At 49.2% G+C, this 138,211-nt stretch overlaps 2 protein-coding genes across 14 annotated transcripts; one reads left to right on the top strand and one right to left on the bottom strand.

Annotated features, from left to right (window-relative positions):
• Positions 1–17,339: 17,339 nt before the first annotated feature.
• ATP6V1C2 (ATPase H+ transporting V1 subunit C2) lies at positions 17,340–68,697 on the top strand. 13 transcript variants are annotated; one of them, XM_045776030.2, is made up of 14 exons: positions 17,340–17,415; positions 18,609–18,763; positions 20,894–20,961; positions 43,648–43,733; positions 50,355–50,449; positions 55,067–55,158; positions 57,516–57,614; positions 58,167–58,235; positions 60,230–60,322; positions 60,433–60,526; positions 62,922–63,059; positions 63,941–64,038; positions 68,021–68,153; positions 68,434–68,697. In XM_045776030.2, exons 2-14 carry the CDS (start codon positions 18,635–18,637, stop codon positions 68,521–68,523), a joined length of 1,284 nt encoding a protein of 427 aa, XP_045631986.1. In that variant the 5' UTR covers positions 17,340–17,415; positions 18,609–18,634; the 3' UTR covers positions 68,524–68,697. The 13 variants fall into 13 exon arrangements, 12 of the variants coding, with proteins under 12 accessions (XP_045631986.1, XP_087719993.1, XP_045631984.1 ...); XM_087863867.1 differs by lacking the exon at positions 62,922–63,059 and adding an exon at positions 44,602–44,631; XM_087863863.1 differs by lacking the exon at positions 17,340–17,415 and adding an exon at positions 44,602–44,631 and having other exon boundaries at positions 18,604–18,763.
• Positions 68,698–69,149: 452 nt separating this feature from the next.
• Positions 69,150–90,596, bottom strand: PDIA6 (protein disulfide isomerase family A member 6). The gene is made up of 13 exons (XM_045776031.2): positions 90,458–90,596; positions 84,826–84,967; positions 80,915–80,972; positions 80,366–80,492; positions 78,945–79,051; positions 77,216–77,346; positions 76,708–76,822; positions 76,034–76,174; positions 74,933–75,017; positions 74,735–74,807; positions 73,403–73,561; positions 70,093–70,189; positions 69,150–69,613 (listed from the first exon to the last, which is right to left on the bottom strand). Exons 1-13 carry the CDS (start codon positions 90,474–90,476, stop codon positions 69,545–69,547), a joined length of 1,323 nt encoding a protein of 440 aa, XP_045631987.1. The 5' UTR covers positions 90,477–90,596; the 3' UTR covers positions 69,150–69,544.
• Between the last annotated feature and the right edge of the window lie 47,615 nt (positions 90,597–138,211).

The raw sequence follows: 138,211 nt of genomic DNA, 5'->3' as shown, positions 1-138,211 counted from the left end.
CCCGCTGTGTGAAAGAAGGTTTTACAGCTCATCAAATAGAGAACAGCGATGGGAAGAATCAAATCCGCTTGATCAGGTAGGGGCAGGGAATGCAAAAGAATTCATGCGGTGCTACAGATTCCTTTAGCGAAGTGGCAAATGGTTTTCATTAAACAGTATTAATCATATTAAATTAATTTGAATTACATTAATTTGAACTTATACTGTTTTGCTTGAAAATAACATATAGATTTACTTCAGGGTATAGTAACACAAGAGCTAAAACCACAATAAACTTAGAGTTGGGTTTATATTTATACATCTTCAAGTCAAACATTAAAAAAAAAAAAGTAAGTCCCAGCTGCAGTGCGGTGTCCTGTGTTGGATCCTGGAACAGCAGGAGGACATTAATGGAAGAATTAGGAAAATCTGAATAAAATCTGTAGTTTAGTTAAGAGTATTGCAGTGTTAACTTCTTAGTTTTGATGAATATACCATGGTTGTGGAAGATGGTCAGAGTGGAGGGAGCTGGAGGAAGGGCATATGGGAACTGTCTGTGATGTATTTACAACTTTTCTGTACGTCTAAAATTATTTCAGAATAAAGTGGGTTTTAAAAATAAGTTAAGCCAGTACTGAGAGTGAGATTTCTTTTTCCCTTACTTGAATGATCATTACTTAAGGTTGAAGAATTTGTAATTTTTTACTTATCCGCATCTCCATAGATTCCTAAACTGCAAGATACAGCTTCAGATCTGGTGGATTGTAAGTATCTCGCCCCGTGTAGATGTCGCTAGGTGTTTGCTGCAAGAATTAATAAGAATAAAATCATCAGTCTCACTGTGTGGACGGTAAGCATTCTAATTTAATGCTTTACACAAGCCTCCTCTCTTCATCTTCACCCAAACTTACAGAGGAGGCAGTCTTAATTTTCCAATATTACAAAAGATGCTAATAATTGTTCCATTTATGTAAAGGAGTATGTGAGATGTTGAGAATACTGTTTTTCATAACTTTTCCGTAGGTTTGAAAGTTTTCAAAGAAAAACAGATTTGCCCCAGGTTGCATGAGAGAGACAGGATACAGACCCTGCCTGATGACTGGGACCTCCCCCTCCTCCTCCGAGCCCAGCCCCCCCCACCAGGAGCCCGGGGGTCCCTCACCTGCCCATCCCCCTGCTTCTCTGCATTGTCGCTTAGGTTTGCCCATAACCCGTGGAGCAATTTTCCCTTAAAAATGCCATTAGTTTTCTCTTGCTCTATGACGAACTACCACAAACCGAGTGACTTCAAACCACATAAATATTGGCTCAACGGTTCTGTAGGTCAGAAATCTGGCATGGAATGACTGGACTTAGATTAAGGCAGAAATGAAGGTGGTGGCCAGGCTGAGTTCTGGTCTGGAGGCTCTAGGGGGAAAAAATCAGCTTCCAAGTTCACTCTTGTCAGCGGAATTCATTCTTCTGCAGTCGAAGGACTGTGATCCTTTGTTTTCCTTGCCGGCTGTCAGCTGGGGGCCACTCTGAGCTCCCAGAGGCCAGTCTCAGGTCCTTCTTCCCAGTCCCCCATAGGCAGCTCACAATATGGATCCTTGCATTCTTTCAGGCCACTCAGAGTGGGTCTCTCTGATCTCCTCCTCTGTGTCCAACAGAGAAAACTCTTCTTCTAAAGGGCGTGTGTGAGTCCGTTAGATCCTATTCCAAGATCAACTGATTAATTACCTTAATCACACCTGCAAAAATCTCTTTTGCCATGTAACATAACGTAATAGCCTATCATATGCACAGGGGAAGGAATCACGGAGAGGTGAGGGTCATTGGGTCATTTTAGATCACTGGCAACCACACCTGGATAGCCATCGCCACGGCCATCAATGCCACCATCCAGCACAAGCTGTCTTTCCTGCGGAGGGAGAACACAGTCACTCCTCCCTCCATGCAATAGAGTCCTGGCACAGATCCAGGATTTGACAAATTCAGTTTGGTTAAGCACACCAAGTATTCAGCTGCCACTATGTGTCAACACCACGTTTGAATGGAATTGAAATGCCTTTAGAACTTACTGTAAATTTTTTGTATTTTCTGAGTACTTCTTTACCCTTGACCACACGTACTATAACCATACTCACTCATACATTTGTTCAACAAATATTTATAGAGCTTGTAGTGCACGCCAGGCACAGTTCAGACATTTGTCAATAGGTCTGTTTAGGTTGTAAGCTTCTAGAAGGCAGGTTTCAAGTGAAATTAAACATAAGAAAATGCTCTGTAGGTGACATTATTATACAAAAATTAGTCATTACTATTATTTTCTCTGTGAGCCGGACGGGCATACAGATTTCAGAGCGGATACTGGATAATGGTGACATTTTCAGGAAGCATATGCACACTGGTCCTGCTCTTTATTTTTATATGACCTAATGTTACATCTTTTGGCCATTTCATGTGGCTTGGATAGGAAAGAAAAAGGAATATACAGTTAACTTTTTCACTATTAGAAAGATTCCCTTTTTTTTATTATGCTTTTTTAAAGATATATTTATTTATTTTGAGAGAGACAGAGATCAGGGAGAGGGCCAGAGGGAGAGGAAGAGAGAGAATCCCCAGCAGACTCCCTGCTGAACTTGGAGCCCGACATGGTGCTCAGTCCCACAACCCATGAGATCATGTCCTGAGCTGAAAACAAGAGTCAGAGGCTTCACCAACTGAGCCACCCAGGCGCCCAGTTTTTTTATTATGTTTAAATCCACAAATGTCCAATGGTAAAATAAACTGTAGGATGTTTGATCATGGAAATTTATTCCCTAGTTATGACACATAATAGGCACTCAATGTCTGCTAAATTAATACATAAATGAAAAGCCAAATTAAAAAATGATTAAAGCTCTATGCATGTTATTAAGAAATAACATTTCATAAATGTTATTCATATAAATTTATTACTGTTTTCATTAGTATTATTAATATGGGCATTTAATGGTCTTCAGTGAACCAGAATAATTTATTACCTACATTAAGAGCAAAGTTAAGCTGGACTTTAGATGAAGTCAGGTTGTTTTGTTTGCTTGTCGGATTTAGGTGGTGGGGGTGGGGAGGAAGTTATCTTATTTCCACAAGATAATAGAATCCTGCTCTGAAATCTCCCCCTGTTTCCTTCCCCTTTCTCCCTCCCCGTTCTCACACGTTCATCAGCCAAACATTTATTGGACCTGCTGCCAGGCCTTGTGCCTGCATAGGACAGAGCCCACACTGCTAAGGCGTCCTGGAGAGGGAGAAATCAAACCAGGGCAGCTGAGCAGTAAAACAGACTCAAAGACTTCTTACACTTGACCGCAAACAGCCTCACTAGCACCTGTGCCCCAAACCAGACCACGGTGATCACCCCACACCCAGCCCCAGACAGTGAGATCCTACCTCAGTACACATTTCCTCCTCAATCACTTACGTTTTGTATAAAGAATAGCAAATACGAATGTGCATGCATTTCCAGCCTATTTGGAAAGGGATCTTTGGAGTGTTGAGCGTATGGACTTCTTCAAATAAGAACAGATGCTTACTGAGAATGGACACAGGCTAATTATACTGCACAGAATACAAACGGGTGACTCTTGTGCCTGAAAGCTTACCACGAGCTCTCATGACGGAGTTGCCCGCTGACATGTGGCCACAAGCAAATTCATTCCGTCAGAGCTCACAATGTTCTGATCTCAGTGGGTCTTATGCATAGGTATTTGTTGACTTAGTTTTGAGGACTGAGTAGCTAGACTACAATTCTACAATACAATGTTCTGCCTTCGAAGAGCATTTAAAATGATCATGTTATATCAAAGGCAAAAGCCATTGATCTTAGAAAAAGCCACTCATTTTCCAGATGACTTGCCTGGACCTTCCGGAGCTCTAGGGCCTCCTGCTCTATAGAAACAGAGACAGTTACAAGTGTGAGATGCGCAAAGGACTGGTGCAGTCACCCAGGGCCCTATGCTCAGAAAAGCCTTATACTTGGCTTAACACTCTGCTGTCACCATCGTGAAACTCTTAATAATTTTTTAACAAGGGCCCCCACATTAGATACCCTTTCTTATGCACAGGGCATAATGGGCACATCCAGGAGGGTCCCCTAACTCATTTGGGGGATGGAGATATCAGGAAGTGCAGCTGAAAAGGGGGGAAAGAGCCAGATCAGGAACATGGTGCATTTCAAGTTAAGGCAGTTGGGACTTCATCATGGAGCTAATGAGCTTTGAGCCAGAGTGGCATGGTCAGACCTGCAAAAGATTCTGTCTGCGGCTGCTGGGCAAGCTAGCTTTGCAGGGTGCAGTTAGGTAAACAGTGACTGCCATTCTCTAAGTGAGCGAGGAGGAAGGCCTGCGTTCTGCACAGTAGCAGTAGGGAGAGGTAAGAATGGACCCAGCAAATATTTAGGGAGAAACATCAGCAGGCCTCCGTGATTGTTGTTATGGCTAAGGGAGAGGGCCAAATTCAGGGTGCCTCCCAGTTTCAGAGGCAGGCATGATAGTACATAGTGTAAGAGCAGGTTGGGGAGGGGTGCGAGAGATAAACCAATAATTCAAGATGAGATTTATTGTTAAGTTGTCCACTCTCATCACATTAATCTATGGATTCAAGGAAATCCTAATCCAAATCCCAGTGGGCTTTTTTTTTTTATATAGAAATTGACAAGCTGAAAATGTGTAGAAATACGAAGTTTTTTCCCAAAACACTTTTGGAAAGAAAAAGTTAGAGGACTTACACTACCTGATTTCTAGACATACGGTAAAACTATGGTAATCAAGATAGCTTCTAGGGTAAGAATCAGCAAACAGATCATAAAGAGAATAAAAAGCCCACTAATAAACCTTAATTTATGTAATCATATGATTTTCAATAATGGCACCAAAGCAATCCAGTGAGGCGAGGAAATTCTTTTTTTAAAAAAATATATATAATGTATTATTTATTTCAGGGGCACAGGTCTGTGATTCATCAGTCTTACACAATACACAGTGCTCACCACAACACATACCGAGGAGAGGAAATTCTTTTCAACAAACAGTGTTGGGGCAACTGGATCTCCAGATGGGGAAAAATGGACTTTGAGTCCTACTTCACACCATATAAAAAATATGAATTCAAAATAGATTCTAGATCTAAACATCAAAGTTAAACCGTTAAGATTTTAAAAAGGAAACACAGGAGAATATCTTGTGACTTGGGGGATAGGTAGAGCCTTTTAGGTCACATGCACAAAAAAATCTGTAATCATAAAAGAAAAACTTACAAGTTAGACATCATCAGAGTTAGAAACTTCTGATCTAGAAACACAGTGAAAATGAATAAGCAAAATACAAGTTGGAAGAAAATATTCACAACACATATACCAAAAAGGACCGTTATCTATATATATAGACCGTTATCTATATATATAGACCGTTATATATATATAAAGAGTGCGAGGGAACAAGTGTGCAAATGAGATGGAAGTTCAGACAGTCAGTCCTGGCAGGGAAAGAAGCGAGACCAGGAGGAGGTGACAGAACGGGAGGGGGCAGAGGCGTGCTTGTGCGAGCGTGTGTGCAATGTGCACGTGTGTGTGCATGTGTGTGTGTGTGCACACACGTGCGTGCACAAGAGAGCGTGAGAGGTTCTGTGTGCTTGTGCATGTGTGCGTGCATGTACACATGTGTGTATTGCATGCTTGTGAGTGTGTCTGTGCACGTGCATGCACACGTGACCTGCATCAACCCCAGAGCCGACCGCTGTGGGGTTCAGGGCAAGGCTTGCCACTCCACCCACCTGCACAGTGGCTTGCTCCCCGAAAATGTTGGCAGTGCAGTGCTGAGATCAAGATAGAGGTAAAGTATTCAGGGACTCACATTCCCGACATCTGAAGTTATTGGACGCAGCATGGGTCCTAGAGTCATAGTTTCGGCAATGTTTATCAGCAGTTTATGAATGAAGGATATGTTATTCACAGCAATGAGTAACATATGTTAATCGAATAATTAAATTTCTGATTGGTATACTTATTAACTGTAATATTTTTCAAGATAACTATGAGAATCCACTTATTAAACAAACGTTTCCCAGCAACCTACTTTGTGCCAGGCACTGTGCTGGGTGTTGGTGACACAGGGAAGAGTGAGGTGTGATTCATGGCCTCCACTGGCTCACGGCCCAGCTACAGGGACAGATGGGTGACTGGGGACCACAGCCTCATGCACTGCAAGCCGTGAAAAGAGGGATGGGAGATGCCAGGCGGTGTAGAAATCCAAACAAGGACGTGGAAGGGTTTCACAGGCAGGTCATGCTTGAGCGGACTTGTTTGTTTTTAGGTGACCTTTTTTAGTATGTGGTATTCGCAGGTGCTTTCCATCTTTAAGTAGCTTTATTGAAATATAATTCACATACCATATAATTTTCAGTATATTCATAGAGTTGTGTTATCATCACTGCAATTGGTTTACTTTTCATGATCCCAGAAGAAAACTCCATATCCATTAAGAGTCACATTCCATTTCTCCCCAACCCTTCCCACTCCACTCCTCCCCTCCCGTCCCCCAACTCCCCAACTCCACGCAACTACTCATCTACTTTCTGCCTCAGTGGGCTGCCTTATTCTAGATATTTTATAAAAAGGGACTCATATAATACACGGTCTTTTGTGATGGGCCTCCTTCACCTACCATCATGTTTTCAAGGTTCACCCACAGCAAAGCCTGTGTCAACACCCCATTCCTTGTCACTGCTGAATAATGTTCCACCATATGGACATACCACAGGTTACTTATCTCTTCACCGGCTGATGGACATTTGGGTTATTTCCACTTTTGGGCTATTATGAATAATACTGTTATTAACATGTGTCCAAGTTTTTCTGTGGACATTGTTTTTATTTCTTTGATATGTACCTAGGAGTGGAATCGCTGAGCCATCTGGTCGCTAGGTAACATTTAAGGAATTGCTAAACTCTTTTCCAAAGTGGCTGCACCATTTTATATTTCTGCCAGCAGTGTATGAGGGTCCCAACCTGTCTATATTCTTGTCAACACTTGTTTTCTTTTTCCCTTTCTTTCCTTCTTTCTCTCTTCCTTCCTTCCTTCCTTTCTTTTTTTTTCTTTCTTTCTTTCAAATTTTATTTATTTATTTTGAGAGAGGGAGGGGAGGGATAAAGGGAGAGGGAGAGAGAAAATCTCAAGCAGGGTCCATGCTCAGTGCAGAACCTGACATGGGGCTCAATCTCTAGACCCTGAGATCCTGACCTGAGCTGAAATCAAGAGTCAGATGCTTAACTGACTGAGCCACCCAGGTGCTCCATTGTTTTCTTTCTTTCTTTTTTTTTTTTAAATAATACCCATCTTAGTGTGTATGAAGGTATCTCATAGTAATTTTTTTAATTTCTCTAATGACTGAAGATATTGAGTACCTTTTCATATGCTTACTGGCCTTCTGTATATCGTCTTTGGAGACTGCCTATTCAGATTCATTGCCCATTTTTAATTGGGTTGTATTTTTATTGTTGAGTTCATAAGGGTTCTTTATAAATTCTAGATACAAGTTCCTTATCAGGCATATGATTTGCAAATATTTTCTGTCATTCTGTGGGTTGTCTTTACCATTTTCTAATGATGTCCATTTGAAGTGCAGAAGTTATTTATTTTTATTTTTGTTCTTATGTATTCAATTTCTTTTGTTGTTGTTGTTGTTACTTGTGATCTTGGTGTCATATCTAAGAAAGTTTTTCTTTTTTCTTTTTTTTTTAAAGATTTTATTTATTTATTCGACAGAGATAGAGACAGCCAGCGAGAGAGGGAACACAAGCAGGGGGAGTGGGAGAGGAAGAAGCAGGCTCCCAGCGGAGGAGCCTGATGTGAGGCTCGATCCCATATCGCCGGGATCACGCCCTGAGCCGAAGGCAGATGCTTAACCGCTGTGCCACCCAGGCGCCCCTAAGAAAGTTTTTCTTAACCCAAGATCACGAAGATTTACTGCTCTGTTTTCTTCTAAGGATTTTATAGCTGCAGCTCATTCATTTAGTTCTGTGCTCCATTTTGACTTAGTTTTTGTAGATGGCGATGGGGGCTTGTGGAGGCTCTCTTTTGACTGATTTCCTTTTCTCAGGGAATTATCAAAGTTCTCTGCTGAGGGCGGAGATGGAAGAAGAGAAATTGAACATACAAGAAGAGAGGAGAGTTTGAAATAGTTGTCCAGAAGAGTGGGAGACAAAATGGATCAGGGAAATATAGTACATTACTGGACTGTATCAAGGGTACAACGTATGGTCCTGGTCATAAATGCCAGGGGAAACTGTAGGGGAACGTGGAGCCAAGAATGTGTACAAACAAGCCTATTTAAACTAACCTTAATCTTCCTAGTTACTTCTTCACCACCTACGCCACCTTGCCCAAACCCCTTTGTCTGATCAGTTCACAAATTGATTATTCTTCTGCCTAAGAGAATAAGAGCTTCCTGCTCTGGTCTGGTCTTCCAGTCTTCATTGTCTTATGAAGGCTCCCATGTACATGTAAAAATCTAATACAATTTCTGTGCTTTTCTCCCATTAATTCGTGTTATGCCAGTTTAATTCCTAGGTCCAGCCAGAGATGCAAATAGGGTAGAGGAGAATTTTTCCTCCCCTACAGTTTCACTTGACATTTATGACCAGCAGCATATCTTGGCATGACATATTCTCTGTTTCCTTCAAGACCAATCAGTGTGGCCCTGTGTTTTCCTCCAGCCACATACAACTGCGTGATGCAGACACAGTGTAGGCCGAGAGGTGGATTTTCCCAGGGTCGGATTTTTTTGGCCATCAAGTAAAACAAAACAAGTAAGGGGCAAGAGAGCTCAAAGGGTGGGCAAGGGAGTAGATACACTATGGATTGTGAAGCTTAAGGAAGGAAGTGAGGGCATGACGGGGTGACAGACAATGACGGGACCACTGGATTTGGGTCCCAGGGAGATGGACAGGTAGGGTACAAGGAAAATAAGGCTGTGGTGTTGGGGGGGAAATAATCCACATGGTAACTGAGGTAGCCATCTGTGTTGGCTAACTGCCTTTATCCAAAGGAAAAAAAGAAAACTTCTCATATTTCTATAACCAGCGGTAACAGGAAGGTTTGGTCCTTGATGTTTACATTTCAAAGAGGTGGCTCCTGGGGCCTTAAGGAAGACCTCTCTGTGTTGTCATGTTGGCCGGAGGCTTCTGTAGCTTTAAAAAAGATTTATAGACATGTCAAAAGGACAGAGGTAGGGTTTACAGACATACTTTTCTCCAGCAAATGCTCTAATAAAAGGAAAGGGAGGCAGGGAAGATCTTGTTCTCTTTGGGCAATCGGGGAAGATCAGTCCCTTTATTTTTGGATTTCACAAGTGGTCAGAGAGCAGAGGCAGGATACTGAGACCAGTGAGGGTTCCCAGTCAGTGGTAACGATAAAGGCTAAGACCACAGGAGTAAAAGACAGATGGGCACCTTCCCTGAAGGAGAAGGGTTCAAAGAAATAAGAGACCAGGGTGTGGCCAGAATCATTTCAGTATGTGGTGCCATCACCAAGCATTAAGTGAGGATGTGTGAGGAGCTAAACTCTTTGAGGATAAGAGGGAGCGCCTTGGGGGTCTACAGACCATCCTAAGCAGAAGCGGGTGGATGTCATACTGTCCAGTATGGTAGCCACCCTCTATGTGTGACTATTCAAATTTAATACAAATTAAATTACATGTAAAATTCCACTCCTTAGCGTCACTAGCCACAGGTGCCCAATAGACACAAGGCTAGTGGCTGCCACAGAGAGAAGCAGCACAGTTAGAAAATGTTTCGTTTCCACTGGACACAGAAGTTCCATTGGACGAGACGGCAGAGATTCAAGGCTGCGGTGAGGTGTTGGGGGGGATGGAGGAATAAGAACCTGGAAGTGGCAAAAGGAGCAAGGAAGGTACTTCCCCCTGGAGAGCCAGTGCTAGTAGGTATGGGGGCGAAAAGCAGCCTCCACCTGAGAGAGAGCTCTGAGGAAAATCGTGGCCTCAGGGGAAGCCAGGTTGAGGTCAGCACAAGAAGGTGAGGGAGATTGAAAGAAGTTGGAACACCGGGGGTTTGCTGATGAGGGTTGTGAACTGCATAGGGCACGGGGACAGGGGCTGAGGGTTTGAGGAGGGATAGGAAGGTGGGTAGAAGAAGGGGTGAGATGGGAACGGTGGCCAGGGTGGGGGACTGTGGTTTCCTGTGGTGACTGAGTGAACAGGGATAGGGCATAGTGGCCTCAAGACCCAGACTGGGGCCAGGCTGTGAGCAGAGGTGGGGAACAGGACCGACCTCTTTACTTCAACTTCCTGCAGTCTGTGAAGGGAGATTTTCTTTTTCTTTTAATTTAATTTCAAAATGACAGAAAAGGAATGAGACTAGCATAAGGAATTTCCATAGATACAGACATATGGTGAGATTATATGTAAAAAGAGAGAGATATGTATATCTATATATGTAATATATACATTATTATTATTTTGAACTGTTCAGAGTAAGTTGAAGACATTATGTCCCTTTACCGCCCCCTCTTCCAGCTCTGAAACTACCCATTTCTCCCTGGTTCCCTGGTTCCTTTTAGTGGACAACAGTAGTTAGAAATCAAGATCTGGACTATTGATGTCCTCAGTGCTACTGCTAAATCATTGCTTCTAGGCTCTCTCAATGAACAGAGGCAGGAAAGTATCTATCTGTCTGTCTGTCTATCTATCCATCCATCCAACCAACCACCCATCCACACGTCCACCTCAAAATCTAGGAGCTCATCACTGACACCTCCAGTCCCAATCCAGCAACCCAGGGTTTGTTCTAGTTTTCACCTTTTCCGTATTTGTAACTTCTTTCCTTCATGTGAGAAATGGGGCTTTGGAGTTTAAGAGCAAAGGGAAATGCAGGATTTCGAGCAGAGGCGTGATGTGATCTGATACATATTATAAACAACATCTCTGGGTTGTAGAGAGATGTAGTAGTTTCCCGGGAATACCTTAGCAAAATGCCACCAACTGGCTGGGTTAACAGCAGAGATCTGTTCCCTCAAGCTCTGAAGCCTAGAAGTTCCAATCAAGGTGTCGGCAGGGCTGTGCTCCCTCTGAAGTCTCTAGGGAGTATCTTTCCTTGCTTCTCCCTGCTTTCTGATGGCCCCAGAACTCCTCGGTCCTCTTGGCTTATATCACTCTAAACTCTGCCTCTGTCTCTACCTGGTCTTCTTCCCTGTGAGTCTCTGTCTCCTCTCCTCTTCTTATAGGACCCCGGTCATTGGATTTAGAGCCAACCCCAAATCCAACATGATTTCATTTTGAGATCTTTCACTAGTTACAGCTGCAAAGACCCTTTTTCCAAATAAGATCCATTCTGAGGTTGAATGGATCCATTCTTTTTTTTTTTTAAAGATTTTATTTATTTATTCGACGGAGATAGAGACAGCCAGCGAGAGAGGGAACACAAGCAGGGGGAGTGGGAGAGGAAGAAGCAGGCTCATAGCGGAGGAGCCTGACGCGGGGCTCGATCCCACAACGCCGGGATCACGCCCTGAGCCGAAGGCAGACGCTTAACCGCTGTGCCACCCAGGCGCCCCGAATGGATCCCTTCTGACATGAATTTGGGAGGGGAGCATGATTCAACCACTACGGGAGATGGGAGCAAAGGGGATGATAGCCCAGAACAGGGAAATGGCAAGAAGAAAAGTGGGTGAGTTCAAGATGCACTCTGGAGGGAGAACCTGTAGGACACGCTTGGGACTGGCTATTGGGAAGCTACTTGGAGGAATGGTTGAGGAACAGAACACAGGGAAACATTCCACCTCATGTTTTAAATGATTATAATAAAGCTAGGAGCCTTTTTTGTTTGTTTTTTTGGTGGCAACAAATATTTGCTTAACTTAACAACCTTTAAAGCTTTGTTGTATGCCAGGCCTGTTCTAGGTTCCTCGGAGAGGTGGAAGACAAAAAAAAAATAATAATAATAAAATAAAATAAAATAAAATAAAATAAAATAAAATAAAGTAAGTCAAGTCAGGAAAGGGTAATTCAGGGCACTTAATATTTAGCTATAAAGAGACAAGTAACTAATCATAATACAAAGTTGAATAATACAAAGCAAGACTATGTAGCTATTGAAAAGTTCTCTAATTGCCTTAAATACTTGGCCTCCTGGAATGAAGTGTCCATCGTGCTCTGCATTTCCAGGAATGGAGGATGGGGATATTCAGATGTACAAACGATTATTAGGATAAGGAAAGAGAAACAGAAAAAGAAGGCAGTTTCTCCTTGATTTTTTTTTTAAAGATTTTATTTATTTGTTTCTTTGTTTGTTTGAGAGAGACAGAGCATGAGGAGGGGGAGGGGCAGAGGAAGAAGCAGACTCTCTGCTAAGTGGGGAGCCCAACATGGGGCTTGATCCCAGGATGCAGGGCTCGATCCCAGGACACTGGGATCATGACCTGAGTCGAAGGCAGATGCTTAACCACCTGAGCCACCCAGGCGCCCCTCCTCTAAAACATTTTCAATGGCAGCATGATTATACCATTAGTAATTTGCCCAACCCCCCTTTGTTGGGCATCTGCGTAGCCTCCAATTTTCAGTCTCATAAATATAATTAAATGACTGTGGGTGGCACTCATGTTTAACACACAGAGCCGCTATTCACACACAAAGGTCTATCTTCATGACTTTGTCAAACCATTTAAAATCTCTAAAACAGAATCGACTTAAGAAGAGCAAAAAAATTCTCACTCGGCTTCCCCTGATTCTCAGTCTCGGGCATTTAAGTTCCTTGCTTTAGGTGATCCAAGAAAAATATTCCCTAAGCATCTACTCAGCACCAAGAATGTGACCGTGAGTAAGGCAGAAGCCTCCGACCTGGAGTAAAAAGACAAGCACACCGGGGCCGGGCTCATTTGGACATTTGCACCCATTCTCTCTTTCCATTTTTATCATAACTCTCTAACTACACCTTGAAGTCCCCATTTTATAGGCGAGGAAAGTGGAATACAAGGAGATGGGGTACGTGGCAAGTTAATAAATGCCAGAAATGGGACCTGAGGTCAGATCCTCTTCGTTCCAAAGCCAGAACCCAAAGCCCTGCGCGGTTCTTCCCTATGGCTTCTTCCTGACGCACCTGCCGTGCTCTCCTTCCTCCAAGGCTAGCTACATCAAAGACGTGTTTGAAGTGACTGAATGCATGAGTGACAAATGAGCCACGTGTTTACAGCAGGGCAGAATCAGTGTCTTCCAAAAAACACCCTGTGAGGGGAAAAAGGCCCTGGAAAGGAAAGACAAAGGAAGGAAACGAAGCAACGTGTATTTAAGGGAGCTAATACTCATAGCACATCCTGACCAATTACTTAATATGGGCCAGTCACTGTGCCATATCATGGAATCCCCAGAAAAGCCTTAGAAGACAGGTACGTTTTACACCCTGTTTTATAGCCCACCAAAGTCAGGTTCACTCAGCTAATGAATGGAAGAGCCAGGAAGGGAGTCACAGAGGGAGTTCTTATAACTCATTCTTTGGACGGGACAGTGGAGGGGAGCTTAGATCTGGTTGAGCAATATGCACTCAGAGGTAGAAGAATGAAGTTCAAGTTCCAGATCTACCATTAACTGTGCTCCCGATCAGATCACTTAATCTCCTTGGGCCTGTTTCTTCATCTGTGAAACGAGGATCATGGCATTCTTGAACGCTTACACCTCATTTGTATGCACGTATCACGTCCTGCTCCGGGTTCGTATTCATAGCTTAGTGAGTTAGGACTACTTAAAACTCTGTTTACCACACTTGCTTTTCTCTATCACTGAATTGAAAACTGATTTATTTTTGCGTTCTCCCTACTGCCTTGCAGATACTGGGGGGAAAAAAAATCACCCCTTAAACGAGCATTCTCCTTAACGCTATACACTTGAGCAAATAAATCATGAGGATTCACGGCCATGGTTTGTCCAACCAAAGAGTGAGAGCCATCATGATGGCTGTCCTTACATCACAAGGGTATTGACTGAATGGGAAAACATAGATCAAGGTATTTTGCGCCCACGGAGAAAGATGCTGGGTGTCACTGAGGCATTATTATAATGGCCCACAGTTAAGGTGTGAAACCCTACAGAACATCTAAGAAAAGAGCAGGAAATGAAGAAACATTCAGGAGCACACCACAGCTTCCAAGCACCGTCTTGGTGCCACCAATGCTATTCTCTCACCTGCAGGACAAGCCTGAAAGATGGGCATAATTGTCCCCCTGTTTTCAGGGGGGAAACCCGCAGCTCAGCAAGGCTAAGTAAGTCATCCAATTGCCCGATACCAAAGCCTACTCTGTTTCTCCAACACCCTACTGACTCAGCAGACAAGTCTACTTCTATTTATTTCCACCAGAGAGCTGTCCTTATAGAGAAACTTCCCTGGGTTCTTCTCGGAAAAGCCTAGAAAAGTCCACCTGAGCCACCTGCGGGTGGAATTTTGCGTCTGTGCTAATTGTAAGGAGCACCCTCTCAGGGCTCTCTCCACGAAGTAACAAAGAGATCCAAAGGGCACCATCTGGGAGAGGCTGGAGAACAGCAGACCAAGTAGGCCAGCCTGGTCCTTCTGGTTCCCGAACTTGACGGGACTGTTCCATCTTGCACAGCCTTCAGCTGGCTCAATACATAACCAGTGCCAACTGCAGAAACATTTCTGGACTATGCAGCCAAGGCCAAATTCATAATAAGCTGGAGAGGATTCCAGGCTGATGGCGTTTCCTCCCTCACCTTTATTCCCAGGAAGAGATCGTATTCTTTATAACTTGGGTTCTTTCAGGGTTTGTGTCTACGAAGCACTTTCCATAATCTGCGGGTATTTTCAAAGTAGTGGTCAAGGTGCATAAACTCGTAGTCATTTAGGGGTAGATTTCAGGGACTTTGGGAGTGTGGGGACAGTTGGAGGAACTGAACATGGGTTGTTAAATGCTGCTTCAGGCTGATATATGTAAAGGAACCACTTTCCTTGCAGGGTGGGAATGCTGTTTTATATTCTCCAGATATGCCAAGGGACAAGGCTCTACGACTTTTGGTGGATTTCTTATTTCTCTGTGTTAAAGACTGATTGATTATAGGGAAACTTGACAGAGTCACACAAGCCCGTTCAAAACTGATGAGTACAGACGTAGCCTTTGAAAACTGCAAATCAAAAGACCCCCTGGGGCAAGACAGTGCTGTTTTCATCTCCCTCCCTCTCACTCTGTTGTTGTTGTTTTTTTTTTTTCCTTTTCTTTAGATGTAAGTTGTCCAACAAGATCTCTTTATTTGCCTTTGAAATCAAGTATATCTGACTCCAGTTCTGAGTTGCGGTAAATTGCTGATGACATTGGATTATCCTTCACTGATAAAATAGGCTTGATAATTTCCTGATCTTTAAAAAACAGTCAACAGAAGGATGCCAAAGCTTATGGATAATATCTAATCTCAATCCTGCCTCAAAGGCCAAGTCTGTGGACTTGAATATGCGTTTAAAAGTAACAAAGAGAAATGTTAACAGTGGTTCTTTTCAAACTGTGGAAATACAGGTGATTTTTTTGACTTTCTTCTTTACACTTTTCTGTGTTTTCCTAATTCTCTATAAGCAGCATAGAATTACCTTTATAAGCAGAAAGTCCCCTCTATAGCAGTAGCCACCAACGATCACCAATTCCAACATGTAACAAGAAGCCCAAGATGTACGAAAATCAGAAAGATTTTAGATTTTGAATAGGAAGATTTTAAGTAAGACCAGGAACATTGTAGGTCCTCAATAACTTCTTAATCGGATGTCCAGGAGTAACTTGATGACGCAAGCTGGTTAGAGGAAGCCATATTTATAGAAAGAATGGTGCCATCAGCAAAGTCGGGGTCACTTCTAAATGTGTTGCCCAACGTCTGAGAAGCCAGGGCGATGGTTTGGAATATTGAAGAAAAACACTGTCTGACATGGAAAGCGTGCATTCTGCCACAGGCTGGCTGGGAGCAGGGCAAAGGACCCTTGGATCCCAGCCTAAGTTCCCCTCATCGCTCTGCCATTAACCAGTGACGTGACACCCAGCCATTCGTGTACCTTTAGAACATCCCTACCCTTGTTTGTAATTGAGTTTGTGCCCTGCTCCAGGATTCTATTTTGCCTAGCTGGAAAGAAATGACATTACTGAGTCAAGTACAAGATTGGAGACCCCAGGTTCAAGGTCCAACCAGGCCACGCCTTCACTGGAATTACCATTTTTACCTCCCTGTACACACCGAGTTTCTTCATCCCTTGGTTTCAGGTGTCCTCCCTCAGGAAGATGTTGCAAGGACTGACTAATGCACGAGTGTCCCAACAACGATGATGCACCATGCAGGTGCTGGGAGTTCCAAACTGCCAATTCCGAACCCACAATAGGATTGCAGTGTGACATGTTGTGACCTTTACAAGCCACCTTTCTGTGCTGCATCTGAGCCTTCTCATCGCAGCATCTGGGGTTCCCCCTTACCTTTCTTTCCAAAGATCCGGAAGCATTCTCAGCAGTAGGTTGATAGTATGACTAGTTTTCTCTAGTAAGGGGGAGCTCATTCCTCAAGGAATTCTTCAACATCTCCCACCAAACATAATTCTGAGATTTTTATCTTTCCCAGAAACCACTGAAAACATTGTCCACAGGAAAGGATAAGCTCACGTTTCCTCCTCTACACCAGAGAAAACGAATTCTCAAGAGTTTTTGTTTTTTAACATTCCCAGGTTAATTTCTGGGGTTTCCCTCTCTTTTTTCAAACAGCACGGATCACGAACCCACACCGTGGTAGTGAGACAGTACATTTTAAAATCCTCCTGAATCCAGGGTAGTTTCGAAGGGGGGTGAGGTGAGGTTGGCGCGTGGGACCGTGGAGAGTTTCCTTGGCAACCCCAGCAAGCTGACGCCCACACGGACAGGAAGGCTTGGTCCTCTGCCCAGGTGCGTTCCAAAAACATATGTGGACCTGTTGCGCTTCTTTCCACAGATCAGTCCTCTCGGCCCATGATTCCCGAACCCCCCTGCCGGCTCACCGCAGGCAGGGGTAGGGGGTGGAGAGCGAGGCGGCGGGCGCGGGGGCCGGGCGTCCCCGACCCGAGTACTTCGCCTAGCCCGCTCCTCCCGGTCGTTCCGGTCCCGTGCCTCTGCAACTTCGTGGGCTGGAGACCCGCCCTCCCCGCCGGATGCTCCCCAGAATCCCGCCGGCACCCACCCCCCGGACGCTCGGCGGCCACAGCCCGGCGAGGGGCCCCGGGCCGGCCACGGCGGGAGGCGGGCGGCCGAGTATGCAAATGCGCGAGGGGCGGACGGGGGCCGCCTCCCCGCTCGGGATAAAAGCTCGGGGCGGGGCGCCGCGGAGAAGCCGCTGCCTCCCGGGAGCCGGCCGTGCGCTCCGGCCCCGCGCCTTTCCGCTGCACGCCCGCGCGGCCACCGGCTCCCGGTAAGGACGCGCGCCGCGGGGTCAGGGACGCGGGGCGGCGGCGGGAGAGGCGCGAGCCGGGGGCCAGCGCGAGCCGCTCCGCGCCCCCGGGTCCCGGGTCCCCGCTTCGCCTCGGCCGACGCGCGCCGTCCCGGGCCGCGTTTTCTCCGTGGGAACCAGGGAACCGGCGCCTCCGCGGCGCCCTCCCGGGGCCGGGCAGGTGGCATCTCCCCAGCTTCCGCGCGTGGGGCCCGTTTGTCCCCGGGCCATCAGCAGTCGAGAGCGGGAGGAACTGCGTTCGTAGTGCGCGGCATGAGGAGAGACTATGGAGTGAGATGGGAGTCAAAAAGACCAGCTTCCAGGACGGGTCTCTGGCTGTCACCCTGTTTTCCCCCCCAGCCGTCAGAGGCGCTTTGCAAGGCGCTGGGAAGGGAGGACCGGGCCGAGGGGAGGGGAGAGAGGTGTGGGTGTGTGCACGTTTGAATGAGCAGAACTAATCGCCTTTGGAAGCTGCAGACGGTGGGCAGAAACTGCCAGGCCCAGCGCGTTAGCCACCTCTGCAGAGTGGACACCTGGTCTTAGGAAAAACGACTTTAGTAGTCCTCCCACCACCTTTTTTTCTTCTTATTTGGGAAAAAGAGTTCTTCGAAGTCTGTTTTTAAGGCTAGCACCATTTTCAAGGTTGGTTGGTTCAGGTCTGGGGTTTGTCAGAGCGCCTGTTGTGAAATTGTGTCCTTGTCTCATTCCTGCCTTCACCCCATCCTGCATCCCGGGAAGTACATCCCTCCTTTCCCAGGAAAAAAGGAAACTATTTCAGAGGGCCTCACGCCTGGCTTGCTGTGTCCCTGCTCCCCCATTTGCATGCTGGTGTCAGGAGAGTGGGAAATCAAAGGAACAGAATCTGGCTCTTCCCAGCCCTCTCCCCTAACCCTTAAAACCAGTCAGAACCACTCTATAGGTGGCTTGAGAGTCTGGAGCCCAGAGGGCTTTCGGAGTTGAGATAAGAAACAGCACGTTGCTTTGTGCCTATGGTGTCCTTGGAACTAGAGAATCTGCATTGGAAGGTCGAAGGGGCAGAGAGTGGGAAAGGGTAAAAGCAACACATCCTGGAGAGGATTAATTCTGAGGGAAGGGAGTGGTAAAGGAGTAGTGGAGATATTTGACACTTGTCTCCTCCTGTTTCTGTTTGTGTATGTTGCTGTGGTCCTGGTCAGTAACTGGATAAGAGAAGGCGGGAAGCATGTCGGAGTTTTGGTTAATTTCTGCCCCTGGTGATCAGGAAAATTTACAGGCGCTGGAGAGGATGAACACCGTAACCTCCAAGTCCAACCTGTCTTACAACACCAAATTCTCGATTCCTGACTTCAAGGTAAAGTTCCTGGGGAGGAGGAAGGAGGTGATGGATTGGGGTGGGTGGGTGTCTTCTGGGAAGCCAAGGAGAAAAGAACAGGGCAAAGACAGCAGTGCTGAGGGTCAGCCCGGGGGTGAGGACGGACAGGGCAAGTCGGCGGTCTGGATGGGACTTCATGCCATAGCCCAAAGTTAGTGTGGTTCCTATGGACTTACAGACACAGGACAGAAGGAGCAGGGAGAGATGGGCGTGGTGGGTGGCAGTGTCTTCAGAAAGTGGGAAGAGCGTTTTATACACCTGGGCCTTTGTGAGTTGTTGTAGGATTCCTCGTGTTTTGTCTTCAATGTCTAAGAAGACCAACAGTACAGTTTAAATGTGCAGGCTTGGAGAGCTTCAGCCTTGGTAGGACTCTTGACCTGGAGCAGGGTGGGAAATTCAGGATCCCTCTGGTTCTGGTGGGGAGGCAGGAAGGGAATTTAATGGTAAGTGGGCAGATGGCAGAAAGAGATATGACAGGAAGGAGATATGAGTTTCAGGGCTCTCGCAATGAAGAAGAAAGTTAAAATGAAATACGAAAGAGGAGCAAGATATGCACAGTCTTTTTGCTTTAAAAGCATGGAATTTTTGCCACGCTTCCCAAGATTGCAAGTTTCTCAAAGGAAGAGGTGTGAGGCATTTTTCGATGACACCTGTGCAGATGCATTGTGGGTACTGGAGGGACGGCCCCAACTGCCCAGAGGCAGCTCTTCTCGAAAACTGCCATATAATCTTCTTTCAAACCTCGGTCTGCCCCCCCTGCCCTAAGAGCTGCCCCATCAGCACCCTAGTTATTAGTTATTGGTGATGCCACTATATTTGCTAGTGTTTACTGAGCAGCATGTTGGGGGCCAGGCACTTTAAATGCACCATCTGGAATCTTCACAAAGTCCCAGGTTATAGATCAGGAAGGGTGGAGAAGGGAGACCAGGGGGCAGATCTGGTACGCGGCAGCACTGGTTTCTGAACCCGTAGGCTGCTGCCTGTTTCAAACCTGCCCGGTTGTCTGGTGACCCCCCACTGTGAAGGTTCGGGAACTCAGCGTGCAGTCACCGCTGACGCTGTGTAGGGCAGTGTTAGACGGGAGGGAGCAAAGAGACCAGACAGGTCCCTCGCCAAAAGATGCTTCACATCAGGTTCCTTAAAGAGAAGCAACGTCACTTACTAGAGATAACTGGGCCTCATCATTTCCTAATTACCTTTTTTAAAATATTTTTTAAAGTATTCTTTTATGAAAGTATACTTGACACACAGTGTTAATCTTGATTAGTTTTTAATGTCCGGTTGGTGGTTGGGGCCATGAAAACAAAGTCTTTCCTTCTGGTTCAGTGGCCTAGACCTTTAAATACAGTTTTGGACTCTGTAATAATTTCCCCATTAAGAAATGGATTGTTACAAGTAATCTGTAAAGAAAAGGACTTGCATGAATGATGAGGTGGGAGGGAGAGCTGGCCCTCTGTGCCAGCAAGACCATTGTTAGAAATAGCAAAGAAGAGCAGAGGCAGGGATTGGTTGGACATCTTGGAGAAGAAAGGCTTTAGAAATGGCAATTTTTAAAAAAGATTTTATTTATTTGAGAGAGAGAGAACACCAGCTGGGGGGGAGGGGCAGAGGGAAAGGGAGAGGCAGGCTCCTTGGCTGAGCTGGGAGCCCTGTGCGGGGCTCATCTCAGGACCCTAGAATCATGACCTGAGCCAAAGGCAGATGCTTAACCGACTGAGCCACCCAGGCGCCCCAGAAATGGCAACTTCTTTAACTTGCTTTCTGGTACATCTCCTCAGCTATCAAGATTAATCACATGACTGGCAGACCACCATTCTAAGAAGAAAATGAGCTGGGGTCTCACAATGACATAGTGGTCGCTCCTTCCTATGGCAGAAATATGACAGTTTACCCTGTTGGCAATAATAATAACAACAATAATAGCTAAAAATTTAAAAATATCCCCAATCCACTAATTCTCTGAACAGCTCTTCCCAGTTTCCAGTGTGGCCATTGACCAAGAATAACTAAAGCGAGATGGAAGTTACAGAACTCCCTGAATTGTTGAAAGTGACCTACACTTCTCTGCCAGGAAAGCGTGAGCCTCTAACTTTTTTACGATCTTTCTAGGTGGGGACCTTGGATTCCCTTGTGGGCCTCTCCGATGAGCTGGGGAAACTCGATACCTTTGCTGAAAGGTAAACTATTTCTTATTTACTGTATACAGGTGAGAATTTGACATTGTTGTCAAAGGACACAGTGCTCTTGCTTTGGCTGAACCCGTACTTGTCCAAACCTGGTCCTAGAAGGGACATGAGGGCACCAGGTCGACAGCAGCACATGGGGTCCCTGGAGTCGTTTTTTTTCTTTGTTTTTTGGGGTTTTTTTTTTTGTTGTTGGAGGCAGTGTTTTTTTAGGGGCTGCCTTCAAAATGAAGAGGACTACGGCATAAGGTACTGACACTCTTAGGAAAATAATTGATGCCGTTTCCCCCCAGGCTTTTACATCTTAAAGTTCTCTGTTTGGACGCCTGGGTTGCGCAGTCAGTTAGGCGTCTACCTTCGGCTCAGGTCATGATCCCAGAGTGTTGGGATCGAGCCCCACATCCGGCTCCTTGCTCAGTGGGGAGCCTGCTTCTCCCTCTGCCTGCCTCTCCCCCTGCTTGTGTGCACCCTCTCTCTCTCACTCTTTGTCAAATAAAGTTCTCTGGTTTTTTGTGTTTGTAGTCATATAAACACATCGTAAAAGATTTGAAGGACAGACAGAAGGCTATCCAATGACAGGAAGTTTCCCTCTCCTCTGGTTCCCTCTTTCCTGTTTCCTTACTTCCCCTCTTTCGCGGCAACGTTATTGTAATTTCTAGGGGCACCTTCTGGAGACAGTCTGTATGTGTACCATCGAATATGAATATATTCTGAAAAGCAAATTTACACAAATGATAGCATATATCCTGTACCTTGCTTTTCTCACCTAATCACTTATCTTAGAGATAGTTTGGTGTCAGTCCATAACTGAGGTTTTGTGCTGGGCTGTATTAGCTTGAATAGAGGTGCCCTGATGTACAGTATATCCCTCTAGATGGACATCTTTCTTTCTTTCTTTCTTCCTTTCTTCCTTTCTTCCTTTCTTTTTCTTTCTTTTCTTTCTTTTCTTTCTTTTCTTTCTTTTCTTTCTTTCTTTCTTTCTTTCTTTCTTTCTTCCTTTCTTCCTTTCTTCCTTTCTTCCTTTCTTCCTTTCTTTTTCTTTCTTTTCTTTCTTTTCTTTCTTTTCTTTCTTTTCTTTCTTTCTTTCTTTCTTTCTTCCTTTCTTCCTTTCTTCCTTTCTTCCTTTCTTCCTTTCTTTTTCTTTCTTTTCTTTCTTTTCTTTCTTTTCTTTCTTTTCTTTCTTTCTTTCTTTCTTTCTTCCTTTCTTTTTCTTTCTTTTCTTTCTTTTCTTTCTTTTCTTTCTTTTCTTTCTTTCTTTCTTTCTTTCTTTCTTTCTTTCTTTCTTTCTTTCTTTCTTCTCTTACAAACAGTGCCGCAGTGATGGTCTTTTTTTCTACTTCTCTGTGCACACGTGACAGTGGGGTACCATTACAGTCGACCTGCTGGGCCAAAGAGTATTTGGATGTAAACTTGTACAGATATGCCCACATCACCTCTCCAAGGAATTATTCCCAGTCACATTCCCCCTAAAACTGTGTGCGTGAGGATAGTTTAAAGTCTTAAAGTCATTTATTATTTTTTATTTGTTAACAAATCTGGTACATAATCACTAGAAAATACAGACGGATCTTAGAAAAGCATGAAAAAGAAAATAGGAATGACCAGTAATTACATCATTCAGAGAACGTCAGTGGGATGTTACGTTGTATTTCTGGTAAATACATCCAGGTTTTTCTACACATGCTATGTATGCGTGCATACACTGATGATGGTAACATTGTGTTGTACGTACTTTGTAACTTGTTTTTTCTCTTCATATCTTTTTTTTTCTTTAAGAACACTTCTTTATTTGAGAGAGAGGGAGAGTGGTCACATGAGCGGGGTAGGGGCAGAGGGAGAGGGAGAAAGAGAATCCCAAGCAGCCTCCATGCCCAGCACTCAGGAAAAGCAGCAATAGATGAGGTCCCAAGAAATCTTCAAACACCCAAAGTTAGACACAGCACTTACTTCACAGTGAAAATGCAGATTTTCAGGCCCCACCTCAGACACACTGGATCAGAAATTCTGGAGGTGGAGTCCAGTAATCTGGTTTTTTTCATGGGTTGGGGAGAGGTAGAGAGAGAATCTTAAGCAGGCTCTATGCCCATCGTGGAGCCCAACTCGGGGCTCGATCTCACGACCCTGAGATCATGACCTGAGCTGAAATCAAGAGTCAGATGCTCGCTCAATCGACTGAGCCACTCAGGCGCCCCCCCCCTTCATATCTTATACTTTGGATCTCACCGTTGACTATTCTAGTATCGTGTTATACCGCAGGGATTTGCCATATAATTTGTTTATTTGGGTGTTTTAAAATAATAACCCCTACTTTTGGTGCAACTGAAAATGTCTTGTTTAACAAAACGTTCTCACTGGATTGAAACGGAACGCAGATGGGATAGATGAGGAAAACGGTCCCGGCGGGCTAGGTCATGACCAGGACACAGACCCAGGGCTGACTGCTTGATCTCGCTGCCTCCATAGAGGGTTTCCGATTCTTAGGGTGTGTGGATGTGGCTGTTTTTTCTTTTGAGTGCAGCGGTGATATGACGTGTCACTGCCCTTTTCACACATTTTCATAGGAGTCCCTGTGATCACACATGAGGATTCTTAATCTGCAGATTGGTGTTATGAGCTAGAAATTAGGTTTTCTCGGTTCTGTTGCTGTTCACCTATCCCTTCCCTGAGAATGAAAGGAATGCTCTGTTAGTAACGTCTTGCTACACGTGGGGTGTCGCTCGAACCACAGAAAGGCAGTCCTGGTCACCCACCACGTGGTCGGCGGCGCACCCACCATCTTTGAAAAAGAAAACTAACCTTTGGCTTTCTTATCTGTAAAATGGGATAATAGTGAACATCTCTGTGCTTTTGCAGAAGAAGGTAGGGGAGTAAAATCATGTTAGGTCAAGTATTATCACATCCTAGGACACACGCTATGAAAAATTAACATCTGAGAAAAAGTGGCTTGAGCCCTAAATATCACCTCCTTTCTTAGGCTGTTCTGCTCCACGGGGAGTTGGGTCTGACTGCCGCTATGGAGGCCAGCCCACTGCCCTAGGCTGGAGATTGCTTTCGGTTTTCTCAGCAGCCCGCACACACCACAGCATGAGGCCATGCAGTGAGGAGCAGCAATATTGCCTTAAGAAGTGTTTCCAGGCCTACTGGCAGAAATGACTGGTCAGCATTTTATCTCCTCAGACTTTTCTAGTCCCTTCTGGATCTTTCTTTGGTACCAATTGTCCGTCCTGGTGCAGGTCCTGGAGCCTGTTTCTTATTCCCCAAAGCCGCCTCCGGCTCTGAAATTCTGTGATCCTGGGTTATTTCCACCTTCATCTTTCCTTTTTGTTTTGCCTTGTTTTTATTCGTGTTCTGTTCCGTCCCTAATGGTTGCACAGTTCGCTTGCCCTCGTGACACAGCGTGTGTTTAAGAAATAAAATGAGAATGTGTGAGCAGGCAGGGTTAAGACTACCATTGTGGGACAGAACCAATACAGATTGAGGTGTTTTCGAAAACCAGGGCTAGGTGTGGTGAGAATGGCAGTCGCTGTGGGTATATATTCTCAGGAGCCTTCCCACGGTGGGAAGGGGGGGAAGGAAAATGGTGTGATCTGGGCACCCCTTATTTCTAGCGTGTATCTAGTTCAGGAGCCGGGGTGCTTCGTCTTAGGAGTTCCTGCTGGAGCTTAGAGTAAACTAATGGGATGACTAACCCGTGGGCTTCAGGTCGTTGAAATGCCCTGCCTGATTCTTTAAAAGGGGACTCGAGTTGTTAGATAAATAAATGCTAGCCGGCTGTGTCGCCCAGGCAGCGCAAACCTGTCGGCGCTGCTTCTGGCCAGGAGAACAGAGGAGGGACAAGAGTTTTCAAGGTGTATTGTTTCCCTATCCTTTTATTATTTATTTACTCGGGGCACTAGAGTGTTTTTCCATGTAGCTGGAAGGCAGGTTTTGCTTTCTGCCTTTTTTTTTTTTTTATTTCCCCGTGCTGCCTCTGTTAATTCACTGGATTATTTACCCTGTAATTCATGAACATTTGAGAAACCACATGATTTTATCTTGGGAAAAAAACACCCTCCCTCCCTCCCCCCGCCCCCCACCATTATCAGTGTTTGAGCTCTTCCCAGTGTCTTCTCTTCCTTTGCGATGCGGGTTGAAATATTACATTTCACAGGTGCTTCGGCACTCAGATACACCCCGTGGGTTCCTGGGGTACACGCGTGACTGTCTCTCGGCCCTGAGTATGGTGCCTGGCTTGTGGAGGAGCTGGTGGCTCTTCTTGACGGGCGTGGTTCCATGAAGTTGATGGAGGGTTAGCTCAGAGACGTGGATCACAGATTATATATCGGCGTGCGGATATCTGCTTAATGATGCGGATCGTAGGGAGTGGGTTTTTCCAAGGGCCTTCCAAAGAGAAGCAAAATAGAACTTAAAAAATTACCCTAGCTGAGTGACATTTCTTCAGTTCATTAGACAAATTATCAGTTGAATGCCTCTTAGTGCTGCCTGCCTTTCTAAACTCCTTAAAACTGCTTGACAGTCCCACTGTAGGTGTTCACTGTTCTGCTCTTAATGACCGTTTCCAACCTCCCCCGCCCTGTGAACCGCCATTGACACCTGCTTACCAGGCTCAGCTCCCCCAGACTCTCCTCCCACCCCCTGCCTTCAGACCCGCTGATCTCCCCTGTGGGGGTTCACTCCTCCTTCGCAGCACTCACCACACTGCACTCGTGCATTTTCTGGTGGGATCATCTGCTTAAATATCAGCCTTCCAGCTGGACTGTAAGATCCCTGAGGTAGTCCCGGCACACTTAAATCCCTTGCACCTGTAACGTTGTACGCCCTCTTAAACCAGCTGAATGCATGAATGGAAGAAAGAATCCTGAACTGTTAGAGCTGCGTAGACCCTTAGAGATCGAATCTAACCCCTTCATGTTCCAGATGAGGAAACAAACATGCCCAGAGAGACGCTCTTAGAAAGAGCTGGATGGGCTCAGGGAGGCAGAGGAGAAATAGAGCCTTGACCCAGATTCACCAAATCAATCATTGTGAGGACTTTTTTCAATACAGACATTTTAAACTGCCTTACTCATGTCTTATTCATCGCTCAGATAATCAACGTGGACATTTTACAAAGTATTTGTAAATATTTAAAAATTTAAATGCTATAACAATCAAATGGTATACAAAGGTAAAAAAAGAAATAGAAAGTTCCAGTGTACCCCAGGTGCTCTCCCCATAGGCAATCCTTACGAGGGTTTTGTGTGGTTCCTTCTTTGGTAAAACAAAACAAAAACTACACATACATTCACGCTCCAGCCCTAATATTTACAAACCTTGAAAGATAACCTTATTGTGAGGTTATCTACTAAGCACAGATTTTTTTTTTTTTTAATTTAGATATATCCCAAGCCTTTAGGACAGAACCTGTCACGGGGTTGGTGCAAAGACCCTATTGATAATTCATTTGAGATTATACTGAAATTAGGGGGGATTAACATCCTTACCATTTTGTGAGTATTTCCATGAGCACAGTGTATCTTTCAGTTGGCTTAATTCTTGTTTCTCTGGAAGAGAGCTTTCATGTTTCATTCAGCAAAGGTCCTGCACGGTTCTCATTGACTCTTTTCCCCCCAATTTTATTTTTTATGTAGTTGCTGTTAGAAATGAGATCTTTTCTTTAAATGTTTACTGTTTATAAATAGGGATTTTCATGTCTTAATTTTATGACCCACAAACTTAACTGAATTTCCTTATTGAAGCCAAGGTGAGAGGCCAGAGAGTGACTCCAGAGTCCAGAGTTATGGGGTTAGGGTTAGACAGAGTCTGGCTCCAGAGTCCTCATTTTTAACCACAATATTAAGAATGGTCTGTCGTGTGACAGCACAAAATTAGAAAGACATATTAGTATAAGAATGATGATGCCTTTGTAAAAAGAATTTGGAAGTTTTACTCTGTTCTCCCTCATCTCCGCATTGTTCAGAGGCCGTCCACTAGCCACAGGGGGCCTTTGAGCACTTGAGAGGTTGCTAGTTGGAAATGAGATGTGCAAAGTGTGAACAGATTTCAAAGACTTAGTACCAAAAAAAAAATAAAAATAAAAAAAATAAAAGGAAATCCTAATACCTGTTGAAACAATGTTTTGGATATTGGGTTACATAAAACATATAATTTAAATTAATTTCACTGTTATTTTTTTTAATGTGGTTACTAGAAATTTTTAAATGACACGTGGCTCAGTTATATTTCTATTAGACAGCATTGGGCTAGAACTCTAGACAGAGCTTCTCAAACACACAGATGAATGTCTGGGGATCTTGATAAAATGCGGATTCTGACTCAGTGGGTGTGGGCTGAGCCTGGGACTCTGCATTTCTTACAAGCTCCGCAGTTAGACTATGCTGCTGGTCTGCAGACCACACTTGGCATGCCACCTCCAGACGACTTAAATCAGTGGCTGTTTAGCTGCAGTGTGCCTCAGAATCATCTGGAAGATTTGTTAAGATGTAGATTATTGGAGGGGCGCGTGGGAGGCTCAGTCAGTTAAGCGTCTGACTCTTGTTTTCAGCTCAGGTCACGATCTCAGGGTCGTGAGATCGAGACCCGCGTTCGGCTCCACGCTGGGCATAGAGCCTGCTTAAGATTCTCTCTCTGCCTCTCTCCCCCATAAAACAGATTACTGGACTGCACCTCCAGATTTTCTGATTCAGTAGGTCTGAGGTGGGGACTGAAAATCTGCATTTTCACTGTGAAGCAAGTGCTGTTTCTTTCTTTGGGTGTTTGAAGATTTCTTGGGACCTCATCTGTTGCTTTTCCGCGGGTGTCCCGTGGGTGCCTGGGATGGGGGCATTCTCTTGTTCTCCTTATCTAGAGCTCACACATGTTTATAGGAGCAACAGTTATAATGATTTTCATATCTGCTGTATCCATGCTTTCATACGTGATGCAATTTCCGCTCGTGCTGGAGGCGTGAAGGCTATGCCAGTTGTAACTCCATTGGGGGTGGTCACTTGATGGTGTGTGTGCCTCTGTTTGTCTCATTTTCTGTCTTGAGTTCCACACACCCTGTTCTGGTGACTGCCTTTCACCGATCCCTCGCTGTGCCAGGCACTGTATTAGGCGCATCTCATTGCTCTCTTTCCTCACAAAATCTTTTGCCAGTTCCTGTGAACGGGGTGAATATCTGCTCGTTATAGATGAGAACATTGATGTTCACCCAGCGAAGCTGCTTGTGCAAAGTCCCGTAGCTGATGAGTGTGTCAGGCCTTCACCTGGTCCACCTGCTCCTCTCCCCGCCTCAGCCAGAGGCCTGGGCAGATGGCAGTTCACTTCCCCGCACCTGCCCTGCCTTCACCCCTTCCTTCAGGCCCTGTTGGGACACTCTCTGCTTTGCCTGAGGTGACTCAGGCCCTGACAGTCCCCTTCCCCCCACCACCCAGCTCTCGCAGCCACTCTCACCAAACCAGAAGTCCGGCCAGCAGGGAAGGAATGTCGGCTGGCTGCTTTAAATGCGGCAGGCCTGGGGTCAGGGGCAGCCTGAGGCAACATTGTGAAATCCACAGAATAATCCTTCGGAGGCTAAATTTAGTATAAGGCTCTTACTTCCATCTTAGATCTTGACCAGCTCCTGGGACCCATGGCTCCACTCTTGTCCAGACCTCAGCCCAGCCACGTTCCTTCGCTCAGCCCTCTGTCGGCTCTTCACACCTCAACTACATGGCAGCCGCTTAGACTTTTCTTGTTCTCAAGAGCTTAAGGGGCAGCTTTAAATGGTCCTTTTCTGGAGTTGGCTTCATGTCCCAAGTGAATATCCTTCTCAGCAGACAGAGGATGTATATAGCGTCTCCTCTGTGGGGCCCTTCCCATCTCAGTCGAAGGCTCGTGGGCCCACACACCTGCCGCTCAGCCATTCTGCTCCTTCCAGGCCGACGGTCCACTTGTGACTCCAGGAGGGATGGAGCCTTCCAGATTTGGCTCATATCCATCCACTTCTCAGCATGTCCAGTGCCACACCTTCACGCAAGCCACCTTCCCCCCTTTCCTGTCTTCCTCCAACAAACTCCTCCCCGCCAGCCCTGCTCCCCACTCAGCCACTCTCCCCCTGGCAGCCGGAGTCGTGGTCTTCAAAACACCCCGTCACATGACTTTGGTGCTTGAAACCTTTCTGTGGCTTTCCGGTGCCTTCAGTATAGAATCGATGCTTTTGAGCCTGCCTTCCAGATCCCTAACGAGTCGGGCCCTCGGGCCCTCCTTCACAACCCCCCCCAACCCTGCCTCCATCCTGCTGTGGGTCACGCTCGACCTTCTCTTGACCCAGAAGGCCCCCCACCCTTTCAGGGAAGGTTCCTTCTTGTCATTCACATCTCAGGTTAAATGTCACCTCCTTGAGAGGCCTTCTCCAGACTAGCTGTCAGCTTAGTCCTGCCACGTCACCCTGTTTTGATACTTGCATTCCATATGCCACTATTTAATACTTCCCCTGTTTGTCTTTACCTATTTCCTGTAGAATATAAGCCCCAAGAAAGCAGGTTCTGGAACAGCGCCTGACTCAGAGTGGGAGCTGAATAAATATGTACTGAGTACGCGTCCCTCATCTGCCCCATCAGGAGGTCATGGGCCTCCTCTTTCAGCCCATGTGATCCCCTGGGAACTTAAAAAAAAAAAACTCCAGGTCCTTGGGCACCACCCCTTAGGGATTCTGTTTGCATGCATCTGGGGTGGGGTCCCAGAACCTGAATTTTATTTTATTTATTTTTTTATTATTATTAACATATAATGTCTTTGTTTCAGGGGTACAGGTCTGTGATTCAACACAATACACAGCTCTCCCCACAACACGTACCCTCCCCAGTGTCCATCACCCAGGCACCCCATCTCCCTACCCTTATTTTATTTTCTAAGGATTTTATTTATTGATTTATTTGAAAGAGACAGAGAGCACAGGGCGGGGGGGTGCAGAGGGAGAGAGAAACTGAAGCAGTCTGTGCTGAGCACGGAGCCTGAGGCAGGGCTCCATCTCATGACCCTGAGATCATGACCTTGAGCTGAAATGAGGAGTCACATGCTTAACCGCCTGAGCCACCCAGGCGCCCCTCAGAACCTGCATTTTTGCGGGCTCAGGGTGATTCTGAGGCAGGCAGGCTGGAGATTTGAGGAATACTGCTACTGTTCAGTAAGGTCTTCACGAGCCATGACCCCGTTTAATTTCAGCGCGCTTCAAGGAAGTCCATCTCCAGGCCGGGGACTCTAAATGTATATTAAAAAGTTTAGAATAAAATCTTTTTTTTCCAAACGGGTAATACATTCACATGCATCCAAGATAAAAACAATGAGAAATCTCCCTTACACCGCCTGCCCCCCCTTCTGACCCTTTCCTGGCCCCTGCTTAAGAAAACCAGTGTTACAAGTTGCTTGGATACCTTTTCTGTGCTTCCTAATGCAAACCAAAGAAAATTTCAGTGTATATTTTTCTCTCTCCCCTTTTTAAACACAAAGCAGTAATCCACACGTGCTGTTTTGTATCTTGCTTATTTCTCGCTTTGCAGTATACCTGGGAGATTGTTCCTGTTGGTTCGTAAAGAGGGGCCCCTCTCTGAGCTCGCTAGCATTCCACACGGGGAGGCACCACAGTGGATGAAGCAGCCCCAGACGTGGACACTGGCTTGTTTACGTTCACGGGGAAGGGAGCTGTTACCCACAGTGCTGCAGCGTATCCTCTGGCCCCCTGTACCAGTACTTTGCATGGAAGGGTGTGCGGGGTATCCGCAGGATGAATGCTCAGAAGCAAACTGCTGAGCCCGAGGGTCATATGCTTTTGTAATTTTGATGGGTGTTGCCAGATGCCTCTGCATTGACCATTTTGCATTTCCACCCGCAATGAAGAAGAGTCCTCATTTCCCTAAACCTTTCTCATAAAATGTGTTGTCAAATGTTGGGTTTATGAGCTCGATAGTTCAGAAATGCTACCTGGGTATAGTAGCTTTTTTTTTTTTTTTCTTAATGGCTCTATTTAGACATATAGGACAAGCAATAGATAGCCAGTTTTCGAAGTGTACAATTTGATGAGTTTTGAAATACACACATCAGTGAAACCATCACCACAGTCAAGATAATGAACATATCCCTTCCCCCCAAAAGGTTCTTTGTGCCCCTTGGTAATCAGTTTCTTTCTCACAGCTGCTTCAACACTGTTATGCTTTCTGTCACTATAAGACTAGAACATTTATAGAAATAGAATGATAAAGTATATACCCTTTTTTTGGTCTGGGTTTTCCATTCCACATCATTATTTGAGATTTATCCGTGTATTGTGTGTCCTATTAACGGTCATTTTTTATTGCTGAGTAGTATTCTGTTTTATGGGTGAACCCAAATTTATCCATTCACCTGTTGGGGGACATTTAGATGCCTTCCAATTTGGGACATTCATTCATTCATTCATTCATTTATTTTAGAAAGAGAAAGAGCGTGTGTAGGAGCGGGGGAGGGGCAGAAGGAGAGGGAGAGCGAGAATCTCAAGCAGACTCCCCGCTGAGCATGGAGCCTGTTGTGGGGCTCGATCTCACGACCCTGAGAGCATGACTTGAGCCAAAATCAAGAGTCAGACGCTCAACCAACTGTGACAGCCAGGCACCCCAGTTTTGGACTGTTAAAAAGAAAGGTGTTAGGAATATTCATGTGTACAATCTTTGTATTGACATGTTTTAATTCCTCTTAGGTAAACACCTACCCATGAGGCAGCTAGGGTCCTGGGCACACAGAGTATGGGCACACATCCCCTTTGGCCCTCAAATCTTTGGATTGCTTCCTGACCCCATGGGATAGATGTGGCTTGGAGGAAGGCCCCATTGGGACCTTCTGAGGCATGGGGTCCCATGGGGTCCCAGCACCTGGCCCCCTTCCCATGGGCTGAGCTTGCTGCTTCAGTGGCATTGAATACTTGGTATTTTGTAGACACAGGGCATACTGAGTTGTTGTTGTTGTTGTTGTTGTTTAGGAAATGGCCATTCTTTGGAAAGTTCACATTCTGGAAGATGGGGTAAATGAGTAAAGAGAGCATTTCAATCCTGTGTGACGCATGAACAAAACAAAAATGGCCGAGGACCGCCTGGGCTCTGAGGAGCACTGATCTGACACCTGCTTCACGTCGTAGGCACTAGTCCCGCCAGGCAGCATTTGCTGGGCGTCTGGGGATTTTCCAAGAACCACTGGGTTTTGTTTTGTTTTTGTTTTTGCTGGAGCTGGTGGTAGTACAATTAATTTTTCAGAGGTCTGTTGTTTTGATGGAGTCCCCAGATAAGGAAACCAACCCTTTTGACGGTGTAATAAGTGGTGTGGTGGAGAGGAGTTTCTAGTAAGCCCCACGAGGGGTGGCAGCTATGGTCAGTTTGTTCACTACTGCCTGGTATTTAATGGACACAATGTTTTTTATTGAGTGCAGGAAGCAACATGTATTGGGCGGGGGTGTTACCCAACACTCTGTTGTATTTGTTAGGGGTGACTTGCCACAAGGAGGGGCGCTTGGGCTGTTACAAACGGTGAGTAGCATACAGGTGGCTCAGGGTATCCCAGGTGCCTCCAGAAGGCTGGTGCGGGAAGGGCAGTGGTGGGTGGGTGGAGAAGGAGGAGGCCGGACAGGCAGATGTGTTCCTTGTAAACTTCGCCAAGGAGCTGGAGCGCCAGTATTTGGACTTCTCGGGAAACCGCTGACGTAGTATAAACACAATGGCATGCTAAGCTGTGTAGTTTTAGAGATTTGTCTGATTGCCCTGGGCCGGGTGGACAGGAGGGGGCCAGATTAGGAGAGGCAAGACAAGCAGAGAGGAGGAGGCTTTGGAAGGAAACATGGAGAAAGATGGTGCAACCTGCCTAGGACAGTGACCCAGGGCAGGGCTCGGACAGATCCGTGGTAACTATAAAATCTAGCGGTGATGGAAAAGAAGGGAGCAGAGCCAAGGAACTTTGGAGAAGGTGATGACATCCGGTGTGAAGGGCCGAATCTGTCCTTGACATTCTCCTCCAGGGTGGGTCTTCACCTTCAAAGCCAAGAGAAAGGCAGGGGCATGTTTTTAAAAATTAAGGTATAATTCACTCTCTGTAATAGTCACTCCTTTGATATGCAGTAGTCGTTGGTCTCCAGTATATTTACAAAGTAAGTAACCATCACCACCGTCTGATTCCGCAACATGGTCATCATCTCAGAAGGAAACCCTATGCCTGTCAGTCGCCTGTCAGTCGCAACCCCCTCCCTCCTCCACCCCCCAGCCGCACCCCTATCCCTCCATTCCCCCAACCCCTGGTCATTGGCCACTTAGTCTATGGATTTGCCTGTTGTGGGCTTTTCATGCAAATAGAAAGCCTGGCTATTTTCAGATAAACCAAGAGGGGAAGCACCTTGCCTGCAGCTTTGCCCTGAAATGTGTGTTGACAAGGCCCTAGAAGGTGATTGACTGTGGGACGAATCCCGTAGGGTTGGCTGGCGAGTCTCCACAGAGGCCCGTCACCTGTGCAGCGTTGAGAAGATGTTCGCCTCAGCAGTCTGTTGCTTTCTTCTTATTTTTTTTTAATTTGAGAGAGAGAGTGAGAGAGGGAGGGAGAGAGCACAAGCCAGGGGGAGAGGCAAAGGGAGAAACAGACTCCCCATTCCGTGGGGAGCCGGACACGGGGCTCCATCCCAGGACCTTGAGATCATGGCCTGAGCCGAAGGCAGATGCCTAACTGACTGGGCCACCCAAGCGCCCCTGCTTTCTTCTCATTAAAAAAACAAAACAAAACAAAACTCTTAGTGCAAAAAGAGAAAGGGATTTAAATGAGGAGAGATTTAAAAAAATGTTATTAAATTCCATGTATGACTTTAAAATTGAGGTCTTGTTTTTGCCCCGGTCTGCTTCCGAAGGGCTGTGTGACCTCGAGTAGGTCTCCACCTGTCCTGGTCTCTAAAGGCCCTTCCACCCGCGACCCCACACGATGATGCTGGGTAAGTGCTTTATATTCTAGTCACCCTTCCCAGGCATGGCTCTAATGTCAAGGACTTTTAATAGCGGGAGGGCTTCTTTCATTTTATTTCTGGTAATAAAACTCTTACTTCGTTCTCTTCTAGTAATACCCTGACTGATACCCTCATGTAAATCTTTACCTGCGTTTTTGGCCGTGCTCTATTGCTGTGCTTCCGCAAGTGGAATGACTGGTTCAAAGGATACACGCGTAGTTCAGGCTGTTTGTACAAATCGCTAAGTGGTTTTCCAGTGAGGTTGCGAGGCATTGCTGTTTCATCACACCCCTGTCAACGTAGTGCCCTTAAAACCTTCTGCTGGCTTAGCTGGCTAAATGCAAATGATGTGGTGGTTTTAATGTGTATTTCCTGGCTCCCCAGCAAGAGGAAGCATATTTCCAGGGGCTCCCCAGGCATTTGTTGTTCTGTGTTTGTGATTTGCCTGCTTTGGCCTCGCCCGTCCATCCCCTGGGGTGGCTGCAGGGCGCACAGGTCTGGGGGCGCTCTTCACATCGTGTGCCCTGGGCCCAGCTCGGTGTGAGTGGGGCCCCTGCAGTTGGGCATGGTGCCCAGGCTGCTCGATGGCTTGACTTTCCTGGAAAATGCTCAAAACTGAAACAAATTCCAGTCTCCCTTCTAATCCAGGTGCTCAGAGGACTGGCCCATTACCCCTAAAAGCCTGTGGGACCCCAGAGCATTTCAGTAACACGTAAGAACCAGGGGCCTTCCTTGTCCCTAGCCCCCGAGGGGGTAAATTTTGAAGAGGGGCTTTTGAAGAGGACCCCAAATTACCAGCCGAGGTGTGGGTGAATCAGGCTGCATAACGCCAAGTTGGCCAAAGCAAATGCTGTTTTCAGGGACGGGCGATTTTGCTAAATGGCTTTACACACAGTTACACAGAGGGGATCCCGCTAAAGATAGAAATATCAGTCCATCATTGCAACTTCCAGCTTCTAAAAAGCAAGGCCAGAATTCAAAGCATGGTACCTCTGTGGCCAGAGCCCTCCAGAGCCATCCAGAGAGGGGAACGTTCTCAGAGGCCTCACTGGGCCTTTATTTTTATTAAAAGAAAGTCACAGAATGGCAGTCCAGTCACGTGTTCCTGATGCCTGCTGCAAGGCATGTTGATTTCTTTGTCCTTCGAGGAGGAAGCAGAGACAAAGGAGCGGGGTGAGGTGCCCAGGGGTTCAGTGAGTCACCAGCCGTGTGGAAGCTTCTGGGCCTCACTTCTCAGGGCTCCCGTGTGGCCGCAGAGGAAGGCTGGGCTGGTCAGAGGCCCTCCATCTGGGGGGTGTGCTTGCGGTTTTGGTTAGCCAGAGAGGGAGACCTTGGCCGCTGCATGCCGTGCTGAGAGCGGTTGGTGGGTGGACAGAGGCTTGCGCCAGGGGCGGGGCCCGGGGATGGGACCAGTTAATGTCAAGGTTCCCAGCAGGGATCTTGGGCAAGGGTCTTGGTCTCTCTGAACCTCAGCTTCCTGAGCTCACTGTGGCGTCGCTTGCTTTGTCATCGGTTTATAGATACATGTGTACATATGTGCACGAAGTGCCCGCGGCCGAGGCCAGCTCACTAGGTAAAAGCTATTGTTACTCTTGCTTCCAGACCCCGTGGAAACTCCCTCTGCCCCTCCCAGCCACCTGTGGGCCCTCTCCTCCCCTGCACAGAGTCACTTCTGAAAACCAGACCAACATCGGTCAGCTTTGGCCTGAAAAACCCGGGGAAGCGGGGGAGCCCTATGTTTCCCTTCCCGTGGATGCCCTGGGGCCTGGGAACATGACAGCCACCCTCCCCTCACGGAGAACTGGGTGTGCGAGACTCAGCCCTTCTTCCCACAAGGCAAGGGGGTGGAGCAGGTGGGGGCAGACCTCCCGCCGAGGTGGCGTGCCCTGATGATAACTGGGTCCGCAGGGGTGCTCTGGAGGGAGGAAACACATGAAGCTCTGCTGCGCATGGTGGCCATGGGGCCACCCTTCAGGAAGAATGTCCTCTGTGCTTGGGGCCCTGGGACAGGGGCACTCCGCTCAGTGGAGACGAGCCCTCTACTGTGGGTCCCTGTCGCACTGTGCACGCGCGCTCTCTCTCTCTCTCTCTCTCTCTCTCTCTCTCTCTCGCCGTCTGGCGTCCCAAGGGCCTGGGGAAATGGCGCCCTTGGAGCCCAGGGTCTGAAAATCAGCAGGGCTGTGAGGTGCCCCATAATGTTCTCAGAAAGAAAGAACAGAGCATTTTCACTGCACACCTGGCCACAGGCAGCCCTTCTTCCCTGACCCCTCATCCCCCAGGTGCCTAGCATCTGGATTCGGCCTGCCCAGTTCCCTACCTGCCCTGCCCCACACCTGGGCGGTGCCCTCCTCTTTCTCACTTTCTCCCCTTGGCTCCCCACTTGACTGAAAGAAACCGTAACCAGCTGCGCCCCGGTAGCATGCTCCTGACTTACTGCTTTATGTACTTACTGCTCTGTTTTATTTGCAACGCCATTCTTCTTTTTTTATTACTAATTATTACTAATTACTAATACATGCTGGTAATTTTAAAATCCAAATCCCCCTCTCTGCAAATCTATTCCCCAAAGAAAACCATTTCAACAATAATAGTGCCAATCTTTCTAGACTTTTCCATGCATAATATGAGTGTGTACTTTTATGTCTTTTGGTTTTGTTTTTACAAAAATGTGACTATAACTACAGGTCCTACTTAGATTTTCTTTTCTCCCTTTACTCCAAGAGATACAACCTTCCATGGCCATCCATAAGAGACCTTCCTCATTCTTTTTTGGAGGCTTCTTGGTGCTCCATTGTTATCACCTGGGTCCCTTGTTGATACCACAGAGATGGCTTCCTGTCTTTTGCGGATATGCACCATGCCATAGCACACATCTTTGGGTAGATGGTTTTGCGCACAGGAGCAAGGAATAGCAGAAGAATCAATTCCTAGAAGTGAAATTGCTGGGCAAAAATATCTTGTGTTAAAAGCTCTTTTTTTTTTTAATGATTTTTTATTATATTATGTTAGTCACCATACAGTACATCCCCGGTTTCCGATGTAAGGCTCGATGATTCATTAGTTGCGTATAACACCCAGGGCACCATGCAATACGTGCCCTCCTTACTACCCATCACCAGCCCATCCCATTCCCCCACCCCCCTCCCCTCTGAGGCCCTCAGTTTGTTTCTCATAGTCCATAGTCTCTCATGCTTCATTCCCCCTTCTGATTACCCCCCCTTTCTTTATCCCTTTCTTCCCCTACCGATCATCCTAGTTCTTATATGTTCCATAGATGAGAGAAATCATATGATAGTTGTCTTTCTCTGCTTGACTTATTTCACTTAGCATGCTAAGTGTTAAAAGCTTTTGAGAGTTGCTCTGAAAATACTCTCTAGTAACTAGGCTGTAACGAGTAACGAGTAACCTCCTATCAACAGGGCATTGGTGTTCCTGTTTTCCAGTTGAAATCATAAAGCTTTGTAATATGCCAATCTGATAAGTGAAAAATATTTCACAGCGAGTGAGTTTGAGCTTTTATCCTAAATGTTTATGAGGCATTTGTTGTTACCCTTCCAAGCATTTTACCAGTCTCCCCCCGCCCAGCATTAGTGCTGGTTAGTGATTTGAGCATTTCATCATATGCTTGTTAATCTTTTCTTTCTTTTCTTCAGAGAAATGTCTGTTTAAGCCCTTTGCCCATTTTTCAGTGGAGTTGTTTGTTTTTATGTCATTGAGTTTTAGGAGTTCTCTATATATGGTGGATATTAATCTCTTATCAGGTATATAACTAACAAACATTTGCTCCCATTCTGTGGGATGCCTTTGTATTCTGCTGATATTTTTGATGCACAAAATTCTAAGTTTTCATCAAGTCCAGTTTCTTTTCTTCCTTGCCTGTGCTTTTGGTGTCATATCCAAGAAATCATTGCCTAATCCAGTATCACGAAGCTTTGACCCTACGTTTTATTCTATAGTTTTATAGTTTTAGGTTTTTCATTTAGGTCTTTGATCTATTTTGAGTCAATTTTTATATATGGTGTGAGGCTGGGGTCCCACTTCATTCTTTTATGTGTGGATATCCAGCTTTTCCAGCATCATGTGTTGAAACAGCTGTCCTTTCCCCATTGAATGGCATTGGCAGCTTTGTCAAAAATCACTTGATGGTGTATGTGAGGGTTTATTTCTGGGACCTCTATTCTGTATTTTCTGTATACAGTATTTTCATTACTGTAGATTTATAATAAGTTTTGAAATTAGGAAGTGTGACTCTGTTGGCTTTGTTCTTCTTTTTTCAATATTCTCCTGCCCCTTTCTCTCTCTCCTCCTTTTGGGTCTCCCACGATGCATATATTGGTGCATTTGCTGTGTCCCACAGGTCCCTTAGGCTCTATTCACTTTTCTTCAATCTTTTCTCTTTCTGTACCTCAGACTTGATAATTTCCATGTCCTGTCTTCAAGTTTGCTGAGTCTTTCTACTCAAAGCTGCCTTGGAATACCTCTAGTGAATTTTTCATTTCAGTTATTGTACTTTTCGGCTCCAGAATTTTTTTTTTTTGGTATTATTTCAAGGCTTTTTCTTTATAGATATTTCCAGTTGTTCATAGTTTATTTTCTTTCTTTTTTTTTAAAGATTTTATTTATTTATTTGACATAGAGACAGCCAGTGAGAGAGGGAACACAGGCAGGGGAGTGGGAGAGGAAGAAGCAGGCTCCCAGCAGAGGAGCCTGATGTGGGGCTTGATCCCAGGACTCTGGTATCACGCCCTGAGCTGAAGGCAGACGCTTAAGGAGTGAGCCACCCAGGTGCCCCCATAGTTTATTTTCTTAACTTTCTCCTCATTTTCTCTTAGTTCTTTGAGCATCTTTAAAGGAGTCGTTTTAAAGTCTTTGGTAGGTCTGCCATCATCTCTTTTTCAGAGACATTTTCTGTTCCTTTATTTCTTTCCTCTGAATGGGCCATACTCTCCTGTTTCTTTGCTTTGTGATTTTTTTTATTGAACACTGGACCTTTGAATCTAATAATGTTGTAATTCTAGAAATCTTCTCCTCCTCCTTCTCTGGGTTTGCTGGGTTTTTTGTTATTAGTTTTGCTTATTATTATTATTACTTTAAATTGTTGTAGGCTGTCTCCGTGCCAAGGATCAGCCTGAGGTATAAACTTCCAGTCTCCTCTGGTCTTTTCTGAGCCCTTCCATGGAATTGACCACTCATTTTCTGATGTTCCCCATATGCACAGTTGTTTTTGAATGTTAATCTCCATGTCTGGCTCCCAAAATGGGAAAAAGAAAAATGAAGGGGGGAGAAAGACATAGGCTCTTTAAGTCCCTGGGAAGTCAGTATAGCTGAAGAGGGGGGAACTTGTGGCAGTAGGGGGAGTTGTAACAACACTGACCACCCACCTCTTTGTACCTCTGTGATCAGAAGCAGCAGTCAGAACACAGATCCCCAGTATCTCGAGGACAGGATCCTTTGTGCCCACGTTGGCTCCTACAGACTGTGTGCACGTTGGTGCAAGAACACACACTGCCTCCCATGTGGCTGAGGGGAGGCTCAGGGGTCACTGCTACTGTGCTAAAAGCTGACATCGGCCCAAATTAACCACAGTTCATGGTTCAAGCCTTCCCCCTGGAATTTGCAAGCCTTCAGTAGAGTCCAGAGTTCCTCTAGTTACATCAGCGAGACAGACACTGATGTACCCAAGACCCCAGTCAAGACTACAGTGTTTGAGGTTTGCTTTTTTAATTACAAATACGATTTGTACATCCTCCCTTACGGATTGGTATACGTACTCATCGAGTGCTTTAGAGGGAAGTGCCGAGTGTAATTTAAACTAGTGTTGGAAGAGCATGGACTTTGGAATCCTGTAGATTTGGGATCAGTTTCTGCTTTGACACTTGTCACCCTGCACAGGGTGACTTTCAGCCATGTAAGTCTTCACGTTTTCACCTTTCAAAGGGGGATGTTACCCAGCTCAAAGCACTGTCTCAAGAATTGAGTTCCTGAGATACTTAAGAAGCCCTTTCAAGTCAGTATTTTTTTTTTAAAAGGAACAATACCAGCAGAAAAACTAGCAAAGGAGCGCACGAACATGCTATTCACAGGAAAAGAAAACAGACCGTTTACAGAGTCAGTGAACCTGTGAAAAGATGTCCAGCCTCAGTGACGATCAAAGAGACGCAACTCAGAGCAACAACGCGATGGGACTTTTCAGCTACCAGATCGGCAGAGGTTAAACGTTCGTGACACCCGGCGCTGGCGACGGTTTAGGGAAGCGGGCACGCTTACCTGGCGTTGGTGGGCGTGTATGCCCGCGTGTATTTGGAGAGTTGCTTGGCCTGCTTGCTAAAATTATCGGTGTTTATACCCTTTATCCCACTAGTTATTCTTTAACAACTTATTCTGCCTACACAAGTGGACAAAATACGTGTATCATTGCAACACCCTATCACGGGGGAAGCAACCCACGTGTCCTCGAGCCGGGAAGTACTTACGATGCAGCCACACAGCAAAGTACCGCGCGATAGATCCCCGGAACCAGGAAGCTCTCTTCAGGGAAGTGTGTTCACAGTGAACCGGAGAGTCACAAAAGTAAACGTCACGTGGCCTCTTAGGTTCCTTCTGATGAGAGAAATGTTCGGACTCAGTAAGGCCACAATCTGCTGATGACTGTCCTTAGTAGGGAGGTGAGCTTTCCAGCAGTTAAACTTCATCAGACCGTGTTATTCTGAGGTGCCCTGCGGTGGGGTACCCGCCTGAGGGCAGGTGGGCGGCCATCTTGTTGGGGTTACAAGCTCCATCGGGGCCAGAATCGGGAGCAGCGAAAAGTTGTCAACAAAATGGTGGGTGAGTTCTGTTTTGCAGTTGACTAGGAAGCAAGCATGTGTGGCACGTAGGCACTGGGGAGTGCCAGAATTCATTTATTCACTCCACAGACATTTCCAGAGCTGTGCGTCAGGCCTTGTGGTAGGGGTGAGAGTTACTACTGCCTTCAGGTAAACAGCCCTGCAGAGGCTATGGAGGTAGCCACTTGCGTGCACCCCCAGAACAGCGATAAAGGGGAATTGTTGACAGCATTAGAATAGAAGCTTCCTGAAAGCAGGGACTTTGTTTAGTTCCCAGCACGGTGAACAGTGCTGGGCACCCAGTTGCTTAGTATATGGAATTTGCTGAATGAATGAGCTAACACATGAATAAATGAATTTAGTGAGTCGGGGTCTTGACAGCTACCAGAAGACACATTCAGATTAGGAGAATTTGAGGAGAGTCTGTTTATAAAGGGATAAACGGTCGCATGTGGGCTGTAGGTGACCCATGAGGGTTGGTGTACAAACCCAGGCAGATGGAGAAGCACTGTCCCAACCCCCGGGCTGGAAGGGAAGCAAGGGGAGAGGTTCTTGGGACTGTGAGGGAACCTCTCCAGTCTCCCGCCGAATCTCTGCATGAGCCAGAGGCGAGGGCCAGATGCGGTCCACCAGGCTGCCCAGAGCACATCTGGTGCTTGCCACGAGCTCTGTGCGCCCGGAGCTACACAGGCATTGCATCAGACTCCACGGATAACCCCGTGAGACGAGCGGGACCATCCCCATTTTATGGTTGAGGAAACAATGAGATTAGTTGGGTAACTAGTAGAATAATTAGAATTTGTTATAATTAGTACGGTGCAGAGCTACGAGTCTAAGAAATGCCAACACATTTGTAGAGATTTAAGTCCAGGATGGGTCTCAGTGACTGTGGGCGGCAGCGTGGCCTAGTGGCTGAGAGCCTCGGAGTCCTCAGATGGACCGGGTCGAGGGTTAACTTACTTCTCTGGGCCTCATCTGTAAAATGGGATAATACTCACCTTCAGGAATGTTTGTGAGGGTTATGAGGTAATGATTACAGATATTTCGTACCTGGTAGATGCCACTAAGTGGGAGGTGTTATCAAAAGAAAACTTCAACTCACATGCGCTGTGGACATGTTAATAAGGCTTTGGAAATATGCCAGAATGCAAAGTGCTTGTTTTCTCTTGGGCAGAGGAGTATGGTTTTCATTTTTTGGATATTTTTCAGATTTTGACCATGAATACATATTACTCTGATGGGGAAACAAGTTCCTTCCTCTCTCCCTTCCTCCTTCCCTTCCCTTTCCCTCTGTCCCTTCCTCCCTCCTTCCCCCTTCCTTCTCTTCCTTCCTCCCTCTTCCTTTCATCATTCTCTCCCTTCCCTCCCCCATCCCTTCCTCCCTCCCCCACTTCCCCCCTTTCCCCTTCCTTCCTCCCCCTTCCCTCTGTCCCTTCCTCCCTCCCCCCCCCAGTCCCTTTCTCCCTCCCTCTCTTCCTTTAATCTGGGACCTTTCAGTGCTCTTCTGCCTCAGTTTCCTGTGTTGGTCCCCAGCCCCCTGGCCTCATGTTCCGAGTGGCCAGCATGGCCAGTCCCTGCAACAGCAGAAGACCATGTTCCGCATCTGGAATTCAGTGACCTGATCCAGTCTGCCTGCACACACTGCCTCCTTCCTGGGGGCCTGGGGCGGGTGGGGAGAGGGCCTAAGGCAAAGATTCGGATCTTGAGATCTTTCCGACTTTGGTTCTAGTTTGGCATGTTTTCCAACCAGACTTCTCGGTGCTCAGCCTCCAGGAGCAGACATTCTGCTGCTAGACCCTCGGAGTCTGATTAGTTATATTCATATTTATAATAATCCTGTAAAATAGGTATAATCTGCATCTTACAGGTAAGAGAATTGAGGCACAAGGCGATTAAACAAATTTGGCCAAAATCATACATTTAGGGGCACCTGGCTGGCTCAGTGGGAAAAGCGTGGGACTCTTGATCTCGGGGTTGTCAGTGTGAGCCCCACCTTGGGTGTAGAGATTACTTTAAAAAAAAGAAAAAAGGAAAGAAAGCTTCAAGGGGTGCCTGGTTGGCTGCATTAGTAGAACAAACATCTCAGGGTGGTGAGTTGTAGCCCCACACGGGGCAGCGTGGAGCCTACTTAAAAATTAAAACCAAAACAAACCAAAAAAATGGTACATTTGGTAATTGGCAGAACCATGTGAACTTGAGTCCTTCTGCCTTGAAATCCTGCCCCTTCCTTTCTTTTCTCATACTTTGTTTTTTTGGGGGACGGGGGGGACTCTGTTTTATTCTTTTTTGGGTCTTCAGATGTCACATTAGTTTCAGGTGTACAACATAGTGATTTGACAGCTCTGCATGCGGAATTATACTCCATATTAGTTCAATACTGAATTACCATTATGGATTATAATTGAAAATGCGTAAGGCGGGAAGAACATTTTCACATGGTTACAGCCGTGCTGTCTGTATAAATCTGTATCTTAGGTTTTTTCCACGTAACATAATACGCGCCTTGTTCCGCGGTATTAGGAGTTCTTTGCAGACCTTCTTTCCGCAGCGTGCGCCACAGTCCCTCAGTTGGCTATAGCATTTGCTTCCAACAATCCCCTATTGTTGAACCTTCCCGTGGTTTCTAGTCTGTGGCTGTCCACAACGGTGCTGCAAAGAACATCTTTTTATTCAGAAAGGTTTTTCTGTTCGTCCTATTTCCTTAAGATAGTTTCTCAGAAGTGGAAATACTGGTTCAAAGGCCCTGCACATTTGAGGGCTCTGCCTCCATATTGCCAAAGAGTCCCCAAAGGGTGGCACCCATTCCCTCCTCCACCCCCCGCCCCGGGGAAGTGTCGAGAGGATTTGGAGGGCACATTCCCAGTCTAACGGCCTTGTGTTCTTTCCCCAAAGCCTCATAAAGAAGATGGCCCAGAGCGTGGTAGACGTCATGGAAGACGCCAAGGGGAAGGTTCCGGAGAACCTCCTGGCCAGTGGAGGTAGGTCACTGGCGTGTTCTTACCCAGGCCTTTCTCAGGCACTTTTAGCCCATCGCTCACCCTGTCGAGGCTGCAGGGACGCGGCCCCGGGGAGCGTCTGAGGGGACATGTACACCCCGTTTTGAGCTCAGCAGCACCACGGGTTTGAACACCTGCCCCTTGGCCTGTGGATGGTCCTGCTGCGGCATTTCTGCATCTCTGGCGTTTTTACCCTGTAGAAACCTGAAGGGAGAATGGGGTCAGGGGGGTGGCAGGGTTGTTTGATCTGCCCGCCTTCTCTGTCAGCTTCTGCTCTGTCCCGCATGGAAAATTCCACCCGGTCCCCACCCCTATCCCCACCCCCACCCAGCCCAACCCATTTCTCCCTCTCCCCAGATGAGACTGGAAAATGCCTTCAGGGGCCGAGGAAAGCCTCAAACTTCAGTCTTAAGTGCCCCGCAAATACACAGAGAGTGAGACGGCATGTGTTCGCACTGGGAATTTCTGTCTCTCCTGTGCTGCTGGAGAGCCCCCAGATTCCAGAGACATTCGGGCCCCTTCATTGTGTGCATACCATCCTGAGTGCGCTGAAAATGTGCAAGACACGAGCTGGGAGACTTTGGAAGCTTTAGAATTAGGTGTTTGAACTCCGCAGACGTCACGGACCTGTGACTCTGCACGTACAAATTCTGGGAATGAGAGCGTATATTCTGTATCGAATATTTCTGTTATTTGTTACGTATCGGTTCCGAATTTTTCCCTCCTGGGAACCATAAATGGCTTTTTTATTTGCTTGTTTAAATTGACAAATGGAAATGCTCATGCCCCCAGATCTGAACTCGGCTTCGTGTGTTCATGCGATATAATAACCCCCCTTATTACATTGCAGGTTTGAAGGAAAAAATGAAATATTTAAAGAGTAGGTTGTACGTTGTTTGCCGTGAGTGTGTTTGGCGTGATGCCCGCATGTCCCTGGGAAGGCGGACTGTCAGTCTGGTCATCGGGGTGTGGTGATCGGGTCACGGTGGATTTCTCCAGTAACAACCGGGTGCCTGGGTCACCATAGCCATATGACCTGTCACCTGTTCTGTTCCTTTTCCCTCTGTCTCGTGTCTGGCCTGCTTCCCCCACCAGCACTGCATGCCTCCGGGAGCGGGGTGACCCTCTGGCTCTGGAGTTCAAGGTGGACCTTCTGTATCTTTTGGCTTGTGGTCTGCTCCTTGCTTTGATGTCTGTCCTCAGCGCCCACTGTCTTGCCTGCTCTGGGAGTCTGGCTGTTTTGTGGACCCTGGCAGCTTAAATGTCAGGCTTAGGTTTGTGTGGCCCTGCTGGGGTCTGCTCACACAACGGCTCTTCTCCAATGAGCCTCGGGGGGAGGGGGCGTCCCTGTGCCTCAACAGGCCATTCCTGGCTAGAAGGAGCCATTTGCTTGGGGTTTTCTCCAACCTGCTCAGATTGGTGGAATGAACTCCAGCAAATCCTTGTAGGATGAACACGGGTCTTTACTGATTGGAACTTACCAAAATACCTTTCCAAATGCAATCTGTTGGTGATGCTGAAATTTCTTGCTGGAGCTAATAAATCAGTTAGTTAAATAAATCTAGGACTTTCAGGGTCCTAGACTGAGGAGCTGACTTAAGGTAGAGAGCTACTTTTCTACATAAAAACCTGGTCTTTAAGGCAGGGGGATCCGAGCTCACGTTAAAATAGCGATCAAGATGCTTGCTTCTACTCAAAATTCACATTACTTAAAACTAGATGTCATCATGCCACCATCTCCATCCCCAGTGCAGATGGCTGCTCCCCTAAAGGCCGGCTGCCTCTCATCTCGGGAGGAGGAAATTCAGCTTTATTTGTCTATGCGATACGCTTCATTATCTCCAGGCCTCCTGTGAATCAGGTCCCCATGACTTCCGAGACTAGAGCTTCCAAGGCTTGTTCTGTAACCAGCCCTGTGCAAACAGAGGTCAAGGGCTGCGGCAGCCGATGACTCTTGACATTCGCAATGTGCGTTAGCATAATAAAGGCTCTGAAAAGGACTGCAGTCCAGAGACCTGGTCAGACTGAAGTCCGCTCAGGCTTTCCTGCTAGGATTTCGATTGCGAGATCTTGTTCTTTTTCTTCTGCAGAGCACCCGCGTAACTAGTGAACTAGCGATTGACAGAATTATCCGGAGGGCTCTGTGTTGCCCGCCTCCCCCCATAGGCGGGATTTAGTCCCTCTCCTCCAGGGCAATGCCTCAGGGACAGCTAGCAGCAGCAGCGGCCAGGTCCTGGGCCTTGGCGGGTCACGTCTTTGGGCCCCGGTGGTCTCCCGTCAGCGGACTTCATCCTTCACAGGCTTTTTGCTTTGCTCAGGCGCCTTTTGTGTTCGCTTGTTCTTTGCTCCCAACTGAGCTTTGAGTCCGGAAGTAAGGCTGTAGATGCTTTGGATGGTAGCAGAAGCTGGCCAAACACACTGCTGTCTGCAGCAGGCCCTAGAACGTGTGCAGAAGTCGCCAACACCCGGAGATGCGTCTGGCTGATGGAGGACGGGCCGCAGCCCGGGTGTGCGCACAGGTCCCCGGGCCTGCTGCCTGCCGGGAAGGCCTCGTGGTGGTTCTCACGTGAGGTCACCGTCGCTCAAGAGCAGCCGCCTGTGTATCGCATGTCTTGATTCTGAGTGAGCCTGCCCAGGCCATGGTCTGACCTCACGGGCCATCTGTCCAAGCCCCCGATGGCTCCCTTGGAGGCCGGGCCTCTCTGACTTCAGCCGGGGGAGGGGAGGGGAGGCCTGTTCTTTCCCGGGTAGGCAGACAGAAGGCTGCAGGGCTGGAAGGACAGGCAGGCCCAAGGGGGCGGCTTGCTGCTTTCTAAGACGGAGGACCGTCCTCAGACCATGTTGTCACCGAAAGTGATGGGTGCGGACGGGGCAGTGCTGCCCTTGGATACGTGACCTAGGGCGAGGGTCAGGGTCAGGAGCTGGTACTCGTGACACGAGAGGGGAGGCACGGGAGGAGGGGGTCACAGTCGCACACCAGAGATCTCAAGAGGCTTCTGTGCTGGGTGCCGGGCCCGCAGGGTGCTTGTTCTCCCAGAGCACCTGACCCGGGGGACAGCCCTGTAGTCCCGCACGTGCTGTGATGCCAGAGGAGCCTGGGGGGCCCCCGCAAGGAGATGGGCAGAGTCTGCAGGGATTACAGGAGCCCTTCAAGAGGAAAGGGCCAACTCATTCTCTCTGATCTGAATGCCACAGAGACCTTAGCGTCTGTGACAGTGCATGGGGACGAGCTCAGTGTGCAGCGTGTCTCTTCCAAGCCACCCACGTCGTGCAAGTTAGTACAATCACCAGGATTATTAGGGAGATTCTTCTATGAGATGCTTGCTCTGTGCTGGGCACTGTGACAGGCTCTGGGGACACAGAAACAGCCATCTGCCCTCAAGGAGCCTGAAAGTGCAAAGAGAATCGGGAATCAGGCAGCGTCAGAGTTCGGAAACAGGCGAGCGTCCAGGGCAGCAGTGGGATGGACGGTCAGCAGGCTTTTGGGAGGTGGCCCTTGTCCTGATGTTGAAGGACAAAAGCAGCAGTGAGAGAGAGTACGGGGTGGGAGGCGGCTTGGCTTGGGGGTGGTGTGCCCACGGGGTGCCGTAAGTAGCAGAGCTGGGAGGAGGACGGGCACAGATCCCAGAGCATCTGGCCAGCATCTCCTGCCTGGGGCCAGCCTGGGGTGGCAATGGGCCATGGCTCCGGCCTGTCAGCACGCGGCCCACGGCGGGGCTCCGTGAGTGGGATCAGTGGCCACAGGAGGAGTCTTCTTCCACCTTCCGGTTCTGCGTCTGACTGCACCCCGTCCCGCCTTATCCAGACATTCGTTCTGTTCCTCCCTGGCCCGTGTGCTTCTACAGTCTTCCCCTGCAGGGGGTGAGGATACAAAAATCCATATTAAGACCCAACTTATACCCAGATCTGTATTAGCTCGAGGTGCTGACTGGGGGGCTGACACGACAGACACTGATCTCCCACAGTTATGGAGGCTGGAAGTTCAAGGTCAAGGTGCCAGCAGGCTGGTTCCTTTGCTGTGTCCTCTCATGGGCCTTTCCTTGGAGGAGCACACGGGGAGGGAGGGAGGGAGGGAGCTCCCTGGTGTCTGTCCTTACAAGGACGCTCATCCTCGGGGATCAGCCCCGCCCCCCCTTGGCGCCTCTTGTCCGTTCCAGCCCCGTTGGAACCTGAGAGACATCTAAGTGCGTAAGCCAGACTGTCAGCACGTGGTTCTTGTTCAGAGATGGGCCACCGTGCACACTGCAGAGTAGCCGTGACCGAGCGTGGGTGGGCAGGGAAGGAGTGAGGTGCTCCATGTCCTCCACGGTCACCCACAGTCACCGTCTCCTCTTACGGTGGACGTTAGTGGGTGATTACTGCGTGCCGGTCCCGCCTCTAGAATGGAGATGATGATAGTACTTAATAGGGTTGAAAGGTGAGTGCAGTAATTCCCGGATCCTGGCCAGGGGGAGCAATCAGTGTCACCTCCCTGGTTGGTTGTAAGGCCCTGCACACATCTGTGCATGCCCACCTCTGCCCACAGGCCGTTTCCCCCCTCTGAGCCCATTTCATTTCCATCTGCGTCCTGGGGACTCGTCTGCCCTCATATCCGACTCCAGCTTGCCCGAGCTGAGCTCCTCCCCTCTCTCCTCTGCCCCGTCCCGTCCTGCCGCCACCGTGGCTGCCCAGATTAGTGAGTGTCCTCTCCCTCTTCCCACTCACCCGACCTGAAAATCCCCGAGTGCCCTGGGCCTCTTTCGTGGGCCATTGTCCTGTTGAGCCTGCCCTTCCTTTTCTGCTTCCAGAGCTTTGGCCCCTCTCAGCAGCTCCTTTTCTCTCTCACTCCCCCTGCCAGCTTCTCTCCTGCAAAGCCCCCATTGGCCCCAGAGAAATCTCAGTGCGTGACTGTCCTTGGCTGGCTACACAGCTGCTGTCCTCACCTGCTTCGTGACCTTCTCAGCCCTGCTATTGGAGTTGGAGCGATGAGTGGCCAATTGCTGGCAGATAATAGTGGGGGTGGGGGTGGGGTTCCATAGGTGCTTTGAGTGTCTTTATCACCCCAGGAGAAAGAGCAGACACAGCCTTCCATGGCCCTGCCCTGGCCCTCCTGTTCCACTGGGTTGTCCCAGAGATTCCTAGGCTCCCACGCAGGATGTCGTGCAGGTGTCCTCAGCTCACACCCAGCGCCATGTGGCAAGCTCCTGTCACCTCCAGCCCCTGTGTGAAGCCCTCCTTGCCCTCCCTGGGAGTCAGGCGCTGGCTCGCCCACCCTTCCCACCCAGCCACGCTTCTGCTGCCGCTCACCGTGGTGTGAGGTTTGCCTGGTTGTCTCCCTAGGAGACTGAGCACCTTGGCATCCAGGGGCTGTGGTCTCTTCCCCCCTTCGTGGTAGCGAGCTGGCGCTCAGTGGACGCGCAACCCCCAGTGCCCTTGATCTGCGCAAGGTCACGCTGGGAAGGGCAGGCGTGCGCAAGTCCTGGCGTGAGAATCCAGTACAGGAAGGCTGGTCTCGCTCGGGTTCACGGGATTCTGGGGGTGACGCCAGCTTCGCGTGCACTGACCCGACTCAGTCCAGGGAGTGAGGGGCAGGTGTAAGCAGCAGCTGGCTGCTGGGGGCACTCTGTGATTGTGCACAGAGCTGATGTGAAGAGTGGGCGCTCGAGGTGTGTGGCCTGCTTTCCCACCCATTTCTCAGGTAAGGCGACTGAGGTGCAGAGGGGTCAGTTACTGACATGCTTGAAGCCCAGGGTCCTGAATCGGCCCAGGGTCACTTGTGTGGCTTGTCGGACCTCAACTGCAGAGCTCCTTCCTCTTCCCGCAGCAGATTAGGGAACCAGAAACATCCCAAGGGCTGCGGGTTTAGATTTGTTTTGGAGAAAGTAAGGGGAAAAGGGAAGTTTGTTGAGAAAGGCCTGATTTGGTCTACTCACTATAGACTTGCACGTAAAGGACGTAAACTGAAAGATGCCCTTCCTCACCAGGTGGTAAAATCCACAGTCACAGACTCTGATATGTCGCCAAGGTTTACAATGCCTCTGCCGCCTTTTTTTTTTTTTTTAAGATGTATTTATTTGAGAGAGAGCACGAGTGGGGGGAGGAGCAGAGGAGAGGGAGAGAGAGAATCTCAAGCAGACTCCCGCTGAGCATAGAGCCCAGTGGGGGGCCCGGTCCCAGGACCCCGAGATCACGACCCATGCAGAAATCAGGACGCTCAACTGACTGAGCCCCCCGGGCGCCCCTAAAATGCCTTCTTTAGCCTGGCCTTCAGAATATCTCCCGATTTTGCCTCTACCTTGTGGGAAAGTAGGACCCCCCAAAGGCAGATCTCCGGGCAGCCGTCTGAGAGCGTTCGGGGCCCAGTGTGCACTGGTTGCAGTGGCCCTGTGGCTGGTGGTGGGTTTTTCGGAGGGGCTTTGGGCGCTGCTGACGGTCCTGACCGAAGGCCAGCCAGCTGGCTCAGTACTCCGCTCCCGGGGGCAGTGTGTGCTTTCCCAGAGCCCCGACTCTCCTTGTTTCTCTGATCGCTTCCTTGGTTTCAGTGGATGCTTGGCTCGGGGTTTGGCAACCTTGGTCTCTTGAGATGCGGAGTCCCACTGACTTGTTGACATGTGTTTCTTCCAGTTGACCTAACATCCTTTGTGACCCACTTTGAATGGGACATGGCGAAATACCCCGCCAAGCAGCCGCTGGTGAGCGTGGTGGACACGCTAGCAAAGGTGAGAGGAGGGCCTTCTCTCGGGGGAGAAGCTTCTGTGACCAGCGGCATCTGACCACCTGAGGTCGAGCTACGCGGCATTGGGGCCCTGGCGGTGGTGCCAAGGGGGACCTTCTGGGAGGCCCGAGTCAGGAGGCTGGGTGGGGTCCCCTTCCCATCTGCATCCTGCCAGCCCTGACCAGGCCCGGTGCCTTTCTGAGGTGTGGCCTTCCATGCCCTGGGCAAGGCCAGAGACTTTGCGTTTCAAGGCAGGCGCCTGCCCTCCCTCCACCTCTTCTGGTCCTGTTACCTGCCAGGTGGTGGCATCCATAGGCAACTCCCCTGACGTGCCCGGCCCAGGCCCTGGTGCCCCTTCTGTGCATTCCCTCCACCTCATTACTTGCTGAAAGGTACTGATGGAGCAGCTCAGCCCCATCCTGACCTACTGACGAGAGCCTCATACCCCCACCACGTCCCAGAGTGCTTGTCTGCTTGACAAGAACTGTCTGCTTCCGGGGAGAGTACGGCTCAGGAGCCCTAAGTCCTGGGAGGTGTTTACGGAAGGCATCACCGGGGGTCCCTCTCCTGCTCTGAGGAGCCTGTGACAGTAGTGAGGCCAGTAAGGGGCACCTGGGTGGCATGGTCATTTGAGCCTCCGACTCTTGGTTTTGGCTCAGGTCATGATCTCGGGGTTGTGGGATCGAGCCCCAGGTCAGGCTCTGTGCTCAATGGGGAGTCTGCTTGGGACTCTCTCTCTCTTCCTGCACCCCCCCCCCCACAAATAAATGAATAAGTCTTAAAAAAAAAAAAAGCGAGGCCAGTAAGTACTGCACCCCACAATTCCACCATCTCAGTAAGCAGTGGCCTCCAGCTTTCACTTCATAAATAAAAGCACTGTGGCACCAGTCTCTGGGGATGTTGTGGGTGTCTCGTGGCCTTGTTGACTCCTGTGTGTCTCACTGAGGGTGAGTGCTAATGGCTTATGACCACCTGTCCCCCTCCCTCCACCATATACTGAGCCCCTCATAGGCCGTGTCTCCTCCTGGCCCGGGTGGCTGGGAGAGTCTCAGGCAGGCCAGGAACAAAGCCTGCCTGTTGTCTCCTCAGACCACAGAGCCAGCCAGGTGTGCCTGGGCGGGTCAGGTGCAGGAGGTGGGCCCCTGGGACCCATCCGAGTGCAGCCCTGTGTGCTCCCCACAGCAGGCTGGTGACCGGCCCCGTGTCTCTGGGAACTCGGGTGGGGCCAGAAGGCTCTGGAATCTGGGTGCGGCTCCTCCGGCACTGCTTACGCCACAGAGGTCCCAGCCCCTCCTGGGACAATTGGGCAGTGATTCTGGAAAGCCCTCTGAGGAGGGGCTGCCCAGCGCACCTGTGCCAGGTGTGGCTTCCCGGAGGTACTGTGCGCTTCTGCCACCAACCTAGAGGCGCGCCGTAGCTGGTGGCCCTGCGTTGCTCTCTGAGGCCGGGCTGAGCCGGGCAGGGCGGTCAGGCCGTGCTCGGAGTCCACTCGGGACGGTGCTCACTGGCATGGCTGTCCCAGGATGCCGGCTAGCGGTGAGGACCCTGAGACACATCAGGGTGTCAGCTGAGAGGGGAGCAGAGCAGTTGTAGAGGACAGAACTTGGCTTCTCCAGTCCGGGGACCCAGAGAGTGACTTCGGCAGGAAAGCAGGGAGGGGGCGGAGGGCACTGATGTTGACAGCACTCCCTGTGTGCCCAGAACCACGCTGGGCTCTTGCTTCCCACGTCACCCCCGAGAGGTAGGATTCCCTTCCCACGTCACCCCCGTGAGGTAGGATCCCCTTCCCACGTCACCCCCGTGAGGTAGGATCCCCTTCCCACGTCACCCCCGTGAGGTAGGATCCCCTTCCCACGTCACCCCCGTGAGGTAGGATCCCCTTCCCACGTCACCCCCGAGAGGTAGGATCCCCTTCCCACGTCACCCCCGTGAGGTAGGATCCCCTTCCCACGTCACCCCCGTGAGGTAGGATCCCCTTCCCACGTCACCCCCGTGAGGTAGGATCCCCTTCCCACGTCACCCCCGTGAGGTAGGATCCCCTTCCAACGTCACCCCCGTGAGGTAGGATCCCCTTCCCACGTCACCCCCGTGAGGTAGGATCCCCTTCCCACGTCACCCCCGTGAGGTAGGATCCCCTTCCCATGTCACCCCCGTGAGGTAGGATCCCCTTGCTCTGATCTCAGATGAGGAAGCTGGCTGAGAGGTTAAGTGGCTTGCTCTGGGACCTGGGATGGGAAAGCAGGTCTTGGTTGGGCTCTGTGTGTGTGTGTGTGTGTGTGTGTGTGTGTGTGTGAGAGAGAGAGAGAGAGAGAGAGAGAGAGACAAGGCTTGCCAAGGAAGCCCGGGGCCAGCTCCACTGCAGGGAACCAGCGCTTTGGGGCTCTGAGTATTGGCCCCCTGAGGTGGTCCTGCACGAGGACCCTGTGTGTGATGCCCTGAGCCCTGGTTCAGGTCTGTTCCTCCCCTGGGAGGTCCTTCACGGGAAGAGCCTTGGGGACACACAAGTCGCTGTGCCACTGGGCGTCGAGTAGCCCTTGCCGGGTGTCGGAGCAGGTCTCCCAGCCTGGGAGGAGCCCGGTGCTGACGTGGTCCGGGCCAGGCCCCAGATCCCCCCGACAGCTGGGAACTGAGCCCACCTGCGTCCCTTAAAGAGGCTCAAGGGTGGGGAGGGCTTCGCCCCCTCCCAGCCCTGCATGTGGCAGCGTGACCTGTCACCTGGCCAGGGACCCAGCTCACCGCGGTGTCAGTCTCCACGGCCGGGTCACGCTGCAGGTTCAGAAAAGCCCCCAGACCCCTGGTGTGACATGCAAAGGGTTTATTGGACAGCGCCCACACGTGCAGCCAAGGGTGGGGGTTCCACGCCACCCCCTCGGGGCTCTGGCGCCTGGTGTCTCCACCACCGGAAGCATCTCCGGGTTCTGCGGGGCAGGTGCACGGGGCTCTCGGGGCTTCAGCCAACCCCACACCTCGGAGCGCAGCTGAACACACGCCCTCAGCACTGCCTGTGTCGGCCGCCCCCTGGGGGTCCCAGAGATGGGGGGGCCTGGCCCTCTGGAGGAGCTCCGTCTGGGGCAGGTGGGCCTCGCCTTGCTCATGGCCTGCTCGGCAGATGCCGGGAGCTTCCGGAATTCCGTGGCGCTGAGCTCAGAGAGGGCCGGCCCTGACGCCAGTTCTCAGGCGGGCCGAGTGGGAACCGGTTCCGAAGCCCTGGTTCCTCTCCCCATCCGCTGGTTTCCAAACACCCCTCTGCGGGTTTTCACTGGCTTGTGGTAAAACGAGCAAAGGAAGGAAGATGTAGGATTTTTTTGTTTGATTTTTTTTTCCTTTAAAAAGTAATTGTGTGTGTGTGTGTGTGTGTGTGTGTGTGTATAAAATATAATTTTAAAAATCAAGACTGTGGATTGTACCTGAGTCAGTTTCTTGGTTTTGATCGAGTACTGTTGTTATGTAAGATGGGTACATGGGATCTCTCTGTCCCATTTTTAAAAACGTTTTATTTGTTCATTTTTTTTTTTTACAAAAGTAGTCTCTACACCAAACGTGGGGCTTGAACCGACAACCATGAGAGCAAGAGCCTCATGCCCCTCCAACTGAGCCAGTGGGGCATCCCCTTGTGTCCTCTTCTGTAATTTCCCATGAAATTTGTCATCATTTCAAAGGAAAAGATTTCTTAAAATTGTAAAAAAAAAAATTATAAATCTTATTTTAAAAGTCAAACGTCTCAAGATACAAGGATAAAAACGTGAAAGGTTCCTGTGACAGGACCCGCCCTGTGCCCCACCGCGTCTAAGCGTGTGGGAATCTCCTGCGAGCGTCTGGAAGGCCGTGCCGTGTCCTGTAACGCAGGGCGCCCTTCTTTGTTGAACCAGTTCTGTAATGATGGACTCCACTGTCCACGTGTAAGCCCTGGGGGGCGGGGGCTGGTGGGGGGCAGCTGCTGTGTTTTGAGGGCTTCTGGTGAGTTAGGCCCTGGTGGGCGTTTGCCTTTCTCTGTTTCGAGCCCTTGGGGAGGACGTTATCTCCCTGGCCGCGCAGATGGGGCCTCTGAGGCCAGGCAGCCAGAGAGCAGGGGAGCTTAGCCGTGGACCCGGGCTTGTCCTGTTTGCATGATATGTCTGCCCGCCCAGGCCTGCTGCACGTCGGGGTCCAGGACGCCCTTCCTGAATCTCTTTAGTGTCAGACCGGTGACCTGCGTCCAAGCTGAAAGGAGCCTTTCTACCTACTTACCAGTTCCTGTGGGAAGGGGCCATGGGGCGCCGCTGAGCCTGGGACCGGGTACTGGTGGGGTCGAGCCACCCTGGGCCCCCCTAGAAGCCAGGATGGGGTCATCCTGGGCTGGCCTGGCAGTGCGGGAAGGGCTTGCACTCAAATCACCTCCCTGAGTGATCCTGGAACAGCCGTGCCGGTCTCGGGCCTCGGTATATGCAAGGTGGGGATGGGAATCTTCCCTGCGCCCCACAGGCCGCTGTAGGCCCAGTGCCGGCATGTGTGTGAGAGCAGTGGGGAGAGGAATGTGAGCGTTCCCCAGCTGGGCAGCGTTCCTTGTTTATTCCACAGGGCGCTATGAACAGTTCATGGCCATTTTGAAAAGTCTGATCACCTCTTTTGCTTTTCCAAATAGCAACTGGCACAAATTGAGACTGACCTGAAATCCCGAACAGCTGCCTACAACACTCTGAAGACAAACCTGGAGAACCTGGAGAAGAAATCCATGTGAGTGTCCGAGTTTCTGCACTGCCAGAGCCAGGCTGTGAGGGAGCCGGGCTGGGGTGGGGGCCGGGCTGGGGCAGGAGCTGGGCTGGGACTGGAGCCGGGCTGGGGTGGGGGCCGGGCTGGAGCAGAAGGGTGCCTTTCAGGTTACTGGGTGAGCCAGGGTCTGTGCCTGGGTCAGAGAGAGAGAGCGCGTGAGCCAGGCAGGCAGCCGGCCAGGCAGATGCCCAGGCACTCGTGCCTCTCTGGGAGCTGCGTGCTGGGAGGGGAGGCCCGAGCAGGGGTGATGGCACCCCCCTGCCTGGGCCCAGAGAGGGAGACCATGCTGTCCCTCACCCCCTTCCCTCCCTCTCCCAACCAGGTCACTGAGAACACCTGAGGTGGGCCCCAAGACCTTTCCCCCAAGGAAGCTTTACAGAGGACCCTCCCCGCATAGGCAGGGGGGGCCTAACTGGCAGAGCCTGGCCCTTTGTGAGGGCCCCGCAGGGCAGTGAGTTGTGCAGCCCAGAGAAGAACAACCTCAGGGACACTGGTGCCTTCTCCACTCGACTGAAGGCCTCCACGTGAGAGAGACAGAGCAGACTGCGTGGCCCAGCAGACACCAGTCACCAGGGTGGCGGGAGGTGTCCAGAGAAAAGCGGAGACCCGGTGTCATGATGGCAGCAGCTCTCTTGTAAGGTAGTGAGTGCCTTGTTATCGGAGGCATGTCAGGAAAGGCCGGAGGAGCTCCTGCCGGGGAGTCTGCAAGGTGCTCCTGAGTAGGGCTGAGCTGCATGGAGGATCCTGCCAGTCTCCCCAGATTCTGGGTCTGATTCTGTTGGCAGTTGTCTGAAGATCCGCCAAAGAAGGGCAGGGGTGCCCAGGGGAGTTCAGAACCAGCCGAGTAGCTCACCCTCCCCTCTCCGCCTCTCCCTTCGCGTGGGCACCGCGCCAGCGGTTGTGTGATAGAAACGTAGAGTACGTGAGTGGAGACTTTAAAACCAAAAAGGGAAAGACTCACTTCAACTAGAAGTGGTCGTTACTGGTGGCGTGACTTTGCATCCGAACTAAATGGGCATCACCCGACTGCCGCCGCGTCCTTGGCCCTACAGAGGAGTGAGATGGGAGAAGGGCAGGACGCGCCCTAAATGGTGACCTTGGCTTAGATCCATCATGGCATTGACCATTTGTTGCCTGCTGGGCCATCTGCTTGTCACACCACCGACTTGTGGACTGCTCGAGCATCATTTAGGACTTGGGCAGACGTGTGGTCCAGGCTCCGGAGTCAGCTGGTGAAGAAGCTCATTGGCTGATTCCCCGCAGCGCGGGTCTGTTGAGAGCGCTTGCTGAGTGAAGGAGGGGAGGGGGAGGGGGAAGCTCTGCCGGCCTCCTCTGCCCATAGTTATTCTTTTGATAAACATTTATTAAGCACCTACTATACTCTCAGGCTTTATGCCAGGCCCTAAAGATAACAAAGCAGAAGAAAATGTAATTTCTGCCCTTGGAGAGCTCACAGTGACTCGCTCAGCAAGTATCTACGGAAAATCTGCTTTGAGCTGGGAGTTTAGCATGAACCAGACAGATGAGACCTGACAGTGGAACGGTAACGTGTAGGGGTCTCACGCCCTGTGCCTTTGGAGAGGGTCCTACGGGACTTAGCAGTGAAGGCGCAGGTGGGAGAGGTGAGGCTGGAGGTGGCGTGTTACCTAAGGCCGTGGCCTTGGCTGAGTGCTTGAGAGCCACTCGCCAGGGAAGTGTCGTGTGTTAGCTAATATCGCGGCCGGGCTGCCGAGGCTACAGACAGTCTCCGTAGCTGTACCTTGGCCCGTTTGCTGATACAATAGCCTTGAACCACGTGCTAAAAATACCATGACCTCGATGGAGACCGGGTTCCACTGGGCATGATGCAGGTGCTTGCCGGTGAACGTCCCCTGGAGGCTGAACCTGGGAGGTGTGAAAAGTGAAACGGAGCTCTCTCTGGGCCCATCTCGGCTCAGGACGGCTCAGGACAGCCTGAGTCTTGACACTTGAGTAACTCAAGCTGCCTGCCGCCCACAGTCGCCTCCCAACAGCCCCAGGGGCAGCGCAGGTGACGGTGGTGTTGGATTCCGCCGCCCGTCGGGGGACTGGTGGTGGGGCCTCGGGCCCTGCCAGCCACAGCAGCTCTGGCCATCCACAGCTGGAGGGTTGGGGGCACACTCAGCCCAGGCACCCGCCGCTCTGGGGGTCATCTGAGCCCTTCGTGTTTCCTGCCTGCCCTCCTGTCGCAGGGCCTGTGTGTTGTGGGTGTGCGGGGGTCCATGTGTCCCAGAAGCCCAGGCCCACACGGCCTCCCTCTGCCTTTCTGCTGATCCCGCCCCCTTTGTCCCACACGGATTCAGGGGAAACCTCTTTACTCGGACACTGAGCGATATTGTGAGCAAAGAAGACTTTGTGTTGGGTTCCGAGTATCTCATCACACTTCTGGTCATCGTCCCCAAGTAAGTGGCCCAGGAAGGGGGCTGGTGGTGGGTCTCAGGCTGTGGTGGTGATCACGGAAGAAGACTGGCCCTGCCCAGTGGAGTGAAAGGGGGTGCCCTCCATGGCCTGGACCCCGGGGGCAGGAACAGGAGCAGGGTTCTGCAGGGTAAAGCAGTGAGCATCTGCTGTGTGCCACCAGCCTTAGACAGGAGCTCCTTGCACTCACAGCAAACCCAGGGGTGGCTGTTACGCCCTTGTTCAGAGGCCAGAGAAGTCAGTTGGCTTCTCCAAGGCCACACAGGGTCAGGACTAGAAAGCTCCAACACATGTCTCTGGCTGACCCTTCACGTGGCCCTCTGTGGCATCCAGGGCCCTTGTGGGCATGCTGGGTCCAGGACCGGGCTGGGGAGGGGTTGCCCAGTGCCCATGGCAGGGCCTTGGGGTGTTTGGGGTTCTTTGGCCCAGGCCTGCTCATCTCAGTCCCTTGGGAAAAGGGGTGTACAGCGTCCTAAACACTCGGAACACCCCCAGCCTTTCTGCAGAAATCGCTGAATGATTCTGTATTCTTGCAGACCAAGCTACGCACAATGGCAAAAAACCTATGAGTCTCTCTCGGACATGGTGGTCCCTCGGTCTACTAAGTAAGTGAGACCCCAACTTGACACCCAGGCACCAAACACGCTCTGAGGGTGCAGGGGTCCTCAGCCCTCCTCACTTGCTCTCACCAGAGTCCCTCAGCCTGGAGTTACTTTGCAGCCACACACCCAGCCACGTGCCATACTCCCTTCCTCTTTCAGAACGCTGCTTCCCTGCCCCCTCTTCCAGGAAGCCCTCTCTGGCTGCCTGCGGGCAGAGATCCCCCTCACTGTGCTCTGATCTTTCTCAGCTCAGGTCTATGCTTCCCGGCCTGAGGGTCAAGCAGGGGCTTGGCTCTGCCAGTCACAGAACATGGTGGGGGGGCAGTCTCAGCGTCTGGCCTACTGGGGTCAGAGCAGGAGTGGCCGGTGAGGGCTGGGGACGTGGCAGGAGAAGAGGTACAGGAATATATTCAAACTGTGAAGACCATGCACGTGGGGAAACCAGCACGGGGTGGGGGGGTGCACGCAGCAGCGGGGTGGGTCTCATGTGGTGCGGAGCGGGAATAGCCAGCGGCTGGAAAGCACACCAGTGTGAAGCCGTTTACTTAAGGTCTAGAAACGGACAGAATTGAGCCGTATGCGATCTGGGCACATGCAGGTGCACAGGAGAATTGAGGGGGTGTTTGGGGGATGGGAAACGCCAGACTCAGCCCAGTGGTGACCTCAGGGCAGGGGGCGACACGCAGCCAAGGAGGGGCACGGGGCTTCTGTGTGCGAATTGCTTTAGGTCTTAAGTAGGGCGGCCGATACATAGTATTTGTGATTCTCTCTACCTTTTCGTATGTCTGAGATAGTTTGTAGTTTAAAAAGGTTTGACGGTGAGTCTTGGCCAGCCGTGCGAATTCACCTGCTTCCCGGCACACAGCGTGTAGAGAGAGGGCAGCCCTGCCCACGCCCCTCTCAGCTCCGAGGCCCCGCTCCGGCCGGGGTGGCTCTGCCAGGGTCACAGCTCACAGGAGATAGCAATGAGGAGCTCCGCGGAGGGGCGCAGGGAACAGGACAGCCATAGCCTGAGGTCACGAGGGGAGGCCAGAGGAAGAAGCCAGGGGCAGCCACGTCCGCAGGGAAAGGAGAAGGCACAGAGATGGGCAGACGGGCTGGTCCTTGAAGCCCGCCAGCTCAGCAGAGGCCACCAGTGCTGTGCGACACTGGCTTTCTGGGGCCACGAGCCGGGGGACCCCTTTCACAGAGGCCGCCTCAGCAGTGGCTTGGCTTCTCAGAGCAGAACCCCCAGGCCCTGCGTTGTCAGAAGGCACCCAAGGATCTGCAGAGGTGATGCTGGAAAAGTCTCTGGGGCCTGGGGTGGCTGTTACGGGTGGGGGCTCTGAGAGACAGGAAAGGTGACCTGGCCAGCGTTCCCAGGAGACCTGCCCGGGCGTGGCGAAGGGCTTCCCCTAGGTCTTCTGGCCGACAAGGCTGACTCAAAGGTGCTGACCACGGGCTCCAGTGACCCCTGTGTTTGGGACAGTGCCCACCGTGGCCTGTGTGGACACGTGCCTTGGAGGCTGTCTGATTGGAACATGGTGACATTGAACGTGAGGTGGACACGGTGGGATGGTTTCCACCAACTGGAGTCTGCCCTGTGTCAGAGCCGGGGACCCCCCCCCCCCCCCACTACATGCACTGAGACTCGGGAGTGGCTCGATTGCTCGGGCGTCTCACAAACCAGCCAGACGACGGGTCTCTGCACAGCCAGTCCCCTGTCTCTCCCTCTCTGGAGGGGGAGTGGAAAGAGCAGGAGTGGCGGTGGGGGGTGGGCAGGAGCAGGTGGTGGAGCCCACCCAGCCAGGAGTCGGGACATCACAAGGGACCGCCGGTTCCCTGCCCACGGCTGCCGGTGGGGCCCCTGCCTGCCCAAGGGCAAGCAGGCTGACGGGGACGGAGCCGCCCCTCTGCGGGGACCCACCCGCTCAGGGGGAGAGGACAGGCCTCTCCTAGCCCAGCTCTGACATCGGGTGTGGTGAGGCATCCGGTGAACAAATGCTTTTCTCCACCAGACTGATTGCCGAGGACAATGAGGGCGGCCTCTTCACAGTGACCCTGTTTCGAAAAGTGATCGAGGATTTCAAAACCAAAGCCAAAGAGAACAAGTAAGGACTGGCCTTGGTGGGCTCCTCTGGGTTTGGGCTGTCTCCGCTGGAGGGCTCTTTGCTCCGTCTGGAAGCTTCCTGGTGAAAGCCTCTCATTTGCTCGTTTCAAGGTTCACTGTCCGTGAATTTTACTATGATGAGAAAGAAATTAAAAGGGAAAGGGAAGAGATGAGCAGATTGCTGTCTGATAAGAAGCAACAGTATGTGAGTAGACTACACTGGTGGGTGGGCTTCACGCAGGAGCGGCCCCTGCCATCCGCGCCAGAGTCCCCCTCCCTTGGGGGCACACAGCCTGGGAACGTGTGTTCCCCTGGGACTGCCAGATCGGGTCTGGGGAAGGGAGAAGGGCACCCCGGTGGCACCTGAGTGGTGAGCTGTAGCTCTGGGCACCTTCCCTAGGAGAGCCCCCGAGTCCTGGCACTGCCCTTCCGGGAGGAGACTCCTAGCCCCACTGTGCAGCTGAGAAACTGAGGCTGTGGGAGGTCAGGGAGCATTTCCCCCAGGAAGAGGACCCCACCTCACCTTCCTCCGCCCCGAGATGGGGGCAGGGCAGGCAGGGATCCTGGCAGGGTCCCTGTGCCGATCGTGGGTGGCCCTGTCCCCTCGGTCACCTAGCTGTCCTCAGCAGTGTGGTTCCCCAGGCGTGCCGGGACACCCTCTGTCGTCAGCACCTGTATTTATTCCCCCTGTGCTTTTAGCAAAGAGTGGGTGCTTACCCTTGAGATTTCTGACAGCAGCCACTCAGGAACCTTCCGTGTGCAAGGGCAGCTGAACTCACGAGGGAGCAAACCAGGCTTCCAGTTTGGGAATGTGAACAGCGTAGCCTTGGGAAGGTCACTGTGCTGCTCTGTGCGATGGGCCCATCGCGGCTGCAGGGCCCCCCCCCCCCGGTGGAGTGTCTCCAGGGCCCCTCTCCCCCTCCATCCCCACTGGCAAGAGTTCTCAGAGAAACTTCCAGTTTGGCCTCTAGTGTAGACAGGAGGGGAAGAATGTGTAGAACGTGCTTCAGGCTTTCGGAGGAAAGCCGGTGTGTAAACATAAAGTTGTAAGTATGTGCTCAGGCGAAGAGCGAGAAGTACCTCCCGTGTGGCCGGGTGTTGGCCCCGGGCCTTCTCTGACATCGGGCTGGCGGAATCTGAACGTCCGGCTGGGCCTATCTGGTCAGTGGCCTGTTCACGGGGACTCCAGACCAGCCGCCCCCTCAGCAGTGAGCAGCAGCATGGGGTCCCACAAAATGGGGTTCTCCAAGCCCCACTGGATGGGCCCATCCCCTTTGAGGACGAGACAGGCGCTCATCATAGAGCAGTGAGGGGTTTGAACCCCGCCCCCAAGCGTCCACGTCTGTGTGTGGACGTGTGTGTGCACGCCGGGTGAACCCACGCGTTTCACATCCCAAATCTGCTGGGCTGTGGGCGAGGGCTCCTCGTGAGACAAAGGGCGAGGGGGCGCCGGGCGCCGAGGCCCCAGGCCTCCCACACAGCCCGGCAGGTGAGGTCTTCCGCAACAAGAGCTGGAAAACCAAAGGGGCTTTTCTCCTGGGCCTTAGCTCGCCCCAAACCCTCATCACCCAGGAGCGCTCAGTGGTCTCCCTAGCCTCATCCCTGTGGCTTCGGGCCTGCCCAGGCACTCTGCACAGGCCTCTGGATGGGGGGCTGGTCAGTAGCAACTCTCACAGGTATCCAGGCAGGAGGCCCTGCCGCAGAACAAGGTGGTCAGGTCGTGCCTTTGGCCCCGGCCTCGGTCCTGGCACAGACCCCCTGCGGATCGAGGTGACACACGAGCTTGACACCTGCAGCCTGGGGCTCGGGTTGCCAGCTGGCGCTTCCTTACCAGGTGTAGGCTTCCGCGCCCCCACGCGGCCCGGGAGCCCTTCCAGGGCCTGGGGCGGGGGGAATGGAGCGCCAACGGAGACACGCGAGCTCGGGAACATGTAGCTCCTTGAGGCTCCGGCTGTGTGTCCCCAGGCAGGGCTCAGCCCCTGAGCAGGGCTCGGCCGGGGTCCGCCCCAGCCTGGCTTCTCAGGCCCCTTTCCCCTTCAGCTTGTCGGGAGGGGGGTACGGCCGGCATCGTGCGCCGTCCGTGGTACTTGTCAGCCAGAGGGGCCAGGCTAGGTCCTGGGGTTTCGGCTCCTTGTGAGCACAGGGCGGGATTTTCCTGTGCTTTCTCCCTGTTCGCAGAGAAAGAGGATAAAGGATGGTAGGTCCTGACAGCGTGCCTGGCCCATTTTCTGTACGTAGCTTACACGAGTGCCACGGGGCTTCGTGGCTGGACAGGGTGGAGACGTGCTCCGCGGGCCGAGCCCTTTTCACTACCAGCTGCCTCCTGTCCTGGAGCGGTCGGTGTCCTGTGTCCCAACTGAGGCCAGGGGGTGGGAGGGGGTGCGTGAACTGACCCCGCTGCCCGTGGTTGGCTCTGTCCCTGCAGTAGGGGACCCGAAGTCTTAAACCCCCGTCCCATCTCAGTCCAGCCAGCGCGCAAGTCCGGAGGGCGGGCCGGCGTTCCCGAGCTTGCCTTCACGTGCTTTTCCGGCGATGAGAATTATTTGTTTGTTGTGATGCATGTTTGCTGAAAGATTAATAAATCATTTCTGTGCCTTTAGCAAACTTCCTGTGTTGCTCTTAAAAAGGGATCCTCCACCTTCCCGGACCACAAGGTTAAGGTAACCCCGCTAGGTAACCCTGATAGGCCCGCTGCGGGGCAGACGGACAGAGAGAGAGAGAGTGAGGGCGAGGGAGAGGTAAGCAGCACCCCGCAGCCCTGGGGGTCCCCCGCTCGCATGTCCTCGCCAGCGCAGGCATCTTCTGAGAAAACGACGCCTTGCGTTTTCTGTTATCCAGTGTGGCTTCTGAGGGCTTCAATCAGGGAGCCCAGAACCCTGCCTCCCCCCTCATCTGGAAGGCATCTTTGGAGCGGCCCCCCGCCCCCCGGCAATGGATGGTGCTTATTGGCCAGGGTGCCCCTGCCCTGCCTGGAGGTGGCTGGAGCTGGTGACGGGGGCAGGCCCTGCTGGGTGGCGGTGGTCGGGCAGCTCAGCTCTCCTCCCCTGGCTGCCCTGGCTGGACCCACCCCTGACCTTTGTGGGCAATCGGAGGTGTCAGTGGGAGCTCAGAGCCTTTGCTCCGGAACTCTGGGCTCCCCCGGAGGACCGGCCACACCGGCATTAGCGACAGCGACAGCGGCCGCGGCTGCGGCCCCGAGGGCTTGTGGCCACGTGAGGTGGGCTCTGCGGAGCCCCCCAGAAGCAGCAGCTGGTGGATGAGGCCAGGACGGGGGGCGACGTGTTCCTCAAAGGTGGGCTCCCCGGCAGCACGGTGTCAGAGGGACACCCGTCCGCCGTCTGCCGACGGCCCCGAGGTCAGGGGCTGCCCAGCCCCCCGCAGCCCGGTCGGTGGTGGCCACGCATGTGCCGGGTGGCTGGCCCGCTGAGCTTGCCTGGCACCAGGCGCCCGGACAGCGTGCTCCTGGGCCTCGCCTGGGCCTGGGCCAGCCGACCCGCTGCTTCCGCTGGCCGCCGGGCGCTCCTCCGCTCCAGGCTTGCTCTGTCACCGCCCGCGTCCTCCTGGGCCCGGCGTCCGGCGGAGCTGCCCGCAGGCGTCGCCCGCTCTCCTGTCTCCGCAGGGCCCGCTGCTGCGCTGGCTCAAGGTGAACTTCAGCGAAGCCTTCGTCGCCTGGATCCACCTCAAGGCGCTGCGGGTGTTTGTGGAGTCCGTGCTCAGGTGCGTGGAGGGGGCGCCCGGCGGCTGTCCTGCTGGGGGGCCGCCGCCTGCCCCTCCCCGCCCCCTCCTGCCCTCTCCCCGGCTGCGCCCGGCTCTTGGCCACATGCGTGGATTTCCCGAGCCCCCCGAGCCTTCCCTCGGCCCTGCGGGCCCATGCTCGCCCCGTTCCTGCCGGGCCTGGGGCGGGGTCCCGCTCGCTCCAGCAGGTTCTGTGGCTCCGGGAGGAAATGCCAGCACTGTCTCAGTCCTTGACCGCTGAGGCCCAAGGCAACGCAAAAACTAAAACCTAAACGAAAGCGAACTAACGACAACAGAAGTTTGGCCTTGTTTTTAACGAAAGTGAAATGGGTTCGCTGTGGAGAATTAGGAATGCCAACAGGGAGTAAAAATCACCTGGGCTTGTAACACCGACAGGGCACACCGCTGGCTGACGTGCGGGCGTGAACTCCTTTAGGAGTTTTTGTTCCTTCGTGTGTTGCTTTTTTTTCTAGTTTACAGATACACACATTTTTTACTACATTTTTATGAAAATGGAATTATATAGGAAATATTTTTTGAAGCCTGTTTTTCTCCTGTGTTTTGAAGATGCCTGGTGTCATGAGCTCGGGGGGCGGGTCTTGGTGGCACTGCACACGGCTGGCTGGACACGCTTTTTCCAGAAGCTCCCACCCCTGCTTCTTGCCTGGCCCTCCGAGCCTCTGGAGTGCGTGCCCAGCGCCTTCCCCTGCCTGCCCGGCGCCCCCAGGCCGGTTCCCTACGTTCCTTTCCCGCCTGTGCCTCCTGCACCTCCCGGGCCTCCGGCCTCTCCGCACACCTGGCTCCTCTGCCCTCCCAGCCCCTTCCTCTGGCTGCCCCGTGGACGCCAGCGGCCTCACGTCCTTCCTGTCCCTGGGCCCCAAACCTCAAGGCTCGGACGCCTCTGCTCCCTCTTCCCCACTTCCTACCCCCACTCCCTGCGCCCCACAGCACGCTTGACAGGCCGCGTCCTGCCTCTGCTTTTCTCTTCCCTCGTCTCCTGCCTCGTCGGCCCAGCCGTTGCCACAGGCTCCCCCTTGGTTCTCGGCCTCCGGTTCATCCTCCACATGGCTGCCAGTGTGGTTTTGTCCAAACACAATATGGTGGCTGCCAGGCGTGGTTTTGTCCAAACACAGATCAGATCTGACCGTGGCTCCTCACCCTCCCCCGCCCGTCTCCGAGGCCTGGAATGGCACGGAGCGTGGCATTGGGTTGCAGGGTGTACTAAGCTGACCTGGAGCGTTCAGCTGTCTGTAGCGTCGACGGGCCCCACACTGACCTGCTTGCCTCAAAAAGCAGTGGTTCTCAGGCCCAGTAGTGTGAACGCCCATGTGCTCGAGAGATGGGCTCAAGAGATGGGGGTCCTCAGTATCGCAAGCTGGAGGAAACGGGCTATTTCCCCTGAAAGTATATGGAGAGATAATTTTTTTTAAAGATTTTATTTATTTGACAGCACAAGCAGGGAGGAGTGGCAGTCAGAGGGAGAAGCAGGCTCCCGGCTGAGCAGGGTCCTGGGATCATAACCTGAGCCAAAGCAGACACTTAACTGACAGAGCCACCCAGGCGCCCCTGTAGAAATTTTTTACGAGACTAGCAATGTAGGACTTTTTCTTACTGTGTCTGTGTTTTTCCTGAATACAGTTATATGAATGCTGTTAAAGAAAATTCAAGTTCAGAAATATATACTGTGGAGAAAGTTCCTCACAGTCCCCCGGCCCATAGATAATCACGGTTAATGGATTGCAGACTCTTCTTATTCCCCGGATGGGATCATTGATCCTTAATGTTCTGCAGCTTGCTTTTTTCATCTGCTTTCAATTAATTACAGTCACATCAGGGTGTGTGGAGCTAGCTACCTGATGCTTGTTAATGGCTTCTCCATATCCTACCCCACGGAGGGATCATAGTCCAAGAAAACAGATGTTGAACCACCAAGTTTGTTAGAGCAAACAGACGGTGAAGTTCACGTGCTTGCCTGTTCCTCTGACCCCCGGTTGGCACTTGGTGCTGTCTTCCTCCTCGCCACGCTGTTCTGTCCTTCCCGCCTACGTGAGGGCTCGGGCCGACTCGCTCTCCGCGTCTGTCACTCAGCCCAGAGTTGGACAAAGTAGATGCTAGATGTTCGTGGGCCCAGCCCTCAGCCGAGGACGTGCTAGTTCAGCCTCAGGCTGAAGGGAACCAGGGGCTTCGGCCGTCGGGATGAGCGCGAGCCGGCCGGGTAGCTGGCTGGTTAGTCCGGCTCCTGGGAGAGGTGTTGGTGGGGAGCAGACTTCAGGGAGTCCTAATGGTGGCTGTGCAGGTGCATTCATTTAGGGAGAGTCGTAAAGAGGGAACATACTGAGAGGGCACCGCGGGAACCCAACATTTAAGGGGTGGAGGCAGAAAAGCCCGTGAGGAAGTCAGAGGCAGGAGGAAGTAGCTGACGAGTCAAAGGGAGAGGAAGCTGAAGGATTTATGTGTCCTTGCAAATGGGCCACAAGGTCATTGGTGGGATAAGCCTGAGTGTGGCGGCCAAAGGGCGATTGGGTGATATAGGACACTGGATACTCTCAACTTTGGAATGAGAGCTTTAGGGAGCCGAGGAAGTTTATGTTAAGCAGAGCGAGATGGTGATACGTTAAAGGGAAGGGGGCAGTAGTTGAGAAAGGCCGATGCCCCTTGCAGCCCAGGGTGGGGACGGGCTGGTGGCTACAGTGGTCTTGGTATGGCGGCTGCAGGTGAAGGCTCCCCACCAGGTGACCACGGCACTCAGGGAGGAGGGTCTTGTACTGAGCAGCCCAGGAGGGAGCAGCGTTGGGAGGCAGCTGTGAGAATGAGGAGCAGAACAGACCCAGCTGTTCTTGGAAGTCCTGTTCTGAGCATAGAGAAGGCATTCCTTTAAATTGACCCAGAGTGGGGTTTCACAGGGAAAGGACTGGAAGGGTCTGAGAAGAATGTGAAAAGCCCTGAAATCAAGGGTGGGCTGAGAAGGGGGCCAAGGGTTTGGAGGCTTGGGGGGGTGTGTGGGAACATTCAGTCATCATTTATGAAGCGTTTTAGGAGGGCCTGTTGCGCTCCAAGACTGGGGACAGAACGGACCCATGCCTCTGCCCTGAAGTAGCTCCCAGGCTGGGAAAGGCAGAGCTCTCAACACAGGGGTCCTTGTTAGGGAGGGTATACCACGTCCCAGAGCAACTGGGCAGTAACTGGTGCAATGAGCAGGCTGGAGGACAAAGCAGGGGTGGCAGTGACGGGCTGGGAGCTGGAATGCCCACCCTTAACATACAGGTTGCCCGGGCTGTGGCCAGCAGGTGGAGAGAACAGTCTTGGTGAAGTGGAGGATGTGGAGTGGGTTTCTGGAAAGCACTGGGAGTTGGGGTAGGGAGTCCAGAGGGAAACTGCTCATTCAGGTAAGATGGTGACAGCCGTTGGCTGTCTGTACTCCCCCGGGGAATACCGGAGCTTTGATGGTAAGAGGGGAACAAAGGAGAGATGAGGCATCAGCTGGGCCGTCGTCCCGTCCCCCCCCCCCCCCCCCGTGAGCTAGCCCACTTGCCTCTGGGGAAAGATGATGTAGACGGGGCTCTGAAATCGGGGTTCTGCTCGCCCAGCGTCCTTCGAAGACGCAGGACTAAGTAGGCTGTAGCCTTGATTTATAGTGAAAACAGCGCACACGTGGTCACACGCCGCCCCCTTCACCTGTACTTCTTCCTGCGGATAGACAGACCTTGGTATTTCAGGGGACGCCGCGCCAGTAACGGCCGGCAAGGGCTGGTTAGCACGTTCTCCTGGGGAGTTTCCTATCCAGAAAAACGCAGTTACTAGTCTCTCCTCTGACCCTAGACACTTCATTCAATTGAGTTGTATTTTCTTAAGCTATGTGGACTGAAGCCTTCTTCTTACCAGAGCTTCCTGTTTCTCGTCAGGGTTACTTGACCCGCATTTGCGTCTGAAGTAACTCACTGGCACGTTTTGTCTGTCTGGGAAGGTACGGACTGCCCGTGAACTTCCAGGCGGTGCTCCTCCAGCCTCATAAGAAGTCATCCACCAAACGACTAAGGGAGGTTCTGAACTCCGTCTTCAGACACCTGGACCAAGTAGCGGCCGCAAGCATACTGGATGTAGGTGGAGAACCCAGAGATAGCCGGGTTTCTGCACGGGGTCAGCCTCTCCGTGTGGGAGGCACTTTCCCAAAATGGAAACTGCCAGACTGTTGAGATGATCTACGTTTCACAAATGCGCAAGCGTAACAGGGAAGAGGCCGTGTGTGTGTGTGTGTGTGTGGCGGGGGTGTGCTGTGCAGAAAATACGGTAGGGCCTAGAGAGCCGCCTCGAAAACAGAGATGAGACAGCATATTGGTTTCTGCATTTAAAGCGCCAACAGGACGTCGTCTTTTGCAGGCATCTGTGGAGATCCCTGGACTGCAACTCAGCAACCAAGACTACTTTCCCTATGTCTACTTCCACATCGACCTCAGTCTCCTGGACTAGAGAGAGGAGCTGCCGCCATCGCGCTCCTCTCTTCACTCAGGCTCCTGCAGACACCTCTCTCCCTCAGCCAGAGAACCCTACAGAGCTTAGATTTTTAGAGAAATTGCTCACAAAAGTTAGTTACAGTTGTATTTATTTTTTTTAAGTTACAATAAAGAAATGCTCAGTCCCTTGGATTGTCTCTTCTATTCTAACATCATTCGGACGCACTTGACACAAACAGGGCCCGCCTCGGAGTCGGTAACCTGCTGCTGCACTGTGGGTCTTAACGGCCACCTTGTGAGGGCGGAGGAAGCACGTTAAATCCTAACTGCATAGTCAGCCGTGTTTCCCAGCGGTCACTGGGGATGGCCCAAAGACAAAACCCTGGCCGTGACAGGCAGTTCTCACGGCCAGCCCACAGCTTTCGCCCTTCCTTCTACAGCCTGGCGGTACAGGTCGCGTCTCGCAGCTGTACTTGGCCGCGCTGGAAGTCTGTGGGGGCAGGCCTCCAGATGCTGTCCTCTGGGTCATGGGTTGATAGGGAGGGAAGGCATCGGGGTCACCCCTTCATTATATTCATTTACTGGCTAACCATCAGACTCTGATTTTATGATGTGGACACTAATATCATACATTTATTGGCATTGTCCAAAATATTATTTTATTTTTTAATGGAAAAAAGCCATTAATATTCAAACGAAAGAATCACATTAAAAAACTTAATACATAAGAAACAGCCTCCAAGAACATTCAAGCAGCAGTCAGAGGGAGGGAAAAATACGTCAACAGCCCATCAGTTTTCCTCAAAATATTACTTGATAGAATACAACCCAATTCACTGGCTACAACAATTCATAGAATTTTTCATTGTTTTCTTGAGATGCAAAGTTCACTGTTGCAGTGTTTTCACAAGACCAATCAAGTGCTACTTCTTGGTTGAAAAGGCCACTGGTAGACTCATCTGATTGTGAAGAATGTTCCTTCACTGCTGGGCAAATCTGCTCCCAAGAAAAGAAAACTGAAGCCTGTGCCAAGCCTCTCACAGCTCATCTCTTCCCAAATCGTCCAGCTCCACGTCACTGAGGTCAATGTCATCTTCCACGGGAAGCTGGAAAACAAAGCTGCCGTGAGGCGTCGCAGGGGCGGAAGGGCTCGGAGCGCTCGGACTCACCAGGGAGCAGGCGTTTCTAGAGATGCCCCAGGTTACAGAGCCCGTTCCTCCCTCCTCCAGCTCCTGCTTTGAACGCCGCCTATTACTTCACAGCTGGGCAAGCTCAGGTGAAGTGGGAGGTCCACAAATTACCACCTCTTTGCTGTTCAGCTTGTCCTTGTGAGGAAGGAAGGGGCAGAAGCGTGCGAGAAACGCTCATTTCAAAGCTATCATTTTGCGTTTCTCAGACACAGAATAAATGAATTCCAAGTTAAGTGTTCGGTTTCGGGGCGATAATCAGCAAAGGAACCTCACTACTGAAATGTGTCTCCGCTGTCTCTGTCAAGAACATCCACTGCCACGACGCTTCTGACATCGCGCCGCGGCTCCAGGCTTACAGGCGGCGGGCACGCACGCGGCCCGCCCCGGGGACTCACCTCGCCGTCCTTGCCGTCCCAAGGCTCTCGGTCGCTGATGGCGGGGAAAGCGCCGCCTCCCACGGGGGCGGTGGAGCCGCGGCCGACGGACAGCTCCCTGCGGGAAGCGAGCACAGCGAGCGCGGCGCGGTCAACAAACGGGCGTGCAAACCGGCCCGCGTGCCAGGTTCCCGCAGCGGCGCCTGGCAGCCCTCGCTCCTGACCGGCAGGGACGACAGTGCAACCGGGCGGGAAGTCACTCGGGCCTTGGCATCAGATAGAACCAGTTATCACCAATAACCAAGAAAAACTTACTTTGCTCAAACACCAGTTAAGTACACAAACTGTCAAAGCCGACGTGGAACACAGGCGCCACCCGGACCCTCGAGTCACAGAACTGGCGACGAACTTCGGACCCTCGGCACGCCTTACGAGAGCGGGCTTCTTGTCCGAGCTCCAGGCCCTTTCCTCAGCCGTGAGCGCGCGGCCGCAGGCCTGGGGACGTGGGGGCAGCGTCACACCCCCCGCTTTAAAGCAGACAAGAGCTCTACGGGGCACCAGCGCGGCGGGCCCGGCCTGCGCGACTCTGACGAACATCTCACCAGGAAGACGCGAGGCAGCCGCTGACCGGGCGCAGGGCTCTTCTTAACAAGAGCAAGTCCTGGCGAAGGTGCGGGGACCCCGGGGGAAAGCGGGAAACCGAACGGGGGGGGCTCCTCTGTGTGTCCGACGGTTATTTGGCAGCGTGGGAAAACTGCGAATTTGAGGCCCCCCTTTGGCTACTCCGCATTTTTTACAATGTGCTACTGGGGGGTCTTCTGGGGACAGCTGGCAATGTCGACGGTCACAGCTGTGTGTGCGTACGTGGGTGCGGGGCGTGCAGCTGACGTCTAGAGGGTAGATACTAAACATTCTCTCAGCACAGGGCAAAGAGCTGGCCCAAAACGCCACGGGTGCCGACGTCGAGAAACCGTGATGTCTGAAGACGGTTACGTTCAGAACACAGACCAGCGGCCGCGCTTCGCCGCCACGCACCGAGCCGTCAGCGGACGGCGGGCAGGGTGCTGTCTGGGCGGAGTTCGGGTGTCAGGCAGCACGTCAGACCGCCGTCTCACACGGGCGCTCTACGCTGCGCTAGAGCGGCTCCACTCCCCACGAAGGGGCAAGGCCAGGCCAAGCTCTGGCTTACGTAAGAAATACAAACGCACACGAACAGTAAAACGAAAGCCGGGGGTTCTACTTCTTACTAGGGCAGCACCCTGCATCAGGTTATTTGACATCTCTGAACATCAGTGTCTTCATCCATAAAATGCCAAGACGCACGGAGCTGGTGCTAAACGAGAGCTGCTCCCTTCCTCTGGAAGGCCGGCAGCGGCAAGTGCCAACAGGGCTCAGGAAAGACGCCCCGCCTCCTTTAAACAGGAACAAAATTCCGAGGGAACTATGCCTTTAGGGCAGGGTTCAATGTTTAAAAAAAAAAAAAGTTTCATTAGCTCAATCATGCTCCTCCCCTGTGCCACCATTTCCCCTGAGGGGCTAAATGCTACCATCTCTTCTAGAAGAGCTCCGAGAAACACAGCTGCTGCCTCAAGCAAACTGAACGGCCATGCACGGCCATGCACCGACAGAAAACTCAAGTCCTTTCCTCAGCTTCTGGGTGCCCAGTGCACGATCCCATTACTTGTGTTTTTGGCCGCTACACCCGAGGAACACTTTAATAACAAGCTTTCGGGGGAAGATCCAGGAATCACCAAGGCTGTCTTGGGCTGACTGCAGTTTTCCATTCCTGCTCCCACATCGCTAAGTGGTCAGTTTCAGCTTCCTTGTCACTAACTTCCACGGGCAGTTGGACAAACTGTGCATTTACACCAAGGGCATTTCTCTCTCTGGTTTTCCAAGAGCCAGACCGCGCAGGCCTGTGGTTCCCACGCGCGCGTGTTGGCAGGTGTGCGCACCACCTCACTGCCAGCCCTGCCCCGTCTGTCTGTGGCAGGCCCCTCAGTGGGGACGTGCTCTGCACGGTCCGTCTCTTCAGAAAGCCAGAGTCGTATGTGACGAGAAACAAGTACGCTGTCACATAGTCTGTCTCCTTCCTACTTGTTACTACACACTTGTCTCCCTGGTAACGGGGTGGGTTCTGAGGTCTTCTGCTGTCTCCAAGACACGAAGTTTGAGAACCAGTGGCCTATCTGATCTCAAGCACAAAAGTAATGGTCTCAAGTTGACGACAATATGCTATTGTTTCGTACCTTTTCCACGAACTATTAACCTCCTCTGTATCGAACAAACAACAACAAACCAAAAAAGGAAAACTAGTTGAAAAGAAATGTGAATAAACTCAAAGCTGGGGTTAGAACCCGTCATTTCCTGTTAAGTGAGTCCAAAGGTTCAACCTTGTTACTACCCTCACACATTTCCTACGGTTCTTGACCCTGGAATCAGCTGTTGAAGAAGGACGACATTTTCTAAGTATGGCTGACCCTGGAACAACATGGGCTGAACTGTACGAGTCCATTTACACACAGATTTTTTACACTACAGTAATGTAAATGAATTTTCTCTGATTTTCTTAATTATATTTTCTCTTCCGGGGCTTACTTCATTGTAAGAATACAGTATATAATACATAAAATATATGAAGTATGTGTTAATCAACTATTCGCCAAGAGCTTAGTATCAGCTCTACAGTAGTGGAGAGAGACAAGGTCTGGGTCGAAGAGGTTCACCTTTGTGAAAGTCATAGTTACGAGGAAGAGGCATTAACCCAACCGCCACACACCCACGAAACCGTGCAGCGCCAACGCCTTGTGTTTGGCTGCAAGGCGATTAAGTCAGTTTTAGATGAGCTGAAGAGCAGGGCAGACAGAGAGCTCCAAACACTGGGTTTGGAGTTTGGGAGCCTCTCATGTTGTCTACACCTAACTGGAGTCACTTCATAAGTGTGCTCGTTTTCACATAAGTACCTTCTAGAGCTAATGGCTAGAAACAGAAGCCATACTACCTGAGGTCAGGGGCGCAAAGCGTGCTTGAGTGGGAACGGGTGAGAAAGGGCTCCTTCCGGCCCCGTGAAACTTTTATGAGAATCAGGAAAAGCTGAATGCCAATGGCACAGAATGGCAAGGTGGCCATCACTCTACAGAATCCTTCCACAGAAAAGAGAACACAGCGCTTACGGAAAGACGATTTAGAACTCCAACATCTAATTCTTACCCAGCATGCCAATGCAAAAGAATTCCATCTACTGCCTGGTCTACATAAACCTAGTTTTAAACCCACACCAGCACAGAACTAAGCCACAAAACAAAAACAACTCAAGAAAGCAAGAAATTACCTGAGAAACTCATTAATGCCTTGCTCGCTGAAAGATCCTTTCAGAAGAGCAAATTTCATCTTGCGTGCATTAATGGCCGCCATGGCGGGGTATCCAAACCCTCCGATCCCCAATGCGTTTTCAAGTTCCGACTGGGCTCCAGCTTCGGTCCACAGCCACCTAGAAAAACAGGCTGGTTTTTAGGGTAAAGATCCCTTTCAAATTAGTTGAAATCTAATTAGCAGGTATTAAAAAAAAAAAAAAAAAAGATTACACTCCAAATATTTTATGGAATGAAATGGAGAAAGAAAAAGGAAGTTTACAAACATAACGTAGTCTAGATGTGCTCTTAACTACACTTCTCTCATATTCCCTAACTGTACCTCCAGAGTCCCCCAAATCTACACAATTTTCCTCCCAGCCCCTGAAATATTGTCCACTAAACCTGGTGAATTTTCTGTCTCTAATACCTGAAACGCTACTAATATTTGGAGGATTATGCACGCTCTCTACGAGTATAACAACTTCTTTGCAGAACTTACTGGTATGTCATTATATTCAATACCTACAAACGTGCTCAGCCGCATTTCTTTACCCCACCGCGACAACGGGCAAGAGTAGAGGCCGCCGGAAGGCGCTCTCCGGTAGGCACATGATCCTGAGCTGAACTCAGGGAGGCGGCGCCCGGTCACCTGACACGGACGGCAGGGGCAGGAGGGAGACTGAGAATTAGAAAGTTCAACAGGAGGCAGACATACTTTGTCTTCAAACTTTGCCTGTATTAGCCCTCACTTGGAAAAGGGTAAGAAAACACACTTCTACTAACGCTTTCTTTCTCTGGCCTTCGAAGCCGTCCCAGAGTTCAGGTAGGTGACTCCGTTTTTGCTCGCTAGCTGGGACCCCAACCCCCACTTAACACGACTGCTGTGAGAAAAATGTACACCGTGGCACAGATGAGTGTCTTATAAAGAAGAGACCTGCATTCTTTTCCTTCTGGATGATAATTATTATTTACCTCTCAGATCAAAAAAAAATGCCAAAGAGGGGTGCCTGGGTGGCTCAGTCGTTAAGCGTCTGCCTTCGACTCAGGGCATGATCCCGGCGTTCCGGGATCGAGCCCCACATCAGGCTTCTCCACTAGGAGCCTGCTTCTTCCTCTCCCACTCCCCCTGCTTGTGTTCCCTCTCTCGCTGGCTGTCTCTCTCTGTCTAATAAATAAATAAATAAATCTTAAAAAAAAAAAAATGCCAAAGAGAAACAGGGACCCATCCTACGGAAAACACAGTGGGAACCAGATACTTCGGGAGTGCGATGCACTCCCAGCCAAATCATACGGCGACAATAACAACTTACCCCCACATTTTCTTTTTGTATTTGTCTGCCAACTTTAGAAGAACTTCTAAGTAAGAATTTCTGCCAGCAGCTCCTGATTTAAACAGACAGAATTTTTTCAAGGTAAAGATAAAGGAGTCCGTCACATCCCTCAATTGAGAAAGCATTCTCAGAGCGGGGAGCACAGAGCAATGGCAAGGGAGCCTCTGTTCATCGTACCAGTATCCAGAATATGGGGCAGCACGGCCACGACACAGAGCTGATGCTCCTCACACGTCTTCTTGGCGATGTCCTCATTGATGATCTGTGGGCCCAGGACACAAGGGGTGACTGGAAGGCCACTGACACAAAACCCAAAGGTCAGCTTGACAATAAAGACTTAGCATCATCACGTTCACTGAAGAGCAAAGCAGTTCACGAGACCGAGCGACTCCTCCTGAATACGACCGCCTTGTATGCACTGCAGCCCCAGAACAGCTCTGCTCTGTGACAGACTTCTGCGATTTGTCCCTAAGCCCTCCCTCTGGGGTGCCAGCGAGGCATTTGCGCGCGCGCACACACACACACACACACACACACACACACACACACAGTCTCTGAAATGACGGAGCCTGGGTGTGGCCTGGCTCTGACATTTAATTGTTTAGCTAAACAGATATATACATATTATATATTTATGAGAACTTGAGGCTCTCTGTGCCTCCGTTTCCTCAGGTAAAATGGAGATAAAAGCAGTATTTCCCTCTAAGCATTCATGTGAGAATTAACTGAGAGAAAGAGACATAAAAGAACCAGCACAGGGGCGCCTGGGTGGCACAGCGGTTAAGCATCTGCCTTCGGCTCAGGGCGTGATCCCGGCATTATGGGATCAAGCCCCACATCAGGCTCCTCCGCTATGAGCCTGCTTCTTCCTCTCCCACTCCCTCTGCTTGTGTTCCCTCTCTCGCTGGCTGTCTCTATCTCTGTCGAATAAATAAATAAAATCTTAAAAAAAAAAAAGAACCAGCACAATGCCTGTCGCACGCTTAGGTGCTCCGCAAATAACAGCTATTACTTGGAGAACGATGACAGCGTGATGGATGCATTCTGTTTTTAAGCAGCTTGGTACACCTGTCCTGATGGTGTAATTATTTTAGCACTAAAGTTATGAAAAGCAGCAATTTATCAGACAGGTTTTCCCCACTTGAAAGCACAACACCACTTTAAAGAGAGCGCTTTAAAACAGAACGGAAAGAGCTCATCTGAAAAGACAAAACAAGTGTCATTACTGCTTTAGTGCCCCCGCCATCAGACTGGACTGGAGTGACGGAAGCGGTTTACCTCCAGCAGCTCAGGAGGCGGGGCATTCTCAGAAAACAAATCCAGGGCCCGGGAGACGATGTCAGATCGCGTCCGCCCCCCATCATAATCCACAGGAGACTCTCCCTTCTGAAAGATCTTGATTGTAGGAAATCCCCTAATCTATTAAAACGAAAAGACAAGACAAAATCAAATTAACATTTAATAAGAAATAAAATAATCTTTAGGGTTCTAAAACTACCTTATAAGTAATTTAACATAACAATACCCCCAGCCTGCATCAGTGATCAGGGACGAGACATAAAGGTCTGTTAATCAGACGGTTTTAACAGTCTACCTACCAGGCAGAGCCAAGTCTTCTTCCAAACTTGCATATGTACTTAATACAACTTATCTGCTCTAGAACAAATGGACCAACTTCAAAAGCAATATTAGCGACTTGTCAAAGCCTGGGCAAGCTGAAGATTCGCATTAAGCACAGCGGAAACAGTTAGATATTGGATTAAAAAAAAAAAAAGACAGTCTTGGGTTGAAGACTTTATAGTTTTAACAACCAAGTAATTTAGTTTCATTACAAATGGCCAAACATCTCCCCTCCCACCACACAGGGAGGCTTGGAATACTGGATGAAGTAACAGGTGCAAATACGGCATTATTTCTCAAAGAAACGAGAAGATACTGGAAGACACACTCACCCCGTACCGGCTGGCTAGCAGCTGGCTGGCAGTGGCGTCCACGGCTGCGAGCTTCACCTTTCCCTTCGTTCGCTCCTTTACCTCTGTAGCTGCAGCAGCCCATTCTGGCTCGAGGCTACAGAAAAATATTCGCACTTTACTATTTTAACTCTTGGCACAAACACTTAAGCTGATGTGTGCATTTCTGCCCAGTCCAGTGAAATCACACTTGGACCCACAATGTGTGTATGTGTGTGGGGGGCACAAAGTGATGCTACCCTTTCACGTTCCCTTCCAGGGCCTTTGTCACTGCCCTCCCCAAATCGGGAGGCTGGCTCCCTGCTCATCTCCGAAAACACGACAGAAGATACTCTTGGCCCTAATACCAATGCGTAACAATCATTTAGAGTCCAGAGTCTTTCTGGAGATCTTGGTGGTTATACCTGGGTCTGGGTCGGCTTCTTCAAAGCAAGCAAGGTGACTATACTGAAAGCACCGTGACTCAAAGAACTTGGTAAAAAGCGCTTACTTTTTGCAGTGTCCACACCAAGGAGCATAGAATTCAACCATCCAAACATCGTCACTATCAAGAACGTTCTTATCGAAGCTGTCGTCCGTCAGCTCAACCACATCCTTCTTACTTGAACTTTCACTCCTCCCCTGTCACAGGTGACATTAAATATTAAACTACGCATGGCCAGAAAGCACACTATTCCTGTTCTAAATGACCTATTTGACAATCTCGCCCACATCTTAACAAAGTTTGCAGCTTTTCTTTCAAGTAAAAACTATTTTACTCAGATTGGGGACATTCCTTATTAGTTTTTCTCATATTAAGCAGTGTTTACTGTCAATCACCAGTACCTACAGTATAAGCTATCACACGCACCTCGATTCTATCATCTGCTGTTTTGTTAAGAGAAACCCCACATGGCTCACAGAACCACCCAGTGACACTACTCTAATTCAGACTGGGCACAGCTGCTCATTCATTCCAGGATGTTAAACATACCACAGTTGCTACCTGCCCATAGATAAAGTCCCTACCATTCAAGAGAGCTAAATATAACATTGCATCCTTTTTTCAAAGAATTTTCTTTTATTAAAGTTTTATTTAAAGTCCTCTCTACACCCAACGTGGGAATCAAACTCACAACCCCAGGATCAAGAGTCGCACGCTCTTCCGACTGAACCAGCCAGGTGCCCCAAAGAATTTTCTTGACTACCAAAGCTCAGAAGCAGTCAGTTCTGTTTACTGCTTTCTGGTGCCTGGGCCAAAAGCCATGGAGGTAGGGGAGACAACTGTGCCCATTAAATGTCAGAGTTTGAAATAAAAGGCAAGAGCGTGGGATCTCTGGGTAAGTTCTTCGTCTGTGTAAGGAAGCTAGTTTTACTGGTCTCTTATTTAAGAGTCAAGGGCCATTTTATCTCTACCTGTGAGAATGTAATGCCTCTTCCCAAGAACATAAGTACCTCATGGTTAAACATCACATCTCATACATGGGCATCTAAAATACCAATCTACGGGGGCGCCTGGGTGGCTCAGTCGTTAAGCGTCTGCCTTCGGCTCAGGGCGTGATCCTGGCATTCCGAGATCGAGCCCCACATCAGGCTCCTCTGCTATGAGCCTGCTTCTTCCTCTCCCACTTCCCCTGCTTGTGTTCCCTCTCTCTCTGGCTGTCTCTCTCTCTCTGTCAAATAAATAAATAAAATCTTTAAAAATAAATAAATAAAATACCAATCTACGGAACAAGAACTTTTCTCTTCTTCCCTGTCATTTATATAGAATTTTACAGGACTTTAGGCTGACTGCCAGATATAGGCCAAGAGATCATTCAAATTTCATCTGTCTTTGCCCAAAGCCCATCTGGTCTCTTTCTCTCTCTACTCTGAACTGCAAAGGCCATAGGATCCCAGAGCCTGGCTCCCCTGGCCTGGAGCTCTTTCTCTGTCTACAGCTCAAATTCTTCCACTTTAGCGCTGGGCCGAGGAAACCCCTCTGTGGTCTGGTTCTTGGCCTACAGTTGTGACAAGATGCCCTGGGACTAGTGACTTCTGAGGAGGGCAAATGAACAGGATAGTTGGCTGACTCCCTCTGGCATCAACTGATCTAACCTCGTATTATTTTTTTAACTGAAAGTTCACTAATCTACAATAGTAATGACTTAAAAAAAAAAAAATCTATCCTCTTACAAGGAGCCCATATTGTGGCATCAGAATCATCGCACACATTAAAAATTAACATTGTATAGCCTTACTTGCTTTCCAGAACTATATCCGCCACCCCTTCCCCCAAGGCGATCCTTGACGAGCTGGCGCAGGGCACTGAGGGCAGCATCTACAATGGCTTCACCAGTTCTGCCACCTACAGGAAGACAAAGGACCATGAGACGGACAGGTGGTGGTGAGCTGCGTGCCTGCAGGACACTACCTACATCTGTCCGCTTTATCAGATATTTGAACAGACCCAACAGTACACACGTGTATTTAACACAGAGCCAAGTTCTCCCAACAATGCATTTTGCACTAGACTTTTCACTGGGAAAACCAACTCCCCTTCTTCAGTGTTAGGTTATTAGTGTGAACAAGAACACCCTCCTGCTCACTAGCACTACCATCTACAAGTAAGAGGAACTCACAAACGTTTACGGAACGTGCAACATGTACACGGATGAAGAAGAAACGTATTATCTAGTTAAGAAAGCAGAGAACGTTTCTAAATACAAATTACCAGCTGAGAAAAACAGAAGAAACTATTTCTACGATAATGGAGAGAAAAAAGATGTGGAAAAAGTAGGATATGAAGTGTCTGAAGCCACATAACTGGAAAGCCATCCAGGCCTCTTTTTTCTACCTTGCTTACAACACAGTTATCTTAGGCTTCGTTGGGTTCTCTAGCTGAATTTAATTTGAATCCAAGAAGTAACAAACCCTGTAACTGAAACTCAGTCATGACAACAGCCTTTGGAAATTTAACCAAAAACTATATACTCAAGGAAAAGTCACAGGACTATTAACAGACTCAGAAATGTGCAGAGAATATAGGCCATGAGGCTATCTTCAGAGTTCAAAGGCAAAACTCTAATAAAATCTCTTTGGAAAATTTCATATTTTTTAAAAAATAGTTTCTTATCAAAGTGCCAAGGAAGAGAGAAAAACGTCTGAGAACACTATCAGACCTGACGTTAGAAAGAATGTACAGAACAGTAACACTCCCAATACGTTCGAATCGTGTCGTTCTGCGGCCCTGGCCGACACTTCCTAACACAGAAGGGCAAGCCCTGCACATCACACAGCCTTCTGTTCCTTCTCTATCTCCACATCCTGAACCATCCCCTGAACCACGCCCCTTCCAGCCATCTACCTGGAAATACACCAAAATAAGAAATGTACTAGCAAGAAAGAGAGGGTTTTCTCACTCTAGACCAAGAGTTGGCGAACTCTCTGTGAAGGGCCAAACAGTACTGATTTTCAGCTGGGCGGGCCTTTCTGTCTGTTGCAGCTACTCAGTGCTGCCATTTCAGTGTGAAATCAACTACAGACAATATGAGAACAGGTGTGACTGTGTTTTGAAAAACTTTATTTACAAAAACAAACAGGTCCTTGCTCCTCATTTTTACCTACCGGCTCAAATTAAAATTCCAACCAGGGGAATGGAATAGTTAGGAAAAGTCCTTACCCTGATAATCTTCTGGTCTGTTTTTGTTGGAGCCAAAAATCTTAATGGTGGGAAACCCCTGAACGCCGTACTGGCCTCCTAGAGACTGATGTCTATCTGCGTCAACTGCACCGACTTTTACAACATCCTGGGAAGACATGAAAGTATTATCAATTTTTCTTTCAACTGGAGCAGATTCCACAAAAACCCACCATTTGATTCTTGCAGACTCAGGGACCAGATACTAAAGGGCAGGGTTAGGTTTATAAACAGAACAAACGAGGGCTTTAGCCTGGAAAATCATTTCTACATGGGATGATGGGTGAAATATAAGTCAGCCCTGGGGGGGACCTCTGCAGCTCCCAGAATTATCATGACTATGTCATTGATCTGGAAAACTGAATTAACAAAAACAGACAAGGTAAAAATTAAATGTTTATTATCCCTTGGCTCCCTATATGATTCTGGCACCAGAACAAGGGTTCTGAGCTTCAATATGCAAATTAACGTCCTATCCTACATTAAGCCCAGTTGCCTACTTATTTATACATTCACACCTTAGAAACTTACTTTTAAGGCAGTTGCTACTTTCTTCCATTCTGGTGTCAACCTCTGGCAGTGACCACACCTTTTAGGAGATGAGAACACAAGGCAACAATTAATGTCTTTGATCCCCAATTCAAAAATTCTGCACCAGGGGCACCTGGGTGGCTCAGCTCAGGTCATGATCTGGGGCCTAGGATCAAGCTCCAAGTCAGGCTCTCTGCTCAGCAGGGAGCCTGCTTCTCCCTCTCCCTCTGCTGCTGCTCCCCCTGCTGGTGCTCTCTGTCAAATAAATAAATAAAATCTTAAAAAAAAATACGCCACCAACAGTCTACTGAGGGACTTGCACAGGGTGGGTGCTTGCAGGGAGCACATGCACTAATAAAACCTGAGCGGTGACGAGAAGGAACTCACCATTTTAAGGTTTTACTAGAATCCTTTTTCATATACTAATTTAAAAAGTTTCCAAATTCCTGTTTAACTAAATTATATTTAAAGAGTTTAAACTGTCATTTGTAACTCTATCCCTGGGTAGGGACTTTAGCATTTACCTGTCAAGTGTACCTCAATGTGTGCTCTGAGTTATAAGGCTAGGCAAAATGCAGATTCTTGGGCCCCATGAAATCAGAACGCCTAGAGAAGGGGTTCAGGAACCCACATTTTAGTAAGATCAACTAGTGATCCTTAAGCCCATTTAGGTTTGCTATTCCCTGATCTAGTCCAACCTCTTCATTCTATACACGAGGCATCTGTATTAGAGCCTAAATCTCAATGCTCTTCGGCTCCCACAGCAGCATGTGGAGCTAAAAACGTCCATGTAATCCCAGATCTGTAAGCCTAGCAAGCTGGGCAGTACTTGATCCCACAAGGTGGTGATAAAAGAGCAAGAGCAGGGGCGCCTGGGTGGCGCAGCGGTTAAGCGTCTGCCTTCGGCTCAGGGCGTGATCCCAGCGTTCTGGGATTGAGCCCCACATCAGGCTCCTCTGCTATGAGCCTGCTTCTTCCTCTCCCACTCCCCCTGCTTGTGTTCCCTCTCTCGCTGGCTGTCTCTCTGTCAAATAAATTAATAACATCTTAAAAAAAAAAACAAAACGCAAGAGCGAGCAAGAGAGAGAGATGAGAACACAAGGAAAAACAACTCTAATCTCTTAGGGAACAGTATTTGAAATAAATTATTGAAACAAAACATATACAGATGAGTGCTTTTAAAAAGTTATATATACACAAACCTGTTACATTTATACCATTTATCGAGGTTGTAGACGTTCTACTGCTCATTTTCATGGCTGAATAACATCCATTGTATGAAGACACCGTAGCCAGTTTACCCATAGGTGATTAGTTGTTGTTTCTTAATAAAGTCAAGTCTCCTAACTAGATTTCTAAGGACCTAATGAGCAAATGCCATTTCATTTCATCGGCACAATGCTGAAGCCAGGCCTTATTATCTTCATCTCACGGATGAGGACACAAAGGCAGCCAAGTTAGGAAACCTGTCCACTATCACGCAGTCGTCTGGTGACAGGGGTCTGTGACTCCAGGTCCCATGTTCTTTTTTTTTTTTTTTTAAAGATTTTTTATTTATTTGACAGAGATAGAGACAGCCAGCGAGAGAGGGAACACAAGCAGGGGGAGTGGGAGAGGAAGAAGCAGGCTCATAGTGGAGGAGCCTGACGTGGGGCTCGATCCCGTAACGCCGGGATCACGCCCTGAGCCGAAGGCAGACGCTTAACCGCTGTGCCACCCAGGCGCCCCAGGTCCCATGTTCTTAATCACTATATATTATCACCTTCCACAGGGGGCCAAAGCTATATTTTAAAAGTCAGGATTTTCGGGGAAATGTCCTGGAATGCTGGTTCTACAAACTTCTATCTAGGATCTTTGCTATCCACATGAGCTACTTAGAGGTCCAGGAGTCAAAATTTCATAGGACTTTGTGCCTCTTTAATTTCAGTTTACTCTATGAAAGGACTCATATCAGACTGTCAGAGTGTACATTCCCTTTAATTTCAATATGAAGCATAGCGAAGACAGATCAAAATGCCATATAAATCTAAACACGGCACATCTTTCACCCAAGGGTTTCTGACTTGTGGTCCACAGACCCCCAAAGGGTTTGTGGATAAAAATTCAGGGGCTCCAGGAACTATTGATGGAGGGGTGGGGAGACGAACACCTCTATTTTGCTAACTTGTAATGGAAATGAAGGCTTTCCTTCAACGATGAACATTCACAACACACCACTTGTCACAAATGAAAACTCACAGCTACTCTCAGATCACTACCACAGCTGCACACTTCTCTTCCAACCTCGTTTATGCTCATCACTGCTTCACCATTGTGTTGTCAAGGTGCTGGAGCTGCTGCTGGATCTTGGTATCTACTGTCCCAGTGAACAAGTACTATATAACCACATCAAGATTTATTTTCACATTTCGGTAACGTTATTTCAATATTTTAGGTTCCCTCTGTGCCTCCCTCTGTATAGAATGAAGAGGTTGGACTAGATCAGGGAATAGCAAACCTTTATTTTGGAAAGAATTCAAAGCCTTCACCAAGCTGCCAAGTCCAAACACAAGAAGAGGGGAAAAACACCTGCTCTAATGAGACCTCCTGTTCCCCAGAACATTAGGAAACAAAACTGCTATGTAACAGTAACCATTAACTACAGGGTCCAGATCCAGCCTTCTCAATGATGTTATTTGGTTTAGTTTCAGAATGTGGTATATTCTCTTATATCGTAGCTCCCCAAAACAATGTCAATTACTCCTACTATAAATGATTAAAAAAAAGATCTAACTTGTAAAAATTGCACACAAAGGCATTCAACAATATAACAGTTTGTACAATTACTATTTGTATATTTACTAATACGAATAAACTAACCCATACAGAATGCTCATTTGGATTTAACAAAGAAAAGAGAAGCTATAAAAAAAAATAATAAAGGCATTCAGATGAATAGTATTCACAACGTGACAACACAGAAGTAGAGGGTTTTACCTTAATTTGCTACACTGAATATTAAGTGAAATAGTCCACGAGGACTGATAATGGGTTTCCAAAACTCAGTTTCATGGTCTTGCAAAGGAAAAAATTAAAGCAATAAAGGAAAACCTTTCATCAGGCATATCCTAAAATTCAGGTAAAAGGAATCTGCAAGAATTTCATTTACTACCCCCTATGTGAGCGTAGGGAGCGCAGCTCACATCTAAAAGGACTTCCTGAGGTCATTTGCAGGACACAGCTGACTGGGACTCAGGTCTCCTCAGGGCACTCGCGGCCTGCTAGCCTACAGAAGTAGCGGTCTCGTGCACATTTTGCAGTTTCCATGCATCTGTTCTACACTTGCATTTGTTGGGTTTTGTTTTGTTTGCATCATATGCTTACCTACATAAACAATGAGTGCAAGGCTGTACTTTGACTATGCGCAGTCGAGCACCATTAACTTCAGCGGTAATTACATCTTTACTCCCCAAGGGTTTTTTTTCCAGCAATGCATGTATGGCAAGAGAAGAATTTTAAAATTAAACCACTTTGTAATGACATATTTCTGGAAGCAACTCTCTTCAAGAAACAGAAGGGGATCAATCACTAGTTCTTCCCTTTCCTGTGTCCAATATTCTTTCAGCATAAATGAGTTTCCCTTCCATCAAGATCCTACTTACCTCATCATTGAGATATACCTTCTTCAAATGATAAGAAAGATTTTCTTTTGTTCAACAAATTAGCCACTTTAACCACTTTTTTCCAGTGGACTCAATCTCCATGGCCTTTAACTGACAACACTGCAGGGTGTCTCCCATTTCCCTCTCTACTTCTTTTAAACAAGCAGTAAGCTAGGTAAACTAGATGACTGAATAAAATCACACTTTCATATAATATTTTTCCTAATTTTATGAAGTACCATCCATAACCCACAACGGCTTTGTACTTACCACGGAGCATAGAATTCTACAAGCCACAAGCTATCACTCTGAATAACTTCTCGGTTGAAATTTGTTGGAGTTAGTTCGATCACATCATCGCTAGAGGAATAGAGACCATTCGCTGCCAGGAAGAAGGTGCAGCTCATGAGACCTGCAGGAATGACACGAAGCACAGCATGAGCGAAAGCGTTCACGCTCGGGCAGCAGACTCGACAACGGGAGTCTTCTCCAATTGCCCAACGTCCTCCCGGGTCAGGGTCCTTCTGACCCCCAGCGGACACCCCTGCTTGTTGCTCTTGTAGCCCCTGGAATCTCACTCCCCCTGGTGCAGAGCACAGCAAGTAGGACACGGAGGCCACACTCTCATCTCTTGAGCTGCAAATGGGAAAAGATTTCTTACCTCGTGCCTATGCACCAACATCTTCATTCTTTACAATCACCCTGTGAGATAATACCACTACTGCCATTTTATGGGCGAGGACGCTGAAAAGTTGGGAGGTTACCCCCTGACCCTGGGCAACCCACACAGCATTTACCTCTTGTGCTATGCAGCTGCAATATTAGCACACTACCTTTATTACTTTCTTTCGAAGGAAAAATCATTTGTTTCCTCTACTAAACTGGGACTCTATCAAGGGCAATCATTGCTTTTATAAATATTTTTACTTCTGCTAACACTATTCATGGCACTCAGGAGGCACTTGCAAGGCCGTTGGAGGAGCTTACAAAGAATTTTCACGTAAATGTTATAAAGCGAGCATGGAGTCTTGTCGTATTATTAAGAGCACAGTTCAGCCACACTGTGGCTACTCTAGGAACTGAGACGTAATTTTTAACAATTATATAAGAAAACAAGTTCTGAACTTACTTATGAATATTTTAAGAACTCAAAAGTTTTTTGAATTGGTAGTGCTATCAAAATTCCACCTCCCCCTTTTAAATACATATAGGACTTTGTTTTCCAATTGCATTGCATCTATACCTCCAGAACAAGGCTTAATCGTGGATTGTTCTTGGCTTTCATGTTTTCTCATTTGCTGGCTTTTAGGCTGAAGCATAAAACTTTATGATATTAGAGAAATTCCTGTTACTTTCTTTTTAGCACCTATGAAGATGATCATATAATTTCTTTCATTTCATCTACTGCTGTACCGAACTGTGAAAGTGACCGGTCCTCTAAGGCCGTGTGTGCGTACACCATCTTTGTCGTATTTTCACCAGGCCTTGCAGATAGAATTTGGAAGATTTTAAATGGAGCTTTTTAAAATAACCCATTGGTAAATTTCTTCTGGAAGGAGTGTACACCAATGTTAACTGTTTCATTGCCAAATCTTCCACCTTCTACTTACATAGTACTTTCAATTGTCAAATCACTCTCGAATACATTAGAACATTTGGTTTTTCACAGCATTACTAACTACAGAGCAGGAATAATCCCTCTTTTGTAAATAAGGAAACAAAGGTACGTCTAGTGGCCCATCTGTGGTCTCTGACTTCTATTTCCAAGTTCTTCTCATTAAGTCACTGTTGTCTCCGTAGTGCTCAGGATAAAATGGTTCAGTAGGTCATGGTCATGAATAAACAATGTAATTTTATTGTTCAAGAATACTGCATCTGGGGGCGCCTGGGTGGCGCAGTCGTTAAGCGTCTGCCTTCGGCTCAGGGCTTGATCCCGGCGTTCTGGGATCGAGCCCCACATCAGGCTCCTCTGCTATGAGGCTGCTTCTTCCTCTCCCACTCCCCCTGCTTGTGTTCCCTCTTGCTGGCTGTCTATGTCAAATTAATAAATAAAATCTTAAAAAAAAAAAAAAAAAAGAACACTGCATCTGAGGGGTGCCTGGCTGACTCTTGCTGGCTGTCTATGTCAAATTAATAAATAAAATCTTAAAAAAAAAAAAAAAAGAATACTGCATCTGAGGGGTGCCTGGCTGACTCAGTCAGCAGACCAGAGCATGCAACTCTCAATCTCAGGGACACGAGTTCAAGCCCCACATTGGGCATGGAGTCTACTTAAAAAAAAAAAAAAAGAAAGAAAGAAAAAATAATATTGCATCTGAATTATAGATATGGCTAATACTGTAGGAATTTATGAAAATAAAACTGTGAACTTTATTAAGGGTGACATGAAAGGTTATCATGCAGTGGGTATGACCAGATTTGCTTTCTAGAGGGTTTTCTGGCTGCAATGTGGACAGTGGATGGGGAAACTACCAGGAGAGTGCTGTCACCCAAATCCAGGGAAAGATGGAATGGGCAACAGTAAGACATGCTACTGGGAGATCAACTAGGAGACTGAAAACTAACTGCTGGATTTAATGACAGATCCCTAGGGCCCAGGACAGTTGTGGTGGAGTAGTGAAAATAAGCAGCAGCCAATCTGCAAAACACTGGACAGAGTAGGAGGGAACAAGTTGATGAAAACGCATAAGCCTTTAAAACAAATCTTCTTATAAAGAGCACAAGCAAGCAAGCAAATGTGGGGTAGAAAGAAGGTTTCTTCTTAAATCTGAGCATGAAGGGAAAAAATATGGGGAGTGGGAGAGGTTAAAGATAAAGTGGAGGAATAATGAAACAAAATGCCTGGAATCAGGAAGGGAGGGAACCGGAGTCAGTGACACGGGCAGCCTGGGATAGGATGACCTCCTTTTCTACTTTGAGAGGTGGGGAAGGGTGCATGTGGATGGAGATCAGGCTACCCAAAGTGGGGCTCTCTCAATAAATGCTGCTGTCCGATACGGTAGCTACTTGCCACATGTGGCTGCCCCAATGTGTACTGATGGTATAAAAAGCACTAATTTCTGAAGACTTGGTAGGGAGGAAAAGGTATCTTATTAGTATTTTTGATATTGATTACATGCTAAAAAGATACTTTATATACACTGAGGAAACATATATTAAAATTAATTCCACCTGTTTCTTTTTACCTTTTTAAACGAGGCTACTAGAATATTTAAAATACATATAAAGTTTGCATTCTTTTTACTGGATTGTGCTGCTCAATAGTCTTTTCGTTGCTGCAGGAAAGGTTAAGTGGAGTTTGACATATTTAACAAAGCAAGTAAATTAAGAACCCAAGCAGAGAGTCCTAATTCTGAATAAGCTTAGAACTTAAGACTGGTCCTGGAAAAATCCTCCATGGAGCTCTACTTTCTAAAATTTATCATTTTTTGCAAAATCAACATGAATTGATACCTGTTCAATCCATTGAGCTCACTGTGGAATTTTTGAAAATGCAAAAGAAAACCCATCAACAGTTCCAGTAGAATGGGCAATATTTTGGTGACTATTCTGACATCGCTATGCAATTTAGAGGTCTAAAACTTTATTATTGTATTTATAGGCATGTGTTCTTACCATACATTCCTTTCTGTAACCTTTTTTCACTCAAAATGAGTTACATTTTCTATAATGGATTCCTTATCACCCTCACCCCCTATATAGCCATTCTTAATGGCTCTAACATGTTGCCAATCGATCCCTAAAAGAATTTATTTCCAATTTGTCATCACTATTAACAGACTAACGCCGAAAATTCTTACACTTTCCTTCCCCCTCAAATATATGTAAGTATTTCCTTAAGAGATAATCTTACAGGGGGGATGGGGGAATAGCTAATATTTTGATATATATGTATCTGTCCAACTACTCTCCAGAAACTGACATGTTAACTATGAATAATGCTTAAATGACACTAGATACCAGGCACCGTCTAAATAACTAAGACATATTAACTCATTTTAAGAACTCTATGTGCTATGTATCATCATGCCCATTTTTAGACAAGGAAATGGAGCCACAGAAAGGGTAACTTGCCTAAGGCCACATCATTAGAGAGATAGAACATGGTTATGTAATCCAAATTTTTAACCAAAGGACTGGAGACTGCATTAGTATAATCCCAAGGAGGGTCATTAGGTAGACTGTAGCAGGAGAGTTGGTTTTTTTCCCTTCTCCTGTCAATTAGGTACAGCAGGCTGTTACAAGCAGGCTGGAGTCACCTAAGGGACGGACCATGATTTTTACCTCAGGAATGTGCTTCCTTTCCATACAAAGATGGTCATGACATCAGTATAACATGGACTTGGGCTTTTTCTTTTTTTTTTTCCTGGTCATGTTGTTGGAGTTCTTATCTGCCTTTAAGTTTTGCCTAATTCTCATAAGAGCCTCCCCTTTCTTATAAATGGCTCTCCACTAGAAATGTCTTGATAATAAAGATATGAATTCCTTAAAAGGCAGTATGACCTAGTAGGGTTAGAAAGAAATTGAATATTCAGAAAAACATTAAAAGATGTATAAATTCCAACAGCATGAAAAGAGCCAGTAACTACCCCCTATGAAAACCCTCAAGAAAACAAAAAACCCCGGGCCACTTAAGATGATAAAGTAGGTCAATCTCGACTAATACTGTTGTTTCTGAAATGCACATCGCAGTTCCACTCACTGATAATGAGCACCAATGGGAAACTGGAACATCCGAGTGTCTAGAATCTATGGGAGCAGATGGTTTTGCCATCTGTGGCTCCCCATTATTCCCCCACAGTAGTGAAGGATGTTATAAATCCGCATCAGCAACATCTCTGTCCCACGCCTGCTAGCGAGAGTACATGATCCCAAAGCAGTCATCCAGAAACTAAGAGGGCCCCCCAAAAGGTTGATTACACTTATTCAAATAATGAGTTAATTGATAGAATCAGACGCTTTCAGCCGAGTCTGAATTCACCCGAGGAAAACTAAACAGAGACTGGAATCTCTTCTCCTCCTCTATGTTCTCTCTGCGGTTGTACAGCAAATATTTATATCTCGCTTACCCTCTTGAGACCTATATGAACTCATTCATCCCGACAACAACCCAGAGTAGGAGTACCAGCCCAGAGTGGTTAAGTAAATTGCTCCCGGTCACACAGCCAGTAAATGCAGGGGCGGACGGGTGCTCTGGTCTGGATCCAGAGCGTTCCCTTAAAGCCCGGTAGGAGCGCCTGGGCTGGGTGGGACCAAGGGAAGCCAGAACAGGGACGGGATCATCCTCAACCTCACTCACTGTAGTTTCTAAAACAGGCATTTACATAATTCATGGAAGTCTGCGTTCCATGTAGTTTTTGAAAGTTCAACCACATTTAACGTGCTTTTGGAAGGCACCGTCCCCTATCTCAGGCAACTCTTCGGCCTGATTCGAGGGCTGGGTTCTGGTATTTCAGTTCTTCTCATTACTGGGAATTCCATAGAACAGGTGGTGAGCCCGTGGCTGTGCCGTACGCACGCCAGCGTCAGGACAGCGGGCCCAGAACAAGGGAGCCCTGACCCTGAGGTCGCCCCCGGCCCCAACCTCCGCCAGGGATCAAGGTGTTCGCGCGGCTCCCACGCAGCTCCGGCCTTGGCTCCTGCCCGCCCGCCGCGGGCCCTCCGCCCTGGGTTCGCGCCCAGCCTCGGGGCTCCCCGTCCCCGCCGCGCCACGCTCCCCTGGGTGGGCTGCCAGGGCCCCGCCGACGTGCCTCCCCGCCGCACGCGCCCGGAATCCGGCAGGGCCCCGAACCCCCGAGCCGGCCGGGCTCGCCATCCCCCACCCCAGCTCCGGCCAAGGCCGCACGCCCGCCCCGCCGGGACCTCCCAGGCGGCCCCCCGAGACGAGGAGGCCGGCGCCTACCCAGCACCAGGCGAGCCATGCCGAGCGCCCGGGCCGCCGTGTAGTCCCGCCGTCGCCTGAGCTCCGCGCGCCGCGCCCCCGCCGCCCCACGTCCCGCCCTCGGCCGGTGAGGCAGGAGCCCGGCGGCGCGGCGAGGACCAGCCGGAAGGCGCTCGCCAAGCCGTGGCCGCGGCTCATTGGTCCTGGCTAGCTTCGCTCATTCGCATAGCCAATGGGAGGCGGCCGGGTAGAGGTTCCCGGTTTGATTTTTTTATTGAGGGCGGAGCGAGCGGCGGAAGGAGGGACTTACTGGGGGCGGGGCGGGCCAACCTCTCCTTGCTCCGTCGCCCCCAGAGCCCCCAACCCCGACCTGGGCTTTTGCACTTCCCCTCCCTCCGGTAGAGTCCGGTGTTTGGTTCTTGTTATCTTAGGGTCTTTATTCTCTCTTCCTCTCCCTGGCCTCTAATGAGCCCTTTCCAGCCCTCACTCATCCCTTGCTCCCTCCACTCCCCACCCCTTACCTTCTTTGTCTCCAGGGAGGATAACTTTTTTTAGGCCCTCAGTACATCTAGGACCCTATTATGTGACATATTAATTTTTCTTTTCTAATCTTTCTCATCTACCGGATGAGTATTCAGTGAAACGCTTGCTAAGCACGTACTGTATATACCCTAATTGAACACGTATTTATTTTGTTGAATTACTTTGAAAGTTTCCACGTCCAGGGCACTTGACTACAAAACCTTTTCACTGATAGATCAGGTTCTCTGTGGAAGCCCGTGGGGCTTCAGCTTCCGAGCTCCTCAGTACAGGGGTTCCTTCCTTGCCCTGCGAGGGGGCCTTGGCAATGCAATCAGTGGTCATGTGTTTTGCAAAATTTGCGAAAGTAAAATATTTTAAGTGTAGCAGGCTAAGATATCGTATCTTTCCACTCTGATGTCTCGTCCTGTGTTTGGAGTGGACTTGAGCATTTGATTTTTGTATTAGTATTGGTTTATCTCTCTGTAGTGCTTAATGCGTAGGACAGCTCCGATTCTGGCCAAAGCATTTAGCATTTAGTGGAGTCCTGGAGGGGAGAGGGCCTGTAGCGCTTCCTGGGGGAAGTGGCCCTAGAGCTGAATCTGAAAGATTTGCCAGAGGAACAGAGAAAGTCATCCAGGCACAGGAAGCTAAGGGAGTGAAGAAGGCCCAGCAGGGTCAACTGACCCCAAGCAGAGGAAGCTGGCAGCAAGCTCCGGATGATGGGCTGGTGCAGGGGAATGGGGGGAAGCACACTTGAGCTCTCCAGCTCCTTCCAGCACCACTGCCCTGTGGATCCCTGATTTTTGATTCTCCAAGATCTCTCTGGGTTTACTGATGACATTGTAAAATCAAAGATTTGGTGTATCAAGGTAATCAGTGGTGGCCTCTCAAACGGCCCTAAAATCTGGGTGGCCTACACCGTAATGCTTTGTTTTTTGCTCTCTCTGGAAAGGAGCTTTCCATGTGGTGACTCAGGGATTCTGGCTTCTCCCATCTTACCATGCCACCATCTTCTACAGCATGCCCTCTCAGCATGGGAGATATTACCCCTAAGGGGGCAAAATTGGTTCTTGGGAGAGGCTGGTGAAAAAAATCTTAGAGATTACAAGGGTTACAATACATAAACAGATATACAGTCTATCTGTGTTTTTCAAATTTCATGGGAGAGAGGGATTTAGGGGAAAAAATGTCTAAAAACTCTCCTTAGGAGGATGATAACGAGAAAAAAAAAAAGATCAAGATACACTGTTATAGAATAGGACTGCCCAATGGAAATATAATGTCAGCCACAACCACATACGAAATTTAAAAATTTCTAGTAACCAGTGGCTCGGTTGGTTAGGTGTCTGCCTTCAGCTCAGGTCATGATCCCAGGGTCCTGGGATAGAGCCCCGCATCGGGCTCCCTGGTCAGCGGAGAACCTGCTTCTCCCTCTGCCTGCTGCTCCCCCTGCTTGTGTGCTCTCTCTCTCTGATAAATTAATAAAATCTTAAAAAAAAAATTTCTAGTAGCCACATGAAAAAAGTAAAAACACCTGAAACCAATATAACACTGTCTGCTAACAATACTGGAATTAAAATTAAAAATTAAAAAAAAAAAACCAAAGAGATTAAACTTAATAATATAGTTTAACCCAAAATATCCCCAATGTTATCATTTCAACATATAATCATATAAAAATGATTAATGAGCTGTTTTACTTTTTTTTTCATGCCCACTCTTTGAAACTCAGAAAACATTTTATGCTTACAGCACATCTCAGGTTAGCCTAGCCACATTTCAAGTGGTCAATAACCACATCTAGCTAGTGGCTTCTCTATTGGACGGCACAGTTCTAGAACCTCCTTCCAGTGCTTGATTGGTGCTTCTGCGTTTGAGTGACCGAAGAGCAAAGCAGGAACAAGCTAGCTATGCATCTAAGGCCTCGTGTGTCCTGGAGACTGTGGGGAGAACAGAAGAATATAGAGAACACAGATTCAGGCATCAGAAGATGGCTTTATCACTATCATCTAGAATATTCTCTCTCTCCTTAAACAAAGGCTTAAATATGTTCACTGTTCACTCATTCACTCATCCCATCCTTCACTCATTTGCTTGATCAGTATTTACTGAATGCCCATTTATTTCAGGCACGGTACTAGGCTCCGGGGGTTACGACAGTGATTAATAGATGTTCCCGGCTTGTGTAGACACTCACAGTCCAATGGAGGAGGCAGGTCAGTAAAAAGCTACAGTGAAGGGATAGGCAGAAAGTTCCAAGGGATCACATGGTAAGCAAGCAGTTTGTTCTGCTTGAGGGAGTCTGATGTTGAAGAGGCTTCCTGGAGTGGCAGGAAGGCTGGAGGGGGTGTGCCAGGCAAGGGTGGGCTCGTGGACAAAGGCACAGAAGTAGAAAAGCGCGTGGTGTGCAATCTCGGGCAGCCGTCCGTCCGTAGCAGAGCCGTTGAGACCAGTCTCAAAAGCTACACTAAGCCACAGAGACAGTGACACGACAGGTCACTTTTCTTTTAGCAACACTGGGTTTTAGGGGAAAAAAAATCAAAACATTTTACGTGACTAGATTTCCGGAATTCTAGAACTTTGGGTGCATATTCGGTATTGCTCTTTAGGTGCTTGGTAAATAAGAACGGAGTGTTCCAGAGTTGGGTGACCAAGATTTAAGACAATTCCAGAAAGTCCCATTGGCCTTGGCAGGAAGCTGAGCCAGTCAAGCTCCAGCTCCGGGCCATGGTTTCCGGAAAAAACTGAAGGGGCAACAATAATATTTTCTGAAGTACAGCAGGCTCCCCCTCAATGTCTTGAACACCAACCAGAAAAGAATAAACCAGAGGATTTAAGGAGGAGGAAAGGACAGCCCAGGACCTTAACTTTTTTCCCCCTAGGTCTATGAACAGAATTAGTAACTCAGATTTCCACCACATTTCATATAATTAATAATAATAATAAATAAAACATGATAACTTTACATGTCCTTCCCCAGATTTTTTAAAGCAGGGTGGGGAGTGGAGATGTTGAAGAATAAACTGGAAATTTCTTTTTCTTCTTTTTCCCTATCATTTCTGCCCTCCCCCAGCTGGGTTACTCCGGTTGCTGCTTGTCTCCCCTTGTCCCTCACCCTGACTTCCGAAGGCACCCCTTCCATCCAGAAAGGAGAGGAGACAGAGGCAGATGGGGCTGGGTTAGAATGAGTACAGTGAGGGGACATTGTCACGGTCATTATATTTGCTCAGAAGTGAATGAAATGAAAGCCCTGAGGAAGGAACTGGATTATCGCCTGAGCCTGCCTCCCCTGACACCAGCAGAAGTTTTCACCAGTCCAGGAAGGAGGAGAAAGGTGTTCCAGGCAGAGGGCATGGCCTGAGCAAAGGCACGGAGGCGTGGAAGCTCATGGCCTTATCTTTCAGCTGCTGGATTTTTTTTCTTAAAACCGGCACATCCTCTAATCACAGTTATTACACGCTCGACACTTCCCGTGTACCAGGCATGATGCAAAGCTCGTGACCTTTAGTGACTTACGGAATGGGCACACAAATGAGTCTATCTACCCTTTTCATCTTTTATGGCTCTGTTTCAATTTCAAGTCTTCAGAGGTCTTCCCTGAGCACACCCTGTAACGTCGGTACTGCACCCCTGGCCCCCATGGTGTTCATTGCAGCCCCTTGCTTTTCCCCTTCTGGTTTCTCACGGCCCCTAAGAAGTTACCACTAACTTAGTGCCTTCGATGATGGGAATTTTTTATCTCAGGGTTCTGTAGGTTAGAAGTGCAACTCAGGGGGCACCTGGGTAGCGCAGTCGTTAAGCGGCTGCCTTCAGCTCAGGGCGTGATCCCGGCGTTCAGGGATCGAGTCCCACATCGGGCTCCTCCGCTGGGAGCCTGCTTCTTCCTCTCCCACTCCCCTGCTGTGTTCCCTCTCTCGCTGGCTGTCTGTCACATAAATAAATAAAATCTTAAAAAAAAAAAAAAAAGCTAAAAAAAAAAAAAAAAAAAAAAAAAGAAGTGCAACTCAGGTCTCACTGGGCCGCAGTCAAGGGTTCGTCTGGGCTGGCCTCCCTCCTGGAGGCTCCCGGAGGGCATCTGCTTCCTTCCAGATTCTAGAGCGGCCCGGATTCCTTGCCTCGTGGCCCCTCCTCCATCTGCAAAGCCACTGATTATACCCAGCTGAGTCCTTTTCAGGTCCCATCTCTCTGTTTTCTCTCTCTCCTGCTTCATTCCTCCACTTTTCAGGACCCTTGTGATTACAAGAGCCCATCCAAATAATTCAGGATAATCTCCCTATTTTCAGGCCACCTGATCAGCAGCCCTTCCTTCCATCTGCAAACCGGATTCCCCTTGGATATGTAACGTAGCATATTCACCAGATCTAGGGGTTGGGACAAGAACAACTTCCGGGGCCCATGATCCAGCGGTGACACCCCAAAGGCACTCAGTGAGTACGTGTTTGGTGAAGGATTGAAGGATCCTACGAGGCAGGTTTTACCATGACTCTTCTATATGAAAGACAGGGCTCAGAGAGGTGAACAAACTCAGCCAAGCTCACAGAGCCTGGGCTCTTAGAATCTGTGAGTCAGGATGGGCTAGGTTATCCTGCAGTAACACACACGCCTCATCTCAGTGGCTCACGACAGTAAAGAAGGAACTGGATTATCGCCTGAGTGGCTAAAGTGGCTCCCGCACTACCTGTCTCTCACGGGCGGGCTACAGCTTTGCCCCACACCCGCATCACGCCGAGACCCAAGTAATGGAACAGCCTCAAGAGGGGCATTGCTGTTTCTGTGGCAGAGGGGAAAGGAGACTCCGGCACAACCACACACAGGCTCTTGAATCTTCTGCTTGGAAGCAGCACACCTCACTTCCACTCACAGGTATTGAACCAGCCAGAACACATGAGTTCAACTAGCAGGGACTGGATTAGACGGCTCAGGCCGCCATAACAAAATACCAGAGACTGGGCCACTTAACCCACAGACACATGGTTCCCCAGTTCTGGAGTCTAGAAGTCCACGATCACGGGGCCAGCAGGGTTGCTTTCTCTGAAGGCCTCTCTTTGACTTGTAGACGGCCATCTTCTCGTGTGTCTTCATATGGCCTTTTGTCTATGTGAACATAGCTGGTGTCTCCCTCTCCTCCTGAGGACGCCAGTTGTATTGGATTAGAGCTCCACCTTATGACCTTGTTTAACCTTCGTTATCTCTAAAAGACCCTATATCCAAATTCAGCACACTGAAGGTCAGGGGTTCACCATATGACTTTTGAGGGGACACTAGTTGTGAATCTTGAGGGGATACTCGTTGGTAATAAAAATGTGTCACTTCCTCGTGTGGAAGAAAATCATGGGGGAGGGGAAGTGGAACATTCGGCAGAAAATATGTATAATCCACCACAGATTCTAACCCAGCCTCTCCAACACCAAAGTCCGACACGGAGCCCTTCCTCAGGGCTCTCCTGCAAGGGATCATGAGCTCACTGAGGAGAGAGGCTCGCCTCCTTCCTCTCTGTACCCTCCATGCTGCCTCGCTGGTGGCTGACACCTTGTCGCGCTCGGTGTCTTCCTCAGATGCGTGTATGTTATTATTTTATTAGGACGAGCATTCGCACCCCTTGACAATAATGGCTACCACCCAGGGAATGCCCGCCCTGGGTTGGATGCTGTGTGGAAATTTCACATGGATTGTTTCACTGTAGTCTGGCAGCAATCTTGTGATGAAGAACAGCCTGGTCCCAGTTCTCAGTCATGAGACAAAATCAGGAAGGTTGAGTGACTTGCCCTGAGGAGACACACGTGAGAAGAGGAGTAGAGATTCCTCTGCGGACTGTCTGCCTCCAGGCCACACTCCATGCTACTCTCCTTCTCCTCTGGGGCACCCACTGCTCTAGGAGAGTCTGGTCCCCTGGGCACTGCCTCCATGGCCTGCCACATCTGGTTCTCTGTGGCACCCTGGCCTCATCCCCGGCTTCCTCACTCTTCCACTGTCCATGGTATTCCAGAACTCTCATACCTTCCAGACATTGTAGGTACTGCTGGCTCTGCTAGGGGCCTCCTTCTCCCCCCATTGTTGCGTGACTCTTGCATGTATTCCTCCAACCAAATCAGCTCAGAAATTTTTCTTCACTGTACACCCATTAGGATGGCTACGATTTAAAAATATGGAAAATAACCAGAGTTGGCAAGGTTGGGGAGAAGTTGGAACCCTTGTGCCCTGCTGGTGGAAGCAATAGGAGGTTCCACAGACTGTTACCAAACGATCCGCCGGTTCTATTCCTAAGTAGATGCCCTAAAGAATTGAAAGCTGGGGGTGTGGGGGTGGCTCAGTCAGTGAAGTATCTGACTCTTGATTGGGGCTTAGGTCATGATCTCAGGGTTGTGAGATCGAGCCCTGGGTCAGGGTCCACACTGGGCATGGAGCCTGCTTGAGATTCTCTCCCTCTCCCTCTGCTCCTCACCTGCACTCTCTCTCTCTTGCTCTCTCTCTCATTCACTCAAAAAAAAAAAAAAAAAAAAAACCAAATAAGTTGGAAGCTGGGACTTACACAGATATGTCAATGTTCATTGCAGCATTATTCTCAGGACTCAAAAGGTGGAAACTACCCAAGTGTCCATGGATGGATGAATGGATAAACAAATGTGATATATCCATGCATTAGAATATTATTCAGCCTTACAAAGGAATGGATTTCTGACACATGCTATAATATGGATGAATCTTGGAAGCATATATGCTAACATATAGAGAATATGTATTAAATAACACCAGACACAAAAGGACAAATATTATATGCTTCCACTTCTATGAAATACCTAGATTAGTCAAATCCATAAAGACAAAAAGTAGAAGAGAAGTTTCCAGAGGCTGGGGGAGGGAGTGATGGGGAATTGTTATTTAATGGGGAGAGAGCTTTTGTTTGGGAAGATGAAAAAGTTCTGGACGTGGCTGGTGGTTATGGGGCACAACAGTGCGAATATACTTAATGCCACTGAACTGTATATGTAAAAATAGTAAAAGTGGTAAATGTTATTTTATGTGGATGTTACTAGCATAATCACACACAGGAAGAAGGTGTTCTTTCAGGCTCTTTCAGGATGTGTGTGTGTGTGGGGGGGGTTCTCTGGATCAGTACAATGTACTATTTTATTCTCTGCTTCTCTGCTGGTGGAGTCCCCCCCCCCAAGGTCAGTGATGGTGCCTGTGCCGGGTACCTCACATAATGAGGCTGCTAATATGGGTTTTATTTTAGTGCAAGAAGAAGCAAGTGACCCTCCTCCTGGTGCATTTCTGGGAGCTTCCACAGGAACAGCGCGTTCCAAGTAGGCGAGCCCGTCTGGGGAGCTCGAGTGCATCGTGCAGCCCCCGGGAGAACAGCCAGTGCTCGGGCATATTTGCAGGGAGTATGGATCTCGCCCTGTTTCTCCAAGAGCCTCAGACAAATTGGGACAGAGCGCCCAGGTCTTGGAAGGCCGCCTTTCTGAGAAGAGCCATCAGAGCAGGACTGCTGTCCTGACACAGGGCCTGGAGGGGCTGGGGTCCGAGTTCCACGGGAAGACCCAAACTCCGCCGTCCTTGCAGCCAGCTGGCTGTGATGGCCGCAGGTGCCGCGTGGCGAAGGGAGGCGGTACCCCGGAACCCGGAGGGCAGGGAGATGAGGCGCCCCCTGCAGGTGACAGGGGTCAAACCGCAATGGCCGCGTATTCAAGGAGAATTGTGTATAAAATACGGGAGTCCGTAAGCTTCAAGGCGGTGATTTTGGATGGACTGATTAATAGTCCCTCTTACGCATGTACCACCATTGATTTACCTGGTCCTCTTGGTGGGCCATTTTGTTGGCTTCCCTTTTACTTTCCCTACTATAGGTGGGGCTGCACTGACCACGGTAGGCGTATCAGTCCCTGGCTAGATGTAACATCTGACTTAAAAGGAGCAGGGCGCTGTAGGGTGAGGGCAGGAGTTGCCCCACCGGCTGGAGGGCGAGGATGTGCCCGCCTTCGGGGAGATCCTGGAGGCAGAGAGCCATGGCTCACCCCTGATCCCTCGGTGCACCTGCCTCGTTCTTCCCTCTGCTCGGTTCTCCTGGTGGAATGTGGCCACTGCGATAGTCGCTAGGGCTACCACACAGAAGACAACAGAAACGTATGGTCTCCCAGCCCTGGGGCCAAAGGTCTGAAATCAAGGACCCGGAGGATGGTGCTGCCTCTGGGAAGTGCAGGGGAATCCTCCGTTGCCTCTTCCAGCTTCTGGCGGTTTTCTGGAGCTCCTACATGGTAGGTGCGTCACTCCCATCTCTGCCTCGTGCTCACACAGCCTTCTCCCCAAGTCTGCGTGTCTCCTCTTCTTCTTTTTAATATTTTATTTATTTATTTGAGGGAGAGAGCATGAGCTGGGGGTGGGAGGAACAGAGGGAGAAGGAGAAGCAGACTGCTGGCTTAGTGGAGCCTGATGTAGGGTTCGATCCCAGGACCCTGGGATCATGACCGGAGCCAAAGGCAGGTGCCTAACCGACTGAGCCACCCAGGCGCCCTGCGTATCTCCTCTTCTTGAAAGGACAGCAGTTGTGTTGGATTAAGGGCCCACCGTTCTCCAGTATGGTCTCATCTTAGCTCATTATAGCTGCAAAGGCCCTATTCCCAAATAAGTTCGTGTTCTGAGGTAGTTGGGGGTGAGGACTTCAACATGTCTTTCTGGGGGACACAATTCAATCTACAACAGCCTAGCTCTTAAATTTTGACATTTTTCCATGTAAGGGGCCAGCTGAGAATAAACTCAGATTTATAAGTCAAATCTCAACTTCCTGGGGACAGAATCCTGATAGGTGTAGGTTATGTGTCCATTCCCATCCCCGATGCCTGTGGGATAGGGCTGCGTTGCAGAAGCAGAACTGAAGAGACCACCCCCAGCCCGCTCACCCCTCCAGGACGGAGAGAGAAGGGCAGCGTCCAGACATAGACGAGAGGCCATTGGTGTCCACCACAGACATCCTGGAATATTAATATACTTTATTTTATTACAAAATGTATTTAGTTAGTTATTTTTAATTTTCATTCCGATATAGTTAACATACAGTGTTGTATTAGTGTCAGGTGTACAATATAGTGATTCAGCACTGCCATACGTCCCCCGGTGCTCATCACAAGTGCCCTCCTCCTTTCCCATCATCTATTTCCCCTATCCCCCACCTACCTCCCCTTTGGGAACCATCTGTTTGTTCTCAGCAGATAAGAGTCTGTTCCTTGGCTTGTCTCTATTCTTTATTCCATTTGCCTGTTTGTTTTGTTTCTTCAGTTCCACGTATGACTGTAATCATATGGTATTTGTCTTTCTCTGATTGACTTATTTTGCTTAGCATAATATTCTCCAGCTCCATCCATGTTGTTGCAAATGGTAAGATTTCATTCTTTTTTATGGCCGAGTAATATTCCATTGTATATATATCACACCTTCTTTATCCATTCATTTGTCTATGGACGCTTGGGCTGCTTCCATAATTCGGCTATTGTAAATATGCTGCTGTCAACATCAGGGTGCATGTGTCCCTTTGAATTAGTGTTTTGTTTTGGGGTTTTTTTGGGGTATTTTTTTGTGTAAAACCCTCATACTGCAAATACTGGATCTTAAGGCAGCTCTATTTTTAACTTTTTAAGGACCCTCCTTACTCTTTTCCACAGTGGCCACACCAGTTTGCATTCCCACCAATGGTGTAAGGGAATACCGATTTTTAAAAATTGCATCTCTTGACTGTTTCCTCAGGCTTCACTCATAGTGACTCAGAAGCTTTCGACCTCCCCATATGTTATTATTAAAAATGTCAAACATGTAGAAATATCGAAAGGATTTTTCAGTGAACACTCACAAACCCACCCCCCAAGTTCTACAATCGAGATTTGCTGTGTCTTACAACTATTCGCCTGCCCATGATCGTTTTAGGGATCTTGATTTCTATTTCCTAGTTATCTCCTAGATATCTTCAGTCAATTTACAATTCTGTCAACAGCCTTTGAAAGTGCTCGAAACAATTTGTTTCTAAGGTTCTCAAAGGAATATATTTCCCAGCGTGGGGCTTTCTGCCACCGGCCACAATCTGGGTAGCATCCGCAAGCTTGCTCACTCACGTCTGGAAGTTGATGCCGGCTCTTGGCTGGGACCTCAACCGGAGTTGTGGGTTAGAACACCTGCTTTGCCCGGTGGTCTCTTTACACGGGCTCGTGGGCTTGTGGGCTGGGAGGTGGGGGGTGGGGAGAGCGGATTCCTGCTCTGGAAGCTGGGTTCGAGAGTGAGCACTTTAAGATTTAAGAAGAGACTGAAGCTGTCATTAGCTGAGCAGTGATAGAACCCAGACTCAAGGGGAGGGGACACAGACCCACCTCTCCGGGAGAAGAGTATCAAAGAATTTTATGGCCATGCTTTAAAAGGGATGTATTTTATTAAGGAGTTGGAAGTTGGTTCACATATTGGAATGCTCTTTTCTCACTTCGGTGCTGTCGAAGTAATGCTCCTCCTTTTCATCCCTGCAGGAATCTGCCTTGCCCCCCACCCCCACCTGTTTCCTCTCAGTTGACATTCTCTTGCTTCCTCTGTCTCTACCGTTGCCCTGCAAGCAAGTGGAGGACAAGATTTCGTCATTCGATATTCATTCTCCAGACAGAATGCTCCCTACAAGGCAAGCACCCCAATAAAGGAGTGTCGGACAAGTGACTGTAATTGAGAGTTTGAAGGGGTAGAGGGGAGAGGAATAGGGCTCAGGGAAGGCCAGGTCCCCAAGGGGCAGCGGGGGGGGGGCTCTGGCTGTGCAATTGGGTGTCGCCTCTTATTCAGCAATATCTGAACTGATGTTCACCCAACATCCAGAAAATGCGAGCGCTTTTCCCTCTGCAGGGTCATAAGCATCTGTGGTGTAAAGATCCCAGCGGAGAGCGACAATAAATGATTTTTTTAAAAGATTTTATTTATTTATTCGACAGAGATAGAGACAGCCAGCGAGAGAGGGAACACAAGCAGGGGGAGTGGGAGAGGAAGAAGCAGGCTCATAGCGGAGGAGCCTGATGTGGGGCTCGATCCCATAACGCCAGGAACACGCCCTGAGCCGAAGGCAGATGCTTAACCGCTGTGCCACCCAGGCGCCCCCAATAAATGATTTTTAGTGCCGTTCAGCAAACACAGATAACTGGGTGTATGTTCCTTCTCCGGGAAGCTTTCTTAGCTAAAGAGGCCTTTCAGAGACCAATGCTATCTCCACCCTCTATGCCACCTAACAAGTCAAACAGGCAGCCTTGGGTTACATGTTCTGGCCTGGCTTTACCTTGCTGAACAATTTGTGAGGCTTCTAGGCCAAGCTAAAGCCAAAAAAGGAGCTGCTTTACAAGGCCGGGGCCCTGCCTCTTGAGCTGAAGGGCCTCGCGGCCGCTGTTCAGGTGAGATGTGTTGTGAGCCTTCGTTGTTAGACGTTGCTCTTTTTTTTTTTTTTTTAAGATTTTGTTTATTTATTTTTGAGAGCAAGAGAGCATGAGCACGAGCGGGGGGGGAGGGGGCAGAGGGAGAAGCAGGCTCTCCGCTGAGCAGGGAGCCCAACACGGGGCTCAGATTCCAGGACCCTGAGATCATGGCCTGAGCTGAAGGCAGCCTCTTAACCGACTGAGCCACCCAGGTGCTCTAGACATTGGTCTTGTAGCAAATCTCAGGAGACTGGTGGTGAGCGGAACCTCCTGAGCACAGACGAGGGCTCCCCTTTCCCAGTCTGCCCTGGTGGCTGGTCTCCAGCTGGAGCTGTGCTATAGGGTATGGACAGTTTTTATGCCCTGCCTCCCGTGACTTGTCTGGGGCTGATCTTAGAATACTCCAGGGACTTGGCATGGCTTATGCTCATCTGGTCTGGGGCTCGACCACGATGGATAGCACGCTGAGATGCACTTCTCCAGAACAGAGATGGTCTGAACAAGTCAGCTTGCTCAGTTTTTCTTGGGTTTCAGAGGATAAAGGTTTGATGCTAAGAAAAGCAAAGGGGCTTCTTGGCTGACTGAACCAAATGTGTCCCAGGTCCCTTCCGAGCCACCAAGTGCCCAGAGCCCTATCTGATGGAGACCCTCCCTGGCGGCCTCCAGGACCACTGGCTCCTGCAGCCTCAGGAACGTTCCACATCCCTTGTCCCTTCCTGGTTGAGCAGTTTGGTCTCGTCCTCCTTCTGCAAGCTCTCGGTGCCTGGCCTCCCATGCCTGATACCGCCTGTGATTTGGCCCAAAGCCATCAGACCAAGGATGTTGACTTTCTGCTCTCCAAACAAAAGATCCTGTGGTTACCAGGATCTGCCCTCATTAGCAGGCACAAGGGATTATTAACAATTTTTTTCTTTTCACAGAATCATCAGCAAATCCTGCCAAATTTGAAGCATCAGTAGTGTTCCTTCTCTCCTTCCACACGGACCCTGACCAGGCTGGGTTTCAGCATCTCAAGACCTCAACTATCACAGCAGGCCCCAGCTTCACCTTCTTTTGGTTCTCTCCCATTCCCTTCTTCCCCAGAACTTTCTAGAGCTTTCCGGAGGTTGAGAGAGGCCCAGGCCCCTTCCTTAGTTTATTTGTTGACATACTACAGCCCAACGACATGTCAAGGCATGTCAAGGCATATGATGCATCGTACATGTTTGCTTTTCACAGTATTAATGCTTTAAGTTTAAAAAATGTAATGCTCTCCAGTTGTTCTAGTTACAAGATAATGGTAGAATTTTAAAAAATTAATGTAGTATATTCCAAATGGTGTAACCTGGTGATAGGACACAGGTCCAAAGTAGTTTCGTAGTTTCAGGAACATTCCCCTCCGTTTTTTTTTTTTTTTTTTACCTTGCCAGTATGTCCTTTGAATGTTGACTCCTATTTGAAGATAACATTGAAAGTCAGACTGTGGATTCCTTTGAGAATTAGAAGCTGGGCCTTCTAGCCACCGGCCATGGCACAAATCAAGCTTCAGCGGCTGAGGTGGCTGCACTGTGAAGTCCAAATGCCTTCCCAGGCCAGCGCCCCATCCTGAGTGTGCCAGCCCCCCTGGGGTGCCTCAGGTCTTAAGGGAGCACTTTGCTCTCTGGCTGTCTCTGCCTAGAATGCCCCACCGCCGTCCTGCCCTTGACTGGATCCCGTTCACCCTCTAACATCTAAGACCATGTGTTTTCCCTTCTAAGGGTGTCCCCACGTGTGCCCCTAGGAAGGCTTGAGGGCCCGCTTCTCCTCCTCCAGACTCTGCCTGCGCCCTGTGCCACTGACTTCGTACCACGACATGCAGCACGGCTCATCTGTGTCTGCCCCTGCCCGTGCTCCATGAGCAACTCCAAGACAAGGGCCATGACTTGGTCACGGCTGCCACCCCAGCTTCTAGCAGGGGCCCAGGGAAATGGCTGAAGGAACGTTCCAGTGAATGCATGTAAAAAGTGAATGAAGTGCCACAGGGCTCTATGCGTATCAGTTCTCCGTTTGTTTTGGCCTGGATAGTTTTGTTTGAGCTGGTGGAACTTGGTGAACTTGCGAGACTGCCGCACAGTTCCGGCCCAAGGCCGAAGTCCTCTTACTCTTTCCAGCCCGCACGTGGATATGGCTCCAGAGTGTAATCAGACAGACCACCAGGTGGCGCTAAGTCCCCGTGCTGGACAGTTGCAATCCGCATCTTCCTGCAGGGCCCAGAGAGCCCTTTCCAAGAGACTGAAGATTATTCTAGATTGTTTTCTCGGAGTATCCATGAACTCACTGTAAAATCCCAAGTCTAGCCCATGGAGGAAAAGGAATTTTATAAAAGATATCTAAATTCAGCTAAGGGGAGAAATTAATCCAAGATTAGTCCAAATATGCAGAACATAGCCTCAACTCAGAGCTACAGTTCAGCTGCACTGCTCTTACGGGTCCTCCGGTCACCCTGCTCCAGCTGTGAGGACGCCTAGAGGGTGTGGCTGTGCCCCTGGACACACAGGAAGTCTGCCTTCACAGAACAGACTGGAACCTATGTTCACCACCCAGCGTTACCTTGGTTGGCTGGTTATTCAAGAGGTCTTCTCGGGGCCCTGAACCACTAGGAGTAGCTCTTCAGGAGAATATCTTGTTGCTCCCGGACCTGAGCTCTTGGCCCCATTTCTTCTAGTCAGTAGTGACTCCTTCCTCCATAAACACTAGCCTCTCGCTGTCCCTGAGCGTGGGGTGTTTCTTCCTTCCTTAACTCGGGGGTCCTTCTGGAAGTGAAGGGAACGCCACTATGCTTCACGCCCTTGCAGAAACCATCCTGCACACCAATTTCTTTCTTTCTGAAATTCCTTGTATTTACAGTCAGCTTGGGTTAGCTTCATTCTTGAAACTTACAGCCATAGATGAATTCACTGCGACAGAGTGACGATGAGAATTAGACTTGCAGCTGGACAGACAGGCTTCCCGCTGATTGGCTCTATGATCACTGACCCCCTGCCCACTTAACCTTCCCCCCCCTTCCCCTGGCCAGGCCCACAGCTTTGCCTGCCCCCAGCGGCCCTGATGATACTGTAGTCCTTGTAAATGGCACCCACTTGGCTTGTGGGGGCCCCTGGACTGGGCTTTCCCACCCCTGGAGAGCTACTCAGCTTGCGAAGAATACACTGCATGGTCATGCTGCCCACAGGGAGGGTGCCCAGCTCCTTCTCGATGGAAAGCCTCTTTTGGCATTGTGTCCATAGAGTCTCAACTTCCAGCTATAGATTCTGTGTTTTCATCTGACAGCCGTATACACAAAGCAGGGATAGATGCTCGTCGGGCCTCTCCATGGCCTGGATGGGCTGCATCACCAGGTGCTGATTCAGGTATGGTAAGTGGCCTTCTGATCACACCTGAGGCTGCAGCCCACCCAGCCCGGTCCCTGTGGTCAGGCCACTGCGGAAGGGACAGATGGCAGGTTGGCCTCCAGACCCAATCTGGCCCAGACTAACTCCTGTCCGAGGGCAGGCCCCGAGATTCAGGGTCTCCTCCCCCTACCACCTACTGTCTCCTCTTTCGGGCCCACTGCCAGCCACAGCTGCCCCCACCTTCTCCCGTTCTGGAATTCCTGAGACCAGGACGGCCTGGAGGCAGGTTCTCAGGGCTCCTTCTCTGTTATTTCTCTGAGCTTGCACGCACCGCCCCCCCTCCACTGGGGGTTTTCATCAGTCCTACGGGTGAGCAAGAAACCGCACAGACGAGGGGAGTGGTCCGCAGAGGATTCGTTCCTTTTGACTTCGGCCGGATAAACAAAGCCAACAGTCTGCTCGGAACATTTCTGAGCCCCTTCCCAGAAGTTTCCTGAGTGCCAGTATACTTGGTATAGGCCTTCTAAACCCCTTGAGTTGGGATACACTGTTCTCACACTGATAACAGACTGGAGCTGCTGTGGGGCAGGGCTGGGGGCTCAGGCCCACATGTATTCCCAGCCTGGCACACAGCAGCCTCGCCAAGGATATTTATGAAATGAGTGGATATGGGAGTCGAGGCTGGAAGGTTAGAGCACATCCTCAGGCCTAGAAGCTACGAAGTTTCTTGAAGCACGACTCGAGGGGTCCCAGGGTCCCGGAGCGGCAGCCAGCATCTGTTATTAGAGGCTGCAGGCTCTCATTATAGAGAATATCTGCTTTTCCTGGTCCTCGCCGCTGCTTCTCTATATTTCACTTATCAGTTGTTGATGCCATAAGGAAACGGAATTCTAAAATAAATTCCTCTCCCTTCCCCAACCCCCAAACTTCTGAAGAAGATTTAAGCCTGGCATTACAAATTTTCTAAATACTGTTGCAAAATCCCAACAGCTTATACAGTGAGCAAAGTGCAGATCTGAAGAAAAATCCCCCAATGAATTTTTATCTTTTCTGTGCCGGCAGCTGCATGATTTCAAAGGGAGGCAGCAAATCGGTCTCCATTCAGGCTTTACTTCTGGGCAGAGATTTAAAAGGTGGAAATCTTGAGCTGGATCAAAGGGAAGCTCTATTTCTATGTGGGCCACGGATGTTGCCCAGAGCAGTGTGTTTTGGAGAGAAATAGACTCTCAGTGGAAAGGGAATATTCTGGAACCTTCTAGATGTGTGTGCCTCTTCCCTTCTCTTTGGACATTAGTATCTGGCACGCTGTGGACATTCAGCACATGCTTGTTGAATAAACTAATTTGATAGTGCATGTTTGTGAGTGTTTGGAGGTGGCCGGAGTGGGGAAACATGAAATTGTCAATACTTCTGTGCTGAATTATCTCATCTAAGCCTCATCTGCAGTCTGTGACCTGAGCAGGGTTACTTTTATTGCAGACATGAGATGGCTGAGATGTTCAGGAACCGCCCAGAGTCAAGGGCTGGCAGGAAGTGAAGCCAAGGCCATACCTGAGCCATCGGACTCCAAGGCGCATGTTGCTGACCATACTGACCCGCAGCGAATGAGTGGGACTCCGTTTTCTGACATATCACTGTCTGGCCTCATTCTTGGGCGTATTCCTTACAGCACACTTTCTCAGCCCCCTTCTTCTAGAGGCCCCTTGCTGGGTCTGGCTGCTGGAAGCTACCAGTGAGGCCCGAAATGTCCGCCAGGGGTCGCTGCAGGGAGCGCAGGAGCTGGTCCTGAGGGCCTTGGAGGCTGGGAAGGAGTGGGCACGGGAAGTAGAGCTCCTAAATGCATTGAAAGTCCTTTCTCTGCAATCACGAAAATCTTTTCGTCGATGAAAAGCATACCTCTTGGGCCCAGGAGGAAACTGGTGTGGGCACTGGCCGGCTCCACCTCAGAGGGTCCCCTTCGCTTGGCTGTCAGTTGGGAGGGGTGGCGGGCTCAGCCCCCAAACAAGTAATGTCTGCAGTGGGCTCGGAAACTGCAAAGGCTGCTCCTGCCTGAGATGATCCCATTCACCCAGGTGCCAACCGAGGGCAATGTGTCACTTGTGTCACCCCAGGCCTGACTCCTCCCATTTTAGGGAACTTAGAGTTCTGCATTAAATGACAAGCGGCATTTGTCTGCGGGGACGGCAACATCAACTCTGGCTTCCCACCTTACCTTGTCTCATGTTTACCCCGAGGTAGGGCAGAATCAAAGAAGCAGCATCCTCAAATCTGGCATTGGAGAGGGAGCTCCCCCCCCCTTTTTTTAAGTTAATTTATTTAAGTAATCTCTACACCCAACATGGGGCTTGAACCCTGGACGCTGCATGAGGAGTCGCCGGCTCCACTGCCGGCACTAGCCGGCCGACTCGGGAGCTGCCCATCTTATAAGGACTCCTGAGACCTCCTCATGAAGGGAGCAAGGTGTCCCTCTTTGGCCCGGCTTCCGCAGGGAGGCAAGGCTGACTTCAGGAACCCTTCACTGATAGCAGAGAGGGCCTCCGGAAGTCGGTCCTGCTATCCGGTCTGCACATTTTGGGGTTGAGAATAGAAACTCCAAGCAGGGCCTTATGGGTTGAACCGCCTTCCCCTCAGATTCACACCCTGAAGTCCTAACCCCCAGGTGTCTGTGCATATGACCTTATCTGGAAATAGGGTCACTCGTTGCAGATGTAATTAGTGAAGTGGAGGTCCTACTGGAGGGGCTGGGCCCCTAATCCAATATGACTGGTGTCCTCGTGAAAAGGGACCCTCAGAAGGAGCCAAGTCCGCTGACTCCGTGATCTCAGACACCTAGCCTCCAGAATTGTGAGACAATCAATCCGTTGTTTCAACTGCTCCGTTTGTGGCACTTTGTTCCATTGGCCCCAGGAACTAACCCACAGGGAGAGCGTCTGGGGGACAGACGGACACCAGCAGTCCCCTGGGGTGAGTCCACATCTCTCATCACTGTTGGCCTGACCTTGCCCTCAGGGCTCAGGGATAGAAGAGAAACACCTGCCACTTTAAAAACTTTCCATCTAGGAAATGACATGCCTGGATGAGAAGTTAGACTCGACAAAGAGGGAGCCCTCAGATTCTCAAACCCAGACATTCCTATATTTGGCTGTGGAGAAATCAACTTTTTTTTAACTACAAAAGGAAACTTCAAGGCCCAAACCCCGTACCTTACAGGAAAAGGGTGCTCAGGGGAGCCCTGAACACACACCCCTTCTCCCAAGGTTATGCTCGAATAAGTGGCAGACCCCATGTTCAGAGCCAGGTGCTCCTGACCCCGGAGCTGGGCTCGAATTTAGTGCAGTACTTTGTCTTCCTTTTCAAACAGGACAAGTTCTGGACCCCAAGAATCGGCCGCGGTACAGAAAAGGTTTGTCGTGTGCTTGAGACCCTGGGCTCTGTGCAGGATCGATCTCAGAGCAGAAGGCACAGCGATGGGATGGGGTGGCCATGGCTGAATCTTGAAGGATGGACAAGACTGGCTTGGCCCGGGGCTGGGTGGGCATGCAGGGTGTTCCCAGCAGAGGGTCCAGCGTGAACCAAGGCTGGGGGCCTAACGATAGTTCATGCGCAGGAGAGCTCTAAGTAATTCAGTGTTTCTGGAGTTTAATGAGCCGGGCGGTTTAAAGAGCGGCCAGTAGGGTGGGGCCGGGTCAACGGGCTGGATGAGGAGGGCTCACGAGCCATGTTAGGGAGGGTGGCCCTATCTTTGGGGTCACTGATGGAGTGAGGATATTATTTATCATTCACCCCAGGACACGTTTGAGAGTGAAAAGCTGCTTAAAAATAATGACCGGGTGTGAATTGCTCTGTAACAAGTGTGAACCGCGATTGTCCCAGACACCCTGTCATGGAGAGCCCTTGAAGTGTTTGAAGCAGGGTGTGACACAATCACACCGGCTCTTTGGAAAGGTCGCTGCCTGCCCAGCGCGAGACGGCTCAGCATACTTTATTGGCAAAGGCAAAACGTGCACAGCATAAAGAACTCAGGCGGTAAAAAAAGAACACCGTGGTGAGTGCGTCTCCCCCACGCCCTTGTCCTTGAGTCCCCTTGTCAAAAGCGATCCCTGGCCTCCCAGTGAGTGTTCCGTTCCAGAGGGAGTGTGACTGTAAGAGCCAATGGGTACGTATCTCCCTTTTAGCACAGCAGTCGCACTTGACCCTGTTCTGCCCTTGGCTTTTTATCGATAGGCCACGGAAGTCATTCTGTCTTAGTACAAACAGAGCTGCTTTCATCTTTTGTTGCTTTAAAATGTTCCATGGATTCAACATATTGCATTCGGCCTTTACCCTACGGATGGACACGGAGGTTGTTTCCGATTTTGTGCTGTTCGAAATGGTGCTGTGATTAATATCCTTGTACAGAGGAATGTGTGCAGAGGATGAATTGCCCGCAATGGAATCGCTGAGTCCGACGGCATATATACATTTATAATTTTAATAGATATTGCCGAATCGTCCCTCACAGGAAGGGAGCTCATTCTACGCACACGCTCCTAGGCCCGAGGATAGAACTCCAGCGAGAACGCGTTGAGTCCCTGGTGACTGGGGGAGGTCGGCTGTCCGATGGGAGGCAGGGAGTGTGAATAGATGATTATATGCAACTTCGGGAGACGTGAGGGTCTCATGTGAGGCAGTCATGGTGGGGATGGGGGGAAGCAATGATTTGGAGAAACCCATGAAGAGGTAAAGTCCCCCTACCCAGGTGGTAGAGAAGTGTGCGGGGATGACTTCTGCTTCTCTACCTTGTGTAACTGGGGGATGCAGGTGAGGGAGGTCACTTCGGAGGAGCTGAAGGCGTCCAGGTAGAAGTGTCTGGAAGACGTTGGATGCATAGGCCCGAGGCCAGGGAGAAGCTTGGTGAAGCCCCAGTAAGGAGGGAGGGGGAGCCTGAGGGCTGGTGGGCCAGCCTGGGCCAGCGTGCCCGGAGAGCCAGCCTCAGAGGGAAGAGCAAGCCAGGGGCCCGGAAGCAGAGTTGCAAGAGCGCCTCCCCCCCTAAGCCCCGGCTCTGTCCGATGGGAGGAAGGTCTTGTAGGTCTTGAGAAGTAAGGCCTCCCTGACTGTTGCTGCCTGGATCTCTCCCTGCCTCACCTTATGCAGGCCCTGGTGGGGGAGCCTGGGGCTCCGCCGTATTTAAAGGGCAGGCTGCGGGAAGAGGCACATGGATGGAGGAAAGAAGCACCAGGAGTGTTCTGGAGGCCCAGGAGATCAGCTCCTGAATCTGGAGGCAGCAGGTCTGGTAAGGCAGGGACTCAAAAGTGCCCATTAGACAGAGCAATTAGGAGATCACGAGTGCCCTGAGCGGAGCTGGTTTCAAACAGAGGCTGGGCTTCTTCGAACCGATAATAGAAAGTCAGCGTGTTTACTCATTGGTTGTATCCTAGCGACAGCGTGTTCTCAACAGGGCTAAGTGTTCTAGAAAGCAAGACCAAATTATACAGGAACACAGCGTTCTAGAATGTCTGCATGGGCTTGTCAGCCAATTTCCTCCCTAGAGGTACTCAGGAGATTGGTAAAAACTACCCTCTTTTCCTCTAAATTTCCCGGTAGTCCATGACAGGCATTCAGTACACTAATAGAGTTTGCCTGGGTCACCTCCCGGAATTCAAAGTTAACCTGAGGGGAAACGGAAGAGTGGGGTCCCAGCCAGGGAAATGAGCCTTGAGTCGTACTTTGCCACCTTAAGATCAAACGTCACTTGGGCATTTGCTATGGGATTGTCTGCTCTCCCAGGACAACATTGGTGGTGCCTTCTTTCCCTTCCCCTGTGGATCTTCCCACATGGGGGCGGCTGATTTGACCCATAGCTCACTTCCAGCAGCTTTGAGTGATGCATGGAAAATGCAGGTGGGCTTTCGACCTCCAAGGCTCCAAGCCCAACCCGCCAGCACCTGGCATGTCTCAGGGAGAGTGCTTCGCTTCCCTGATGTAAGCTATCTGTTCTATTCACACCTGTCTCCCCACAGACGGATGGGGAGCTGGTCTGGGAGGCAGAGGCTGGTCTCAGGTGTGTCTCTGTGGGATTCCCTCCCGCAGGTAAGGACTCAGGGGCTGCTGTGGGCCAGGCTCAGGAGATGAGTAAGGTCTGGTCTCTTCCTCTGAGGCCCTGTGGTTGAGTGGAGGACATAACCTAGTACATGGGTTCCTTGGAGGAAATGCAACACACCGAAGTGAAGAAACCAGGGTGAGGACAACCTAACCCAACACTGGGCAATCAGCAGAGACTTCTTGGAGGAGGTGATGCCTGAGCTGTGTCTTACCAACGTGAGAAAGAGCCCGCCTGGTAAAAGGTGTGGAAGGATGTTTCCGACCTTTCAAGCAGCCTCTGTGAGACATGCAGGTGTGGGCTAGCCCGGCACATTATACACTGTTGGGGCTCAGACGCGAGAGACGTATTTCCCTGGCATTGTGCCCGGCCCAGGGCGGCCCTAGCGATGCTGTGGAATCAAGAACGACTTGAGGGGGCCGAGGTCTTTCTTCAGGCAAGGCAGGGGGAAATGCAATGTTACCCTCACTCCTCTCTTCCCTTGCGATCACAGAATGTAGCCTCTGAGCCTGGGTGTGGGGTGGGCACGAAGGGGATGGAGTCCACCAAGCCCTGCAGGCTGGTGGGCTCTAGGCGGGTGTAGACCCTGTCCTTGCAGAGCCTGTCCCATGTGCAAGGTGGGAGAGGGGTGACGGCTGCCCCTCTCGCTCTCTTGAATGTTACATAAAATAATATGAAATGGTCTTGGGTGAGGTCGAGCCTCGGGTCTTTCTCACTCGTTCCTTCATTTTTATGGTCATGCCTTTGGTTTGTCCGGAGGGACGCCCTAGGAAACAGAACTTGCTGTTGAGATTGTGAAGCGTGCTGGTCAGGGAAGCCCTTGTTTCTGAGTGCCCCAGAGTGGGGGACATTTGCCCCAGGAAAAGCCGTCTGAGCTGAGCAGCTGGCTTGGTTTTCCCGTTTGAGATGTAGTATGTTTTTTATTACAGTAATTTGTGAAGTTAGAAATAGTTATTTTGCACACTTAACAGGACAGACGAGTACAACTCGCATGTTCCTGACACCCGAGACGAACGGATATTAACAAGTTTTCATGTTTGCTTCAGACCTTTTGATTTGCTTGCTTTACTGAAATAAAACAAGATACAAAATTGAAGTCTTCCTGCTTCCTCTCTCCTTGGAGGAAACCACTGTCATGAGTTTGGGAGGCATCCACGCCACAATTTCCTAGTTTATAGCGTCTGCTTCCATAAGCAATAAGCAATCTCAAGGAGTGTGATTAGAAATTTTGCGGGTAATGTGTTGACAATGTTTAGAACTTGCTCTCCTGCTCAGCCTTCCGTATTCTCAAGATCTGTGGGTGCGGATGGATGTAGGAGCGGTTGGTGTATTTCACCTGGTGTCGTAAACGTGTTAGCTGATCGGTTTCTCTACGTTTGCTCCTAGGAATCTCTGTCCTGATTTTACAACAGAGCGTGCACATGTTAGCTTTCCCTCAGGCATTATCTTTCTACTTTACCTGTATTTTTCTTTGTCCTAATTTCAAAGAAAACTAGATTTTCATTTTCAGAACAGTTTTAAGCTCACAGCAAAGTTGAGAGGATGGTACAGAGGTTTTTCATATACCCCCTGCGCCCACACATGCACACCCTCCCCCATTATCAACATCCCCCACCCGAGGGGACATTGACACAACCGAGGAACCTGCATTGACAGCACCATCATCGTCATGCAACGTCCCTAGTTTACCGTTCACTCCCGGTGGCGTACATCCGGTGGGTCTTAACAAATGCATAATAGCATGTCTCTAACGGTATAGCATCGTGCAGAATAATTTTTACTACCTTAAAAATCCTCTGTGCTCTGCCTATTCATCCCTCCCTCCCCCACCCCCTGGCAATCGCTGATCTTTATACCGTCTCCATTGTTTTGCCTTTTCCAGAATGTCACACAGTGAGACTCATGCAATATATTGCCTGTTCAGATTGGCTTCTTTTCGTGATATGCATTGAAGTTTCCACCACGGCTGTTAATGGCTTGATAGCTTATTTGCTTTTCGTGCTGAATAATATTCCATTGTGTGAATGTACCACAGTTCGTTGATTTACTGACAGAGGACATTTTGGTTGCCTCCAACCCTTGGCAATTAGGAATAAAGCTGCTATAAATATCTGTGTGCTGGGTTTCATGTGGACATGCTTTCGACTCATTTGGGTAAATACCAAGGAATGCAATTGGGTCCCATGGTAAGACCATGTCTGGGGGCGCCAGGCTGGCTCTGATGGTAGAACATGCAACTCTTAACCTTAGGGATAAGAGTTCAAGCCTCCCATTGAGCGTGGAGCCTACTTAAAATTAAATAACAACAATAATAAAAAGAATATGTTTAGCTTGTAAGAAACTGCCAAGCTGTCTTCCAATGCCCTGATTTTTACATCTAGCCACTCTTCACTTTTTTTGGATGCTGGAATGTTATCTCAGATCCTTTTTGGAATGAGTCAGGGGAGAGACGTGAGCAAGCACACAAACATCTTATTTCTATGCAGGCTGGACAGGTGGGGCCTAAGGCCAGACCTCTGAGAGGGGGACTGAAAGAGAAGGCTGGTTTTGAGGGGTGGGTGTGTATCAAACCCAGACTGCCAGAAACTGCTTCCGGTCCATAGACTCCTGGAGACGCCTCGGCTGTGCCCTGAGGACACAGAACTGAAGGGAGGCTCTGGGCTGCCCACTGCAGACGGGAGGGTGCAACCAGTCCTCCGTCAGCTGCTCTGTGCCCTGAATCACAGACCCTACTTCTACTGTCCGTGGGGCCCAGGCAGCAGCTCACTGCTGGCTGGGAGGAGGCTTTGCCCTCTCCCGCTCCTGCTCCTGCTCAGGCCACCCTGGGTCCGGCCCAGGCCCAGGTGCCAGCGTTGGAACTCAAAGCCAAGACAGAGCACTGGCTGATCCCTCAGTTGATGGGAAGCCTGTTCCCTGGGACCGCCCAGCCCTTGGGTCTTGCCTCTTTCCAAGTCCTCCAGGTGCAGCCCCTCAGCCCTGCCAGCAGGAGTCCCCAGAAGGGGTCCTGAAGCTAGTTCCACACTACCCTGACGTCCTCTCTTCTGCCATCTTGCAAGTGGAACACACTGCTCTTTCTCCAGTCCCCTCTCTGCCCAGCCCAAAGCCCACACACAGATGAGGGCCCGAGGACACGGTAGCATCCTGACCCCCCCCTCCTGCTTGGGACACCTTTTCGCACAGCTTGCTTCCAGCCACGCTGTTCCCTCGTTCCCTCACTAGAGGGCGCGCTCCTTAGCACCTGGCCGGTTGACCAGAATCCAAAGGGTGGAGACGTGGCTGGCTCACTTACTAGAGCCCGGAGGGCTAGAGCAGGCCCATGGTAGGCACTGGGAAATAAGGGAATGAATCGAAATAATGGCAGAATATAAACGTTTGGCCTGTTTTAATATGCAACTTAAAAAAATCTTTGCTGTGCTTGAAGGATGGGATGCAGTTATCCCCTGCTTTATAACGTAGGCAGGGGATTAAGCTCTCTCTGTCCTGGAAGAAAGAGGAGTCAGTACTTCCGTTGCTCGGGGCTTTACGGGCCACTAAGAGCTCCAGTAAAAGAGCAAGATTTGTTTGTGGGGAGGAGGTGTAGGCATGCGTCAAGGAATACAGAAGGTTGAGAGGTCTGGTGGTTATGGGAAGTAGCCAGAACGTTCTGACATGGACCCTTTGAGATGGAGCCTGCATGCTGGTCCCAGGCAGTCACCCAAGAATGGAGAGACGGTGAGTGGGCTCCGGGAAGCCCCACGGTGAGGGGCCTTGTTGCATTCCTAGTGTGTGAGAACCTGCCGAGGGGCCTCCGGTGGTGAGAGCCGTCCCTGGCTGGCACCTGAGCCCTCTCAGCAGCACCTCCTAGTGGTGCTGGAAGGTCTTGACGCCCTGGCGTGGAGTGCCAACAGGAGCCGCTCTCTGGATGGGGGACCAGGCTGGCTCTGTCTGGTTCTTAGTCGGGTACCTCCTGATGCCCGAGGCGCTGCTGCGTCTGTGAGTGTGTGCACATCTGTGCCAAACTGGGCAAGCTCCAGTCCCTTGATCTGGGCCCACCATCATTGCCCCCCATGACACACGGCGTATCAGACGCAGTGCTGTGCTGCTGGGGTGCAGCTCAGCCCTTCATGTGCACCAAGCTGAGGCTCCGAGGGGCGCACTAACTTGCCTCGCGCGTCTCGCAGCCAACAGCCATAGATCTCATTCTCAGAGAAACGTAGAGACCAAAGTTTAACAGCGACTTCTTGATAGCTTTTGGGGATGCTCTGTGGCCTTTTGCTTAGCATTGTTCTCATCTGTATTCTGGATGAAAAAGTTCTGGAACCAAGATAGGAGATCTGCAAGTAAGTTCCCATTTTTAAAAAAAAAATTTTTTATTTGTCAAAGAGAGAGAGAGCACAAGCAGGGGGAGCGGCAGGCAGAGGAAGAAGCAAGCTCCCCGCTGAACAAGGAGCTCGATATGGGACTCGATCCCAGGACCCCAGGATAATGACCTGAGGCGAGGGCAGACACTTAACCAACTGAGCCACCCAGACATCCCAGTAAATTCTGTTGTAACAAGGAATTAAACTGTTTTAAAACGTTCCATGAAGTTATTTGAAATAGTAACATTAATTAAAATACTGGGGGTTCACCATGAGCCAGGTTTTAAGCACATTACAAGAGTTGGCTCATTCAGTCTTCACGGCCCCTGTATGAGGTGGGGGCCAGAGGGGGCCAGCATGCGTTGGTTTTCTTGCTTAAACAGCGACACCTCCACACACGTGGCTTGCGGCTTAGGACGTCAGGAAATGGTGTTTCTTTTGCACATTTGCGACTATTTCTGCATAAAGCCGTTCTCAGAAACTGGAGAAAATTGACATGTTCTGCAAACAGCCAGGGAGCGTTCCTGACCCCGCCTGAGATGTTTTCCTACCACTGTGTTCGCTTCTTCTTTGGGACTCACGGGGAGCTGAGTAGGACATAACCATGGTAACTCACAGGCAATCACCTCCAACTCCAGTTGCTAATCTGGGTTAGAATCGCCCGCTGGAAGCTCTTTGAACATCCTCAGGAGAGCCTGGAAAGGAGCTGTGAGAGGCACAAGTCCCACAGGGTGGGGGGCCGTGGCCCTGGGACCTCACTGGTGCTTTGGCAGAAACACCTGCCTGCTGTCAGGAACCTCGGGCTCAGACTTCAGGCTTGTGGCCCCACCCGTGTGATCTGGGACAAGTCCCCTCCCACGGGTCCCTTGGAGTCCCCACGTGAGAAGGAGATGATAATTTATGGCTGTCCCGGATTCTCAGGAGAATAGTAAGAGTTAAAGCTTATGAATCATATTTAGTAAATAAAGTGCCAACATCAGGAGTTACCGCCTTTACTTCTTAGTCCCGTGAGGCGTATCTTTGGGGTGGTGGAGTCAGGGAAGTTGGATGAGGCATATTTTGATTTTCTAAAACTTTTTGTTATGTTAATTTTCAAATACAAATGAAAGCAGATGGAACAGAATAATAATTTTCCATGTATTCATTGTCAATGTCAACTATTAACAGCATTGGGCCAGTTTTGTTTCATCCATTCCCTGTAAAAAGAATTATCTTTATGGAGATATAATTTATACAAATAATGTACCAAAATGTACCTTTCCAGGAATTTAGAAACTCCTGTAACCATCATATATTTAACATTCCATCACTTTCCAAAGTTCTCTTCTGCCCCTTCCAAGCCAAGTGCCCCTTACCCTCCCGTTCCACGGCCTGTAACAGACCCTCCATGGGACACATGCATCTTCCTAGGGATGCCGGACTGCAGGCAGAGTAAGGTCTTGTTCTCAATGGGGATGGGAGGATGGAAGCATTTTTATACATATACATAGCATACATATAAATATACATAACATAAAATTTGCTGTTACAACCGTTTTTAAAAAGATTTTATTTATTTGTTTGAGAGAGAGAGAGAGAGAGAGCAAGCTAGCAGGGTGCCAGGCAGAGGGAGAGGGACAAGCAGAGAAGCAAAACTATGCTGAGTGTGGAGCCTGACGTGGGGTTCGATCTCATGACCCTGAGATCATGACCTGAGCTGAAATTAAGTGTCAGACGCTTAACCGACTGAGCCAGCCAGGTGCACCTGTTATAACCGTCTTTAAGTGTACAATTCAGCGGCATTAAGGACACTGACATTATTGTACAACCATGACCACCATCCATCTCGAGACATTTTTCATCATCCCAAACTGGAACAATAACTCCCCACTTCCCCTGCCATTCTGGCCACCATGCTGTAGCATGTGCCAGAATTTCCTTCCTTTGTAAGCCTGGTGATACTCCATGTTTTGCGTATCCAGTCCTCTGTCAAAGGACACTCGGGCCGCTTCCACCTTGGGATGGTATTGTGAATAACGCTGCTATGAACGTGGGTGTCCCAATATCTGTTTGGGTCCTGGATTTCCATTCTTCTGGGGATGTGCTCAGGAGTGGACTTGATGGATTGAAATGGTAATTCTAGGGGCGCCTGGGTGGCACAGCGGTTAAGCGTCTGCCTTCAGCTCAGGGCGTGATCCCCACGTTATGGGATCGAGCCCCACATCAGGCTCCTCCGCTAGGAGCCTGCTTCTTCCTCTCCCACTCCCCCTGCCTGTGTTCCCTCTCTCGCTGGCTGTCTCTATCTCTGTCAAATAAAAAAAATCTTAAAAAAAAAAAAGAAATGGTAATTCTATGCTTCAGTTTTTGAGGAACCACCGTGCTCTTGTCCTGGGCAGCTTCCCCATTTCACATTTCCATCAGCAAGGCACAGGAGTTCCAATTTCTCCATATCCTTGTCGACACCTGCTCTTTTCGGGGCTCCCACGCCCCCCTGCGATAGCCATCCTGAGGAGCGGGAACTGGTACCTCATCGTGGCTTTGATTTGCATTTCCCTGATGACTAACGGTGCTGAGCATCTCTTCATGGGCTTATTGGCCATTTGTGCACCTTCTTCGGAGAGCTGTCTCTACAAGTCCTTTGCCTTCCTCTTCATTTTAAAAACATGTTTTCGTACTTTTGCAAATAATTTTGGCCAATTCTTTCTTCTCCTTAAGTATATTTATCATTATGCTCTTTTACTTTTTTGTCCTCTTCTTCCAAATAATTCTGCTTCAGGCACTAGATAATATTTGGCTGTCTTTATTTTGGAACAGGTGTCTTCCTTGGGAATCTGGTTACTTTGTCTTGTGAGTTCAGGACCCCATGATGATGTCAAACAAAGGCCAGGCTGGCATCAATCCCAGAGTCTAATGGTGGGGGGAGCATGGAACAGAAGGGAATCACGATATGCCACCCCAAATTTGCCACTTTGACAGAAGAATTATTTTGAGCTGAAGGCATTTGGGTTCCTGAAATCCCTGATCTGCCTGAAAGCAGTCCCCCCAAAGAACTCAATTGTCATAAATCCCCTTCCAGGAGCAACTCCAATCAACCCTCAGAGTCGAGACCACATCCAGATAGACATTGTCACAAACCGTCCTACCTCCATCTATTTTCCTGAGAGCCTGTTTATCTTTCCCCAAAATCATGTGCTTTCCCTAAAAAAGAAATTTCTTTCTCGCTGTCCCTTCCCCCCTAAGTTAGGTATACAGACCCCAAGTTCTAATCCCCGCTTTGAGCTACTCATCTGGGTATGTGTGTGATGTACAAGCTTAGAAACTTCTGTTGCTTTTCCTCTAATTAATCTGTCATCTGTAAGTTCTATGCACAGGTCCAGCCAGGGAACCTGAGAGAGGAGAAGGAAGAGAAGACTCTCTTCTCTATAGAACCCAGGGTGTTTGAGCCCCGGATCCCAGAGAATCCCTCCTGTTTGTGGCCTGCCTCCCTGAAACTACTCTGGTCAGGGCTGTTTCTCTGGCTCTCAGCGTCTTGGGAAGAGCCAGACTCGCCAGGTCCCCATGCTATGGGGGTGATGAAGGCGGTTGGGTGGTCTGCCCCCACTGGTTCTTCTCGAATCCTCCCCACAGCAGGGTTCATGCAGTTCCCAGTGCCCTGACTGTTCCACAGACACCAGGACAGTGGTCTGGCCTAATGCTCCAACAGTGACTGTTCTAAGGCTCAAATGGCGGCCAGAGCAGAACTCCAAGCATCCCACCCACCCCCTCATTGCTGTCTTCCATCCCCTAAGGCCAGCCTCACTCTGACCTTAACTGTGTGATTCTTCTCTCTTCATTAACATGACTTCATTTTTCCAGGAGCCTCCAACCTAGCCAGATTATTGTTATGGAAATTCCATGAAGACTCATCAGCTTTTCAATGGAAAGCATCAAGAGACCGTTTGCGCCCTAAGATTCTTTGAGTTCATCGCTCAGAATCCTTACTTACTGTGTCCACCAACCCTGACTGTCCAGTCATGGCCCCACCCAATCCTGATGACACCTCCCCCCATCGGAAAGACTGCCTTAAATCAAACTTCCAATCCTCAGCGAATTTTGACAGTGGCGTCTCCTCTCTGAGATACTGCCCGACATCTGGGAGGTGATGTTCCCCTTTACTGTGGGAAGCAATAAACTCCACTTAGTTTCCTCCACAGGTTGTGTGAATTATGTTTGGGACGCGGCTTTTGACACTGGGCACCGCTTAAGCCAGTCTTGGGTTTTTCCAGATCTTTTTCATCTCGTTGTTCTCGTTCATTCCTCTGATCTGTGTTTCTCTTGCTTTGTAATTTCTCCAGGTTGATTTTAGGGGAGGAAGCATCAGGCAATGACAGTCTGCCACTCAGCATGACTTTCCTTCTACTTGCATGGAAGGGAACTCACATTGTTACCTTGTAGACGATCCGGGACAGCATACCAATTTCAGCTGCAGTCCGATGCTAGGATCTAGATTTGTTTAACCGAACCTCCCAGTTACATTTTATATTTTCCCATGATTGACCCTGAAATCCAACTGATCTTGATTGGCATGTCAGCTTCAATCAGGAAGGAAATTTATTAATTGTGTGATTAAAACACAGTAGTGATCTATTAATGGAGTAATAATGTCGGCTTAATTATTCCTGCTTTTTGTGGCTATTTTAAAAATATAAAGTCTGTAGGCAGAGAATAATTATATACCCATAGATGTTTCAGTGCTATAAAAATTTCTTATTTTCTAATGCTAGGTATCTGGTTCATGTAATGGGCATTTTTATTCATATACGATAAAAAATTTACAAAAATTAAATAGGGTATTGAAGTCATGGCTGCTTCAGCTTATAATTATTGACTACGATAGCACGAGCAACTCCACACCTGCTAGCACTCCCGTCTTCACTTGGTTGGCCCCGGCACTAGGGAAAAGACAACCAGGTGAAAAGATGACACACAGGATTTGAAGCCACACAGACCCAAATTCAAGTCCCGGCTGTGTCACTTACTAGGTGTGATGTTGATCAAGGCTGTGACCTTCCTGATTCCCGATTTCCTCAGATGTAAATGAAAAATGTATGTATCTAATAGGCTTGTCAGGAGGATGCTTGCTATTATAGTTTGCTTGATTGAAATGGATGTCCTTTGAAATTGTCAAGGATATTATACCAAGCTCTACATCACCAAGGGCTTAGATGCCTTCCCTTATGGAATTTATCTCATAATGTGTATAGCTCAACAGACCCTTTAAAACAGAAGGAGGGGCATTTGTTCATGAAAAATTACCACGATGGGGAGAGGTTGGTAGAACCCGAGTATGGATAAGCTCAGCTTCTGCCCACGTCCCTAAAAAGAGATAACGTGTCCTTAGCCCAGAAGGAAGGGCACAGCCTGACTGCAGTCCGGGTGTCAACATGGGAAAGATCCATGTGTATCCAGCCAAAGGAGAAGCTTGGCAGAAAAGCCTAGAACTGTGGGGGAGTGGGGGCAGGCCTGGCCCAAGGAAGGGAGCCCTGGCCTAGGGTTCCTCCCCACAGTCCTGTCCTGTGGAAGAGATGGTGGGCCAAGCCGTCACCTCCTTAGCACTGCTGTGTCTCCTTCCTCGGCTCTGGGTTTGTCCACACCATCCAGCCCCCCTATCCTTAGGCTTTTTGTGTAGTGCTGTCCTGTAGTGTTACACGGGTTTGCAGGGGGCCAAATTCATAGCCTCCGAAGTGGGAGTGCACAGGATGATTCACTGAGGAGTGGGGACAAATATTAGAACTTCCATTTATATTTATTTTTCATCTTGTTCTAACATGCTATTTTTGGTTTCCTTGTTATAGTGCACATAATGTGGCAGTTTAATCCTATTCACCACTTATAAAATTTATAAAAGAAAAATGTACATTTATGGAGGATGCACATTTATTGTCGGTCAGCCCATTAGAAAAATTGGGTGATCACTGCTCTTGACTGCCTGATCCCCGTGGTCATTCTATTTTGAGTTGCAAAGTCGTGCTCTGAAATCCTTTCTCCTTCTCCCAATCAGCCTCTCAAGAGCTTGGGTGTCAGCTGTTGAGCAAGTTGGAGCTTCTGAGTCTACAAAGCTGAGAATTAGTCTTTCTCTCCTTGTAAGCCTTGGCCTCTCTGAGCCTTAGCTTTCAAATCGGTCAAGTGGCAGAACAGTAGCTGTCTTGTCTGCCTCCCAGGGTGTTGTAAAGACAGATCATATCTCATCGTCTTGCATCTGCAGAACACCAAAGCCAGGAACATTCTAAACAGTTAAGAGAAGAGTCAGATTACTCTCAAAGGAATGACAATTTACACGAAGAGATTTCTTTTCCTTTTCTTTTTTCTTCTCCTCCTTCCTTTTATGGATGATAGAAAAGTTTGTTTTATTTAGAAGTCACCAGCTGTGCTCTGTTGAGATGATCCCCCCAATCTTGTTGGCCACGCTCAGACCTACAGCACCAGGAACAATTCCAGCACCTTCTTCTCTCCATTGGGCCACATGAGGGTATGGTCTTGGCCACATCGGCCCTGAAGAGCTTCTTCGTAGCTAGTTTGATCTGCCTTGATCTGTTTGTTGGCCTTGACATCCGTCCTGAACGCCAGCGCACTGCTGTTCTTCATCTTCATGGCTGACGATGCGCACAGGAGAAATGCGACGACGGCATAGGGGGCAAGTTGACTATTTGGGTGTCTTCCTCTGAGGATACTTGGGTTGCTTCCAGAGTTGCAGTGTCGGGCTGCAGGAAAGCAGAATGTGGGTGACATGAGACAAGTTCTCTCCCTCTTCTTTCATCTTTGTTTGTGGCTGTGGACACCTTCTCTATACTGCCTATTTGGCCTCCAAAGCCTTTGCTTTGACCTCAATTTTGGGAGGTGTAGGGGGTTTCATGTTTTGCTTTCAGCACGATTTGTAAAAAGGCGATGTAGCAAACTTCTTAACAACAGTGGAAGTCAGAAGGTAGTGTACATTCGGTGTCCTGGAAAACATAACTGACAGTCTGGAGTTTTACATGCAGAAGATTGTTTTACAAGAATAAGGGTAACCTAAAGATATTTCAACACAAGCAACAGAGTTTATCCCAAATACAACCTCACTGAAGGAAGTTCTAAAGGCAGAAGGACCAACCTAATGGAAGGGTAAAGAAGCTGATAAACATATGGATAAATCTAACAAGCATTGATTATGCTGAAACATCAACAAGAATAATAACAGTTGCTAATTTGTGGGATTAAACAAATAAGATAGAACGAATACCAGAAATTTCAGCATATAAATTGTAAAGTTCTTCTTTGTTTGGAAGGAAGATAAAATCATTTAGATTTTATTAAGTATGCATGTTAAAAGCTTTAGGTTACCTACTGAAAGAAGAGAGAGTGTATATTTCCAAACTGGTAAAGGGAATTAAGTGGGATAAGGATAAAACACCACCTTAACTAATCCACATAAAGGCAAGGAGGAAGGATAATACAAGATGCAGAAAAAAGCATGGACAAAATATGGTAAAGAAGGAAATCCAAATATATCAATGATCACAATACATGTAAACGGATTAACATTCCATTTAAAAGATAAAATGGAGACTGGATAGAAAAACAAACACAGCGTTCTGCTATTGATAAGATGCGTCTAAAACATAAGGCTGGAATTTGCTTCAAAATAGGTAGATGAGTGGTCGGGGGTAGATAAATGGATGGCAGTGTGGGCAGCCCTAGACTGGACATTGATCGTTGCTGGGACTGGATAATGAGTATATGGGATGTATAATACTATTCCATCTACTCTTGTGCATGTATGGACTCTGTAATAAAAAGTAAACACAAATATTAAACAAAACAGACAAACCATAAGCATAAAGAATTGTTAGAAGTAAAAGTATAGAAAAAGTATGAGGCAAATACTAATCAAAGTAGGTGTGGCTATAAACTTGCGGCACCTGGGTGGCTCAGTCAGTTAAGTTTCTGACTTCAGCTCAGATCATGATCTCAGGGTCCTGGGACGGAGCCCTGTGTGGAGTTCCCTGCTGAGTGGGGAGTCTGGCTTGCTCCTCTCCCTCTGCTCATCACCCTCCCCACCCCTGCTCATGCTCTCTCTCCCTCTCAAATAAATAAAATCTTTAAAAAGAACAGTAGGTCTGCTTAATAATAAAAAGACTCAATTCATCAGAAAGATGTAATAATTCTAAACCTGCATTTACCTAGTAATACAGCTTGAAATATATAAAGCAAAAGTTGGTTTAAGAAAAGAACTATAAGGGGAAATTGACAAATCCCATCAAATTGGGAGATTTAAATACGCTTTTCTCACTAATTGATAGGCAAAGCAGATAAAAATTCAGTTTGGATATAGAAAATTTGGAAAATACACATAATAAGCCTTGATTTAGTATATATATCAATATATAGAACATCGCATCCCACAAATGAATGACATCCTTTCATTTTAGTCTTTTTAAAAAAAAGGCTTTATACTGTGGGAAATTTCTAAAATGTATGGAAGTGGAGATAATAGCCTAATAAAGTCCCAGGTGTATACCAGCAACTTAAATGATTTATCAGCTCATGGGCACTCCTGTTTCATCCACTCCCACTCACTCCTCTATCCTAGATTATTTTTGAAGCAAATTCCATACATTACATAAGTATTTCAGTATGTATCTTTAAAAGATAGAGACATTCCTGGGAAGCCAGGGTGTCTCAGTCGGTTAAGCTCAGCTCAGGTCATGATTCCAGGGTCCTGGGATAGAGCTCCACACTGGGCTCCCTGCTCAGCAGGGAGCCTGCTTCTCCCTCTTCCGCTCCCCCCTGCTTGTACTCTCTGTCTCTCTGTCAAATTAAAAAAGAGAGAGAGAGAGAGAGAGAGAGACATTCTAAAAACAGAATCATAATACCACCCTCACACCTAAAAACAGATGTTAACAATGAATCCTTAATATGCAGTCAGACTTCAAATTTCTCCAATTCTCATATATACAGTTTGTTTGAATAATACAATGGTTTGCTGGCATGACTCTTGAATCTCTTGTAATCTATAGATTCCTCTCAATGCTTTTACAATTTTTATTTTCCCTTGCAATTTATTTGTGGAAGAAACTGTGTTGTTGTGGATTTTGTCCGTTGCATGTCCATGGTGTCATTTAACGTGTCCTCCTATTCTCTGTTTTTCCTATAAATTATTAATTCAATCTAAAGACTTGATCAGTTTTACACTGAGTTTTTTTTTAGTTGAGTCTACTTCATAGGGCATTCATGTGCTTTTTAATCAAGAGCAATAAAATACCTGGTTCTTTATCTTTTGGGAATGTCAGCAAGTATTAAGGATCATTAACAATAACCATGAATCCATCAGGCATTGTGAAATGGTAACAGTCTAAGTCTATAATTCCTTCATTTAAGCTAGACTTTGATGCAAAAATAATCATGTCCTATCAACTCATGGGTTACCCAGAGATATAGTTGGTAGAGGAAAGGCTGGACAAAGTCGAATGCACTTTAATATTCATACAACCAATTAAAAATATTATAAACATCACCTATAATATCATAAATAAAATTAAGTGCATAGAAATAAATTTAAAAGTATGTAATACCAAGGTTGAGAAAATGATACAATTTTTAGCATTTAGCATTAGAAAATAAATGGCAAAATATGTCAGACTCGGGGATACAAAATTTCCAAAATCATATAGGTGTTAATTCTTTCTAAACCAACTCACACATTCAATTCTATGTGACTCTAAGCACCGACGTTTTCGTATGTGGAATTTGACAAGTTGATACCAAAAATGTAGAGAGAAGAGCAATTTGCCAAGTATAACCAAAATACTCCAGAAGAACAAGGTGGAGACTGCTCTGAAAGATAATGGTACTTAGTGAAAAGTTACATGGTGGTGCGGCACTGGGGCAGGGATGTAAAAATAAACCAATGGAATAAAATGACAGAAATAGACCAAGCATATATAGAAACTTGATTTATGACAAAACAAAGCAGTGTAGGATAGTGGGGGAAATGTACTTATCATTAATATTGTTGAGATAAAAATAACCACATAGGAAAAAAAAAACTAAATAGGATCCTTCCTCGTGCCATTTACGAAAATCAATCCCAGGCAGATTAAAGACCTGGCTATAAAAGTAAAAATTATAAAACTTTAAGAAGATAATACTGTATTTATCTTTATGACCTGAAGTTAAGGAAGAAGTTCTTGGACAGGATACAAAGGACTACACGTCATAAAGGTAAAGATGGAAAAATTTGATAATATTAAAATTAAGAATTCTTGTTCATTAATGAGATTTGAAGAGAATTCATGATGTGTTCATTGCTGGTGGGGATACAAATAGGCACGAGTACTTGAAAAAACAATTTGGCATTACCAGGCAAAGCTGAGGGCACCTGTGCCCGGGGACCCAGCAGCCCTGCACTCCTAGGAATCTATTCTAGTGAAAATCTTCTCAAGGATGGTCTCAGAAAATCTTCTCTGCACTGCTCCTGTTGGCATCAAATTGGAAACAACCAAAGTGTTCATTGGTGGGAGAAGGGATAAGTTCTTGGTGTATTTACACAATGGAATACTATACAGCAACGAAAACAAATGCTACCACATGTTCACTGAGAAGGAAAAGCATCAGGAATATATGGTGGAGAAAAAGGAAAAAGAAAAGGAGTAGAAGAATGAGTCTGTACCATTTCATTTATGTGAAGTTCAAAAATATGCAAAACCAAATACCTTTTCAGGGAGGCAAAGACAGTAAGACTGTGAAGCACAGCAAGGAAAGGTAGACACACAATTTGTGATGGCGGTAGTGGGACGTGGTGGGGGGAGGGTGAGAAAGGGTGCACTGGGCTGCGAAGATGCCGCCATGTTCTGGTCTTCACCTGGGTTAGGGGTATATGGGCACCTGCAACAGTGGTGGTCTTTGCCCCCTACACACTGATTATAACGATCCTTCTATACCTATTTGTATCTACTAATATCTTCTCCATCTACCCAATAGTAACAATGGTTCAAACCCTTTGGGTTTACAAGGGAGCATGATGGTTGCACCTCCTTGGGAGCCCTGCCTGCACCTGAGAGGGGCTTTGCATGCTTGTGATTGCTAGCCAGGCATACTGTATACAACCCCGACTCCTGCACACAGTGTCTGATGGACTCTGGCCAGCTGCAGTGAGGATGGGATGGTGCTAAGGACCACGAGAAGGACAGAGGCAGGAAGTGGGCTCTCAGGAGGGCACCCTGCTCCTTCCGTGGGGACCTCAGAAGGAGGGAGTCATCTGTGTCTTTTAAGAGCCCATCTGGACCACGTTGTCTAGGAGTAGCTTAGGCAGACCAGCGCCAGGTTCTGCCCAGCCCTGGGAGAACACCTCGTCTGACAAATAAATCACTAGATCCAAGCTTTGTGGGAAGGAGATAGGAGTGGTATACAGAAAGTCGATGCACCATCGTTCTGTCTTACCTATGGTTGTCAAGGTTACCAGAGCCTCGTGTTTCTTAGTAACCACTCCTCCCAAAATAGACTCCAATGGTGCCAGCCGGCAAACTGCGTCCTGTATCCCAGTCATGTTTCACACGGTTCTGAGGAGAAGACAAGGATGCCCCTTTGCATGGAGTAAAGGTAATAGAGATAAGGTCACACGGAGCGCACACAGCTGTTCCTCACCCGATCTTTGCCGTGGCTGACGAAAGATTATAAGCACCAGTTTTGAGATGAGAACACAGTCTTGGAGGACTCACGAGTATCAGAACCGAATGGAAAATCTAGATTTTCTGAGGCCACTGACACTGCGGGAGAGGAGGTGTTGGACCAAGAGTTCACTCTGAAGGTTGAGTATGCCAGGCTGAGGTTCTCCCTTAGTGACCGATACTGCCTCTGTTCCCCGCTTTCTTCCTTGCCAACAAAACCCCAGTTGTGTTCCCCTGTGAGGGGCTCTATGCCCTGGGGACCCCCTGCTCCAGGGAGCGAAGGTTGATTCTGTGTGATGATGATTCTATTTCCCTTGTTGTGATTGTTTCAATGTGAAATGTGGCCCAATCTTGGCCAACGGAGGTAGGGTGAGTCTGCTGTGGGAAGGAATCCTGAGAAAAGTGTTTCTCTCAAAGAAAAGAAATTCCCAGGAGGAAGTGCCCCTCCTCGATGACTGCAGGCCCTTTCCATGTAAAAGAGCCTGTTTGTGGCCCCTAGGGAGGACGTTGCTGATGACGGCCAGGTGGGAGGGTGGAAAGCCCTTGGGTCCAGCTCTGAGAGGCCACCTCTTCCTCAAAGCCAGGCTCCCTCCATCTGATCACATCTTGCTGTCCCCCCTTGGATGGCACATGTGGCTTTCTGCTCTGAGGCAGAGCTCTCTGCAGGTGGGGGTTCCAGTTGTACTGGGCTGTGAGCTCCCCGGTGCTGGGCATTTGTCCCATAACCTCCCCTAACCCCAGTCCAGTCTTTACCTGGTAGAAGCAGTTGGGGGGGGAGGGATGCCACTGAGAGTAGGGCTGGTTCTCTTGACTCAGTGATCCCTGGTAGGGAGGTATCTGTACCTCCATTTGTGGGGGACTCCTTGGTGACTCTGCAGAAGGTCCTTGGCTTGGGTCCTACTTACAGTTAATGTGCAAATATTGTCTTTACTCAACATTTTCGAAAGTAGATTTATTTTGGAAACTGTTTCCACTGAAAATTCTTCACAGTCAATGATCACCGTGACAATTGGAGGAAGTTTAGTTACTATGCAGAGAGTGATCATTCTTAAAAAGGACTGTCACTTCATTCACCCCTTCTACCTTTATGGAGTACCTACCTGATTGTTCAATGTGTGGTGTGTGCTAAGCTTTGGGGCCAAAAGGAAAGCGACACAAAAATAGTTAAGTTGTGACTCCCCACCCCCTACCCCCATCCCCAGAGTGCCCAGCCCCACAGAGTGAGGACATCCCACGGAGCTCTGCTAGGTGGCTCAAGGCCATGGGTGCTGAGAGAAGGGTCCTGGCACTGTGCTCCATCAGCGAGTGGAGGGTGGGGAGATGCTGGCGGGCGGTTTGAGTTGGAAAGGAATGAGACTGGAAGAGGTGGAGAGCAGATGGGCTTGCGGGGTTTTTGTCGGAAGTGGTGGGAAGGGTAGAGTGAGTATGTCCTCCGATGCCAGGCGGAAGCTTTGGGACCTTGTTTGGAAGACACTGAGGGGTGGAGTTGGGAGAGAGATGTTACTGTGGGGACTGTAGTGGGATGGGGGGGAGGGTTGAGGGAGGCAGGCAGGAGACAGCGGTCATCCCTGGGACAGCTCCCGGGGAGTCAAGCAGGTGCCACCTGGAGGGAAGGGAGGACCCATCCGTGATCCAAGGGAGGAAGGGGTGTGGGCACCGAGCTAGGAACCATGGATCCTAGACCTGGTATGGCCTTTTGGTTGATGTCACCTTGGTCAAGTCATGCCTCCTCTTTGGGTTCCTTTTTTTCCTCAATGCAAACAAAGGGGACCCACCACCCTTGGGGTACTGCAGTTCTTGGGTACTCTATGCGGGGTGCGCCTGTGCAGGAATCTAAGCCAGTCATGGTTGCAGACTGAATGTGGGGGCAGGAGGAGGAAGGTCTTCTGGCTCTGGTCCTTCATTATTCAGGAGGGTGGTGGCCCTTTCCTTCACGGTAGGAAGAAAGCAGGGGAGAAGGGTGACAGGATGGCTGCCTCTGTGTAAGGAAGGGGGGGCAGGTTGGGAGGAGCAGGCATTAGACCCCACAAGTGTTTAGAACTCAGGAATGCACATGTCTGTAGTGGCTTGTTTTTCTAGCTCTCCTTCAATTTTTTTGCTTGATTCCCAAGCATGTATCAGAGTTAATGAAGCAATTCTATTATTAAACCACATAGAAATTTAGAAGACAATGTACTTGGATTTGAATGCAATAATTAGCTATGGGGGGGGGAAACATTTGTAAGAGAATTACATATAAATCTCCTGGATTACCCTCTTTGTACCACATCCATGAAAAAAATAGGATCACTCAAAGAGCTCAGAAACAAGCTATTTCGTGAGTTTTGGTAAAAAGCAAAAGCATTTCTATTTCCAGTGAAATGCTTTACGAAACACTTCAAAACGTAGATCTGAAACTCCATTTCTGGTTTAACATCTACTGAGAAGGCTAGAATCACTTTTCACTTTTGAAGAAGTGTGTGATGCTGTTGAAAGCCATCGGGATTTGCTCTGGCAGAACCCGTACCTGCTAAGATACTGGGGCGCCATTCTTCTTTGCTGTGAATCATCAGACATATTTGAAGTTATATTTTTGTTGATGGAGAGGTGGAGGCTTTCGGATACAGTGAGGATGTGGCAGGGCCTGGGTGGCGGAGTCTCAGCCACGCAGTCTAGAAAGAGCCCAAGGATCCCGTGCAGTGTGAACTTGGGCTCCCTGTCCTATTTCCTGCTGGGGACACAGAAAGCGACCTTGACCTTGGTGTCGACTCACATTTGCGGAGCTCAGCGATGGACAGGGCTCATTCCCAGGCATCACTTCCCTGGTTTCAGATCGCTCTCAGAAACAGGTGCAAATAGTTTCCTTCGAAGGGCACACTTAGCTCACACTCTCAGAATGCGAGCAAATTTCATGTGTGCCCAGCTCCAAATTTGTATGGACTCTGCCAAGTCGGACATACATGTGTATAAATGGGGTGTCGGCTGTGGCACGGGGAGGCAGCTTGAAAGGTGGAGAGAGCCCTGGATCTGGAGCAGGAATATCTGAGTTGAAAGCATGGCTTGGTCTCTTACTGGTTACTTGACCTTGGACAAGTTAATTAGCCTCTCCGAAGCTTATTTTCCTCTTCTGTAACACGGAGCTGGTTACAATACCTTCTTCCCAAGGGTGTTGCGAGGCATAATTGCGATGAGCATTGGGGAAGCATTTTGTGATGAAGCATCCTGAAAATGCTCGAACTTGGAGTTTACCAGCAAATTTGTCATAGTCCAAGAAGGGTGTGATCAGACCATTGGAGGACCTGGAAATGATGTCACATGTTTATGGTGACAGAGCCTGACCTAACCGTGCCTTCCACTTCCAGGGGCTGCTTTGCTGGGCACAACTTAGCGGAGATGTGGCAAAGGGCAGATACCCTCCAGGGGGCTGAGACTCAGCCCCCACCTATGCCCGGCCCATGACCTCCATCAGTGACAGCTAGACCCACGGAATTCGGGGGTGGTCTGTAGGAGCCGAGGTCAACAAGAGAGAGGGAAAATGCACGTCTTCTCCCTTTCCCTCCTCCTCCTCCTTATTTTCGTGTTATTTCTCTCTGGCTGGCAAGGTTTTCAAAGAGCTCTAATTATTTAGTTGTCAGCTTGCGTTTAATTGTTTGCCCATAAATTGATTCACTTAACAAAATTTATTCAAATGTACTTCTTGGCATTGTACTTAAATGAGAACATTTAGCAAAGGGTGGCTGTGGCATTGACCGCGGGTTTCTTGTCGGAAGACCAGGGGTGGAGTTCAAGGACTGCTGTCACCAGCAAGTCAGGGACACCCCCCCCCCCAAGCCCAAAATCCTCTGCAGGAAATTGGGGTAGTGGCAACTCCTTCCTCAGTGTTCCGGCTCAGATCCCCTGGTGTGGATGTGGGTGTGAGGGATTCCTGGTAGAACAGATAGCCTCGAGGGAGAGCAGGCAGCTGCCTCCGCAGGAGGGGTGACCAGCACCAGGCTTTTATCAGATGGGATATTCCAAGTGGGAAGAATTGCTTTAGGGGATTCTGGAAGCTCCTGCTAAGTCTTTATTGACCATGAATTCTTTATGAGAAAATTAAGCCAGCAGGCCCTGCCCTCAGGCAATCTTCAGTTCCTCCATAAACTCTATGATGGCCCACGGTGATATGAAACCAATTTTCCCCCTAAAATAAGAAACCATAGGGAAAGGAGTCCTTAAGAGCTGTTTGGTGTTTGAAAAATCTTATTTTATTTTATTTTTTTAAAGATTTTATTTATTTATTTGACAGAGATAGAGACAGCCAGCGAGAGAGGGAACACAAGCAGGGAGAGTGGGAGAGGAAGAAGCAGGCTCATAGCGGAGGAGCCTGATGTGGGGCTCGATCCCAGAACGCCGGGATCACGCCCTGAGCCGAAGGCAGACGCTTAACCGCTGTGCCACCCAGGTGCCCCGAAAAATCTTATTTTAGTCGGTTCGGGTGGCCGTAACAAAATACCATAGGCAGAGGGGCCCAAGCAACTGAGATGAACTTTCTCCCAGATGGAAGTCTGAGCTCAGGAGGCCACCATGGCCGGGTTTTGGTGAGGGCCGCTAGCTTGCAGATGGCCGGCCACCTCCTTGCCATGTTCTCACCCGGTCTGGCCTCTCCTCTTCTTCCTACGAGGGAGCCGGTCCCATCACGTCAGGGCGTCACCCTCATGACCTCATTTACCTTAATCACCTCCTCGGAGGCTCCAATCCCAATACTGTGATGTTGGGGGGGGGCTGCAACATGTGAATTTTGCGGGACACAAGTGGGTCCACAGCGAAGCTCGAGTGTCAAGCGGGGAGAAGTTGCTGGGGCGCAGCAGTCAGGCTGACCTGGGTTCAAATCCTGCCCTGCCGCGTGTGGCTGAGGGACTCGGGCAAGTAGTCACCTCTCCAGCCCACTTCCTCTTCCGTAAGGTGGGACAACAGGGTCACAGCTGCCAGGGTCTGTGCAAGGATTAGTCCAGGGGACGAGTGGGAAGCACTGGGAACACCAGCTGGCGGCTCCAGTGGCGGCTAGCTCCTTCCTTTTCTGAACCGTCACGAGCTGCCAGCCCTCGGCGTCCTGCGCTTTAAATGATGAAGAGCTTGAACTATGTGTAGGGTCTCTCTGCTCCCTCATTTTGGAAGTGTGTCGTCTTGAGACGAGAGGACAGTGACTACGAGGGGCTCTGTTTGCTCTCAGTGAGGATAATGGTGCCTAACTGTCAAGGTTCTTCAAACGAACCAGGACACCAGATGGGGAAATGCCGCATTCAGTTCTTGGCAGGTGGCAGATGATAAAGGTTCTTGCACTCTGGCTCCGGGTGAGCCTGAGTTGGGAGGATAGCAGTCAACGAAGGCTCACTGAGCGCTTACTGGGTGCTGGGCACTAGGGGTTCAGCAGTGGGGAAGACGGGCACCGTCCCTGCTCTTACGGAACTTAGAGTCTCCGGGGGGAAGGCCAACATTAACCAGATTACAAAGACTCCTGTCTGCGGTCTTGGGTCCACGCCCACCTGACAGAGCCTCTGGCCTCCTGCTGCCCAGCAGACGTCCTCGGGAGGGGCCGCCCTCGGGCCCCGCCGGCCATCCGCTCCAGGAGAGGTGCTCCGGGTTGGGAGAGCACTGGCATTCCTGCCCTAAGTCCCTGGCACCCCATCAAATGCCAGCTCAGCGCGCAGCTATGCACTCCCTCTCGGCCATCTCCTGTTTTGGTGTCCTCTGGGCAGCCCCTCCGAGTGTCCATGAGTCACAGAGCCGCTCCTGAAGCTCCTGGTCCTGTTCACGGTGGAGAAGAGAATTCCGTTTATAACAAACAGATACCGTGTGCCTGGAAAACGATTGCTGGGGCCAAGTGATGGGGCTCCGTCCCTCTGCTCCTCTCTTGCGGTCCCAGCTGTGCCAGGGACTTGCTGGGGGACCCGGGCAAACCCCTGCTCTCTGGGTCAGGCACACAGGGCTGCAGAGTCTGTAAAACTCGTGGGGGGGGGTAGGTGGCATGAGGCAGCCCGATTGGGTTAAACCTCACCCAGATTGGGCAGCACTTAGAACAGGGCACAGAGGCTTGTCACCTTGACTACCTGCTTTAGTAGACATTTATCTTGGCGGAGGGCTTCGTGGAGTAGACAGCCGAGCCTATCGCCTGGAGAGTTTATCGAAAGACTTCTCGAGTCTTTCTATGACTCACTCACCAGTAATTGACAGTCAGTAACAAACAGATCTTTTCTTTAAAAGAAATATAAATGGTGCGCCGGGGGGGCTCAGTCGGTGAAGCGTCTGCCTTCAGCTCAGGTCATGATCCCAGCGTCCTGGGATCGAGCCCCGCATCGGTCTCCTTGCTCAGGGGGGAGTCTGCTTCTCCCTCTCCCTCTGCCTGCCGCTCCCCCTGCATGTGCTTGTGCTTTCTCTCTGTCAAACAAATAAATAAAATCTTAAAAAAAAAAAAAAAGAAATATAAAGCCTTGAAACTGGTGAACTCTTTATTTTTATTTATTTCTCTCTCTCTCTCTCTCTTTTTTTTTTTTGACATCCAGTTGGTTTATCTCTGTGAAGACCTGTACTTAGATGTTTAGGGCAAGATTACTAACTGCCCTTCTTCCTTTTGGCAATGAGATCGCCTGAATTTTAGCCAGGCACATAGTCAGCTACCACAGACCACATTTCGTGGTCTCCCTTCCAGCTAACTGTGCCCATATGATTAAGTTTGGCCAACAGGGTCAGAGGAAGTGCTGTATGCCATTTCCAAATTATTTGTCTAAGTACATCAATTGCGTGCCCTGCTGATTCTGTGTCTTTCCCGGGTGGGGATGTGGAGGTGGCTCTGCAGCCAGGGTCCACCACGTGGACAGTAGTGACAGCACAGGGATGGCAAAGCAACAGGACGGAAGAAACTTGGATCCCTAAATGACCTCACTGAGCGGAGACACCTGCCAGCCTTGGCCCACTGCCCACAGTCAGACTGTTATGTGAAAGACAAACACATTTCTATTTTAAGTCCCTGTATTTGGGGGCCTCTGACATAGCAGATTAGCCTAAAGCCTAAGTAGTGTATATGTGAGCTCACAGAAGGTGTGGTTAGGTATCTAATTATCTGTAATACGATTCTATGCTGGATTCCGTGTAGATTTATGTGATTTATTGCGACCCCCAATCTAACATAGATTGCTAAGGCTTTTCAAGATATGATAGCAGACATATGTTACCCATTTTGCTTATAATTTTGAATTCCTTTTAATTTTAAAACCAAGTATATGGGAGACAGCATTAATGGAAGATATCACTCTTGATGAGCTTGAGTACTTATACATATCAGGCAGTGAAAGTCATATAATCTGGTGGGTTTCCTTTATGCTTTGTCTTCCAGGAAAGTTAGAATCAGGTAAATTTAATGCTCACTATCATAAACATATTTACCATCGGCTTCTTTTTATTGTGTTTCTTTCCCTATGTGTATTTCACCTTTGTTTGTTCCAGAAGAGATTCACTGCACCCACTGTCACACCCCTCGGTGTTTGCCCATCTATTCCTCTGCCATCGTGTCCTTTCCCCTGTGCACCGAAGAGCGCCTTCCTTTCTGATGACTCAGTGCAAGTGTTTTCTCGGTGCACCTGTAGCCTTCCATATACAGCACTCCTCCTGGACTTCGATGAGACCTTGGAGCACACTGGGTTTGCTTTAGCGGTAACGGGAGGACTTCAACTCCAGCCCTTGATAACGACGACATACACAGGAGGTGCTCAGCAAACCATGGATGCTGAGATGGTAGGGCTGAGTTGGAGCCAGAATCCCGCCATGCCATACTGATGTTGGACTCCTCCCATCAGGCTAGGGGAGGAGCCTGAGCCCCACTCATCCTTCGACTTTTCAAAAGCCTCACTGCCCAAGGGCAGGGTCTGTCCCTCTCTCAGATTCTGATGTCCCCTGCTGCCACTCCATGAGTCCCCTCAGTAAACAGGCTCCAGCAGGCCAGGGCTGTCTGGCTATTCATCCTGCCTATGCGACACCCTGGGATCCAGGCTTCTTCTTCCTCTTAGTAATAGAACTGCATCAGTGTTTTGGCAGTTGTGGCTGCCCGGGAGGGAACTTTCCCCAGCTACTCTTGCAGCCCCTATGACCACATGACTAAGAGTTAGCCCATGGAGGGTGGACAGAATCGTGATGTGTGCATTTCCAGATCACATTTTTTTAAATTAGGAAAGCGTGTGCCTCCCCCCAGCCCCATCCCATCCCCTTTTCCTGTGGACTGGAATGTGACGGTGACAATAGGAGTGAATTTTGACCATGATGCAAAGATAACACCCTAGGGTAGGACAAAGCAACAAGACAGGAAGACCTTGAGTGCTAGGAATGTTCGTACCTTGATCTGGGTGGTAGTTTCACAGATGTGTACAGATATAAAAAATAATTGAGCCACCCTCTGAATATTTCTGAGCTGTATTACATATGAGTTATGCCACAGGAAGAAAAAAAAGAAAAAGAACCTGGTTGCCTGAATGAGCTTGCGGAGTAGAATTTTCCTCTGGGCAGCTGTAAAAGAGAAAAATAAACTCCTTTATGCTTTGGGCCATTGTATTTGAGGAATTTTTGTTCTAGCCAGTTAGCGTGTACCTTAAGTAATTCCTTCCTTCCTTCCTTCCTTCCTTCCTTCCTTCCTTCCTTCCTTCCTTCTTTCTTCTTTCTTCTTTCTTTCTTTCTTTCTTTCTTTCTTTCTTTCTTTCTTTCTTTCTTTCTTTCTTTCTTTCTTTCTTTCTTTCTTTCTTTCTTTCTTTCTTTCTTTCTTTCTTTCTTTCTTTCTTTCTTTCTTTCTTTCTTGTAGGCTCCAGGCCCGGGGCAGACCCCAAGTAGGGGCCGGAACTCACAACCTTGAGATCAAGACCTGAGCCGAGATCAAGAGGCAGACGCTTAACCGACTGAACCGCCCAGATGCCCCTTAACGAATATATTTCTTAGGTGTAGGAAGTTTTCATTTTCATTTTGTCCCCATTCTTTCCGCAGAGCTTGGTAAATAGAAGGTGATAGATATCTGTTTGACGTGTGCGTGTTTTTGCACGTGGCTTTTATCAGTTTATCGGGACATCCGGTATAAGGAAACCGGAAAATGGAAAGGGCACAACACGCCCACAGGAGGGAAGCCCTCCCTGCCACCCCAGACCACGACACCTCGGAGCTGCTCATGCAGCCTCCCGGCCCACCTGCTCCCCACGCACTTCCCTTCGCTGAGGGCTGCAGCAGCTTTAGCTCGCTTCTGGAAATGACAAGGACTTCCGGAGGTGGGAAAAGCTGCCTGCTCTGAAAGGGGTACCCTGGTGGGCCGGGATGTTCAGTGGAATCCCGGGGGGCCGTGGGCATGCTCACCATCACCCGTGCTCCTCGGCTGTCAGGAGCAGCGTCAGGGCTACAGTGTGGCGGGTGCACACTCCCTGACTGCGAGTGCAAATGCTGGCTTTGGTGATCGCTGTGCGGGGCGGGGGTGGGGGGGGGAGGGGGGCGGGTACTTGGAGAGGAAGGACACTCATCGCCCCCGCCCTCCCCCTGGAAGGGCTCACAGTCCAGCTGGCACGACAGGCCCGTAACAAATGCCATAATAAAAACAGCACTAACAACACTATTGTATTTCCAGCTCTTAGATGTCTGGCACCTTTTATACATGATCTTATTTTCATAAAACTCTTGCAAATAGGTCTTGTTTATAGGTGAGAAAACAAATTTGAAGAGGCAAAGAAAGTTGCCGGAGGTCAGGCTGAGCTGGGTGTGAGGACGCTGAGGCCCATCTCTCGTCACGGGGTCCCACTGCAGCCAGACCACCCAGGCTGGAGACCAGGCCCAGGGACTGTAACAGGGCCATCCATGAGGTGCTGGTGGAGAGGCATTAAAGAATGAGTGGTAATCTGCTAAGGGGACACAGGGTGGGAGTGGGGAGCATTCTAGATAGCAAGAGCAAAGGCCCAGGGTGGGGGAGAGAGCGTGGACATTTTAATCCGGTGTGGCTAAAGCCGTGGGTGTGCATGGGGTGAGGCAGCAGTGGGAGATGCCAGAGGGGCAAGCAAATGTCCTGTGGTGCCTCCTTTGGACAGTGAACCCTCAAAGGTGGAGGGTCCGCCATCCATCAGCTGACATCACTGCCTATCACGGGGCCTCATTCATTCCTTTGTTCTTAAACTGAACAGGACCAGAGTTCTCTGTGGGACCTGGTGGTGGGCCTGTGGGAGGGGGCACCTTCCCTGGAGGGGCACCCAGGCTCTGGATCCTGCTCGCTCCCTTATTCTCCGTCTTCTCCCTGAGGTACCACAGATAAGTCCTGAAAATCCCCATTTCCCAAAGACCATTTCAAGACCACTAATTTTTTTTTTTGAGGAAAAATATTCTGTGGTAAAATAAATCGAGAAAGTGGGGCTTATTCCCCTTCCTTGGAAATTC

The sequence above is a fragment of the Ursus americanus genome, chromosome 7, assembly GCF_024610735.1.
Source record: "Ursus americanus isolate L20-20 chromosome 7, mUrsAme1.1.p, whole genome shotgun sequence".
Taxonomy (NCBI): domain Eukaryota; kingdom Metazoa; phylum Chordata; class Mammalia; order Carnivora; family Ursidae; genus Ursus; species Ursus americanus.
The sequence above is the reverse complement of the archived record's forward strand: the minus strand, read 5'-3'. Positions and strand labels throughout refer to the sequence as shown.

What these genes read in the sequence shown, in the direction of transcription:
- ATP6V1C2 (XM_087863859.1), top strand. Translation starts at nt 18,635, where the DNA reads ATGTCGGAGTTTTGGTTAATTTCTGCCCCTGGTGATCAGGAAAATTTA. An exon ending in TGGTGGACACGCTAGCAAAG is followed by an intron (nt 50,450 to 55,066) that starts GTGAGAGGAGGG and finishes TTTTCCAAATAG; the next exon opens with CAACTGGCACAAATTGAGAC. An exon ending in AACCTGGAGAAGAAATCCAT is followed by an intron (nt 55,159 to 57,515) that starts GTGAGTGTCCGA and finishes ACACGGATTCAG; the next exon opens with GGGAAACCTCTTTACTCGGA.
- PDIA6 (XM_045776031.2), bottom strand. An exon ending in TGCTAGCCAGCCGGTACGGG is followed by an intron (nt 76,175 to 76,707) that starts GTGAGTGTGTCT and finishes TCGTTTTAATAG; the next exon opens with ATTAGGGGATTTCCTACAAT. An exon ending in GGGACGGCAAGGACGGCGAG is followed by an intron (nt 69,614 to 70,092) that starts GTGAGTCCCCGG and finishes TTTGTTTTCCAG; the next exon opens with CTTCCCGTGGAAGATGACAT.